This window comes from Coenobita brevimanus, chromosome 47, assembly GCF_032717465.1.
Source record: "Coenobita brevimanus isolate Jiangsu-jjx chromosome 47, ASM3271746v2, whole genome shotgun sequence".
NCBI lineage: Eukaryota > Metazoa > Arthropoda > Malacostraca > Decapoda > Coenobitidae > Coenobita > Coenobita brevimanus.
The window spans coordinates 28,009,745-28,153,923 of NC_137000.1; the positions used below are offsets into that span (position 1 = coordinate 28,009,745).

The 144,179-nt window shown below is 42.1% G+C and overlaps 2 protein-coding genes across 2 annotated transcripts in view; one reads left to right on the forward strand and one right to left on the reverse strand.

Annotated features, from left to right (window-relative positions):
- The first annotated feature begins 6,562 nt into the window (after positions 1 to 6,562).
- On the forward strand, positions 6,563 to 108,685 carry LOC145398956 (LIM domain kinase 1-like). The gene is made up of 19 exons (XM_080271690.1): positions 6,563 to 6,590; positions 8,560 to 8,665; positions 18,081 to 18,195; positions 18,376 to 18,506; positions 19,411 to 19,493; positions 20,884 to 20,992; positions 24,512 to 24,541; positions 36,911 to 37,043; positions 39,859 to 39,967; positions 60,511 to 60,637; positions 64,135 to 64,270; positions 72,696 to 72,791; positions 80,818 to 81,075; positions 88,045 to 88,151; positions 91,361 to 91,466; positions 95,184 to 95,338; positions 101,160 to 101,266; positions 108,127 to 108,282; positions 108,337 to 108,685. Exons 1-19 carry the CDS (start codon positions 6,563 to 6,565, stop codon positions 108,576 to 108,578), a joined length of 2,334 nt encoding a protein of 777 aa, XP_080127816.1. The 3' UTR covers positions 108,579 to 108,685.
- Positions 108,686 to 122,325: 13,640 nt separating this feature from the next.
- The window catches only part of LOC145399134 (uncharacterized), a 117,882-nt gene continuing 96,028 nt past the window's right edge, over positions 122,326 to 144,179 (reverse strand). The window contains exons 7-8 of the mRNA XM_080271873.1: positions 136,723 to 136,949; positions 122,326 to 123,483 (exon numbers count right to left, since the gene is read on the reverse strand). Of these exons, the coding sequence (XP_080127999.1) occupies positions 122,851 to 123,483; positions 136,723 to 136,949 (860 nt within the window). The 3' untranslated portion in view covers positions 122,326 to 122,850. The remainder of the gene's footprint in view (positions 123,484 to 136,722; positions 136,950 to 144,179) is intronic.

Below are 144,179 nucleotides of genomic sequence, written 5' to 3' on the forward strand. Positions count from 1 at the left end.
GAGTTTTGAAATGAAAACTGTTATGCTGGGTGTTTTTAGGCCGACCTCTCGTCCTAAGAACACCAGCGACTGAGCGGGGTCCTCTTTCCGGACCGGAAGTAAAGCATCCACAAAGGAACAGGACATAAAAACCAGGCAGTACACCTTAACACATCTATTGTCTTAATTCTTACACCGTTACAATATAAAACAGAGAGGTATTGGATATGCTGTGGACAGGGACACAGAGTTAGCCTTTAACACCAAGGTTTACAGTTACACTTAAGACACAGGATTCTTCATTTACACTTAGATAATAAATTACAATATCGTGATACCCGTATTTCGTTTATAGGCAGAATTGGTATTATATATATTGAGTCCGATGCACTAGGGGTGGACTGGATCAAGAGTTAGTGGGGTGAATATTACTATAAATAGATAGGGTGCGGGTCGCAACACTTGATGGAGTCACTTAGTCGCGACGACATTTATTCACAGGCTTTTGATTCTCCCGCGCACCCTGGTCTTGGTCCACGATTTCTGTAAGTTCTTTTGTCTGGGATTTAGGACATTTCCTATTCTGCCGGGTATCGGGCGTTAGTAGGTTATTGGTAACTTTGTCACTTGTATTGTTCTGGCCCTTACTTTGTCACTGGTCACTTATATTCCCGTCTCGACTGTTCACGACACAAGAGGCGTTAATGTCACTATTTACCCATGGTTCCTAGGTATAATCTGCTACGGTGTCCAGGCGTGAGGGGGAGGCCCTATGGGGAGCCTTCCTGCAGGGGAGGCAATGCACTGCCTGGGTCTCTGTTGTTAGTGGAGTGCAGGGAGGCCCTCCTGTCTGGGGGCCTCGACCTGGGAGGAGGCCCTCGTACTGTAGCCTCGTCGGTGGGGTGCAGGAAGGCCCTCTGGTCTGGGGGCCTCGACCTGAGAGGTGGCCCTCGGGACTGGGGCCAAACAGCTGTAGGAGGCGGGCCTGTCGCCTCTGGCTCCGGGGAGAGAGAGAGCCTGGGTTGCCCGGCCCTGGGGGCTGCTGGTCAGGCCTGGGGGTCCTGGGGCTGCGGCCGCCTGTAGGGGGAGGAGCCGACAGGGGTGAGCTGCGGCACCATCTCCGTCGGGTGTCCAGCAGAGGCAGGGATCTCCCAGGGGTAGGTGGTATGGCCTGGATCGGGCCACACCACCACTCTGGCAGCACCTCCGGGGAAACACTCCTGGAAGGGGACAAAGGGCGTCCCACGCAGCCGAGAGGAAAAGGATCGGCCGCGCAAGGGACTTCCTGCATCGGGAGGGCCTTCAGAACCACGAATGAAGGGCGTACAGTGGCTGCTCCTTCCCTGTCACTTACAGTGGCCATGAGCGCAGTTTCGTGGCTCCTAGGGCCCGCAGCTGAAGGGCGTACAGTGGCCGCTCCTTCCCCCGCATGTACAGTGGCCGTGCTGGCGGTGCTGCTCCCGGGGGAGGAATAGGCAGGAGAGGGGTACACGGAGTCCGCACCCTCTCCGGTATGTACAGAGGCCATAGCCGTGAGTCTATCTACCCTGGTACGTACAGCGGCCATAGCCGTGGACCTATCTGCCCTTTGGGAAGCAACTGAAGGGCGTACAGTGGCCGCTCCTTCCCCGTCACGTACAGTGGCCATGAAAGCGGTGTTGCTCCCGTAGGAGAGAAAGGCAGGAGAGGGGTGCATAGGGGCCGCACCCTCTCCGGTACGTACAGAGGCCGTAGCCTTGGGTCTATCTACCCTGGTACGTACTTTGGCCGTAGCCGTGAGCTTGCCCACCCTTAGGGAAGCAACTGAAGGGCATACAGTGGCCGCTCCTTCCCTGTCACGTACAGTGGCCGTGAACGTGGTGTTGCTCCCGTAGGGGAGAAAAGCAGGAAAGGGGTGCACAGAGGCCTCACCCTCTCTGGTACATACAGAGGCCGTAGCCGTGGGTCTATTTACCCTGGTACGTACTTCGGCCATAGCCGTGAGCCTGCCCGCCCTTTGAGAAGCAACTGAAGGGCATACAGTGGCCGCTCCTTCCCCGTCACGTACAGTGGCCATGAACGCGGTGTTGCTCCCGTAGGAGAGAAAGGCAGGAGAGGGGTGCACAGAGGCTGCGCCCTCTCCGGTACGTACAGAGGCCGTAGCCATGGGTCTGTCTACCCTGGTACGTACTTTGGCCATAGCCTTGGGCCTGTCTGCCCTTCGGAAGGTAACTGAAGGGCGTACAGTGGCCGCTCCTTCCCCGTCACGTACAGTGGCCGTGAACGCGGTGTCACCTGGGACTGACTCTAGTTCAGTCCCACCCCGATTCTGGTGAAGGCTACCCCGCTCGCAGGGTCGTTGTCTCTTCCTGCTTACTTGGTGCTGGGACAATTACGGGGAAGAGGGACTCAGGACAGGAGTGTCCCGGTGACCCTCTTGTTCCGGGTCAATAGCCCCGCCGTGGTGTACTCCTGGGGTGGCGGTGTGGTAGTGGCCTGGTGGTGGGGTGGGGGGGTGGCGGGGGGGGTGGTCCGGCGGCGGCGGGTATTTTGAAAACGTACATTTGCATAGTCTGAATATATAGCTAGAACAGAAGCAAGTTCTGGGGAGCACTTTTTCAGAACAATAATAACAATCATCATCATCATCATAATAGTAACAGTAATAATGATAATAATAATAATAATAATAATAATAATAATATCGTCTTTTACAGCTGGAACTAAAACTGTACTCCGTTTAGAGCTAGCTACCTTTTTCCAAGTCCTGTTTGCCTTTAACCTTTGAATTTCCTGCTCCACCGAAGGTTTCACTGCAAAGGGAATTAGTCTCGGAGCAAAAAACTTGAGTTAATTTTCGCACCATCATCCTCGACAATGCCCCAAAATTTTGCTAATAAACTCGTTAGAGCTGTCATAGGCATTTCTACTTTTTAATGTAGGCCACACTGATTTCTTTGTCAATCCATGGGAATGTGTCTCCACCAGTCTAACTGAAACTAAAGTTGACCTTGTCCTTCAACGAGGACGATTTCTAAGCAGCCTCTGTTGAACGCAAATATCCACTTCTGACGGCCCTTTGACATTTACTGACGTTCTGACTGCTGTAATCTCACAAAGTTTTGCGAGGTATTATGTTGTTACATCAGCTGCTGTGTCTAAGGATTTTCTTACAGCTTCTGCCCACTGAATCAATTCTATCTTGACCAACACTACTGTCTGAAGAATGTTGCACTGATATTTCTGCCACGGTGACGTGACTCGTGTACTAATTCTCTTTTACACTGTGGTCACTGGCCAGTTGCTGGACACTGGTTTCTCTCTCAAGATTTGTAAGCTAAACAGTCACCTATCTTACATGCATGCACAGGTGAATGCTGCTCTAAGGTCGCTGTGTTGTGCTGACATGGATGACTGTTACCTGTTTGCATTTGTCTCTGCACAGCCTTGCCCATATTCCCTGAGATATGTTCAACCTGAATAACTCGACCAATACTTTTGCCTTCTGTGATGCTTGCTTATTAGTTAGCTGCTTCCAAGACTAGGACAAATTTCAATAACTTATCTGTGTTTGGCCGGTTTACTTGGAGGACTTTTCTCCTGTATTGTTAGGATGAACAGTGACAAGTGACATTATCAACGACCCTGTCATAGACATTTACATACTCACTGCAACTTCTTAAGTCGTGTGACAAAGGCCTCTGTTGATTTATTTGATTCCTGGTCTGCCTGGGTAAAGAGGAACTATTTACTTAGTGTTTGTTTTGAGCATGAAATATTTACCTGATGCTGTCATGGTTTATTCAGACTCACCCTTTTGATCCGGTAAAGTATTTACAATGTCTTGTACCTCAGAGCCTGTTACACGGCAGTAGAGCTATGTTCAGTTCTTCATATACTGTATACGGCTGTCAGATACATATGGAAACTTTCCCTCCTTTCACTCCGTCTATCCGTCTAACTGATGGACCCAGGTTTGAATCCCGACTGGGGCAGGGAACAGTTTAAAGATTTGAATATCATAAAAGCAGACTTTCCTGATCTACCAGATGACCTGCCGACATGTCATAAAAGTACCCCTGCTAATACCAATACACCAGTCCTGTATGAGACAACCCTAGCATATATTCAATATGGACGGTGGGTGTTAGCGCCGAAGTGGTGACATGTAGAGAGGTGTATGGTATGTAGGAGGACTACTGGACCTTGAGAGCAGGCTGTGAAGTCTATGCCCAGAGTCGGACACATGAAAAAAAAAAAAAATGGGATTTGAAGGGTACATCAGCCATGCAGACCATCCTTTAGTCTGCAAGAGTTGGGCACTGTGCTGGGTGCAAGTACCTATTTTGTCGCCACTGCTGTATACCTGCAAATATATTGATGAGCTGAAAGCTTGAAGATACATACACAACAGCCTGTGGCAAGAGGATGAAAGTACTGTACTATCATCATCATCATCATGTGTATCAACACAGCACGTACTTTTGCCGAGGCCAGGATAGCTCAGGCATCTCGGCTACCTCAGATACTTGCAGTCATTTGTCTGTCATCCATCGCCATACCCGAGTTCAGCATCCCACCAGCATCGAAGAGGTCCAAGATGACCAAGAAAACCAGTTGTGTCCAGCTGTCCTTCGACCAACCCCTCACCCTCAACCGCAAAGACTACAGAACAGAAGACTTGGATCAAGAGGCAATGGAGAAAAATACTCACAACGATGACCAATACTCCTGAGAAGACATCACCTCACTTTCTGACGCGATTTGCGCGATGTGATATTGGATGCTGATTTATACTGGGCATCATAATTATGCTCTCCACACCCCCACAGCCACCTCCTGACAAAGAAAATAGACCGCAATTATCCAATGATCACAATTCAAATGCGGAGCAAGATGAAGAATATTACCCTCCAAAAGACAGACCCTATATGTCTGCAACTTCTCCGATGACAAAAGTAGGCTACAGCCAAGGAAAACTTTCAAAGTGAGACAAAATCTTTAAAAGAAAAAAGAAAAGAAAAGCAAAAGACAGACATGTCAGGAACCGACCCTACACCTTTCATTTTCACCTGTTCTCATCTTTTCTTACTTCCCCGCTTTATATCACTTCAAATCATTTCTCCCTATTTCATTATCACAACTATGCCTCCCTTTTTTTCCCAGCAGATTTCAACCTCCTTCCTCCCAGTGGAAAGCCCCCTCTCCTCTCCATTCTGTGACCCTGGTGACTTTGCTCTATTCTGCGTTACATATTACGTGTCAACCATCATGCCCAGTCTTGGTTTTCATGCACGTTACCTGTCCCACATCAACCTGCCTCCCCAGTTCCCGTCTTACAAGCCTACCTTCCCAGTCACTCATCATCCTAAACTGCCTCACACTATCTTGTCTTCCCGGTTCCTTCCCACGTGACTTGCCCCACGCCAACTTTCAACATCTGATCATTCTTCGCTCTAGACTCGTAGACAACCTCATTTACTCTCCAATACAGGCTCCAGTCTTGTCTCTGACCACCTCAGCAGTGGCATAGCCAGGGTAGAGGCTGAGGTGGCCCGGCAGGTCACCCCTGAAATATGTGTGGCCACCCAAGTGCTACCCTAAATTTCTAGGAGAATACCTCCGGACCTCCTTGAAGACTGATCCTTGGGTCACCTGGTAAGCAAGCTTGGTCACTCCTTAGCCACCCCATTTTATATATCCTAGCTATGTCACTGATAAGAGAGAGAGAGAGAGAGAGAGAGAGAGAGAGAGAGAGAGAGAGAGAGAGAGAGAGAGAGAGAGAGAGAGAGATTATTTAAAATAAAAAGTCAGAGTTGCGGTAGGCGAGGCGTAAAGAAGGCCGAGCTCCCTTTTTGTCCCCACCCTGAAGCCATGCTCCACTCAACAGACCCAGCTACCAGAGGCAGTTCATACTGCCGCACAGTACGGCTGACCTCTGAGGACCGCAGGTCTAGGACTGCGAAGGCAATGAGTGAGGTACCGTAAAGGAAGTCTGCTTTCCCACTCAGCCAAGAAATCCATACATAATTATGTCCAGAAAGTTAGCAAGGGCCATCCTTTAACAATTCGAGTCAAGCTGGTTAGAGCCACCTAAGCTGACAAGAATGTTACTTTCTCTTCCGCTAATGTTATATATTTTTTTTATTTACATTAAAAAAAATTCTGATGGGCTTTTTATTAACAGTTACTCTTCCTCTTAATATTCCTCCATGCACATTCATTATCACCTGTCATAATGTCGCCTTGTTTACAATTTCGCTGTTCCAGGTTTCCACTACAGCATGACTTTAGAAGAAACATTAATAGAGGGTTAAAGTTGTTATTCATAATTACTGCACGTACAGATCAATTGTTAAATATGCTACTGTCTGTTATTTTGAAATATTGATGTCTTCAGAATGTGGTGCCAGAGTTATCAAGGACGTTTAATTATGCTTGTTTCTTATGTGTGAAATGGGATATGAAAATGCTTAAATTTTTTTTTTGCAATAAGAAAGTGTAGTACTGATATAATGTTTTTATATAACGCTTTAAGAGTTAAAAAATAAATTCTTGTAGGCCATCACGCACTTGAGTGGAGTGTCGTAACCATTCTAAAAACATGGAAGGAGAAGAAGCCACTTCATTGGGTAAGTTGATGTACAAGTATGTAGTATAGCGCAGTCATTTCACCCTTTTGTTTTAACACAAGTGAGTTATAGCCCTTACCCTACAGTTCAGAAGTAGAAAAACTTTATTCACAGTGTGTGGATAAAAATTAAGTGAGTGTTGACAGGAAAGCCCTCATCTCCGCCCCCACAATCATTTCGTTGTGATAATCGTAGGTGAATCATTCATTATAAGATTTTTTAATCGTGTAAAAGTATGAAAGTTGTCATGAATAATATATAACCTTTGCATTTTTTCCATGTTTACACAGCAGTCATAGCCCTACCATCGAAGAGTACAGCTGCCAGTCAAGATTGTCAGCTGAAACTGAAAGTACACTATCAAGTTAGTTTTGTGAAAATATAGGAGAGGATAGCTCCCATTTCAATAATACAGTAATACATGTTTCAGATATTTATCAAGTTTTAGCCCTCAGCCAAGTACAGTCTATTAGTCCTTTCACAATTATGATTTTTTTTTTTTTTTTTTTTTTTTTTGCTACCTCCAGACACTTTTATTCAGTTGAGAGACTTTTTGAGATGGAGAAGTTTAGACAGACACTTTCATAATCTGTTCAGCACAAAATATCTTTTTAAAGTTATGTAAACTCATTTGGTGATAGAAAGATTACATTGCCTAAAGATGCCTAAAGATTTTGTGAGATTGAAGGAGCTAAGTGTGTAGTTTAACTTTCTCTGAACAACCTTTCCAGTGCAGGTGATTCGTTTCGTATTTAGAGCTGTTTTCACAGTCATCCCCCATTGCAGTCCCCAACAACCTACGCAGTTCTGAACACTTTCTTTTTCACAGTCGCCCCTGGACCAGTCCTCAGAGACATTCATTCAGGGGCTGAATTAGAACAGTCTTGGGACCTGAAAGTATTAAAATGAAAGTTGTTGCCTGTCGCTTATATATATATTTATTAGTGTTTTGAAATCAGATACTCATTGAAAGATTGCTGAGATTGTTATACACCCATTTAAGGAAATGCTTCATGTTTATACACATTTAAGACTATAATTTACCCAAATACAAGTCAACTCACTGCTGTTTACTTCGGAGCCTGTTGGAGGCTCCACAGCAGACGGACTCGAAAGAAATGAAAGATTCGTTGTCTCTTACATGTTTTCACCAAAATTTGTATACTTACCCATTGTAATATTGCCGATATAACTAACACATCCCATTTAGAAAGTACCTCATGTTCATGTATTATTGATATAGCTACTCAGTAATAAACCATAGCTGTTTCATCACCCACTAGATGTTATTTTATAATTGTTATTTCTCCATAGTTATTTTTACATACAACTTTCATAAAACACTCAGCATTTTCGCACTGCAGCTTCAAGTCCAGTGTTTCAGGTAGGCACATGGTGAGATTTTCATTACTATATTGAGCCCCCTTATTCCAGTGATATTATGTGTATTTTTGTTGACTTCAGATGAATACTGTCTTGTAGACTCTTAAATACCTGGTATATTAGTGCCAGATCTGTGAAGGGGATTTTTCAACTGCACCATTTGCCACATTCATCACACTGCGATTTCTAAATATCATACAGTATCTTCAACGTAGCTTTAGGAGGTGCTGTGTGAGGTGACTTTTCTGTCCAGCAGTTTACCACAACCATATTTTGGCAGGCCAGAACTACCAACCAAACCACAGCAACCCAGGCAGATGTCCCCATGTTGATAAGCAGCTAGGCCATTTGGGGCAACTGGTGCTTTTAGTTTGGATCCAAGCATAGGTTAGGGATGACTGAAAATGGCCCTTAATGAAGAAGGAGGGGAAACTGAGGTTTGGTAGATAATTAATAGTCATGTCAGCTTTCCAATGTCAGGTGTTTCATACAGATACATATTTTTACAGTTATTACTACCATATTTAGCATATTAGTACCAGTTTGAAGTTGTAATTGTGATTTTAGTGGTATTGTTATGTTTCAGATGAAAGCAGTGAAGAAACAACCAAATGTGCTGGGTGTATGAATTTAATTGAAGATGATGAATTTTTCTCAGCCCTTGGACAAGACTGGCATACTGATTGTTTCAGGTACTTATATATATTATAAACAGTCCTGTGCATCATCTCAGGTTGAAAGAATTCGTTTACTTCTCCATAGATATTACTGTAGCTGTATATATATATATATATACAGTAAGACCTCACTATAACGAACTAATTGGGGCCCAGACCATTCCGAAAAATGTGAAATTCAGATAAAAGCGACATCTGGACTTCCCCCTGCTAATCCGGACTTTTTCTGAAATATCAGACATTAGTCCGGATTGCATGAACGGTTTTTAAACTCTTTGGCTACCACTGCATTAATGTACTGTGTTATAACTTCACTACATTAATCAAATGATATAATAATACTGTACTGTATACTTATAAACATGTCTTTTATTTACCTTATTGTGGTGAACATAGCTGAAGTGGTCAGGCAGTCCAGACTGCTTCTGGCTTTATCGGACTTTTTCTGATATACAGGAGTTTAGTCCGGTACCTCCAAGAGTCCGATAAAGGCGAATTCTGGACTACTGAAGTCCGTTATATCAAAGTTATATATATATATATATATATATATATATATATATATATATATTTATATATGTACAGTAAAACCTCTACAATTCGGCATAATACATGTGCAAGCCCTGCCAAGTTAGCCTATTTGCCGAGTTGTAGGGATGAACTTTAAGTTCCCTCCCAGCACACACACACACAAAAGGAAAAAATGGAAAAAATTAAACGTTTTTACAATAAATGGTAAAAGCTGCCTTACCATGATTCCACGCAGTTGTAGGGTGTATTGCAGGCATGGAGGAGGACTTTTGGTAGTTTTTGGAGGTGTTAGGGGGGCTCAAGATCACTTTTGGCACATCTTTTCTGTACTGTGCTTGACACTGTACACTATGTAAAGCACAATTAACACTATAAAGGCCATACTGTAATGTATTTATGACTTGTACTATACTGGGGAACTAAAGACTAAACACCTAAACATTGCTGTATAGAACTTATTCACTAAACACGAGTAGCACTGGGAGGCGCCATGGTTAGCTTCTGCAGGTACAATCCACTTAAGAGTGCGTAACACTTAGTCACAAGCAGAGCGAGTGAGGAGAGAATGCAACACGGGTGGCGGACGAAGGCAAACTGGCCCACATGTGGCACACAACAGGCTTTGTTTACATCCCCATACACACGTGATGCCGGGTTACTCTTGCTGAATATCAGTACAACTCGGCATCTTACCGAATTGGGGGAATTTTTGCCGACTGTCTTTCTCTCACGTGTGCATTTTTGGGAATTTTTGAATTTTGATTTTTTAAATGATTAATTTGGAGTCTTCCCGAGTTGTAGAAGTTTCCTACTTGAAGGATGCCGAATTGTAGAGGTTTTACTGTGTATATATATATATATATATATATATATATATATATTTTTATATATATATATATATATATATATATATATATATATATATATATATATATATATATATATATATATATATATATATTGTATATTATATATATATATATATATATATATATATATATATATATATATATATATATATATATATATATATATATATATATATATATATATATATATATATATATATATATATATATATATCGCCAGATGCCTTAATCCCATATGGGGTGGCCACAAACAAATCACCTCCATATCGCCCTGTCCCCCGCCATTTCAATGCTCTGCTTCCCACTCACACCCCCCTCTCATATACCTCTCCTCTCCATCCCTCCATCTCATCCTTAGTCTTCTCCTCCCTCTCTCCCCCTCCACCTCACTCTCCATACATTCTCCTCATTAGTCTTGCACTCTCCATCCTCTCCACATGGCCAAACCATCTCAATGTGTTTCTCCTAACGCTTCCTATCACATCCACATCCACACCACAGTGCTCCTTACTTCCTCATTTGTCAGTCTGTCTCTCCATGTGACTCCACATGCTACTCTCAAATAACTCATTTCCACTGCTCTCACTCTTGACTTGTATCCCTCCAACAATGTCCAAACTTCACTTCCATTCATTAGAGTTGGTATCACAATACTGTCATATAGTAACTTTTTCACTTTCATGCCCACTCCCTGTTTCTTATCACTACTTTCAAGGAACCAGCAACCTTTCTCCCTTGTTGTACCCATCCAAGCATACATACTTTCTTTTTTGAAGGCTGCAGCATGCATGGGCCCTAGTCACCAAATGGTGGCTCTCCATGCCGCTCAATCTCTGGCAGCCTCCCTGTCTCTTATCCCTGAGGTCACACTTAATGACCTCGTTCCAGGTCTTTTTCGGTCTACCCCTCTCAACTCCACCCCTAATATTAATGCTTCTCACTTTCTGCACCCAATTATCATCCCCCATCTTCTCCACATATCTACCTCTCTTCATCACAACACCAATACACTCCAGTCCCATCCTACCTCTCAAACTCTTCCTTCGTAAACCTAGCCCCCTGAGGCCTTGCACTCAGGGTTGCACTGCACATCCCCCTAATCATTGTCATTTTTGTATATTTGAGCCTGCAGATATCCTCTTCCATTACTGCCTAGGTCTTACTATCATACAGCATTACATTCCTAACACATGCGGCATACAAAGATCCCTTAGCACGTAGGGAGAGCCCTCTCAATGTCAGGAGGGGCAACAGCTCCCTGAACTTCCTCCAACCACTTCTCACCCTAGCCACAGAGCTAGCTCCAGCTCCATCTCCAGCACATAACATGTCTCCCAAATAACAAAACTCATCCACACACTCAAGACTCTCATCAGCAAGTTCAATTCTTTCACACCTGACAATTTCCACCTGCTCTCCCTGACACACCTCACACATAAAATCAGCATTATCTCACAGTCTCCCTCTTATACTACTACATCTCTTATGCACCCACTTATCACAAACACTGCACAAGATGGAATTACTTTCCACGCCCATGTGGCAGATTGCACATGGCCACTCTCCCTCTTCTTTGACAGTACTGCCACCAACCCTAGATATCATCACTTTTGTTTTATCTGCATTTACTCTTAAGCCCTTGTGCCCCATACCATCTCTTCACTTCCTAAACCTTTCCTCTGCCTCCCTTTCATTCTCTGTAATCAACACCAAATCATCAGCATACGACATCTTCTACAGGAGTTCATATCTGAAGTCACTAATAACTTACTGCTTTTTCATTACTGGTATCAGGAAGCCTAGCAGTGGTTGTAGGATTACTAGTTCTGATAGTACCATAATTACTGTAAATCCATGTTAAGTGTATCAGTGGTTGGGAGATGAAAGAGCACTGCTCTTAGAAGAACTGAACCAAAAGAGCACTGCTCATAGAACTGAACATGATACTTGATAGGGGCACATGAAATAAGAGTATTAGTACGGTATGGTAATTATATTACAGTAGTTTGGAGCTGCTTCATAACCCAGTACAATAGTAAATATGATCTGTCTGAAGTCACTCATGGTTTAAGATAGTTTTCACTAGCTTCCATTAAGATCATATTTCAGGTACTAAGGATGTATCGGACACTCCAGATAATTTCTAAATTTTAAATATATATTTTGGTCTTGTTCTGTGTTTCCCTCATTTCTGAATATGCAGCATATGTTTAGCAGTTAAGTCCATGTGAATGATGGGATGAAAGACATAGCAATTGTCCAGGTGCATGAGGATGCAAAAGTAGATGTATGTAGAATAACTGAGACAAAATGGAGAGGTGAGACTGTGAGAGAATGGGAGTATGGATGGGGTATATGCACAGGAGTAGGTGAGAATGAAAGGGCAAAAGAAGGAGTTTGTATTGTTGTGTGCAAGAAAAGGGAATATAAGAGACTGTGGGTCCATTGGCTCAAGGATTGTGTGGGTAAGATTGAAAGTTGGACTACAAACTTGGGCGATTGTGCTTGTATACATGCTAATGCAAGATCATGCAGGTAGAGTGTAAAAGGAGTTCTGGACAAATGTGGAAGCGTGCTTGGAGAAGTTTGAAAGGAATGAGAGAGAGTTTTTGAATGGAAATATGAACGGAAAAGTTGGGAATGTGAAGGTGGATGGAGTAGTTGGTGAGTGGGATGTGCCTGCTGAAGTGGATAAGAATGGCAGTGTTCTGGTGGACGTTTGTGCAGGGAGGGGGTTGGTGATAGCCAATACCCTCTTTAGACACAAAATTATTCACAGGTATTCGTTGCGAGTGACGAGAAGGGTGGGTGATGAACTGAATTAACGGAAGGCAATAATTGATTATGAACTGAATGAACAGAAGGCAATAATTGATTATGTGTGTGTGGATGAGAGAATGAGAAGGTGTGTAATGGATGCAGGAGTGGACAGAGGTTGGGGGAGTGGACTTTCTGACTACCACTTGGTTGTGGTGAAAGTGAAGGTTCAAATAAAATGGAGGAGTAGGAGAAGGGAAGGATAGGAGGCAGTAGTCCATTCAAGGAGGGTAGAAAGGTTGCAAGAGGATGGAAGAAAGACTGAATATATGAGAGAAGTGGAGGAGCGATTGGGTTAATATGACTTGGAGGAGATGGGGGACGTGGAAGGTGTGTGCGAGATATTCACAGAAGAAGTATGTGCAGCATGTGAGGCGGCATGTGGGGTGAGAAAAAGATGAAAGTGGATGCAAGGAACAGCATGGTGGAATGAAGAGGTGAAACAGGCTGTGGCACAAAAGAAGAAAGCTTATAGTGAGTGGATGAGAAACAGGGGTGTTGAGGAAGGTGAGAGGCAGAAGAGAAGAGTTATATATTGAGTGGAAGAGAGAGGTGAAAAGATTAGTAAGAGAGAGTATATGAGGAATTTGGAAGGAATTTGAGTGTAAAGTGGAGGGACTAAGAAATTGTTCTGGAAAGAGGTAAAGAGAGTTAGACAGGGTTAAAAAGAAGCAAGTCGGGGAGTGAAACATAAAAATAGTTTATTGCTAGTGGAGAAGTGAGAAAAAGTGGGCAGATGGAGAAAACACTTTAAGGAATTGTTGAACATAGAGAATGAAAGGAATGCAAGTATAAGTGGCTGGGAAATGGCTGGGAGGAGGAGGGAGGTGAGAAGAAAGGAAGGAATCAGTAGGGTGGAAGTAATGAAGAAAGTCAAAATGGGGAAAGCCCCAGGAATTGATGGAGTGTGTGGTGCAGTGCTGAAGCATGGGGAAGAGATAGTTGTAGAATGGGTATGGAAGATGTGCAGATTGGGCAGGGAGGAAGATAGAGTCCTGAAGGATTGGAAGTCAGGTATAATTATTCCTCTGTACAAAGGAAAAGGGCGGAAAAAAAGTGTGTGGTAATCATAGGGGCATTTGTCTTCTTAGTGTAATATGAAAAGTATATGTTAGGGTACTTATTGAGAGAGTTAAGGAAATAACAGAGGAATTAGTTGGGGAAGAACAGGGAGGGTTTAGGAAGAGAACAGGTTGTGTAGATCAGATATTCTTAGGTCTTTAGTGGAAAAGTTTCTTGGGGAGGGAAAGAAGTTGTATGCGGCATTCGTGGATTTGGAGGAAGCATACGACAGGGTGGATAGACACGGAATGTGGAAAGTGTTAAGAATATATGGAGTAAATGGGAAGTTGTTGAATGCCATGAAGAGTATGTATGAGGGGGCTAAGGCAGTAGGGTGTGTGGATAGTGAACTGAGTGAATTTTTCTATTTGAATGTTGGATTGAAACAGGGATGTGTCATGTCCCCATGGTTGTTCAGTCAGTATATGGATGGGGTTATACAAGAGATAGGTAGGGCAGTGGATGTTGGAGTGACCTTAATGAGAGAGAGCAGTGTTTGGAAACTCCTTGTACTGTTGTTTGCAGATGATACTGTGTTCTTAAGTGACAACAAAGGAGAACTGTAAGGCTTGGTAAATGAGTTTGGGAGTGTTTGTAAGAAACGGAATCTATAGGTGAATGTAGGGAAGAGTAAAATTATGGTCTTTCAGAGAAATGAAGTCACTGAATGTACAGCTAGGCTGCATGAGGAGTTAATGGAAAATGTGAATGCGCTTAAGTACTTGGGTAGTGTGATGAGTAAGGATGGAAGTTTAGAGGTTGAAGTGCTTGAAAGGGTACAACAAGGAAGATAGGTTGCTGGTTGTTTGAAAGCAGTGATAAGGAACAGGGAAATGAGCATGGAAGTAAAAAAAGTCGCTGCATGACAGTATTATGATACCAACTCTAATGAATGGAAGTGAAGCTTGGACCTTGTTGGAAGAACACAAGTCTAGATTGAGAACAGTGGAAATGAGTTATTTGAGAGGAGCATATGGAGTTACGTGGAGTGACAGGCTGTCAAATGAGGAAGTGAAGGAGCGTTGTGGTGTGGATGTGGATGTGATAAAAAGCATTAGGAGAATTACATTGAGGTGGTATGGCCATATCGTGAGGATGAAGAGCGAGAGACTAACGAGGAGAGTGTATGCGAGTGAGGTGGAGGAGGGGAAGGGAGGGGGAGGCCAAGGATGAGGTGGAGGGATTGAGTGATAAATGAGTTTGGGAGTGTGTGTAAGAAACAGAATCTAAAGGTGAATGTAGGGAAGAGTAAAGTTATGGTCTTTCAGAGAAATGAAGTCACTGAATGTACAGTGAGGGTGCATGAGGAGTTACTGGGGTGTGTGAGCTAGTAGCAAGACAGTGAAATTGCATTGGACAGGGTGACATGGAAGTGATTTGTTTGTGGCCACCCCTTACGGGATTTAGGCGTGTGGCAGTAGATAGATAGAAGTCCATGATTTACAAAATTATAGAAAGATTCCATATTAAAGTTCAACCAAATAAAAACAACAACAACAAAAATACTTCCTGTAAGGCTGGTTCACCAGTATATTTTAGCTTACATACCAGTTCTGTTTGTGTGATATTCTGAAACATCCTTGACACATAATAAGGACTTACCTGATACTTTTGTTCCTTGTTTTCTGTGCAAGCATATGAGTTACTTGAGTGGAGCATGTGGAGTTACTTGGAGAGACAAATAAACAAATGGGAAAGTTAAAGTATGCTGTGGTGTTGATGTGGATGTGCAAGAAGATGTTAGAAGTAGCTTGAGATAGTTTGGCCATTTGGAGAGTATGTAGAATGTCAGATTTACTAGGAGAATGTGTGAGTAAGGTGGAAGGGGATTGGGCAAGGGGGAGACAAAAGATGAGATAGAGGGTTAGGATGGAGAGGTATATGAGTGAGGGTGGTATGAGTTGGAGAGAGGCTAGCTTAATGGCGGAGGAGGATGACACAGAGGTGATCCATATGTAACTACCCGTTTCAGGATTAAGGCATTTGATTATAGGTAGATAGGTACCGGTAGTAATAATACACTGTGCACTCTGGTTTGTTCCTGCCAGGGAAAGTTTAGCAACATTTGATATGATGATGAATGAAGGAACAATATTTTTGGTCCAAAATGAAATGATCGTTGTATTATTTTAAGTACAGTAAGAACTGTTAAATCTGAAAATATGATTCTTAGAGCTTTCACTTTCCAAATTATTTTATCCCTAGAGAGGTGGTGAAGTGGACAATGAGAAAGCTTGGCTTGGAGGAGTGGTTGGTTAGGGTGGTTATGGCTCTGTATGTGGGTGCTCACACCCAGGTAAGAGTGAATGGAGATTTGAGTGATGGGTTTTCCGTGAATGTTGGTGTGCATCAGGGGTCAGTTTTGAGTCCCATGTTGTTTATCATGGTACTTGAAGCCCTTTCATGTGATTTTAGAAACGGACTCCCGTGGGAGTTGTTGTATGTTGATGATTTGGTGTTGATTGCAGAGAATGAAAGGGAGGCGGAGGAATGGTTTAGGAAATGGAGAGATGGTATGGGGCACAAGGGCTTAAGGGTAAATGCAGATAAAACAAAAGTGATGATATCTAGGGTTGGTGGTGGTACTGTCAAAGACGAGGGAGAGTGGCCATGTGCAGTTTGCCACAAGGGCGTGGGAAGTAATTCCATCTTGTGCGGTGTGTGTGATAAATGGGTGCATAAGAGATGTAGTGGTATCAGAGGTAGACTGCAAGATAATGCTGATTTCATGTGTACAGCGTGTCGGGGAGAGCAGGTGGAGATTGTCATACGTGAAAGAATTGAGCTTGCTGGTGAATCTCTTGAGTGTGTGGAAGAGTTTTGTTATTTGGGAAACATGTGTGCTGAAGGTGGGGCTGGAGCTAGCTCTGTGGCTAGGGTGAGAAGTGGTTGGAAGAAGTTCAGGGAGCTCTTGCCTCTCCTGACATTGAGAGGACTCTCCCTACGTGCTAAGGGGTCTTTGTATGCAGCATGTGTTAGGAGTTTAATTCTGTATGGTAGTGAGACCTGGGCAGTGAAGGAGGAGGATATTCGCCGGCTCAGACATACAGAAATGACAATGATTAGGTGGATGTGTAGTGTATCCCTGCGTCCAAGGTCTGGGGGGGCTGGGTTCATGATGGAAGAGTTGAGAGGTAGGATGGGACTGGAGTGTATTGGTGTTGTGATGAGGAGAGGTAGATTGAGATGGTTTGGACATGTGGAGAGGATGGGGGATGATAATTGGGTGAGGAAGGTGAGAAGTGTTAATATTGGGGGTGGGGTTGTGAGGGGTAGACCGAGAAAGACATGGGACGAGGTCATTAAGTGTGACCTCAGAGTTAAGAGACTGAACAGGGAGGCTGCAATGGATCGTGCAGCATAGAGAGCCGCCATTAGGTGACCAAGGCCGACGCACGCATGCAAGCAAGTTGGAGCCTTTAAAAGCGAAACGAACAAAATGAAACGATAGGGGGTGTTGATATCCTCTGTCTTCACGCAAGCAGTGCATATCAGGAGACATTTCCTCCCCCTACATGCGAGAACAGCTGATATATTGCTAATGCATGGTACTTCATCGAAGTTACTGTTCGTGGTACTGTAGGCCGATTTATTGCATGATTTTCTTAGTTCTGTTTGTGGTTCTGTATTCTGAATTTTCCATTTTATGTAATTCATTAGGTACCAAACATTTTGGATCAGAGCTTAGCATTACTATACCTATATTTAATTTTTGCAAATAATGAGAATAATACTGTACTTAGATATTAAAAAATACAAAGGTAGGGCAACATTTTACTCACCATCTACTCAAGTGCTACCTACAAGTGACCATGCATTGACTGACGTGGTAATTGTTTTCTTGATTTCTAGAAAACTCTTTGCTACATTGGGTGTTAATCCTCTGCCCAACAGTGGATGCCTGTTTGTATGGTACTGTAGGTTAAGGCAATCCAGTATGTGTTCAGATCCAAGGGATGGTTGGGGTTTATTGCTCATATAATGGTGCTCAGGAGCACATGATTGGTCAGGCTTGTCTTTAATGCCTAGACAGTATAGCTTAGATGTAGGCCACTGTCCTTATGATGGGGCTATACAGGAGTGAGTGATACACTATGATTGAGCTTTGTAAATAATGTTTATTGGTTGTAACTACTTATCTGTTTTCACAGATGTAGTGCATGTGATGTGACACTAAGCAGTTGGTATTTTGAAAAAGATGGCCTCCTCTTCTGTAAGAACGATTATTGGAAGAAATATGGGGAAGCATGTCAGGACTGTGGTCAAGTAAGTTGTCTCTTTTCATCATTAAGTGGTTATGAATAACCAGTACAAAAATAGGAATTGTGTTGTGTTATGTGATATTAAATAATTTACCATTTCTCAGTATAACAGAGTGAGTAAAAAAAAAAAATACCATTTTATATTACAGAATAAACTCTTCAAATATTTCTGTTTTGTTTTCAGATTATCACTGGTCCAGTCATGGTTGCTGGAGATCATAAATTCCATCCAGAATGTTTCATATGTGCCTCATGCTCTCTATTTATTGGGGATGGAGAATCATATGCCCTTGTTGAAAGATCTAAGCTGTACTGGTAAGTTGCTATAAAGTTATTTGATCCTTTTAACAATCATCTTACCACTTTGTTATCCATGATGCATCTCCTGATTCTTTCATCTATTATCACTAATCATCCAGTGATTTAATCTATGTCTCTCCCTTCTTGCTTTACCATATATATGGTACTTGTGAACTTTTTTATACTTGAGAAAAGGTATTGGTTTGTTAAGACATAATCATTGAAGTATACATGCACATAATTGTTTGCATATTTACATCCCCCTATCTCTCCTGCTTAGTCCCCTGAGCCCAGTGATGTAGTTTGTATTTTATTATGGCAGACACCAGATAATTTTATTCAGCCAAGGGGAGACTCTTGTGGGTGAAGAGGGTTTTAAACAGTCTCTGTGAGCTCCTTCAGCCAGAGTATGTAGTATTTACAGAACTTTACTATGGTTATCGCCAGGTGATTTTATTTAGCAAACGAGAGACCGCTCAGGATGAAGATGTTAATCATTGGGTATAATCACATATAAAGGTATGCTTCTTTGTTCCTAAAATACACTTATGCCATACAGTCTTTGTAACTCATATTATCAGTTGAAAAACTGTACATCACCGTTGTTACTGGAGGAACTTTGAAGATGAGGCACGTGTGTGGATGGTATATATATATCTTTTCTGGGAAGGAAGCAGAGAATGTTTAGAATTCACCTCAACTATACACGAATGGATGTATGATCATACTTTCAGGAAAACACATACTTTTCTGTTTTTAAATGCTACCAACTCCATAGCAATAACTGCAGTATCTGTTGATTTATTATCATGATGATAGAATATCCTCAGATTGTAATCAGCTTAAGTGAAATGTAAATTGTCTTTCCATAGCAGTAAGTAAATAAAGCTTACTAAGAATAACTATGCATGTCTTTCAGTGGACAGTGTTACAAACGGCAGATGCAGCCACTCAATAAGTCAACATCGTTTTCCAAAAAACCCCATAGTATCCAGCTTATTGGTAAGTGCTATGTTGATTTAAAAATACTTACTATGTTACTTCTTGTTTGCATCAGATTCAGGTAAATGATGATCTATCACCAGCTAGCTGTTATGTTGTAGACATGCCAAAATAATTTAGTTTCTGAGGCATTTTGATGCTTTGCACTGTTTGTCTTGAGGGACATATGCATTGCCCCGGTTTAAGACGACATGGTTGGGGCATATAGCACTTTATTACAGCAGGTCACCAGGTTTCATGTCCTAACTAAATTCTCTGAATTGGGCCACCCCTCAAGATCAATATGCATGGTGTAAAACTGCATTAGGCACGTTATATTCACATATTAATTGCAGTTCATCATTTACAGGAAATTGCATTATTCATGCTGGACTTGAATAACTTCAGAATCAGGTAGCCTCAAAGTACTGTACCAAATTGGGTCTCAGGCATTACTTGTTTTATAAAGTTTTTTTTTTTTTTTTTACCACTGAACAAAGGGTTGAGATACTTAGGTATTAGCCGTTTAAGAAAGCTTGTCAATCATTTTTGTTTTGTGTATTTTTTTCCCCAGTATACCAAAAATGCCCCATTTTACAAAATGAACGTGATCAGTAGGTAATATTGATTTGGGATTTTCATTTACAAAGTACTGTACTGTATAATCCTGGGATATCAAAGAAACAGGACACTGAGGATTCTGTCTATAATCAAATGAATTTTTTGAAAGTGGTTTTGTGGTGATATATCAGTGTTTTCTGTAATTTTTATTTCTTGTGCCTATTATATTAAAGCAGTTGAGTTTTAGTGACATGAAAACCATAACCCTTAGCTTTAGTGCAGTCTGTGATATTTCATTTATAATTTTATGGAGCAAGATTCATAATTTCTTTGTTTGTTCAAATGGTATTATTTTCTTTGAATTAAATCCGTCATATCTTTCATTAAATTTATTTTTGTTTTATAAGTACTGTATTGTTAACAACAATTGTTTTTTGCCAGGATTGTCATAATTATGATAAACAGTACCATACACATTTCTACTCTACAGACACTCCTGGTTTTTGCAGAAGTCACTTTGGAGAAATTTCATGTTTTGCAAAAATTTGTTTTACTATCACAGTTTAGTGTACTATATTTATTTTTATTATTCTAGTGTTCACAGTACAGTATTTTTTTTATCAAGACAGTGTGTACTTGTACATTGTCTGTTTACTCATTATTCTTTTGCACTGAAGGATTAAATCCATCTAATGCAAATTTCAGACCCTGAAATAGAACCCTTGCACATGGTAACCCAAGGAGTGTTTCCATGCAAACGGTCATAGATTCACCATAGAGTTCTTGTACACTTGCAGATGATTCTCTCTTTCTCACAACAACATTTCTCTCATACACATTATTATCGCAGAGTTGCCTGCTAAATCTGAAAATCAGCGAAGAATCAAACTGAGTGTGGACTCAAGGAAGGGCTTCCCATTAGCAGGTTTAAGCAACTGTCGTGGTTTACGCATTGCTGAGTAAGTTCCACATAAAACCTTTCTTACTTGTAATTTGATTAGCCTATGCATTTTGTTGTATATTTTCAGTCAGAGGAAGAGGGACCTTTTACTTATCTTTGGTTGATAAAGTAACATCCATCCATCATCCATTCCATTGATACTCCATCAGTAGCATAGAGACCCAGGGCCAGGCTACTCAGTCTAGACATTTAACCCCTGCTGAGCTGGTTCTTGTAAGGAAGCTTACCTCCCCTAATCCTTGTTTTATAACCAATATGAGGCTTGTAGCTTGGCCCATGCAGACCTTCATTTCGCCTCATGTGAGGTCTGCAACTCAGCAAGGGTCAAGGCAAGAGTGACATTTACTACTTTGTGACATTATGTAGGCAACAAACCGGTAAACCACAACCAGCTCTTGGAGGTAGGCCTTTATGGGACACATCCCACTGGTGGGCCTCAACTCAATAGGCCTCCAGATATCTAGAAAGTGTACGAGGGCAATAGGGCTAATGCATTACGTTCATGAAAGCCCACCCTTGATTTCTTTGTGTGCATCAGAGAACTGTCCCATAATGCCATATTGGCAAGTAATTTATATTTATCAGTAATTTGGCTGATGTGCTGTACATTGCAGTAATATTAACGTTGTATTTACTTAGTAAACATTTCCTTTAATTATCAGAACCATTCATTTCATCATTATTGATCCTTTGCTCCCTGGTGGGTACTCATCAACAGAGGAAAGCCACAGTTGAAATGTCTTAGCCAAATTTGACCTCAGGTATTCCTTTAAGTATATCACCTCTTTTGCTCCATTTTCTTTCTCTCTTAGGTAATATTACTCTCTCTTTTCTTTGACATAGTAATCTTCTTATAATATTATCCATAATCCCAGTTTCAGCAGCTATTTACATTCATTGAATGTATGTGTGTACCAAAGTAAAGGTAATCATAGTGATTCCAAAAATTGTGGCAGGATAAGTCTACCTGGTTTTGTAGGATAGGTGTGTGGGAGAGTAATTATTAGAGAAGGTAAAGATTATATTGGAATATCGGCTGCGTATCAGATAGAGTCAGGATTCCAGGGGCTTGAATGGTGCGTGAATGGAAGTGTGTCCCGTTGGTTTGGGCAGATTTGGGCTGTCTGGACATTGCTACTACTCATCATCCTGCCCTAGGGTAGGAAAGGAGGTCTGGATGATGATGATGATCTGCTGAATGATGAGGGTGGTTTGAGGAGTGATGGAGATGTCTGAACCTGGAATCTGCAGTAAAACAGAGTTGAGAATGCATAGAAGAAGGTATGTAAGGTATTTTTAGTGTTTATGGGTAGAAAAAAGAATATGACAAGGTGAATATGGAAGGATTATGAGAGGTGGTACATATGAACGCTCTGGATAGCAGACTTGATTGATGCAGTGTTTTTATGATGGTTGTGAAGAAAATAGGTGAATGTGTGAATGAGTGGTTTAGTATCAGAAATAGAGAGACAATGATGATTGATTTTTAGACCATTATCAGATCAGTTTGGACCATTATGTTCAGTTTAGGTCCACTAACAAGTCAGATCATGTAGGTTGTTACATCAATTTAGACCAGTTCATGGACATTAGGTCTAGTTAAGTCCATTCAGGTTTATTTCTCAACAATTTATGGTCATTCAAGCTAAGTTAGGTTGATTTACCCCCATTCAGGCCACATAGGTCTATCCAAGTCCTTCACAGCCATTCAAGCTTGCTCACATCAATCCTGGTCCATTCATGGCCTTTCATCTCTAGTTAACTCCATTCAGGTCCTATTAGATTTACTCAGGTCTTTCACATCCAGTTGGGATAACATGGATCAAGTCAGGTCCATTAAGTCACTTCAAGCATAGCTGTATCAGTTTATGTCCATTCAAGCTGTTTAACATCCATTCAGGCAGGTGCAGTTCCAGTCAGACAACTTCAGTTTCATTTATATCGGTTGATGAAATGTCAGGTCTGCTCATTCTGGTCCTTTACTGCATATCTATTCAAGGTTTTGTAGTTCATTTTAGCAGTGTTAACCATGCAAATCAGTTTGGGCATATAATTAAATGTACATCCTTCCAGAGCACTTGGGTCCATTAGACTGATTCAGGTCATTATAGATTCTGAATTAATTCAGGTTATAAAAGAAAATAGGTATGGTGTGGAGGAGGGAAGTGAAACAGTGCTTAAGTGAGATACAAGATAGAACAAGAGGGGTGATGAGAGTGAGTGAAACCTGAGAAAACAAAATAACCTAGACACAGTTTGTTTCAGCCATCCTCTATTTGAGGGTTCTTAGGAGGGAGCAAGGCGTCAGAGATGATGATGGTCTTATCATCTGTACTGCATGCTTTGTTTACTACCTGCCTAACTAAAATACTGTATATGATTTACACATTTCATACCACTTAAGAAACCAGTCAGTCACTCAGTAAATGTTCTGATATATTTAACACTTACACTCACTGTTGCCAGCATATCTTACTGCCACAAGAGCTGAGACCAGATAAAATTACCAGCTGGAATTTGCCTATCGGCTGGAACCAGATTGGAACTGGATGGGGAGACTATTACTGGATTTTCCCAGATAATCATTATTTTCATATATCTGCCTCTAGTGCCCTTTTTATTGCCAGAACATGGGAAAATTTCATTGGAGTTAATTAACTGGATTGGATTTCCAGAATAAGTTCAACTGGGCTTAGCCTCAAAAATTGATAGAACTGGGACTAGACCAGATTACAGTACCATAGAATCAGGTCACTGGAACCAGACCAAGGAGGATGTTCAAGACTGATTTCCATTTTTCCCTACAACACTCAGCAGACTTATTCTGTATAAGAGTAGAATAAGTGTTTTGGATTATAATTTCATTACTTATCTGGTATATTCAACAGAGTATGGAGATATATGAGAGAGGGGGGTGTAAGTTGGGGGGGAGTGAAGCAAAATGGAGACAGTTTGTTTGTGATCACCACTTATGGGATTAAGGTGTCTGATTAAAGTTAGATGAATAGGATATTTGACTGTAGTCACAACAATTTTCTTTTCGAGTGGTACAACTCCACCCATCTGCTCTCTGGCATAATGTATATATATTGTATACACACACACACACACACACACACACACACACACACACACATATATATATATATATATATATATATATATATATATATATTATATATATATATTTTATATATATATATATTTTATATATATATATATATATATATATATATATATATATATATATATATATATATATATATATATATATTTATATATATATATATATATATATATATATATATATATATATATATATATATACTGTATATGTGTGTATTTGCTTTAGGTGTTTTTCTTAAGATTAACAATACTAATAGAGATGGTGATTGTGTAAACAGATTAGTGTTTCCAAATTAACAGAGGTGTTGGTATGCAGGCTGAAGGATTTTATTTTTTTAATCCTTTTTGTATGACATAATGTAAAAGATTAACATTGATCCCTGTGTTTCAGTGTTCCATCTCTCAAACAAAGGTTAAAACAGTAAGTATACTTGTATAAAGTAATTTGAAATAAGGGCATATTTTGTTGCATGCATCGTGTTTACTGTAGTGATACAACAGCCATATTCAGAAACAGTTGACAGTGTAGTGTGGAGCTGCACAAAATGGGATTTCTTATGTGATTAAAAATGTGATAATTGGATTTGCTTAGTTCCACAGAACTACATGTACAAGTGGTAATAGGGTAGTTCATCATTAACAGATGATTCCTAATTGTTTGTTGAAGTTTGCCCACAGTAATGCTGCTGCTAAGATCCTTTGGTTAACAGGAAGTAAAAGACCAAAAGTAACATTTGAAATTTATATAGGAATATCATGTTACAAGTGGTACTACCAGGTTTAAATTTTATCTTCATATTGCAGAAATTAACTTTTGCTCTTATTACAATACAGTATAATAACTTGTTTGTAGAAACTAGTCACAAAAAACTAAATGAAATAATTGATTTATTAAGTGATGATTGCAGTTTGCCCATTAGTCATGCTTCTCAGGTTAGAAATTGGCATTTTTGATAAACTACTTTGTCTAAGATCATTTCTTATCCAAGTAAACTTGAAGGCAGGAGATTGCCATTATAATAGCCTACTCTGTGTCAGTCATTGGTTAAAATTATTTTGTAATAGTGCAGCCTTTGAAAAAACAATATAATACAGTGCTTAAGAATAACTTATGTCAGTGGATTGCTAGAAACATCAGTGCAGTCATTATTAAATATGCATATATGTGTGTATATATATATATATATATATATATGTGTGTGTGTGTGTGTGTGTGACGACCCAGGACTGGACAAAGGACTTGGTAATGGCTACATGGAATGTAAGAGGAGCAAATGATGAGGTGAAAGAGAGAGAGATTGTCCAGGTGCTTGAGAGTGTGAAAGTGGATGTATGTGGAATAACTGAAACAAAATGGAGAGGAGAAAGTGTGAGAGAATGGGAGTATGGATGGGGTATATGTGCTGGAGTAGGTGAGAATGAGAGGGCAAAGGAAGGAGTATGTATAGTTGTGAGTAAAAGATGGAAGAAGAGCATAAGACAGTATGGATCAGTTGGGTCAAGGATTCTGTTGGTAAAGTTGAAAGTTGGAATACAAATGTGGGCGATTGTGTGTGTGTATGCGCCAACGCAAGATCGTGCTAGCAGAGTGAGAGAAGAGTTCTGGACAAATGTGGAAGTGTGCATGGAAAAATTTGGAAGGAATGAGAGAGTGTTTTTGATCGGTGATATGAATGGTAAAGTAGGGAATGTGAAGGTGGATGGAATAGTTGGTGAGTGGGGTGTGCCTGCTGAGATAGATGAGAATGGCAGTGCGTTAGTGGACATTTGTGCTGGGAGGGGGTTGGTGATTGCCAATATCCTCTTCAGGTATACATGGCGAGTGATGAGAAGGGTGGGTGGTGAATTGAATGAAAGGAAGGCAATGATTGATTATGTGTGTGTGGATGAAAGGATGCGAAGATGTGTAATGGATGCAAGAGCTTATAGAGGTTGGGGGAGTGGACTTTCTGACCACTACTTGGTGGTGGCCAGAATTAGGATCCAATTAAGATGGAGGAATAGAAGAAGGGAAAGACGAGAGGAAGGAGTAGTTGCAAGGAGAGTGGAAAGGTTACAAGAGGATGAGAAAAAGGCAGAGTATAAGAGAGAAGTGGAGGAAGCGTGGTGGAATGAAGAGGTGAGACAGGCTGTGGCACAAAAGAAGAAAGCATATAATGAATGGATGAGAAATAGGGGCGTGGAAGAAGTCGAGAGGCGGAAGAGAGAGTTATATGTAGAAAGGAAGAGAGAGGTGAAAAGATTAGTAAGAAGAGAGTGGATGTGGAATTTGGAAGGAATTTCAGTGTAAAGTGGAGGGACTGTAAGAAAATGATCTGGAAAGAGGTGAAGAGAGTAAGACAGGGTGGAAGTGAGGTTAGCAGGGGAGTGAAAGATAAAAATGGTAGATTACTAGTGGAGAAGGGAGAAAAAGTGAGCAGATGGAGAGAACACTTTAAGGAATTGTTGAACATACAGGATGGAAGTAATGCGAGTATAAGTGGCTGGGGAATGGCTGGGAGAAGGAGGGAGGTGAGAAGACAGGAAGAAATCAGTAGGATAGTAGTTGTGCAAGCAATGATGAAAGTTAAATTGGGGAAAGCCCCAGGAATTGATGGAGTGTGTGGTGAAACGCTGAAGCATGGAGGAGAGATAGTAGTAGCATGGATGTGGAAAATGTGCAGATTGGCCTGCGAGGAAGGTAGAGTCCCGGAAGATTGGAAGTTAGGTATAATTATTCCCTTGTACAAAGGAAAAGGGGAAAAAGAAGTTTGTGGTATTCATAGTGGCATTTGTCTTCTTAGTATAATAGGAAAAGTGTATGGTAGGATACTTATTGACAGAGTTAGAGAACGAACAGAGGAATTAGTTGGAGAAGAACAGGGAGGCTTTAGGAAGGGAAGAGGTTGTGTAGATCAGATATTCATTCTTAGATCTTTAGTGGAAAAGTTTCTAGAGAAGGGAAAGAAGTTGTATGCAGCTTTCATGGATTTGGAGAAAGCATATGACAGGGTGGATAGACAAGGATTGTGGAAAGTATTAATAATATATGGAGTAGATGGGAAGTTTTTGAATGCTGTGAAGAGTATGTATGATGGTGCGAAGGCTGCAGTGCGTGTGGATGGTGAACTAAGTGAATTTTTCTCTTTGAAGGTTGGGTTGAAACAGGGATGTGTCATGTCTCCATGGTTGTTCAATCTGTACATGGATGGGGTAATAAACGAGATACAAGGTAGGGCAGTGGATGTTGGAGTGGCCCTGGTGAGAGAGGATAGTGTTTGGAAACTCCCTGTACTGTTGTTTGCAGTCCTGTATTTCAAAAGTTTTCGAGTCAATTCTCAATAAAAAAATTTTAAGGCATCTTTCCTATCACAACCTTCTTTCCGATCGTCAGTATGGGTTCCGTCAGGGACGCTCCACTGGCGATCTTCTCACCTACCTTTCAGACTCCTGGTCATCCTCCTTTCGGGACTTTGGCGAAAGCTTTGCCATTGCACTTGACATCTCAAAGGCTTTCGATCGAGTCTGGCATAAATCTTTAATTTCCAAACTGCCCTCCTACGGTTTCTATCCTTCTATCCGTACCTTCATCGCTAGCTTCCTTTCTGGTCGTTCTATAGCTGCTGTCGTAGACGGCCATCGTTCTTCTCCTAGATCTATCAACAGTGGTGTTCCTCAGGGCTCTGTCCTATCACCAACTCTCTTCCTTTTATTCATCAATGATCTTCTAAGCTGTACATCTAACCCTATCCACTCATACGCTGATGACTCCACCCTTCACCAATCCATTCGGTTCCCGCAACGCCCATCTCAACAGTTACTTCAAGAAACAAGGGATGAGGCTATGGCACACCTAATGTCTGACTTGGCTCATATCTCTGACTGGGGTAAAAATAATATGGTTGTCTTTAATGCTTCTAAGACTCAGTTCTTACACCTATCAACCCGACAAAATCTTCCACAGGTATACCCACTAATGTTTAATAATATTCAGATTAATCCTGCATCATCCTTGAACATGCTTGGGGTTTCATTTACTCGGGACTTATCTTGGAAAGATCATATTACATCTCTTGTAAAATCTGCTTCCAAGAGATTGGGTGTGCTAAGCCGACTCCGCTCTTTCTTTACCCCTGCACAATTGTTGACTCTATACAGGGGTTTTATCCGCCCCTGTGTGGAGTACAACTCTCATGTGTGGGGAGGCTCCCCACATACAGCTCTTCTCAATAGGGTGGAGTCAAAGGCTTTTCGTCTCATTAACTCTCCTCCTCTTACTGACTCCCTTCAACCTCTGTCTCTTCGCCGCACTGTTGCATCTTTATCTCTTTTCTATCGCTACTTTAATGGTCACTGCTCCTCTGAACTGTCTGCTTGCATTCCTCCACCTCTACGACGGGCGCGTAGCACCCGTCTGGCAGCAAACTCTCATCCCTTTTCTGTCCAACTCTCTAATGCAAGAGTTAACCGTTACTCCCAGTCTTTCATTCATGCAACAGGTCAGCTCTGGAACTGTCTCCCTCTGTCTGTATTTCCTCCTGCCTATGATCTCCAGTCTTTCAAACGCAGTGTGTCCAGGCATCTCAAAATGATCGGATCTTGAATTTGGCTCTCTATTGTATTTTGTTTTTCTCTTGGAGGGAACTGTTACTGCGGGCTCATGGCCTTTGGTTCCTTCTTCCTCGCATAAAAAAAAAAAAAAAAAAAGATGATACTGTGTTGTTGAGTGAAGACGAATGGGAGTTGCAAGGCTTGGTGGATGAGTTTTGGAGAGTTTGTAAGAAACGGAATCTAAAGGTGAATGTAGGAAAGAGTAAAATGATGGTCTTTGAGAGAGGTGAAGTCTGTGAATGTACAGTGAGGTTGGATGGTGAGAAATTGGAAAATGTGAGTATGTTTAAGTACTTGGGTAGTGTGATGAGTAAGGATGGAGGTTTGGAGGGTGAAGTGCTTGAAAGGGTACAACAGGGCAGAAAGGTTGCTGGTTCTTTGAAAACAGTGATAAGAAACAGGGAAGTGAGCATGGAAGTGAAAAAGTTACTACATGACAGTATTGTGATACCAACTCTAATGTATGGCAGTGAAGTTTGGACGTTGTTGGAAGGACACAAGTCAAGAGTGAGAGCAGTGGAAATGAGTTATTTAAGAGGAGCCTGTGGAGTCACATGGAGAGACAGGCTGACGAATGAGGATATAAATGAGCATTGTGGTGTGGATGTGGATGTGATAGGAAGCATTATGAGGAACACACTGAGGTGGTTTGTCCATGTGGAGAGGATGTAGGGTGAGAGACTGACGAGAAGAGTGTATGTGAGTGAGGTGGAGGGGGGAAGAGGGAGGGGGAGGCCAAGGATGAGATGGAGGGATGGAGTGGAGAGGTATATGAGAGAGGGGGGTGTGAGTTAGGAGCAGGGCAGTGAAATGGCGGAGGACAGGGCGACGTGGAGGCGATTTGTTTGTGGCCACCCCGTAAAGGATTGAGGCGTCTGGCAATAGATATATATATATATATATATATATATATATATATATGTATGTATGTATGTATATATATAGTACCCCCACGTCCAACACGATAATATTGTCATGCACGGGTCCCGTGTTGGACAAACAACAGAGCTTATGGGGAAAAATTAATTATGTCAGCAACTCTAGGAAAAGTCACCCTAAATACCTACCATATACCTATACATATATTGGTACTACTGTAATTATAATAAAGGGTACTGTACTATGAATGATAACTAACCTTTTAGGATAGTGTTGGTGGGCTTGCTCGGAATGAAAGGTGGTATCCGAGGCTGTAGGTAGTCCTACTGGGTCCCCGGAGGATGGTTGCTGGCATCACTAGCGGTTAATGGCTGCTGCTCCTCGTCAGTCTCCCTCATAAATCCTTCGAAATCACACTCAGAATCACTATCCTCGTCCACATCCATGGAAGGTTCTGCTTCTGCCTGTCCTAGCACTCTGTAAGCCTTCACTGCTGCCAGGATCTTGTCTTTTTTATTATTGTCCACGCTGGCTTCATTCACTTTGTAGGCCTTGGCGATGTCCACTTTCCTCTCCCCTTTCTTCTTCCTCTCGATGATTTCTAGCTTGGTGGCCCGAGGGAGGGGCCGCCGCTTCTTGGGGTTCTCAGAAGGCTCTCTAGGCATCGTGAGCAGGGTAAAATGCAGTAGCAAGGGCAGAAAATGCGGCGAGAAAAAAAGCACCTTCCAATGTGAATTATGCCACTGAGTGGCGCTGTGGCGGGAGAAATTTAAACAAAACATCACATGAGAGCAGAAGCGTTTTTAATTGGGGGACATCACGATCACGTCACGATAGCGGGCAGGGGAGGCTACTTGATCGGAAGTTTTGATTGGCCGTCAACATCACGGGAATTTCCAGTATGACCATGTTGGACTGGGGGTGATCGTGTTAGAGGCGAACTCCGCGGATTTCGCCCACTTCTCGGAGCTCCATCCGTTTTATGATAATGCACCCGTGTTGCAGTACAGTAATTAATTCGTATTAAATCGTACTAATTTTGCTCTCCGTGCCAGACGCGAATCGTGCTGGACAAACGTGTTTTGGACGTGAGGGTACTGTATTTATGTGTGTGTGTGTGTGTGTATATATATATATATATATATGTTTTGCCTACACCTTGCTGCAGACCATATCAGAGTAGGCCATCTGTTTGGTTGGTTTGAAATATATATATATATATATATATATATATATATATATATATATATATATATATAAATATATATCATCATCATCAGCCGTTTGAGTATCCACTGCAGGACCGGCCTATCCTGACCGAAGTCGGGACGATACAGCCAATGTATCTCTACCAAGTGGCTTAGGCTGTCTGGTAGAGATTGTATGTAGGGTGCGAAGTGCTTGTAAGTGTAATTGTAGTGTTGGAGTGGCTTTGTATGTGTGTGTAGTCTGTGAACCAAGTGTAATCGGCCCACGCAAGCCGACTGGGTGCAAGCATACTTAATAGTATGCAACACTGGTTCAACCACAGCACCCCTTGTGTCCGCCAGTGCAGTACGTGGCTGGGTGAACACTCCCAAAGTTTATTACCCTGGTGGGGCACGAACCCTGGTTCACCCGTGTACGAAACGCACACTTTACCACTGTACCACAGAGGCTGATATATATATATATATATATAATTATATATGTGTGTGTATATATATTATATGTATATGTATATATAATGTATATACACTGTATAAACTATCAGTGTAATAAGTGCACATCTTGTCAGTAATGAGAACTTGTTCATTCATCCTGCTTAGAGCTGTGCCAGTTTTGTCCTCAGACAGTATCAGATGTCTGCAATCATTATAGAATTGTCTCTGAGTATGACTTCCTGTTTGTTTTATTGATTATGCAGTATTGTATACTGTATTTTTTTTTTTTTTTTTCACTTATGCACTGTGGGATATGTTGCTGGTAGGAGTGGAATGCACTGAACTAGTCCTGTTGCACACCACATACGTCTTTTGAGCACACCTTTCCCATACATTTTTTGTTACTTTTTTCATTGCATGTTTTTAAAATCTTTTTTGTGTACATATATCTGCCATAAATTGTGTTTTGTGTTTTTAGCCATTGTATTTGCATGTTGAATAATTTCAAGGTGTAATTTCTTTTTCCAGGGCATCCACTGAACTTACTGAAAAATAGCTCTCCTAGTGTTGGGATGACGGTAGGAAGGTTAATTTGAAATTTAAGGGGCATGATACTGATTGTGTTAGCTAATATTATAAGTGTCTAAATATATGCACCATTGCTTTTCTCATTTCACTTTGAAACACTCCCTTGTTATCTTTGTTTTATTGTAATACTCAATTATTACCAGTGTGGAGCTTCAAACTGAAACCTAATCTTGTCTGTCTTGTATGTGTGGCATTGTTTAATTGTTTGCTATAGCATTTTTATATTGTTTTATTTGTTTAGCAGTTAGTTCCATTGCACGTAGATTTCCATGACTGAATGATGGCAAAGCACTTTCTTTTTCTCAAGTAATTATTTATTAGTAGATGGTTGTATATAAAAGAAATTACATACTTTACCTGTAATATATTATTACGTAGGGCAACCATATTGTATATATCAACAAATAGTCTGGAACTAAAAGTTGGGCACAATGGTCAGTTATAGAGATAAATATGTGCATAAAAAACTCTTGGTTTTAGCAATAAGTACACATCAATACAGATCATATACTGAAACAGTCTATATCATCATTACTTAGAAGCATTATAATATTGCGCTAAAGTTGCCTCAGAAGCAATGTCTGTCACCCAGACCTTTAAGTCAGAAGTATAACAGGTATGTCCAGTGATGGAGAATGGTGGACTGTATTGCCGCAAGGATTAACATAATTCACGGGACAAGACGTTTAGTGATTTAAGACTCAATGTAGGTAATTATCCAGGAATTACATAAAAAACTTTCACTTCTTAGAACACTCCATAACAGTTTGTCCAGTAATCTCATGGTCTTTTATCAGCTGAGAAATAAGGGAGTGACATAGCTGTATTATGTTAGTTTGGTTTTCGGATCAGGACTTAAGACGATGATGGGCCAGGCTTGATGTTTGTGACAATCTGTCAGCTTAAAATGTGGTAAATTGCATTCATATTGTTAACTTTGTCGTGCTTTCCCAGCCTCTGGCCTTGGGAGGAAGCATGCTCTTGATACTTTAAGACATGCCAGTTACCTGTTTTATTACAGTTGCTCAGCTGAAGCCATGATTTATTACTTCATAAAGTTTTAAACAAGTATAATTTGATAAACCTATATTTATTTCATTAAAAAATCAAAGCCAGGTTTAATTTTAATAATATTAGACCACATTTCATGTGTTCTGGAAAGTTTTGGGGAGAAGGTTGTCATCTCTGTCAACTTGTACCTTTCCTTCTTGCTGGAAGTTTGCTATCATTCAGCCAGTCCCAAAGAAGGGTGATCACTCCCAACCCTCCAACTATCGTCCAATTGCTTTAACTTCCTGTATTTCAAAAGTTTTTGAGTCAATTCTCAATAGAAAAATTTTAAGGCGTCTTTCCTATCATAACCTTCTTTCTGATTGTCAGTACGGGTTCCGTCAGGGACTCTCCACTGGCGATCTTCTCACCTACCTTTTAGACTCCTGGTCATCCTCATTTCGGGACTTTGGTGAAAGCTTTGCCATTGCACTTGACATCTCAAAGGCTTTTGATCGAGTCTGGCATAAACCTTTAATTTCCAAACTGCCCTCTTACGGTTTCTATCCTTCTATCTGTGCCTTCATCGCTAGCTTCCTTTCTGGTCGTTCTATAGCTGCTGTTGTAGACGGCCATCGTTCTTCTCCTAGGTCTATCAACAGTGGTGTTCCTAAGGGCTCTGTCCTATCACCAACTCTCTTCCTTTTATTCATCAATGACCTTCTAAGCTGTACATCTAACCCTATCCACTCATACGCTGATGACTCCACCCTTCACCTCTCCATTTGGTTCCCGCAACGCCCATCTCAGCAGTTACTTCAACAAACAAGGGATGAGGCTATAGCACACCTAATGTCTGACTTGGCTCGTATCTCTGACTGGGGTAAAAATAATATGGTTGTTTTTAATGCATCTAAGACTCAGTTCTTACACCTATCAACCCGACAAACTCTTCCACAGGTATACCCACTAATGTTTAATAATATTCAGCTTAATCCTGCATCATCCTTGAACATGCCTGGGGTTTCATTTACTCGGGACTTATCTTGGAAAGATCATATTACATCTCTTGTAAAATCTGCTTCCAAGAGATTGGGTGTGCTAAGCCGACTCCGTTCTTTCTTTACCCCTGCACAATTGTTAACTCTATACAGGGGTTTTATCCGCCCCTGTGTGGAGTACAACTCTCATGTGTGGGGAGGCTCCCCACTTACAGCTCTTCTCCATAGGGTGGAGTCAAAGGCTTCTTGTCTCATTAACTCTCCTCCTCTTACTGACTCCCTTCAACATCTGTCTCTTTGCCGCACTGTTGCATCTTTATCCCTTTTCTATCGCTACTTTAATGGTCACTGCTCCTCTGAACTGTCTGCATGCATTCCTTCACCTCTACGACGGGCGCGTAGCACCCGTCTTGCAGCAAACTCTCATCCCTTTTCTGTCCAACTCTCTTAGAGTTAACTGTTACTCCCAGTCTTTCATTTATGCAACAGGTCAACTCTGGAAGTGTCTCCCTCTGTCTGTATTTCCTGCTGCCTATGATCTTCAGTCTTTCAAACGCAGTGTGTCCAGGCATCTCGAAATGATCGGATCTTGAATTTGGCTCTCTATTGTACTTTGTTTTTCTCTTGGAGGGAACTGTTATTGCGGGCTCATGGCCTTTGGTTCCTTCTTCCTAGCATAAAAAAAAAAAAAAAAATCTCACAGAACAGTAATTTCAGTGCAGCTTGCATTGTTCACATGTAATTAAAAATAATCATTACTTCTGTCAAATTATGTGAAAATATATACAAAATACTTTTTTGAATAATTACTTTCAGTAACATGCCATTGCATTTTATTATATAGGCCTTCTGAGGAACCAATGGCATCGTAAAAAAGTAGTTCATAGATTTAAGAATTGCATGGAACCTTAAACCATCATATTGTGATGAATTTTCTGCATCTGACCGTGATAGTTATTTACAAGAGGTATGTTGCTTCCACTACATAGAGCACACCTCTTGTAGGCAAGAAAGAGTTTACTCAAGGCATCTCTGTACTGTAATTGGCACCTGTGAAGTCACATAGGTGACTAAAGTTTTGAAAGAGTTGCTAAGTAATATATTTATTCTCACTGACTGTGAATGAGTCAGGAAAAAATATCAGCTTTGCAGTTATCAGGATGGCAATAGATGAATAACAATGTCTGATCATATATGTAACTCAGATTTACTGTTATCTCTATAATTGACCCTTAAGAAACTCAGTCAGTACAGTAATATCATCGTTTAAATATATCAGTTTTAATATCCTGAAAACTTCTGTCATCTATATGTTGTATTCTTTAAATTCTTGCCATACAGAGGAATAAATATTCCTTGATAATATCCATTGTGCTTGTTACAGCTAAGTCTGTTTTGATAATCAGATAATTATTAATGAAAATACAGCAGTTCAGTCAATCTGTTAATAGTATTAAGGAACTAAAATTTCATTATTCAGAAAATGTTAGTGAACATTATTGTACTTAGGTTAAGCTTTTTTTTTTTTTCCAACATAAGTCAACTACTGTACTGTTGTGCAGAATTTTTGCCATTTTGACATGCTTGTCACGGTATACATTGGTGTGGGCTTCCTTGCTGTGTTGTAGGAAATAATACTTAATCTTCAGATTCATCTGGAACTCTTGTAATGGAATCACCTAATTCTGTTTGGCACGTCTGGCAGTGCTTTTGCTAATTTGCACTGATGTTATATTCAGATGGTAAAATTTTTGTTTATTTTTTGCCATGATACTGCTTAGATTTGAAACTGAAATATTAATAAGTTTTAGCTTGGTTTGGTATCATTTATGTATGAATGCATAGTTTTTGATACTGTACTGTAATTATTTTCAATACTGAACCCACCATCCACTCACTCGATGTAGTGCTGCTCTCGGGTGTCTGCCCTTTCCTCTCTTCCATCATTCTTTCCTTCCATCCTCTTCTGTTTTTCTTTCCTTCATTTTTTCCTCGTCCTTCTGCCTGCGGGTGACTTTACACTCCCTCTTTTGTCTTATGTTTCTTCATTCTTTCCTCTTCCTTCTGCCTGTGGGTGACTCTACACTGTGTGACAAGCCAAATGGTTTCCTGTACACCAGGAAATCATTTACTGTGCTAGGTGGTAACCATATAACCAAATTTTGGCGCCTGGTGGTTTAGTGGGTAATTACGGAGCTCCAATTGGATTGAGCCAGTGAAGGTTTACATCCAAGGAGTGGTTGGGGTTTATTGCTCACGTAATGCCATTCAGGGATGAGTGAGGCTGGTCACTCTCATCTTTAATGCCAGGACCAACTTGCCTAGCCCTGGGCTCCTACCCTTCTCATGGGGCAATGTTGGATTGGATGATAAATGATGAATGAATGAAGTAAGTTTACTGTGAAATAATGATGACTGAATATGCAGTGTGTGATGGATATTATTACAGAATTATTCTTATATGAAACCAGAACTGTTTATAGGAAATGTTTTAGCATAATAAGCATCCTTAATATATGTCTGAAAGAATTTATTCACTTTAAATATACTTCTTTTTTTTTTACATTACAAATAGCTACTAAATCAGATTTAGTAAAATATATATATATATATATATATATATATATATATATATATATATATATATATATATAGGGTGTCCTGGGAGTTAAGTCAAAAACTTTGGGAAATGATAGAGGAGGGAATTCTAAGGAAAAAATTTTATATTAACATATGTCCAAATTCCAACCGTTACGGAGCTACAGTTACTGATGACCTTATGGGTGAATTATGAAGGAGACCATTTTCGTCCATAAGGTCATCAGTAATTGTAGCTCTGTAACGGTTGAGATTTGGACACATGTTCATATAACATTTTTTGCTTAGAATTCTCTCATCTGTCATTTCTCAAAGTTTTTGACATAACTCCAGGGACACCCTGTATATATATATATATATATACTGTATAATGAATTAAAATGAGCCTGAGTCATATGCACCTTTGCTGTTAAGTATAGTAGTAATGAAAACACATGGTGGTGTTTTGACTTAAAAAGTTTCATTTTATTGTACTAACTGTGCAATTCCTCTGGTGTCTAGGCTTGACTCGGCTGCAGACTTAATGTCCCTTCATGTTGGAGACAGAATCTTAGAAGTGAATGGTCGTCCAGTTGAGGATCATTGCATTCAGGACATTGAGAATCTTATTGCCTGTTCCAATGATTCTATACAGGTAATATCAACAAGGCATTTGTTGCTGCAGTATTATTTGGTAGATCATAATTATATATACAGTGTATATCCTACTTGTCAAGTATAATTATGTACAATAGTTTTTTGTTACGATAATTTTTAGTCCTATTTTTTTTTCTGTTCTACAGATTATTTCATTCAGTATCAGGATATATTGTTATGCATAGTTAGTTAATGGCTGATTTTCATTACTGCAGGTATTCTGCTGTGAAGGACATTTACATTGTTGGTGAGTGGGGTGTGCCTGCTGAGATAGATGAGAATGGCAGTGCGTTAGTGGACACTTGTGCCGGGAGGGGGTTGGTGATAGCCAATACCCTCTTCAGGCACAAGATAATCCACAGGTATGCACGGTGAGTGATGAGAAGAGTGGGTGGTGAACTGAATGAAGGGAAGGCAATGATTGATTATATGTGTGTGGATGAAAGGATGCGAAGATGTGTAATGGATGCAAGAGCTTAAGAGGTTGGGGGAGTGGACTTTCTGACCACTACTTGGTGGTGGCAAGTATCAAGATCCAAGTAAGATGGAGAAATAGAAGAAGGGAATGACGGGAAGAAGGAGTAGTTGCAAGGAGAGTGGAAAGGTTATAAGAGGATGAGAAAATGGCAGAATATAAGAGAGAAGTAGCGGAACGATTGGGTAAATATGAATTGGGGCAGGTGGGGGACATGCAAGGTGTGTGCAAAATATTCACAGAAGAAATATGTCCAGCATGTGATGTGGTGTGTGGGGTGAAGAGAAGACAAAGGGGGGTGCAAGGAACAGCGAGGTGGAATGATGAGGTGAGACAGGCTGTGGCACAAAAGAAGAAAGCATACAATGAATGGATGAGAAATAGGGGCGTGGCAGAAAATGAGAGGTGGACGAGAGAGTTATATGTAGAAAGGAAGAGAGAGGTGAAAAGATTAGTAAGAAGAGAGTTGATGAGGAATTTGGAAGGAATTTCAGTGTAAAGTGGAGGGACTGTAAGAAAATGTTCTGGAAAGTTGTGAAGAGAGTAAGACAGCGTGGCAGTGAAGTTAGCAAGGGAGTGAAAGATAAAAATGGTAGATTACTAGTGGAGAAGGGAGAAAAAGTGAGCAGATGGAGAGAACACTTTAAGGAATTGTTGAACATAGAGGATGGAAGGAATGCGAGTAGAAGTGGCTGGGGAATGGCTGGGAGAAGGAGGAAGGTGAGAAGACAGGAAGAAATCAGTAGGATGGAAGTTGTGGAAGCAATGAAGAAAGTCAAATTGGGGAAAGCCCCAGGAATTGATGGAGTGTGTGGTGAAATGCAGAAGCACTGGGGAGAGATAGTAGTAGAATGGATGTGGAAGATGTGCCGATTGGCTAGGAGGAAGGTAGAGTCCCAGAGGATTGGAAGTCAGGTATAATTATTCCCTTGTACAAAGGAAAAGGAGAAAAAGAAGTGTGTGGTAATCATAGCGGCATTTGTCTTCATAGTGTAATAGGAAAAGTGTATGGTAGGATACTTAATGACAGAGTTTGGGAACGAACAGAGGAATTAGTTGGAGAAGAACAGGGAGGCTATAGGAAGGAGAGAGGTTGTGTAGATCAGATATTCATTCTTAGATCTTTAGTGGAAAAGTTTCTAGAGAAGGGAAAGAAGTTGTATGCGGCTTTCATGGATTTGGAGAAAGCATATGACAGGGTGGATAGACAAGGATTGTGAAAAGTATTAATAATATATGGAGTAGATGGGAAGTTGCTGAATGCTGTGAAGAGTATGTATGATGGTGCTAAGGCTGCAGTATGTGTGGATGGTGGACTGAGTGAATTTTTCTCTTTGAAGGTTGGGTTGAAAGAGGGATGTGTCATGTCTTCATGGTTGTTCAGTCTGTACATGGATGGGGTAATAAAAGAGGTACAAGGTAGGGCAGTGGATGTTGGAGTGGTCCTGGTAAGAGGGGGTAGTGTTTGGAAACTCCCTGTACTGTTATTTGCAGATGATACTGTATTGTTGAGTGAAGATGAAGGGGAGCTGCAAGGCTTGGTGGATGAGTTTGGGAGAGTGTGTAAGAAATGGAATCTAAAGGTGAATGCAGGGAAGAGTAAAATGATGGTCTTTGAGAGAGGTGAAGTCAGTGAATGTACAGTGAGGTTGAATGATGAGGAAATGGAAAATGTGAGTACGTTTAAGTACTTGGGGAGTGTGATGAGTATGGATGGAAGTTTGGAGGGTGAAGTGCTTGAAAGGGTACAACAAGGAAGAAAGGTTGCTGGATCCATGAAAGCAGTGATAAGAAACAGGGAAGTGAGCATGGAAGTGAAAAAGTTGCTACATGACAGTATTGTGATACCAACTCTAACGTAAGGAAGTGAAGCCTGGACATTGTTGGAAGGACACTAGTCAAGAGTAAGAGCAATGGAAATGAGTTATTTAAGAGGAGCCTGTGGAGTCACATGGAGAGACAGACTGACAAATGAGGATATAAAGGAGCATTGTGGTGTGGATGTGGATGTGATAGGAAGCATTAAGAGGAACACACTGAGGTGGTTTGGCCATGTGGAGAGGATGGAGGGTGAGAGACTGACGAGGAGAGTGTATGTGAGTGAGGTGGAGGGGGGGAGAGGGAGGGGGAGGCCAAGGATGAGATGGAGGGATGAGGTGGAGAGGTATAGGAGAGAGTGGGATGTGAGTTGGGAGCAGGGCAGTGAAATGGTGGGGGACAGGGCGACGTGGAGGCGATTTGTTTGTGGCCACCCTGTATGGGATTGAGGCGTCTGGCTATAGATAGATAGACAGATAGAATCATTACCTGAAGATTAATGTGTCCACTTGTACTTCAGCTGACAATCGAGCATGACCCTGAGCAAGTGTCAATGCGACGGCAGAGCTTTCCATTTGTGTCACCCTGTCGTTCACCTCCGCCCTCACACCATCAGCAACAGAAGGAAGGTTAGCAATGTAATTAGTCTGTTAGATGTGGTGTGGAGTGATGTTGATATATTAATTCTGTATCACTCAACAGAGTTTAGCATACAGCAGTGAATTTCCAGTACTGTTATTGAACAGAACTCTGTTGTATTTGTCTGAGCAGGTGTTTTAAGGAGAGATTTATATGTATACTGTATATATACATATCTATCTATCTATCTCTATCTATCTATCTATCTGTCTATCTATATATATATATATATATATATATATATATATCATCAGCCGTTTGAGTATCCACTGCAGGACTGGCCTATCCCGACCGAAGTCGGGACGATACAGCCTATGTATCTCTACCAAGTGGCTTAGGCTGTCTGGTAGAGATTGTATGTAGGGTGAGAAGTGCTTGTAAGTGTACTAGTAGTGTTTTAGTGGCTTTGGATGCGTGCGTAGTCTGTGAACCAAGTGTAGTCGATCCGCGCAAGCTGACTGGGTGCAAGCATACTTCACAGTAAGCAACACTGGTTCAACCACAGCACCCCTTGTGTCTGCCAAACTAGTATGTGGCTGGGTGAACACTCCCAAAGTTTATTACCCTGGCGGGGTGCGAACCCTGGCTCACCCGTGTACGAAAACGCACTCTCTACCACTGTATCACAGAGGACATATATATATATATATATATATATATATATATATATATATAGATAGATAAATGGATTGATATATATATATATGTATATATAATATATATACTTGTGGTGTTTGCAATTGTGTCGGCGTATGCTCCAAAGGCAGGGTTGGATGAGGTAGAGAAGGATAGATTTTGAGATAACTTAATACGTGTAGTAAGTGGTATGGGGGATGAAGAAATTTTACTATTGGGGGGGGGGGAGGATTTAAATGGTCATGTAGGTGAAGCAGCTCAAGGATATGATGGAGTACATGGGGGATGTGCATTTGGTACAAGAAATGAGGGTGGGGAAAGGATACTCGAGTTTGGGGAGGCAATGAACATGATTGTGTGCAACACACATTTTAGGAAAAGAGAGAGTAGATTGATTATGTACGAGTTTAGGGGAAATAGCAGCCAGATAGACTATTTCCTGGTCAGGAGGGCTGATAGGAAGTTAGTGAGACATTTTAAAGTTATAGGGAGCTAGGAGTGTGTGGAGCAACACAAGTTATTGATATGTTACATGGTGCTTAAGGAGCGTGTGATGAAAAGGAGGACCTATGCACTGGGGAGGAATATGTGGAAGTTGAAAAACCAAGCAGTAAGGAATGCCTTCTACTCATCTAGTAAGATGAGGAGAATGGTGACCAAACAGGGAGATGTGGACGGAATTGTTAATGAACAGTACAGTGCCCTCAAGACCAACCTCTTGAGAGTTACTGCTTCAGTATGTGGATGGACAAGAGTCCCACCAAGACATAAAATGATTTGGTGGTGAGATGAAGGTATAGAAGCTGCAGTTAAAAAGAAAGAAAGCATTTCTATTAATGGAAGAAGGGTGGGAACAAAGAGGAATACTTGGATGCCAAGAATAGGGCTAGAAAAGAGGTTTACAGGACGAATTCTGAGTCACAGAGACTTTTACTTGTTAACTTAAATCGTGTGGAAGGGAAGAATATGATTTGTAAGGTGGCTGATCAGATGAAGAGCGAGAACAGGGATATCATAGGTGAACAGTGTGTGAAGAATGATGAAGAAAGAGTTGTGGTGAACAGTGGGGATATTAAAGATGCATGGAGAGAGCAGTACAGCCGGTTGTTGAATGAGGAGTTTGACTGGGACAAGGAAGGTTTGGAGCCAGCAGATCCGGTGTTTGGCCTATGGCCTTTGATTGACACTGCTACTGTGAGTGGGGCAATAGGCAGGATGCAGGCGGGGAAGGCAGCAGGTGTGTCTGGGTTGACTGCTGAATTGTTGAAAGCCTCTGGAGATATAGGAGTGAGGTTAGTCACTGACCTGGGAAATACGTTTACATATGAGTGTATATTCCCAGATGATTGGCTGAAGAGTGTAATTGTAAATGTGTACAAGGGGAAGGGTGATGCCCTGGAAAGAGGAAATTATAAAGACATATAAGTTTTTATACCAGATAATGAAGGTAATGGAGAGGGTTCTAGAAGGTATGGTTAGAGAAGGAGCGAATATTGATGAGATGCAGTGTGGGTTTATGCCAGGCAAATGGACCACTGATGCCATATTCATTGTTCGGCAGCTTCAGGAGAAATATATAGGAAAGTGATGGGAACTGTATTTTGCTATTGTTGATTTGGAGAAGGCCCTTGGAAGAGTTCCTAGAGAGGTGATGAAGTGGTCAATGAGAAAGCATGGGATTGAGGAGTGGCTGGTTAGGGTCATTATGACCACGTATGTGGGTGCTCACACCCAGGTACGGGTGAATGGAGATTTAAATGATAAGTTTTCCGTGAATGTTGGTGTGCACCAGGGGTCAGTTTTGAGCCCCTTGTTGTTTATCATGGTACATGAAGCCTTCTCACTTTACTTCAGATATGGACTCCTGTGGGAGATGTATGCTGATGATTTGGCTTTGGTTGCAGACAATGAAAGGGAGGTGAAGGAAAGATTTAGAAAGTGGCGAGATGGTATGGGGCACAAGGGCGTAAGAGTAAATGAAGGTAAAACAAAAGTGATGGTATCTAGGGCTGGGGATGGTACTGTACTATCAAAGAAGAGGAAGAGTGGCCATGTGCAATTTGTCACAAGGGCATGGGAAGTACTTCCATCTTGTGCGGTGTCTGTGATAAGTGGGTGCATAAGAGATGTAGTGGTATTAGAGATAGGCAGCAAGATAATACTGATTTCAAGTGTGCGGTGTGTCAGGAAGAGCATGTGGATATTGCCAGGTGTGAGAGGATTGAACTTGTTGGTGAGTCTTTTGAGTGTGTGGTACTTGGGAGACATGTTATGCACTGGAGGTGAGGCAGGAGCCAGGTTTGTGGCTAGAGTGAGGAGTGGTTGGAAGAAGTTCAAGGAGCTGTTGCCTCTCCTGACATTGACAGGGCTCTTCCTGTGTGCTAAGGGATCTTTGTATCCAGCATTTGTTAGGAGTGTAATGCTGTATGGTAGTGAGACCTGGGCAGTAAAGGAAGAGGATATTTGCAGGCTTAAATGTACAGAAATGACAATGATTAGGTGGATGTGCAGTGCATCCCTGAGTGCAAGGCCTGGGGGGGCTAGGTTTATGTTGGAAGAGTTGAGATGTAGAGAGGTAGAATGGGACTGGAGTGTATTGGTGTTGTGATGAGGAAAGGTAGATTTAGGTGGTTTTGGCATGTCGAGAGGATGGGGGTTGATAATTGGGTGCAAAAAGTGAGAAGAGTTAATATTGGGGGTTGGGTTGCGAGGGATAGACTGAAGGGATGAGGTCATTAAGTGCGACCTCAGGGTTAAGGGACTGAACAGGGAGGCTGCCATAGATTGAACATCGTGGTGAGCCGCCATTAGGTGACCAAGGCCGACGCATGCAAGCATGTTGGAGCCTTGAAAAACAAAAACGAATCCTCTGCCACTCCTAAAGCCACCCTCTTCATCACTCGCTAGGGTTTCTGATATCACTCTTACTTCTTTTGTAATAATTCTTCCATATACCTTTCCTACCACATAAAATAAACTTATGCCAAAAAATTTCTTGCATTCACTTCGCCCACCTTTATTTTTGTACAGGAGTACAGTCACAGCCTTTTACCACTCTGCTGGCACATTTTCACTCATCCATGCCTTCTTACATATCTCCAAAAAGCACTTCATTCTGCACTCTCCACAACACTTAACCCTTAAACCACGGGCTTGTTTTGCTTTGACTTGCGGCTCCCGCGGGCATATTCGCGCTCCGACAGACTCTCTAAAAATATTTGCCAAAAATCAGTTATTAGTCCTAGAATATTAAAATCACATGTACTTATGGCACATACCTTCAGCTTTCTCCTTGGGTGTTTGTTGAGCCTTCGTCGAGTGCCGTAGGACTTGTGGAGATCTCTGAAGTTGGGTAACGAAGTCTTCACTTTACACTTCCCGACAACTCGTAATATGATTACCACAGCCTGATATTATCACTAGAAACACTGTTCAATGATTGAAATAGTTTGGAATCCATACTCCCAAAAAAAAAACACTGTGAAAGCTATGAAAATTACGAGGGCGTATGACCATCCCACTTCCGATCGTTCGCTGCTAGTGTTGTCTATTATTCATAAAAACACTCACACTTTATATTTCTGTTACTATATAACACTTATATATATCTAAAGTCTTTATCCATAAGTTTCCTTCAGTAATAGTAGTTTCTTGTCACTGTAGGGATTCAATTTCTTTCAGTAAAATACGTAGCATTCACTTTCTCGTCCTGTATACTAGCATTGAGAGTGAATGTCACTTTCACCTTCACTCTCATAACTCATAGTATTCATACATGCTAGAGTGAAACTTTCACTTTCATTACTCCTAGTATATATACTCGTATTCTTATAATACCACTCACTTACGTTTCTATTTACGTTCTCTATTTTAATTACATTATTTACATTTCTATTTTATTTACACTGTGTTATGCACTCTCACTTGAAGTAACTTATAAAACTATTTTCCACTGTTTACTTATATTTACATTAATTGCTTTCACTTGCTGTTTACACATTATTTACAGTTGCACTTGCACTGTTTTACTCAGTAAAAAGATCATAGTCACTCTCTATCAATTGTCAGCCCTTTACCTCATTCCACACGAGGTTTATTAGGGGGTAAAGGTCACAGGGCCCTTTGCATGGGGGTAAAAAGCGGCGGAAGTTAGCAGGAGCGAATCAGACGTACTCTCACCATCAAAGACGCCAGTGAACTGATAGTAGTGGCCTCCTGCCACCTGGCTAGGGTGAGTGCAATACTACTAACTTCAGCCCTGTGAGACCTGCTAATATATAGCAATGAAATGATTGGCAGGAAACCAAGACAATACATAATAAATTAGGTAGTTCCAGGTGAATGTAAATATCACTTAGGCTTCTCCCTTCTCTCCTTATATGTATATTTATTACGAAAATAGATTATACGGCATATTTCAAGGGGAAATAAACAGCGAAAATTAGCGAACGAGTGCACGTGAAGTGTTGTCAGGTGATAATTAGCCAATTCCAGGTGTATGGCACTATCACTTACCATATTTCTTTTTTGTATATATTATTTGGTATAAGAATAGGGCATAGGGCTTATTTCAATGGATGAAATCAGTGGAAAATTCCGGGGAAGATTTACTTAGCGTAGAATACAGTGTGGTGGCCTGCAATAATTAGGTAGTTCCAGGTGAATGTAAATATCACTTAGGCTTCTCCCTTCCTTTCTTATGTATATTTTTATTACGAAAATAGATTATACGGCATATTTCAAAGGGAAATAAACAGCGAAAATTAGCGAACGAGTGCATGTGAGGTGTTGTCAGGTGATAATTAGCCAATTCCAGGTGTATGGCACTCTCACTTACCTTATTTCTTTCTTGTATATATTGCTTGGTATAAGAATAGGGCATAGGGCTTATTTCAGTGGATGAAATCAGTGAAAAATCTTCCAGGGAAGATTTACTTAGCGTAGCACGGCCGGGCAGGTGAGAGGATAGGGTAATGGAGGGGAGGTAGGGAGGGGAGTCAAGGACGGGGAGAAATGGCTAAATTGTCAACAATGGATGGGAGTACAGATGAGATTAGGAGTGCTGACTAGTGTTGGACATTGGCAGTACTGATAGATGATACAAGCCACCACTTGAAAGCCCGGGCAAATTCAAAATAACGCAGAATCACAAAAGTGTCGCCCGGTGGTATGATCCCTTGCTCCCAAGCGTCACGAAAGTGATGCCCCGCGGTTAAGGGGTTAATCATCTCAGCATACATCTCATCAACCCCAGCTGCTTTCTCATTTTTCAGCCACTTCACAGCATTCTTCACCTGTGCATGTGTCATGTTTCCTGGCACTGCATTCCTTCCCTGCACATCCCCAAAACCAATCATGTTTACAGTGGCTCTACTTTCCCTATTTCCATTCATCAGGCTTTAAAAATATTCTTTCCATCTGGTCCTTACTTCATCCCCATGGCTTAATAATCTACGACTTACCTCCTTCACGCCATCACACTTTTTTCCACTCTCGCTTCTACATTTCCGCACCTCTTTGCAGAATAACTGCCTATTTTCAGAGTAATTTATATTCATTTTTCTTCCTAGGGCATCATTTACCTCCTTCTTTTTCTTCTTCATTAGTCTCTTTATGTGCTTCTTGCTCCCAGTATATTCAGTTCTAATTTGAATTGAACCCCTATCCTGTAACCACACTAGCCACTTCTTCCTCTTTTCTTGACTGCTCTCTTAACCTCTTCATCCCACCATGCCATACCTTTCTTCTTTTTTGTTACTCTTACCAGACACCGCTTTAGCATTCCTGACTAAGCAGTTGCGATATGCATTCCACAGGCTGTCCCGATCCATTTCATGCCAGTTCACAGATTCTAACTCCTCCCCTGCTTTGGCTCTGTATTCATCTGCTATTTCTTTGATCCTCAGCTTCTCAACTTTTAGTCTTTCTCCCTGACTGCTCCTCTCTCTCCTGGTCCACCTCACTCCTCTCAGCTTGATCTTGCATACCATAATCATATGATCTGACAGACCTCCACATCTTCCTCTCACAGCCCTCGCATCAGCAAGCATTCCCATCATCGACCTCTCTACGAGCACGTAATCAATCAGGCTCCTTTCAACACAATTCCCTTTCCCTCTGTACCATGTATATTTATGTGCATAACTTCCTTTCCTGACACACATCCTTTAGTTGCTTCTCAGTATTATTTTCTCTTGGCACTCCATTATAACCCATTATGTCATCCTCAGGTCCAGTGCCTACTTTTCCATTCATATTGCCCATTACAATCACTTTATAGCTCCTAGGCATTTCTCCCACTGCTTCATCCAGCTCATCCCAAAACCTGTCTTTCTCTGTCTTTCACTTCTGTCATCACACGGTGCATACGCTACAATCACTCCCATTTTTACCTTCTCAAACTTGAACTTGACATACATACATCTTGAGCGGACACGTTCGTAATCTCTCATTCCTTTCTGTGACACTTCATTCATCAACAAAACAACTTCTTCCCTGCATCATCCTTGCCCATTCTTGCATGACTGTGCCACTTTACACCATCCCACTCCTCCACTTCACACCCTTTCATCTTTGTTTCACACAGTGCCATCACGGCATATCTCACACTGTTGAACACATTCACCACTTCCACCCTTTAGCTTTCCTCATTCACACCTCTCACATTCCACATGGCCGTGCGAATATGCCCATTTGGTTGCGGCCCTGGGCAGGTATTTGTCCCTCTGTGGCTCACTGAAACGTTTGCCATGATGAATTAATTTTAGATAGGGGAGTCTGGGGGACACTTAACCCAGACAAAAACCTCAATGGTTACCACCAAGCATAGTAAGTGGTTTCCTGAGTACAGGTAACCATTTGGCTTGTCACTCAGTGTAGAGACCATGAGGCATCCCTACATTGAGTAGATGTTGGGTACCCCCACTTACCATTATAATGATATATATATATATATATATATTTATCATCATCATCATCATCATCATCATCATCATCATCCGGACCCCCTTTCCCACCCAAGGGCAGGGTGAGGAGTAGCAATGTCCAGACAGTACAAACTTGCCCAATCCAATAGGCCACACTTCCACTGACTCATCATGCAAGCCCCTGGAATCCTGGCTCTACCGGATATGCTGAAAACATTCACCACATTCTGCAGCCTTACACAAACGTATCCGATTGAGTCAATCCGGACGCTGCCGTGCTGACAAGGGGTGCCAAAATCCCTGATCATGCACTTCTCCTCACAACATTCCTCTAGCCAGCTCGATCTCTTGTCAGTTCCCTAGCCTCACCGACTTCCAAACTTCTCTTCCTCAAACACTCATCCACCATATCTCTCCACCTTCTCCTTGGCCTACCTCGCCTCCTCCCTCTTTCAGATTCGCTCAGGTATACCTTTTTCACCACTTTATTGTTATCCATTCTTTCCACATGACCATACGATCTCAGGACACTCACTTCGATTCTGGTGTCCACCAACTTCCTCACTCCACACCTTTCACGAATCACATTATTGTGTATCCTATCCACCCTCTGTACTCCACATACATTCCTCAGCAATCCCATCTCCACTGCTCTTACTCTTGACTTTTTGTTTTCATGCTACACCATAGTCTTACACCCATATGTTAAAGTTGGCACTAACACTCCCTCCTGTAAGCCTCGTGCAGCTGCAACACTCAAGCCTCTTTTTCATATCAAGGCCTTCATTGCACCAGCTACTTTTCTTCCCTGTGTCACTCTACTTTCAACTTCTTATGCACATTTTCCTCTCTTTTCTATCACTGTACCCAAGTATTTGAACTCTCTCACCAATTCCAGTCTCTCTCCATTCATTATGACATCACACTGGGAGTCACCTTCTCTCTCAATAACCATCAGTTTACGCTTTTCTACATTTACTCCTAAGGCACGACGCCAACAGACGTCAACAAAACTCTGCATAGCCTAAACAAATTTGAGATATTCCGTCTGTCACCATTCATTACCAACGCCATCCCTCTCTCCATTACTCGTGTTTTTACTTCTCTCGTCATCCCATCCATATATGAGGCCCCTAATAACATAGTGTACTGAACGCCACATGTTGAAAATGGAGAAAAACGCAGTTAAAGTTGCGTAACTTTCAAAATGCCATAACTTTGGAACTAGTGAATGTTTTTTAGTGCTTTTTTTTATATTTTAGCTTGAAGTTCGAACTTTCATGTCATGCTAATCTTGATAGAAGAGAAATTAGTAGCATTCTGAAAGGTACAACAGTAGCTGAGTTTTTCTCCAGTGTGGTTATTGAGAGACAGAACGTACTCTCAGTAAGCATTTTTAACAATCAAACCAACCAAAGATATCAATGGGAAATGTTTACAAAAGCAAAATAGATGTATGTAATACTATTTTCAGAAATTTAAAACCATTATAAAAAAAGAAATCTTTCATTTTAGCCATTTGGGAATAATAGTAAGCTCTTTTTCTGTTATGAGAAGGACCAGCAGCTTTTTGCTCACTACTAGAGTCACTCATATTCTCGAGACAATGAGAAAAAACACTAAAACAGTTCTGAAAATAGCCAGTTAATCCAGGCAGTGTTCTAGGCCGGCTGGTAAACAAAAAACTGTCACATCGCGACAGATTCCCAGATCACAGTTGCCAATGTCTTGCTGAGCTCTCTGCCTTTCCCATTGTCTGTACATTATGGCTAACTTACCCTTAAAATCATGCAATTTTATGCTAGAATATTCCGTTATGTTAGAATAATGGTACCGTAATTAATAATGCAATGAAAAAAATGCATGGCTGTGAGCATAAAGAAATGCCAGTATCTGGTAACACCAGACAACACGTTGCTGGGAGGCACTTGTTACAGGCTGTGACCAGCATGAAGGCTTGTCGACGCACTGAGGTGAAGCGGGCAGTGAGACCATGTTACAGAAGGGGAATTTGGACCCTAATGCCAGTTGCTTTCTGTACCTCATGGTTGCTGTCCACATCAAAGAGGGTTTGGGCTACATGGTGGTATACTTAACTCGGTTTCGCTTGCAGTGGCGCTCGGTACACTATGTTATTAGGGGCCTCATATATATTGAACAACCATGGGGACATCACACAGCTTTGTCGCATGCCCACACTGTTCATGAACCATTCACTTTGATCCCCATTAACCTTTACACATGCTTCACTACCATCATAAAAACTCTTTACAGTACCTAGCAGCTTACCGTCTACACCATACATGTGCAAAACTTTCCACAATCCCTCTCTGTCTGCTTTGTCTTATGCTTTTTCCAGATCCATGAATGCCATAAACACCTTATGGTCCATCTCACAAGCCTCCTCTGCTATCTGCCTCACTGCAAATACTTGATCCACACATCCTCTGCCACTCCTAAAGGCACCCTGTTCATCACTTACTAGGACTTCTGCTATCTCTCTTACTTTATAATAATTCTTCCATATACCTTCCCTACCACACTCAATAAACTTATGCCACGATAATTCTTGCACTCACTTCGCTCACCCTTATTTTGGTACAGGGGTACAATCACAGACTTTTTCCACTCTGCGGGCACAGTTTCACTCATCCATGCCTTCTTACATATCTCCACCAAGCACTTCATTCCACTCTTTCCACTACACTTAAGCATCTCTGCATACACCTCATCAACCCCTGCTGCTTTCCCATTTTTCAGCCGCTTCACAGCACTCTTCACCTGTGCGAGTGTCACGTCTCCTGGCACTGCATTCCTTCTCTTCACACCCCCAAAACCAGTCATGTTTACAGCCGCTCTGCTCTCTCTATTCGCATTCACCAGGCTTTCATGATATTGTTTCCATCTGGTCCTTACTTCATGTCCTTGGGTTAGTAACCTACCACCTGCATCCTTCACACCATCACATTTCTTTCCAGTTTCACTTCTACATTTCCACACCTCTTTCCAAAATAACTTCCTATTTTCAGAGTAGTTCACATTCATTTTTCTTTTGCAGATCATCATTTACCTCCTTTTTCCTCTTCACTAGTCTCTTTACGTGCTTCTTGCTCCCGATATACTCAGTTCTTATTTCAACTGAACCCCTATCCTGTAACCACTTTAGCCACTTCTTCCTCTTTTCCTCCACTGCTCACTTAACCTCCTCATCCCACAATTCCATACCTTTCTTCTTTGTTGATACTCTCGCCACACCACACACCACTTTAGGATTCCTAACTAACAGTCCCTATGTGCATTCCACAGGCTGTCCAGATCCAATTCATTCCAATTCACTGATTCTAACTCGTCATCTACTTTGGTCCTGTAATCATCTGCCATTTCTTTGAATCTCAGCCTCTCAACTCTCAGTCTTTCTCCCTGACTGCTCTTTTCTCTTCTGATCCACCTCACTCCTCTCAGCTTGATCTTGCTTACCACAATCATATGATCTGACAGACCTCCACATCGTCCTCTCACAGCCCTTGTATCAGCAAGCATTCCCATCATCGACCTCACTATGAGCTCGTAATCAATCAGGCTTCTTTCAACATGATCCCCGTTTCCTCTATACCGTGTATATTTATGTGCATCTTTGTGTTTGAAATACGAATTACAAATGCACAACCTCCTCTCCTGACACATATCCTTTAGTCGATTCCCATTATCATTTTCTCGTGGTACTCCATAACAACCCATTACCGGTATGTCATCCTCAGGTCCAGTGCCTACTCTTCCGTTCATATCCCCCATTATGATCACTTTATAGCTCCTGGGCATTTCTCCCACTACTTCACCCAGCTCATTCCAAAACCTGTCTTTCTCTCTCTCACTCCTGTCCTCACACAGTGCATACGCTACAGTCACTGCTACTTTCACCTTCTCAAACTTGAACTTGACATACATACACCTCGAGCTGACACATTTGTAGTCTCTCATTCCACTCTGCCACACCTCATTCATCAACAAAGCAACTCCTTCCTTACATCTTCCTCTCCCATTCATTCCCGATCTTACACATTTCACACCCTCCCACTCCTCCACTTCGCCACCCTTTCATCTTCATTTCACACAGTGCCATCTCAGCATATCTCGCACTCTTGAACACATTCACCACTTCCACCCTCTTTCTCCCCTCATTCACACCTCTCACATTCCACATGGCCACGCGAGGCTGCCCATTTGATTGGGGCCCTAGGCAGGTATTGGGCTCTCCGAGGCTCTCTGAAACGACTGCCATGATTAAGTGATTTTGAATAGTGGAATCTGGGGGACACTTAACCCTGCCAGAATCCCTGGTTATATAGTTACCACCCAGCATAGTAAATGGTTTCCTGGGTACAGGAAACCATTTGGCTTGTCACTCAGTGTAGAGCTCATATGGCATCACTCTACATTGAGTGAGTGGATGATGGGCACCCCCACCTATATATATATATATATATATATATATACTATATATATATATATATATATACATATATACTATATATATATATATATATATATATACATATATACTATATATATATATATATATATATATATATATATATATATATATATATACTATATATATATATATATATATATATATATATATATATATATATATATATATATATATATATATATATATATATATATATATATATATATATATATATATACTGTATATATATACTGTATATATATATATATATATATATATATATATATATATATATATATATATATATGTATATATATATATATATATATATATATATATATATATATATATATATATATACTGTATGTATATATATATATATATATATATATATATATATATATATATACTGTATATATATATATATATATATATATATATATATATATATATATATATATATATATATACACAATTTTTCCCCTAATGATAAGCATATATCCTTTGTCTAGAATTATATTAACACTTTCACAGTAATTATTATTATTATTATTATTATTAGAGGACCGAGTGGCAAGAGTGAAAGATGAGTTTTGGGCGAGTGTAGAAGCATGTATGGACAAGTTTGAGAGGAGTGAGAGAGTGTTTTTGATTGGAGACAAGAATGGCAAAGTTGGGAATGTATGAGTGGATGGAGTGGTTGGTCAGTGGGGTGTGCCAGCTGAGGTAGATGGGAATGGTAGTGCTTTGTTGGACATCTGTGCTGTTAAGGGGTTAGCAGTAGCTAACACCTACTTTCGGCATAAGATGATCCACAGGTATCCATGGAGAGTTTTGAGGAGGATGGATGGCGAACTTGTTGAACGAAAGGCAATGATAGACCATGTGTGTGTGGATGAGCGAATGAGAAGACAAGTGGTGGATGCAAGAGTGTGGAGAGGGTGGGGGAATGGAATCTCAGACCATCACATAGTGATGGCCAAGGTAAGGCTGCAAAGGAAATGGTTGAAGAGATGAAGGGGAAGACAGGAAGAAACAGCTCCTGTGAGAAGAGTGGAGAAATTGCAAGACAGTGAGAAAATGGCAGGGTATAAGAGCATAGTGGAAGAAAGATTGGGAAGGTATGGGTTAGAGCAGATGGAAGGGGTGGAAGACATATGTAAGATATTCACGGAAGAGATAGGTGCAGCATGTGAGGTGGTTTGTAGAATGAGGAGGAGATCCAGGGGTGTGCAAGGGACAGCATGGTGGAATGATGGGGTGAAATGAACAGTGGAACAAAAGAAGAAGGCATATAGTGAATGGCTAGTGAATAGAGGTAGGAGAGAAGATGAGAGAGAGAAGAGAGAGGTATATGTGAGCAGGAGAAGGGAGGTGAAGAGATTAGTGCAGGAGAGTAAGGAGAAAGTGGATGAAGAGTTTGGGAGGAATCTGAGTGTGAAATGGAGGGAGAGTAAGAAATTGTTTTGGAAGGAGGTAAAGAAGGTAAGGCAGTGTGAAAGGAGAAATAGTAGGGGAGTGAAAGATAGGAATAATAGATTGTTGGTGGGGAAGAGAGAGAAATTGAGGAGATGGAAGGAGCACTTTGAGGATTTGTTGAATGTAGAGAGTGAGAGCAGTGCGGGTATAAATGGTTGGGGAATGGCTGGGAGAAGAAGAGATGAGAGAAGGGAGGAAGAGATCAGTAGGGCAGAAGTAGTGGAAGCAATAAAGAAGATCAAGATGGGAAAGGCCCCAGGAATTGTTGGAGTGTGTGGTGAAATGCTGAGGTATGGGGGTGAGATTGTTGTGGAGTGGATATGGAAGTTGTTTAGATTGGTTTGGGAAGAGGGAAGGGTTCCAGAGGACTGGAAATCAGGTATAATTTTTCCTTTGTACAAAGGAAAAGGGGAAAGAGAAGTATGTGGTAACCATAGGGGTATTTGCCTTCTTATTGTGACTGGAAAAATATATGGTAGAATACTCATTGATAGGGTTAGGCATATGACAAAGGAGCTAGTTGGAGAAGAACAAGGGGGATTTAGGAAGGGAAAGGGGTGTGTAGATCAGATATTTGTTCTAAGATATTTAGTGGAGAAGTATCTAGAGAAGGGAAAGAAAGTGTATGCTGCCTTCATGGACTTGGGGAAAGCTTATGACAGAATAGATAGGCAAGGTATATGGAAGGTATTAAGAATATATGGAGTGGAGGGGAGATTGTTGAGTGCTGTGAAGAGTATGTACAAAGGAGCTAGGACTACGGTGCGAGTGGATGGTGAGCTGAGTGAGTTCTTTGATCTTAGTGTGGGACTGAAACAGGGTTGTGTGGTGTCTCCATGGCTGTTTAATATATACATGGATGGGGTTGTAAAGGAGATGCAAGGTAGGGCAGTGGATGTGGGGGTAGCTTTAATGAATGAGGGTGAGATTTGGAAGATTCCATTGTTGCATGTTGTTGTTGTTGTGAGATTTTCCCACCTGTTAAAACAGAGTGGGAGTGGGCCTGTGGGCCCGCCAGTGAAACAGCGAATAATTATGTGGACTAGCTAGTGCTAGTCTGCACGTTGTGGTGACTAAGAATAGCTCTGACGACATAGTTAAGAATGGCTATGTCGTCGGCGTGGCTCAGGCTCGTGGCAAGGAGGCAATCAGTGTGGCGGTCCTCGAACAACTGGCAATGTATGTGCAGGCGGTAGAGGGCTTCGGTCACATCGTTGAAGTTTTCCTCATTGTACCAATCTTGGTATTCAAAGATCGCATCCACAAAGAGAGACTCAAGGTGGGAGTGAGTCTTCTCAGACAGTGGAGGGAGGCGGGCCAAGACGTGATGATGGCACATGGCGGGGGTGGTGGAGGCAGGCGGTGGAGACACAGGGTGGTCTGTCTCCATCTCGTCAGGTGGTGGTGAAGGCCTGCCTTTCTTCCCCTTCTTTTTCTTGTTCTTCGGCTCGCTGTCAGTAGCAGGTGGTGGAGTCGGGGGCGGGAGGTCCTCTTCTTCCTGGTCGGTGGAGGGGATGGGAGAAGGAGCCTTTTCCTTGGCTACTGACGGCGAGTGGCGGGAAACTTCACTGGGAGCTGGCTGGACAGGCTCGGTGTGCGGTGCAGTGGTGGTGATGGCGGTGGGAGAAGTTGCCCTGTTTAGGGGAGCGTTGAGCTGCAGCCTGATCTGCGGTGTTGTGCGGGGTTTGGGAGGCTGCAGCTTGAGGGCGCGACGCTCCTGACGAGAGGCAGCATGTGTATCGCAGGCAAAGCACTGCGGGATGACAATGTGCAGAAGCCCGTTCTTCTCAAATATCTGTGGGAGAAGAAACAGCATCGCCGCCTTGTCACCGCTGCAAAATGCTCGTTCCGTCGCGATGCACATGGTGACTATTGTGTCAATCTCCCCAGCGCACCGAGGATCCCTGGGCTGACGATTCCGAGCTGAGGGGCGCCGCTGTGCATGAGCAGAGCCCTGCACAGCTGCACCTCCCAGTCCGGTAACGTTAATGGCCTCGGTACCCTTCAGTGCCTGTAGGAGACTGAACACAACAGCCTCTTCCTCGTGTAACGGGCGTTTCCGGCCCCATGAATTGGTTACATCGATCCCCAGGCGGTGCACGAATACATCGGCACTGGTGTCCTGGCGCCGAATGAATCCGTGCCCCACCCTGGCGTTGTACCATTTCACAGTGCCAGAGGTGGTGTGGGCCCGTGGTGGCTGGGAACCTGCTGAGGTAGCCCCCTCGACGGGTTGAAGGCTGGAGCAGGTGGAGAGGACGTAGATGTTGCTGCCATGGCTGCTGCACCGGGACTCCCGGTGTTGCTGTTTGCTGATGATACAGTATTGTTGAGTGAAGATGAATGGGAGTTGCAAGGTTTGGTGAATGATTTTTGGGACAGTGTGTGGGAAGAGGAATCTGAAAGTTTATGTAAACAAGAGTAAAGTTATGATGTTTGAGAGGAATGAAGTCACAGAATGTACAGTGAGGTTGGATGGTGAGGATATGGAGAATGTGAGTGCATTCAAGTACTTGGGTTGTGTGATGAGTAAGGATGGAACTTTGGGGGATGAAGTGCATGAAAAGGTACAGCAGGGAAGGAAGGTTGTTGGTCCACTGAAAGCAGTGATGAGAAATAGGGAGGTGAGTATGGACGTTAAGAAGTCACTGCATGATAGTATTGTGATCCCTACCCTGACGTATGGAGGCGAGGCATGGACCTTGCAAGAGGGGAACAAGTCAAGAGTGAGAGCAGTGGAAATGAGTTACTTGAGAGGAGCACATGGAGTGACATGGAGGGACAGGTTGACGAATGAAGAAGTGGAGGAACTTTGTTGGGTGGATGTAGATGTGGTTGAGAAGATTAGGAGAAGTACACTGAGGTGCTTTGGACATGTGGAGAGAATGGAGAGTGAAAAACTGGCTAAGAGGGTGTATGTAGGTGAGGTGGAGGGAGGGAGAGGGAGGAGAAGACCGAGGATGAGGTGGAGGGATGGAGTTGAGAGGTGTATGAGGGAGGGGGGGAGTGAGTTGGGGGGAGGGTAGTCAAATGGTGGGTGACAGAGCGACTTGGAGGCGTTTTGTCTGCGGCCACCCTTTGCAGGCTTTGGGCATCGGGCTATAGATAGATAGATAGATGGATTATTATTATTATTTTTTATCTCAGCTTTGTCCAGCTTGGGGAGATATTTGAAATGGAGGGGTTTGCCGTAGCCTTTCTGCAATTACTCCTTCACTGCTAGGATTGAATGCAGCCAATTAATAAAACTATGTGCTGTTTATTTTGAATAAAATTAAATTATATGATGATGTGGCACTTGGTAATTTGGGGTTTTTCCTGTACTGTGTGAAATTGTCTGGTAGTACTGGTAACCGAGAAAATCCTTCACCTGGTCTGCTGTTCTTATCATTATTACAGTCAAGTCACCTAAGGCACGGCTAATTAGTTCTGGAACTAGCCCACGCCATAGAAAACTGGATCATACAAATAACTAAACTTATGGGAAAAATGTAATTTGGTTCTGGACGTTCGCTCAGAGTCCCCCTTTTCACCCCACTTTTCCCCGTTTTCCCCCATTTTACACATGCACACAAGCAATCAGTCAATGCATGTATTACACACAAGTTAAACAGTAAACAATAAATAATAAAGGGCTTTAAGGGCATAAAATACTGAATGTACCTAACTCCTACGACAATAGGGCTAAAGTGGAAGGGGTAAGGTTGGGGGTTCCGAGGCAAGAGTCGTGTTTCAAACCTTGTCGCTCCCCTGCGCCATAAGTACAGTAATCACTCTAATATCCGGACGCCCAATAACCGAACATCCCCACTAACCGAACCTTATCGTCCTGGGATCAAACATTCCCAAAATGGTCCGAAAATCCAAAAAAATTGGAAAAAAAACCGATTTTTTGCCGTCCGTAATTTGAACTTGCCGCGCGCGCCGCGTGAGAGCATTGTTTTGGTTCGTCATTCCTCCGACGTCCGATAGAGCGCCGCTGCATCCTCCCCACTTCCCGCCTGTCTCTCACCGCGACTGGACCTGCGCTGTTCGTCATGGCTGCCCACGTGCTCGCTTTTGTGGTGGTGCCGTACTTGCTGCAAGGCCTCCTGCTGCTCTCTGCCCTACTCTTAGTGTGTGTGATGATGGCCCCGCCTCCTGAGAAAAGGAAGAGAGTGGTGTTGACTCTGGAGAAGAAACGGGAGATATTGGAGAAGGTTGATGCGGGTTGGTCTTCCTCTCGCATTCTCCGCGAGTTCAACCTGGCCCGGTCGACTTTGTTTGATATCAAGCGTTCCCGAGACAAGCTCATGCAGTACACGGCTGACTTCTCGTCGAGAAGCAAACGCAACGTGGAGAGGAAGGTTATGTTTACTCCCAAGTATGCAGAGATCGACCGCTCCACGTTGATTTGGTATCGACAGCAACGTGCAGCTGGTGTGATGGTACGTGGAACGGAGCTGAAGGCTGCTGCTGAGAAGTTTGCAAGGCTTCACGACGCCCTAGACTTCAAGGCATCCGAGGGTTGGCTCTTCGCGTTCAAGTTGCGACATGGCCTTACTAACCGTAAAGCACATGGCGAAGCATTGGACGCTAACGAGGATGGAGTGGACGAGTTTCGGCACAAGGTGAAAGGCTTGATCGACAGGGAGGGCCTCACTCTCGGTCAAGTCTATAACGCTGACGAAACTGGCCTATTCTATCGCTCGGTGCCAACGAACACTCTCGCCGATGAGACGGAGAAGCGTGTACCTGGCCGCAAGCTTTCTAAGGAACGGATATCTGCTTTGTGTTGTGCCAATGCTAACGGCATGCACCGGCTTAAGCCCGTTATTGTTGGCCGTGCAAAGCAGCCTCGGTGCCTTCGTGGGGTGATGGATGTCCTTCCTGTCGTATGGTACCATTCTTTGAAAGCATGGTTCACAGCTGTGATTTTCAAAGACTGGTTTCACCATCACTTCGTCAAGGAGGTCATACATTACCAGGCAGACACTGGGAATTCCTCGCGACCAGGTAAAGGCTCTCCTTCTCCTCGACAATGCACCTGCCCACCCGTGCGACAAGGACTTGGTTGCTGAGAATGGCCGTATTAGGTGCATGTTTCTGCCACCTAATACGACTGCTCTCATTCAACCAATGGACCAAGGAGTGATCGTGGCAACAAAGCGCCTGTACCGTCGGAAGTTCCTGGACGAGGTGATGGTGGTTCTCGAGGACGAGGACGAGCGCAGGGAAGGACGTGACACTCGAGGCAAGCGGACTTTGGAAAACCTTCGCCGCTACAACATCAAGTCTGCGCTGTACAACTGGGCTAGTGCATGGAAGGAAGTCCCTGTGAAAACTCTTGAAAATGGTTGGTCTCGTCTGCTTCTCGGAACAGATGTGGAGTACGATTTCCTAGGGTTTGACGTGGATGACTTCCATGCACGGCTACGTACGCACGGCGACGATGTTGATGTGGACGATGTTCGTGAGTGGTTGGACGACGACGAGGGCGATCCTGGGTATCAGACGTTGTCTGATATCGAGATCGCGTCTTCGGTTGCTGGTGTCAGTCCCGAACTTGAAGATTCCCGACGACGAAGGCGATGATGATGCAGACTCCGCCCAGCAGGACACTACTCCAGCCATCCCCAAGCTGAGCGCACTCCGGGAACATCTAGAGTTCGTCCTAGACTACCTGGAACACCCGGACTGCGACAGGGAGATGGGGCCCTTGGGACTCGTGGAGGAAGTGCGTGCTTTCCGGCAGCGCATCATCAATCGCCAGAATCGTCGGTCCTTGCGTCAGTCAACGATTGACAGTTTTTTCAGGCCCGTGACCCCCGCTGTGCCAAGCCCTGGTTCCACTCCGTTGCCTCCCAAGACAGGCCCTCATGCTCCGAGCCACAGCCCAGCACATCAGCTACAGTGGAGTCACCGCTCGACGTGAGTTTGCGGCTGTCTTCAGAGTCTTCTGTAGTCGGTACGCCATCACCACTACCCACCGATGCACCCCTTGGACGCCTGCCAGTGATACTCTCGGGCTCTGACAGTGAATAAACAGCAAGAACTTCTCCACTAGACCACACGGGAATTTTGAGTGTTGTGCAGTGAAAAACGGTGTGTTGTGTTAAGGTTTTCAAGTTGGGAGAAAGACTAAGTAGAAAAGAAATTTAACGTAACTAACCTTCTTTGTTTTGGCTTTGGAAACTTAAAAAAACTTGGGAAAAGTTAATGTGCAACACTTAAATTTAATGGAACATTATTTGGACTAAAGTGAACACTGTGAAAAGAACGGACTTCTGTGTGTTAGTGACTAAGTTCAGTGCAAGACTTCAGGAAGAGTGTAGTGCAAGTGCTCCAGGAAATCGTTCTTACTGTCAGAGTCCGAGAGGAGGCGGTTATTCATCGAGGTGGCCAGGGACTTGCTGTAAGTAGCCAAAATGTTTCATGTTGTACTATTTTCCATACTATATTTACCAGAATGTTTCATATTGTATTTTTTCCCATACTATACTTACCAGAAAGTGTCATACTGTACTTCTTTCCATACTAAACTTACCTCATGCATGTGCAGTAGGAATGTGTTTTTCAGAGTTCGGTTAGGTTCGGTTAGGTTAGGTTCGGTTAGAGTCCATAAGTACCAGAATGTTTATTAATGTATGAACATACTTCTAAACCCACATTTTATGTGTCCATTGCATTTATTTCAGTCATTTATGTGCCTTATTGGTGTGATTTGGGTGTTAAATAGGTGCTATGCATGTCCGGAGGGAGTTGTATAGGTGTTTCTCTGTGTTAGGGTCCGTAAGTACAAGTCCATAAGCTGGGGCCCAATATCCGGACAAAACCAATATCCGAACCTACCGATGGCTCTATTGATCCGGATATTGGAGTGATTACTGTATTTTATGCATGTGATTTGTTTTGTTTGTTTTTTGTTTTTTTGGTTCTGGCACCTTGCTGTGTCATAGAAAACTGTACCATAGAAGTTTGCGCCATAAGTGACTTTACTATTTGCTGCTGTTGCACCTTACCTGTAAAACGTTTACTGCAGGACTGAGGGAACGGCTGTTTAAAAGGCGGGATGAAGGTTATGTGTCTGGGACTCAACGCAGTCGGCAGCTGAGACGAGGAAGGGGTTGCAAAGAAAGAGCATCTTCTCTCCCAAAGTTAAAGGACAAGTTAGTGTTGTACCCTTTTCCGTAATGTTAGCGTTCTAGAAGAATTTAACATTATTTACTACAGTGAGCATGCTGTTGATTATTTCCACATCTTTTGTGTGTGTGTGTGTGTGTGTGTGTGTGTGTGTGTGTGTGTGTGTGCGTGTGTTTGTGTGTGTGTGTGTGTGTGTGTGTGTGTTTTTCCCATCCTTGCTTTTTAAACCTTGCCTCACCTTCGCATCAGGTGGAAATAGAGGTCAGGATGATAATGATTGATGTATCATATGTACATTTGATTTTTTTCACTCCAAGGCGGATTCATGCAAGTATGTTAGAGCCTTTATAAAAAAAACTAATTAACCCTATCAGGTTTCTGGGCCGGGCAGATTATGTCTGTGCTAGAGTCAGCCACTCATGCTGACCAATATCTTCGCGGCCCAATATTTTACTTTGATCACTCTGTGTAAATACACTTTTCATGATAGAATGTTGGTTTTGGTGTCATTTTAAAGCTGAATAGTTGTACTTTATTGCAGTATGTTCAAAAAAGGAGAACAAAGAAAATAAAATGTCAAAATGATGAGTTGAATTTAAGCGAAAAGCAACAATTTTATACCTTGCTGTAGAAAAATATTCAGCAAAAAATAACGAGTAAAGATATGTAAATTTGGTTTAAACCGTGCAAAAATACAATAAATTACCTTTACAGTGATGTATAGATTATGGTAAGTTTTGCATTTCATTGTGCAGTAAAGTGAAAGGAAAGAGATGCACAATTTTATTTTAGTCTCGGCCGCATATTCGCGTTGTGATGTTTTTCTTCGATCGGTCAGCGTAAATACACTTTTTATGATAGGATGCTGGTTGTGGTGTTATTTTGAAGCTGAATAGTTGTACTTTTTCGTAGTATGTTAATAAAAGGAAAACAAAGAAAATAAAAAGTCAAAGTGATGAGTTGAAGTTGGGCAAAAGCCAAAAATTTTATACCTTGCTGTAGAAAAATATTCACCAAGAATAAAGTTATAAATAAACAAAGCCATGAGTCAGACCAGCTGTGCAGTACCGTCACGCATAGAGCAACCATTCCGTGACATCATGCTCGAGCCTCTTTGTTTTGATGCGTAAACGTGATTTGTGGTGAATATTTACAAAAGTTTCTTAAAATGATGATTAAAAGCATCATTGGAATCTCTGAGGTTGGATTTGAAGTGACGATCGAAATAGTCGTCGGAATCTCAAAGGGTTAATGAGCTCTAGTAGTGGCATGCACGAGGAACCTGTATGTGGTGGTTCTGTGCTCCATGGGTGGAGCAGTTGCAGCGTCCATCTGGGAGCCAAATCTCCTCATATTTCCCAGTACCTCTCCATGGAAGGACCCTGGTCTGACCCTATTAAGGCAGTCTCTACCACATGGGGGCACATGATCCATACATAGTGTATATAATGGACTGTACCCATGGGATAGCCCAACAAAAGCAGTTGCATATGTTTGGTTGTTGAGTCTTCTTGACCAGTCAAACCAGGGTTAAGCATCAGCAACAACAACAACTCTATTAGTTGGTTGTTTGTTACCTAATGTTTGTGACATTAGCCACTGCAGACTACCACTGATGTTCATGGTGGTAGTGAGGGAACCTTTTCCACATATCCCCTATGTTAAGGAGAGAAATGCTACAGCTCTGCATTTTGCTTGTAAAAATACAGCGCCACTCATTCATTTCAGTCTTAATCTGCGTACTACTTGTTTGACATATCCATCCAGTTTTTTAGCATGTCAGTGATACATTATTGTGCACTGCCATGTAAGTGAAATCTCAAGTTTTGTTCAAATTTTGATATCTGGGAACTATTTACATCTCTTAGTGACTGGCAGAGACTTTCAGTTCAAGACAGATTTAGAAAAAGTTTAGGCAAAATCTTGAAGTGCCTTTTGAATGCCACCTCATCCATGTGCCAGTTTCTTGTTTAGACTTTTGCTTTGAACACATCACCTGGCTGATGATTGACTAAGTGGTGAGTGTTACCTGCTGGTTAATTAACCCATAAACTTTCTGTCCATCTATCTATTGCCAGACACCATAATCCCATACGGGGTGGCCATTTGACTTTGAGTTATTTGTTTCATGGGGAGGGGCACTAACCCTCCACCAACCCACTTGTTGACACATAGGGAACACGTGTGGTTGGTTATATGGTTACCACCCAGCGTTGTAAATGGTTTCTTGGCTTACAGGAAACCATTTGACTTGTCACTCAATGAAAAGCCACCTGAAAAGGAACAAAAAGCAATAAGAAGTGACAGGAAAGGTGGGAGAAATAGGAAGAGAGGAGGGCAAGCACAGAAGAAGAATGATAAAGGCTAAGGAAGAAGTAGGCAGCACTACATCAAGTGAGTGGGTGATGGTCGCCACCACCTACCACTATGACACCTAAATAGAGGCCATGGCTCTGAATATGACATACAGTACCTTAGCCCCTGACTGCCAGGTGTCAGTTTGAGCAAAAAGAAATCGGTGGCCGGGTGGCACCGGTTGTCAGTGGGAACCGCACTTTTTTAAGTGCCACAGTTTGAAGTGGCCACCACTTTATCTTATCACCAAAAGCTAGAGAGGCACTCCTGCCAGCCGAGCCAACCATACCTCAGCCGTCTCTGACTTTGCCAAGTGTAAGACGATCTTTTCTTAACCATTCTCGTCCGATTCCGTTCTCACTTCAAGTGGACTTTTGCCTCATCTCTAGTACAAGTATCCTTCTTTGGGGTGCCTCCAGATATGGAGAAAAAAGCAGGAGTGTGATTGGGGTTTTTCATTGCCAGAAATTAATATTTTCTCATGTCTGGAGGGAGTGGAGGCACCCATCAATTCTAACCATCCAAGGGATTTTGCACCCTTCTTCCTCCTCATGGAACCATTTGCCAGTTTTCATGTTTCATATACCTAGATCTAAGAATGCTTCATCTTCACCACATGGGAGACATGTGGGCCAGTAAGGCTGAAAACGAAATCTACAGGGATGGGGAGAAGATGTGAGGGCAGTTTTTCAAAATTTAATGTAGAATCGGAGTACTCAGATATTGTCATGTGAGGGCAGTTTTTCAGAATTTAGTTTAGATGTGGAGTACTTGGATATTGTCATGTGAAGGCAGTTTTTCAAAATTTAGTTTAGGTGTGGAGTACTCAGATATTGTCTGTATTAGTACAGTTGTTGACTGAGATGTACCATCTTACCTCCACTGCACTTATGGTGGCTGAAAACACTTGTGGGCTACTTCTGTAAAGTATCTTCACTACCTCCATACAGGAGGGGAAAAAAGTTCTTTCTCTTGGCAAAAACCTATTTGTTTACTTTTTCAACATGTGAAATATGTGCCTCACCAAGTAATATCTTCGGTGAATATTTTTGTGTCTTATGGTAGGGCACAAGGAAAAAGAATTGTATGGAATTGCTGAGCAGCATTGTTGTATGAATATTTATTGTGAGGATATCAGTAACCAACACTGTATTTATATTGTCCCCAGCGAATGTTCCCGGGAATCAGGCTACTATGACCTAAGCAGAACAAAGTCATTCCGTGCTGAGCCAAAGAATCATAGAATATTCCGAGCATCTGATCTCACTCAGGGAGAACTCCTTGGCAAGGGCTTCTTTGGACAGGTGAGGCTATTTAATGAATGTTTATATTCTGTTTTACTGTATGGTTTGTAAGCAGATCTTCTCAGTTCCATCTGGAGAAAATTTGCAATTGGCGAAATACAGTGAAAAAAAAATCTCTACCAGTGCGTGTTTCAGATGATTTGATTTTTCCACCATGTATTCATCAGACTTTGGGAAGATACTTGTGTATCTGTCTGTACAGTATATACGAACTTGTTTTCCTAGAATCTGTAAGTTAAAAATAAGTAAGATGGCATTACTTGATGTTATAGATTGGTTCAGGGTTTTGTCATTGTATGGGAATGTCATGGTTCTAAGTAAATGTTGGTAAGAGTAAAGTGATGGTTCCAGAGAGAGAATTCTCACTGAATAGAGTGACTCATAATAGTGGAAGAGTTTAAGTACTTCATGGCAGTAATAGAAGATATAGGTTAATGTGTAAAGGAGGTGGTGAGTGAATGCTTAAGGAATAAAAGTGGCTGGTGCTATTTAGGCTTTGACATGAAATAGCGGATTGAGTGTGGAGGTTGCAGGAGGATTGTATGAAGATGTCCTAGTGCTCACATTAATGTATGGTTGTTAAACTGTAGTATGGCATGAGCTTGAAAAGTCAAGAGTGAAAATAGAGGAATTGCAATTTTATTGAATGTTTATGGTTTGAGTAGAATGATAAGGATAAGAAATATACTTCATTTATGGCAAGTTTAATGAGGAAGTGTGTTGATAATTGGGTTGAAAAGAATGTGATTAGATGGTATAGTCATGTAGAAGTAATGAGTTAAAGTATGTTAAAGTGCCTCAGCCTGATATGACCCATGAGAAGATTTATTTCTGAGGTGTGGTTGGGGATGATCACTTAACATAATACTGCCCAGGTATAAGCAGTTGGTCTCTCTTGCCTGTGATGTCTGAACTGCGCGGCCTACCCCTGTGCCCCCTGTGCTCCGTATGGGGCAGTAGTGGACTGGATGATTGATGGATGGATGTGAATGTTTTTGTGGCATATTAGATTAGAAATCAAGAAAAGTACTGAAACAAGGATAGTGTTACCAAGAGCGATCATATGTGGCCTATAGTTTACCATTAACAGTTTGCATGTTCTTTCTTAGTTTCTCTTACGCAGACCAGGACATGGAAGTGTAATTTCATGTTACCAATTTTACTGTACAATACTTAGTAGCAATCATTCATATCATGAGAAAGGCATTACATAATTGGACTTCTCTCAGAGGTATAGGTAGTGCAGTATATGATATGTAAAATTTTAACAAGAGGGGTGGTACCGTAATGACTGTAAATTATGCAGTCAGCCAATTACTGCACCACACTTTGTCACACTTTATAGAATGATATATAATGATATTGTTCACATTGATAAGATACTATGCCATTTGCCAGATTCTTTACATTTAACATACACAAACTCATTAGAATAATTTTTCCATTTCTTTTGTTTCATTTCACAAGTTCATAGATGCTGTAGAGTAGAAACTGGTTTGGCATCTCAGCTTGCTGAATTTTTGTACTCAGAATTTAGATGACATATCTTTTGAAGGACAGGAGGAAGGAGTAGTTGCAAGGAGAGAGGAAAGGTTACAAGAGGATGAGAAAAAAGCAGAATATAAGAGGGAAGTGGAGGAGCGATTGGGTAAATATGAGTTGGAGCAGATGGGGACGTGGAAGGTGTATGCAAGATATTCACAAACGAAATATGTGCAGCATGTGATGTGGTATGTGGGGTGAAGAGAAGATGGAAGGGGGTGCAAGGAACAGTATGGTGGAATGAAGAGATGAGACGGGCTGTGGCACAAAAGAAGAAAGCATACAATGAATGGATGAGAAATAGGGGCATGGAAGAAGTTGAGAGGCGGAAGAGAGAGTTATCTGTAGAAAGGAAGAGAGAGGTGAAAAGATTAGTAAGAGAGAATAAGAAGAGTGTGGATGAGGAATTTGGAAGGAACTTGAGTGTAAAGTGGAGGGACTGTAAGAAAATGTTCTGAAAGAGGTAAAGAGAGTAAGACAGGGTGGCAGTGAAGTTAGTAAGGGAGTGAAAGATAAAAATGGTAGATTACTAGTGGAGAAGGGAGAAAAAGTGAGCAGATGGAGAGAACACTTTAAGGAATTGTTGAACATAGAGGATAGAAGGAATGTGAGTAGAAGTGGCTAGGGAATGGCTGGGAGAAGGAGGGAGGTGAGAAGACAGGAAGAAATCAGTAGGATAGAAGTTGTGGAAGCAATGAAGAAAGTCAAATTGGGGAAAACCCCAGGAATTGATGGAGTGTGTGGTGAAATGCGAAGCATGGGGGAAAAAGAATGGTAGAATGGATGTGGAAGATGTGCCAATTGGCCTGGGAGGAAGGTAGAGTCCTGGAGGATTGGAAGTCAGGTATAATTATTCCCTTGTACAAAGGAAAAGGGGAAAAAGAAGTGTGTGGTAATCATAGGGGCATTTGTCGTCTTAGTGTAATAGGAAAAGTGTATTGTAGGATACTTATTGTCAGAGTTAGGGAAATAACAGAGGAATTAGTTGGAGAAGAACAGGGAGGCTTTAGGAAGGGAGGAGGTTGTGTAGATCAGATATTCAGTCATAGATCTTTAGTGGAAGAGTTTCTAGAGAAAGGAAAGAAGTTGTATGTGGCCATCATGAATTTGGAGAAAGCATATGACAGAGTGGATAGACAAGGATTGTGGAAAGTTTTAAGAATATATGGAGTAGATGGGAAGTTGCTGAATGCTGTGAAGAGTATGTATGATGAAAGTATATGACAGGGTGGATAGACTAGGATTATGGAAAGTTTTAAGAATATATGGAGTAGATGAGAAGTTGCTGAATGCTGTGAAGAGTATGTATGATGGTGTTAAGGCTGCAGTGCGTGTGGATGGTGAACTGAGTGAATTTTTCTCTTTGAAGGTTAGGTTGAAAGAGGGATGTGTCATGTCTCCATGGTTGTTCAATCTGTACATGGATGGGGTAATAAAAGAGATACAAGGTAGGGAGGTGGATGTTGGAGTGGCCCTAGTGAGAGAGGGTAGTGTTTGGAAACTCCCTGTTCTGTTGTTTGCAGGTGATACTGTGTTGTTAAGTGTAGACGAAGGGGAGTTGCAAGGCTTGGTGGATGAGTTTGGGAGAGTGTATAAGAAACGGAATCTAAAGGTGAATGTAGGGAAGAGTAAAGTGATGGTCTTTGAGAGCGGTTGTCAGTGAATGTACAGTGAGGTTGAATGGTGAGGAAATGAAAAATGTGAGTACGTTTAAGTACTTGGGGAGTGTGATGAGTAAAGATGGGAGTTTGGAGGTTGAAGTGCTTGAAAGGGTACAGCAGGGAAGAGAGGTTGCTGGTTCTTTGAAAGCAGTGATAAGAAACAGGGAAGTGAGCATGAAAGTGAAAAAGTTACTACATGACAGTATTATGATACCAACTCTAACGTATGGAAGTGAAACTTGGACGTTGCTGGAAGGACACAAGTCAAGAGTGAGAGCAGTGGAAATGAGTTATTTAAGAGGAGCCTGTGGAGTCACATGGAGAGACTGGCTGACAAATGAGGATATAAAGGAGCGTTGTGGTGTGGATGTGGATGTGATAGAAAGTGTTAGGAGGAACACACTGAGGTGGTTTGGCCATGTGGAGAGGATGGAGGGTGAGAAACTGATAAGGAGAGGGTATGTGAGTGAGGTGGAGGGGGGGAGAGGGAGGGGGAGGCCAAGGATGAGATGGAGGGATGGAGTGGAGAGATATATGAGAGAGGGGTGTGAGTTGGGAGCAGGGCAGTGAAATGGTGGGGGATAGGGTGATGTGGAGGCGATTTGTTTGTGGCCACCCCATATGGAATTGAGGCATCTGGCAATAGATAGATAGGTAGATATATCTTTTGAAGCTGTAAGGTTGAAATTGACCTTAACTCTTAACTTGACAGCAACCAACTGCTGGATTTCGCTGGTGTTGTTAAGGGTTTAGAGCGGAAGCTGAAAATGTTCTTTGACATAAGACTGAAGTTATCCATGTGTTGTTTTTGCAGCCATGTAACAGGAGTTTTTAAGCTTCTAGGAAGGATAAGGTTAGAGTTATGAGTTAGAAGTTAAGATACTGAGAATGAGGAATGTTCTGTGAAGGGATGCTGTTTTTGAGGATCTGACTGAAAAGATTAGAATTCCAGTACAGTACCTGTATAAATCCTTTAACCCCATGCCTACTAGAAGGCTCTCCTAAAAGAAGATTTAAATTTTTTAATAGTAAAATGGATAAAATTTAAAAAGGCATCATTGTAGTGAAGAAGTAAAAATGACTTTGAGTTCCCCATGTGAATACAATTCCGTATTATCTTCCCCTCAGTTTAAGCTCTGGTATTGATGTATCAGAGTTGTTATGGAGAAATGCACAAATATTTGGAGCGCTAAAATTGAGGAACTGGATATAATATACAGTATATATATATCGGTAGAGAGGTGGCCTGCAGTCCTGATGGACCCAGGATCGAATCCCGGTTGGGGCAGGGAACAGTTTAAGAATTTGAATTTCCTAAAAGCAGACATTCCTGATCTACCACATGACCCGCCGACATGTTGTAAAAATACCCCCGCTAATACCAGTACACCAGTCCTGTATGAGACAGCCCTAGCATGTATTCAGTATGGATGGTGGGTGTTAGTGCCGAAGTGGTGACATGTGGAGTGTAGGAGGACTAATGGGCCTTGGGATAGGTCACTGCCCCCCAAGAATTAGGCCCTGAAGCCTTTGCCTGGAGTCAGACACGTAAAAAAAATATACAGTAGTCCCTCTAATATCCGAACATCCCCACTAACTGGACATAATCGTCCTGGGATCCAATATTCCCAAAATGGGCCAAAAACCGCAAAAAATTCGAAAAAAATCTTTTTTCCCACGCATAATTTGAAATTGTCGCCTGGCGCCGAACACCTGTTACACCATGGTCCCTTCACCCCTTCCTTCCTCCCCCCTCCTCTGTCAGGGTTGGCAGTTGGTATTTTTCATATACCAAGTGTGGGCCAATTTGGTAATGAAAAATTCGTTTGGTAATGAATCAGAATAATGCATTACCAAATGGATTTTTCACATGTATGAGGATACACTAGTATGCGCCTATATGGGTGCAAGGGACGTCGCATACTAGGAGTTCGCGTACTGTGAATACATAAACTTATAGGAAAAATTACATATGTGCAGCACCCCCCTTCATGGGCAACCCTTGCGATGCCTTTCAGACCTAAATACTGTACTATACAGGGAAACTGTCCAAGACATATTACGTAAGATAAAGTAAACCAACAAGATTATGGCTTTACTAGGTAAATCAACAAGGATATGGCTTAACTAAATCAACAAGAATATAGCTGCTTACCTTTACCCAAGAGGACAACAGGCATGATGGAGGTAAGAAGAGGATCCGAGGTGGGATGAGGCACCTAGCGTGCATCTCCTGCATCACCCACCACACCACCCGACACACCACCTTCCTCACCACTTTCGTCACCAGCACTTTCGACACTTTCACTACCTAATGCACTCACTTCGTTCATAAACCCTTCAAAGTCTATTTCTGACACCTCAGACATCGAATCAGCCTCTTGATCCTCCTCAGGATATGGCTCTTCTGATGTTGAAGGGAGTGATTCCTCACTTTGTTCAAGCCAAAGGAAACGGGTGATGAGTGTTTGCTTCCATCTGTTTACTTCCTCGTTGTGCTTGTTGGTGTAGAAGCGGAAGGTTCTGTCCAGTGAAGACATCACCTTCTCCCACTCAAAACTGAGAGCGTTTGATGTCCTTGAATTCTTCCCTGAATTTATCAAGGACATACAGTACCCCCTGATCTCCATCATGGACAAATCTTCACTCTCCATCGCTGGTGTTACTGGCTTTTCTGCTGCGATCTCGTGCTCTGCATCTGCCTTGTCCACTCGCTGCACAATTTCCTGGGGATCCTGCTCTGCTGCTGCCAAATGTAAACCCCTGATCTCCTCCAGCGAGATGGCTTGAAACCGGACACAGCTTGTGCACTTGTGAGAGTGGCTGCCTCGGCAGCGGCCAGGGACTGAAAGCTGCTACCCAGTGCGATTTCACACAGGTGCGGTACGAGGAGGCGCCAAGCATTGTTAATTGTTGCAGCGGTTATATCTGCCCAAGAGGACAGCAAGAGAGTGATGGCATCCTTGAGGTTGAATGACCGCCAAAAAGCCATAATAGTCTTCCCAGGAGTTGAAGTTGGTTGTGCGGGTGCGTGCGTGGTGAGGATGAAGCGGGTGGAGAGTCTAAACCATCCTTGGCATCCATGACATCACTTCCAGCTGTGTTCAGGTCAAGAATTGCTTGCAGTTCCTCACAGCTGTCCGTCTTGCTGCAGAGGTGATCGTAGAGGCGTTGGTGGTATAGCTGCTTGGTGGTTGCAATCAGCTCCTGGTCTAGCGGTTGGATGAGAGAGGTCTTTCTTGGGGCAGAAAAACGATCTTGCATTCCTTGCTGAAGTCTGCTAGCCAGGTTGGATGACTTGGGGGGATTGTCGAGGACGAGAAGCACCTTGAATGGGATGCCAAGTTCCCGGGATTTAGCCTTGGCATCAAGGATTAAGTGCTGCAACAGCCACTCGGAAATGATGCTACTCGTCATCCAACCATTGGAGTTGCTCTACCAGTATACACCGCTGTCATCCATGCAGCGAAGATTCTTTAAACATCTGGGGTGTACTGTGGTATGCTCCACAACAGGACGCATCTTGTGTGAGCCTAATAAGTTCACAGCAAACATGACTGTTATCCTGTATTTGTCGATTTTTCTGCCCCGGGCCTGGTGCTGTTGCGTACTGATATAAGTACACTTCGGCATAGCCTTGTAGTATAGGGCTGTTTCATCAGAGTTATAAATTTGGTCCCTGCTGTAGCCGCCCTCGTCGATTATCCTCTTTAGGATGGCTGGATAATCCCTGGCCGCCATTTCATCCGCTGATGCACGCTCCCCCATCAGGTGAATGTGACGTAGCTCCTTCCTCTTCAGAAAGTGGCAAAGCCATCCCACAGAGGCTTTAAATGGTTTCTTTACAGTAAGCTTCAGAGCTGCAGCTTTGTAGAAAGTCTTGGTCTGGTCCCTGATGTAGTGCCCGTTCAGTGGAACTCCTTCCTTCTCCTTCCTCAGGATGTAGCCAGGTACCGCTCCATAAGAATTATAGCCTGGTTGGTCAACCTACTGCTCCCGTCCAATGCCACCATCCCATATATCTTCACAGTCTTCTTTATGGCCTCCTTGTTAGCCGATATAGTTCGCACGGACGATTCTGCCAAGCCTAGTTCCTTGCCAATGGCCGTGTTACCCTTCCCACTCTCCCTCTTTCTAATGACTTTCATCTTCATGGCATGGGTGATGCACGTCTTCTTCCTGGAAGAGGGAGCAGACATCTTGGCTCACAAAAAAAAATAGCCTCAGAGTACATGGGGATGTAGCTGGAACAGCAAGTGTACCCTCTGTGCACGTGTGGTTCCTCTGCTGGGACTCTCACCACCCTCCAAGCAGCGCATATGGGCATCACGTGACGGGTGTGCAGCATCGACATCACAAAGTGGGCAGAGTGTAAGTAACCGTTATCGCATCTTGGGGGTGCAATGTCGCATACTCGGGGTAACCCCGGATTTGGGCCACTCTTCACTGCCCGTCTCGCTTACAAGGAGTTCAATTTGCCTGCTAATAAAAAATAAAAAAAATAGGTCCTCGCTTACAAGGGGGATTGCGTACTCGGAACTCGCCTACTGTGGGGATGTACTGTATATATATATATATATATATATATATATATATATATATATTTATATACAGTACAATACATTGGTGGTAGGTGGGGGCGCTCACCATCCACTCACTCGATGTAGTGCTGCTTTGGGTGTCTGCCCATTCCTGTCTTTCTTTCCTTCATTCATTCTTGTTCCTTCTGCCTACGGGTGACTTTGCACTCCCTCTTCTGTCTTTCTTTCCTTCATTCTTTCCTCTTTCTTCTGCCTATGGGTGACTCTACACTGAGTGACAAGCCAAATGGTTTCCTGTACACCAGGAAACCATTTACTGTGCTGGATGGTAACCATATAACCAAATTATGGCACCTGGTGGTTTAGTGGGTAATTAAGGCACCCCAATCAGATTGAACATGTTTAGGTTTATATCCAAGGGGTGGTTGGGGTTTATTGTTCATTTAATGCCACTCAGGGATGAATGAGGCTGGTCACTCTCATCCTAAATTTCAGGACCAATTTGCCTGGCCCTGAGCTCTTATGCTTCTCATGGGGCAACATAGGATTGGATGATGGATGGATGAATATACTGTATTTTTTCGTGAGCATGGTCTTTGTTTACTGTACTACCATTTCCATGTGTAAGCTATGTATATCTTTAGTAGCAAAATATATACATTTAATTACTTTCTCCACCAGGTCTACAAAATGACCCATTCAGAGACTGGAGAGGTTATGGTACTGAAGGAATTGTACAGAGTTGATGAACAGGCTCAAAAGAATTTCCTGAAAGAGGTAATTATTCTTCACTCTAAGATTAAAATACACCACAAATTCTCACACACTTGCTTTCAAGCTACACCCTACAATCAGGTCTTTGTAATGAATGTATACGGTAGTCCAAATATTATGCCTCACAGTAGATATACAAATGGCTTCTGCCCAGTGCAGGCTACTGACTTAACATATTTGTACTATGAATGGCCTACCAAGGAGTGATCCAGTTATTTAAACCATTCACATTTGCTCTGACATTATTATTTTGTAGTAGTAGTAGTTGTAGTTTTATCCTCAAGTTCATCTGAGCATAAACTCAGAGACTGCGGCTGGAGCTGTCCTCCTCTTGCAGTCCATTATTCCTTTTTTGGGGATAGGAAGGGAGCTGAAGGGCATTTGCATGAGCAGGCAGCAGAGCTGTCTGGTTTTATCAGTACCACCCTGTGAAGGCACACCTCTCCAGCACCTGGAATTTTATATAAGTTAGCATAAGTAATATGGACAGATGGTTTCCCATGTGAGTTAGACCCAGATTTCCAGAGGCTTGAATAGTGAGTAAATGAATACATGACCCATTTTTATTGTGCTCTTTCCTACCTTTCTGGGCTACATCTTACCCTGTCCTTAGGTGAGAAAAGGAGAGGTTAGGAACATTTTAACGGTGATGTGTAGGTCTTATTTCAGTCAGAGAAAAGGATATGAATGTACTGTATTGAGAGAGAATGAAGAGAATGTTGAAGGAAGCCTACATAATCATAGGCTAATGTGCTAATGGAGAGAAATATGGCTATTGAAATGAGAGAGGATGGCACAAAGGTTTGTGTCATATGATGTTTGATACGAGGTGAAACTGAAAGGAACAATAAAGAATAAAAAAAATTAGAGGAGTACTCTTAGTTAAGGAATGTACGTGGAAAAGATAAGAAAGCATACATTGGAAGATGAATATGAAGAAAAGATAGTAACAGAGCAGGGGGGCAGTGAGCTGAGAACAACAGATTTTTAAAATTTTTGGATCATGTATAATGAACATTTGGTTCGGGAATCTGAATGCTAAAGTAGTGTGTGATGTTGCAAGAATGACTAAAATTTTTGGATCATATAAAATGAACATTTGGTTTGGGAATGTGAATGCTAAAGTAGTGTGTGATGTTGCAAGATTGACTAGTAAGAAAGGAATGGCTTGTGATGAGGAGATTGAAAAAAATGGTAGAAGAAAGGAAGAAGTGGTTGCGATGGATACAAGAAAGAAGTACTATATTGAGAGTGATAAATTTGTAGAGAGGAAACGGAAAAAGGTATATTCTTATGATGAACTTGGAGGAAATTTTACTGTAAACTGTGCTGTTGTATTTATTTTGGTCACCTTTATTTTTGTACAGAGGAAGAATCACAGCCTTTTTCCTTTCCACTAATTCACATCACACATCCAAGCTTTTAGCTTTTTCCTAATAAACATTTCATTTCACTCATGCTTCTTCATTTTATATTCTGTGAATAAATTTCATCAACACTCCCTGCCTTCCCATTTTTCGACTGCATCACAGCATTCTTCACATGCCAGTGCTTCATACTCAGGCACCATATTCCTTCATTGTGCATCTTAAAAACCAATATATTTACCACCTCTCTGCTTTCATCATTTGCATTCATAGTCCTTCCATAATCTCCTTATTTTGCATAGTGTTCTTTCACTCTTACCCCTCAACATTTTCACACATTTTTCTACACTCATTCCCATAAGGCGGTGGCAGAATCGGTAGATAGGTGACCTGCAGTCCTAATGGACCCAGGTTTGAATCTCTGCTGGGGCATGAAATGGTTTAAGGATTTGAATTTCTTAAAAAAAAAAAATCTGATCTACCACATGTCCTGCTGACATGTCATAAAAGTGCCCCTGCTAATACCAGTACACCAGTCCTGCATGAGACAGCCCTAGCATGTATTCAATATGGATGGTGGGTCCTAGCACCGAAATGGTGACATGTGGAGATGTAGGAGGATTACTGGGCCCCAAGGAGGACTACTGGGACTTGGGAATAGGCCCTGAAGCCTTTTCAAAGAGTCACACACACACACACACACACACACACACACACACACACACACACACACACACACACACACACACACACACACACACACACACACACACACACAAAGTTTCCAAAATCCATCCATCCATCCATCATCCAGTCTTACACTGCCCCATGAGGAGCGTAGGAGCCCGGGGCTAGGCAAGTTGGTCCTGACATATAAGATGAGAGTGACCAGCCTCACTCATCCCTGAGTGGCAGTATGTGAGCAATAAACCCCAACCATCCCTTGGATATAAACCTTCACCGGCTCAATCCGACTGGAGCTCTGTAATTACCCACTAAACCACCAGGTGCCAAAATTTGGTTATATGGTTACCACCCAGCGTAGTAAATGGTTTCCTGTTGTACAGGAAACCATTTGGCTTGTCACTCAGTGTAGAGTCACCTACAGGCAGAAGGAAGAGGAAAGAATGAAGGAAAGAAAGACAGAAGAGGGAGTGTAAAGTCACCTATAGGCAGAAGGACGAGGAAAGAATGAAGGAGAGAAATAAAGAAGAGGATGGAAGGAAAGAAGGATGAATTTAGCATATTTTCAGAGTATTGTTTTTTGCATTCATTTTTTCCATGATCATTTACCTCTTTCTGTTTTCTCTTTAACACTTTTCTTTCAGCTACTTATTTATGCATCACCTCAGTAATGCAAGAAACAGTTCAAAGTAATTTTGTAATCTTTTCTATATTGATCACCTATAGGGTAGACTCATAAGTTAGACTGGGTGGATAACCCCTTCATTAAAATATGAGGACAGCCATACGGTATTTCCAAATTTCCCATTTGAATGAAATGTTGACAGGATGTTTGTTATCTTTTGTTGATTATGAATATAGTGAACTTTATTATTATTGTTATGTTTCTCATGATTGATTACGTGCTCATAGAGAGGTTGACGATGGGAATGGTTCCTGATACAAAGACTGTGAGAGGATGATGTGGAGGACTGTCAGATCATATGATTGTGGTAAGCAAGATCAAGCTGAGAGGAGTGAGGTGGATCAGAAGAGAGAGGAGCAGTCAGGGAGAAAGACTAAAAGTTGAGAAGCTGAGGATCAAAGAAATGGCAGATGATTACAGGACCAAAGTAGAGGACGAGTTAGAATCAGTGAATTGGAATGAAATGGATCTGGAAAGCCTGTGGAATGCACATAGGGATTGCTTAGTTAGGAATGCAAAAGTGGTATGTGGTGTGGCAAAAGTAACAACAAAGAAGAAAGGTATGGTGTGGTGGGATGATGAGGTTAAGAGAGCAGTGGAGGAAGAAGTGGCTAAAGTGGTTACAGGACAGGGGTTCAGTTGAAATAAGAACTGAATATATTGAGAGCAAGAAGCACGTAAAGAGACTATTGAAGAGGAAAAAGAAGGAGGTAAATGATGATCTAGGAAGAGAAATGAATGCGAAATACTCTGAAAATAGGAAGTTACTCTGGAAAGAGGTGGGAAATGTAGAAGTGAAAGCGGAAAGAAATGTGATGGTGTGAAGGATGTAAGTGGTAGATTATTAAGCCATGGGGATGAAGTAAGAATCAAATGGAAAGAATATTTTGAAAGCTTGATGAATGGAAATAGAGAGAGCAGAGTGGCTGTAAACATGATTGGTTTTGGGGTGTGCAGAGAAGGAATGCAGTGCTAGGAGATGTGACACTCACACAGGTGAAGATTGCTGTGAAGCAGCTGAAAAATGGGAAAGCAGCTGGTGTTGATGAGGTGTATGCAGAGATGCTTAAGTGTAGTGGAGAGAGTGAAATGAAGTGCTTGTTGAAGATATGTAAGAAGGCATGGATGAGTGAAAATGTGCCTGCAGAGTGGAAAAAAGGCTGTGATTGTACCCCTGTACCAAAGTAAAGATTAGCGAAGTGAGTCCGAGAATTACCATGGCATAAGTTTATTGAGTATGGTAGGGAAGGTATATGGAAGAATTATTATAGAGAAAGAAAGAGAGATATCAGAAGTCCTAGTAAGTGATGAACAGGGTGGCTTTAGGAGTGGCAGAAGATGTGTGGATCAAATATTTGCAGTGATACAGATAGCAGAGAAGATTTGTGAGAAGGACCATTAGGTGTTTATGGCATTCATGAATCTGGCAAAAGCATATGACAAAGTAGACAGAGAAAGATTGTGGAAAGTTTTACGCATGTACAGTGTAGATGGTAAGCTGCTAGGTGCTGTCAAGAGTTTTTATGAAGGTAGTGAAGCAGGTGTAAGGGTTAAGAGGCATGTAAGCTAATGGTTCACAATTTGTGTGGGCGTGCGACAAGGTTGTGTGATTTCCCCGTGGTTGTTCAATATATACAGTATATGGATGGGGTGATAAGAGAAGTAAAAACATGAGTAATGGAGAGAGGGATGGTGTTGGTAATGAATGGTGATGGATGGAATATCTCAAATTTGTTGTATGCTGATGATGCAGTACTGCATGCAAATACAGGACGAGAACTTGATAGGCTGGTGCAGAGTTTTGTAGATGTCTATGAGCATCGTGCCTTGAGAGTAAATGTAGAAAAGCGTAAACTGATGGTTATTGAGAGAGAAGGTGACTCCCAGTGAGATGTTACAGTGAACGGAGAGAGACTGGAATTGGTGAGATAGTTCAAATACCTGGGTACAGTGATAGAAAAGAGAGGAAAATATGCATAAGAAGTTGAAAGTAGGGTGACACAAGGAAGGAAATTGCTGGTGCAATGAAGGCCTTGATAAGAAACAGAGGCTTGATTGTTGTAGCTGCACGAGGCTTACATGAGGGAGTGTTAGTGCCAACTTTAACATATGGGTGTGAGACTATGGTGTGGCATGAAAATGAAAAGTCAAGCGTAAGAGCAGTGGAGATGGGACTGCTGAGGGATGTGTGTGGAGTACAGAGAGTGGATGGCATACAAAATAATGCGATTCATGAAAGATGTTTAGTGAGGAAGTTGGTGGACACCAGAATCAAAGAGAGTGTACTGAGTTGGTATGGTCATGTAGAGAGAGTAGATAACAATAGAGTGGTGGAAAAGGTATATCTGAGCGAATTTGAAGGAAGGAGGCAAGGTAGGCCAAGGAGATGGTGGAGAGATATGGCGGGTGAGTGTGTGAGGAAGAGAGGTTTGGAAGTCGTTGAGGCTAGGGAACTGACGAGATCGAGCTGGCTGTATGAATGTTGTGACGAGAAGTGCATGATCAGGGATTTGGCACCCCTTTTTAACGTGGCACCATCCGGATTGACACTGTTGGATACGTTTATGTGAAGCTACGAAACACGGTAAATGTTTTTGGCGTATTTGATAGAGCCAGGATTCCAGGGGCTTGAATGATGAGTGTATGGGAGTGTGGCCCATTGGATTGGTCAAATTTGGCCTCTCTAGACATTGCTACCCCTCACCCAGCCCTAGGTTGGGAAAGGTCTGGCTGATGATGATGATGATGTTTCTTTTTTTAATTTCATCATCATCATCATCATCCTGACTCCTTTCCCACTCTAGGGCAGAGTGAGGAGTTGCAACGTCCAGACAGCCAAAGTTTGCCCAATTCCATGGGCCACACTTCCATTCACTCATCATTCAAGCCCACAGAATCCTGGCTTACATCAGATTGGCCAAAAAAATTTCACCACGTTCTGTAGCTTCACATATACATATCTGATAGAGCCAAACCAAATGCTGTCATGTTTAAAAAGTGCCAAATCCCTGGTTATGTGCTTCTCTGCACAAAATTCATCCATCTAGCTAGGTTTCTTATCAGTCCCGTAGCCTCAACAACTTCCATACATCTCTTTGTCACACACTCATCCACCATATCCCTCCACCTTCTTCTTGGCCTACATCGCCTCCTTCCTCCTTCATATTCACTCAGATATACCTTTTTCACCACTCTATTGTCATCCATTCTCTCCACATGACAAAACTATCTCAGTACACTCTCTTCAATTCTGGTGTCCACAGACTTCCTCACTTCGCATCTTTGACGAATCACATTATTCCATATCCTATCCACTCTCTGTATTCCACGTACATTCTGCAGCATTCCCACCTCCGTTGCTCTTACTCTTGACTTTTCATTTTCATGCCACACCACAGTCTCACATCCATACGTTAAAGTTGGCACTAACACTCCTTCATGTAAACCTTGCGCAGCTGCAACACACAAGCCTCTATTTTTTATTAGGGCCTTCATAGCCCCAGTTACTTTCTTTCCATGTGTCACTCTGCTTTCCGTTTCTTTTGCATATTTTCCTCTCTTTTCTATCACTGTACCCAGGTATTTGAACTCTCTCACCAATTCCAGTCACTAACATCACATTGGGAGTCACCTTCTCTCTCAATAACCATCACTTTACACTTTTCTTCATTTACTCTCAAGGCACAACGCTCACAGACATCTACAAAACTCTGCACTAGTCTTCCAAGCTCTTGTCCAGTATTTGCAAATAGCACAGCATCATCAGCATTCAACAATTTGAGATATTTCATCCATCACCATTCATTACCAACTCCATCCCTCTCTCCATTGCTCATGCATCACCTCAGCAATGCAAGAAGCAGTTTCAGGTATTCATTTCACTTCAGATTTTGCATAATGTAGATTTTATGAAGTATTCAGTGTTTTATTTTAATTACAGAACATTATTTTAATAATTTATATGATTTCTGTATGGATTTCTCCTGTCTGATGATAAAGATTTGCTCTCTGATCACACTTACCTTTGCCATCGCATGATCTTATGATTACTACCTAAAGTGCCGTTGTTACCGAATGCTCTTAACACTCGATATCGTTTTGATGCAATTTCTACTTCATTGATATTGCACATTTTTGTCTGCATGCTGTGAGGTGGTTACAATTACAGTATTGGGGGGTTTGATGGGGCAGCGCCCCCCAGTTAGGTTTCAGCCCCCGTCTAGTTAGGTTTCCATTAATATTTTTATACTTTTGAGTTTGATGCATTGACGTGTCCAGCTGGTGAGTTTGGCGGTAGACATGTTTTGCAGGCATTCAAGTAGCTTTCTCTAATATTGAAAAGTAGGTATACAATGTTTTTTCTCTTCGATTTTTTAGTTGGAAATAAAATGTGGTAGGTGAGGACGCTCACCATCCCCTCACTCAATGTAGTGCTGCTCTCGGGCGACTGCCCTTTCCTCTCTTCCCTCCTTCTTTCCGTCCTTCTTCTTGAGTCTTTCTTTCCTTCATTCTTTCCTCTTTCTTCTGTTTGTGGGTGACTACACTGAGTGACAAGCCAAATGACTAGGCAAGGTAGCAACTATATACAGTAACCAGATTGTGACACCTGGTGGTGTAGTGGGTAATTAAGGCACTCAAGTCAGATTGAGCCAGTGCAGGTTTATATCCAAGGTGTGTTTGGGGTTTATTGCTCATGTAATGCCACTCAGGGATGAGTGAGGCTGGTCACTTTCATCTTAAATGTCAGGACGAACTTGCCTCGCCCTGGGCTCCTATGCTTCTCATGAGGCAACACAGGAATAGTTGATGGTGATGATGTTGATAAAATGTTAATTACCAGTACCTGTGATGTGTCTAGTACTAAAATTATTTTCCCTAATAATCAGGGTTTTGTAAGAAAATAGCTTGAATCACTGTGCAGTTATCCTCATATTTTACCACCCCTTCAATCTGAGATATCTTTTCTGTTTTTTGTGTTATTGATGCCTGATTCACTTCAGGAAAGATATCCTCTGGTTTAATGGATTAATGAGTAGTGATACCTGTAACAGCTTTTGCTGCTTGGCATGGTTAATAATAAACAGGCCACTTATATTCAGCTACAGTACATCAACCAGGTAGTTATAAAGATATCCAAAAAAGCTGAAGCTGAGAAATGTCTGCTGTGAGAAGTGGTGCTGCAGTGAGGTAGGAAAAAATTGGTGTAAGTTTTGAATGCAGGTCTTTAATATGTATTTCAGTGTTATATGGAAATGCAGTATATTGGTTTGTTAAGCAAGGTATGTCATTGCAGGTAGCAGTCTTAAGAAGTCTGAGTCACAAAAATGTTCTACGATTCATTGGAGTCCTTTATAAAGATCAGAGGCTCCATTTGTTGACTGAATACATAAGTGGTGGAACCTTAAAGGAGATCATACACAACCTTGATGAGCCTCTGCCCTGGGACCAACGGATAAGCTTTGCTAAAGACATCGCCTCAGGCATGACGTACCTGCACAATTGTGATATTATTCATAGGGATCTCAACTCAAACAACTGCCTAGTCAGAGAGGTAAGACAGTAAGGATTATGCTCATGAAAATGTATGTATGGATGGTGTGCATGGGAAACTTTTTGGTGTTATAAAAACTTTTTATATCGGTAGTGCAGTATGTGTAAGAATTGGTGAATTTCTTAAGTGAGTGGTTTGATATGTTTGTTAAAGTTCTTTTTTTTTTCTTATGCAAGAAAGAAGGAACCAAAGGCCAAGAGCCTGCAAACTGTTCCTTCCAAGAAAAAACAGAAACAATACAAAAGAGAGCCAAATTCAGCATCGTTCATTTCTAGATGCCTGGGGACACTGCATTTGAAAGACTGGAGATCATAGGAAGTAGGAGATACAGACAGAAGGAGACAGTTCCAGAGTTGACCTGCAGCATAAATGAAGGACTGGGAGTAATGGTTAACTCTTGCATTAGAGAGTTGGACAGAAAAGGGATGAGAGTTTGTTGCTAGATGGGTGCTACGCATTTATCGTAGAGGTGGAGGGATGCAAGCAGACAGTTCAGAGGAGCATTGACCATGGGAGTAGCGATAGAAAAAGAGATAAAGATGCAACAGTGGGGCAAAGAGACAGAGGTTGGAGGGAGCCAGTAAGAGGAGGAGAGTTAATGAGACGAAAAGCCTTTGACTCCACCCTGTTAAGAGCTGTTGGGGAGCCTCCCCACACATGAGAGTTGTACTTCACCCAGGGGCAAATAAAACCCATGCATAAACTCAACAACTGTGCTGGGGTAAAGAAGGTACGGAGTCGGCTTAGCACATCCAGTCTCTTGGAAGCAGATTTTACAAGAGATGCAATATGATCTTTCCAAGATAAGTCCCGAGTGAATGAAACCCCAAGCATGTTCAAGGATGATGTAGGATTGAGCTGGGTATTATTAAACGTTAGTGGGTACTCCTGTGTAAGATTGTGTTGGGTTGATAGGTGTAAAAACTGAGTTTTTGATGCATTAAAAACAGCAAGATTATTTTTACCCCAGTCAGAGATACGAGCCAAGTCAGACATTAGGTGTGCCATAGCCTCATCCCTTGTTTGTTGAAGTAACTGCTGAGATGGACGTTACGAGAACTGAATGGAATGGTGAAGAGTGGAATCATCAGCGTACAAGTGGATAGGGTTAGATGTACAGCCTAGAAGGTCATTGATGAATAAAAGAGAGTTGGTGATAGGACAGAGCCCTGAGGAACACCACTGTTGATAGATCTAGCAGAAGAATGATGGCCGTCTACAACAGCAGCTATAGAGTGACCAGATAGGAAGCTGTAGATGAAGGCACGGGTGTGTAATATTTTGCATACACAGTTGCCCAGTATCTATATGGATGGGGTTATGAGCAAGGTTAAAATTGGAGTTGTGGAGAGAGGTGTGAGGATAGCACTCAGTTGTAAATGATGGACTCTGTCAAATATACTGTTTGCAGGAGATGTGTGTTGCATGCTAGTAGATAAGAAGAGCTTTCCAGAGTTTTATGAATGTCTGGCAGTGTTTAAGGTTTGAAAATATATGTTGGTAACACTAAAGTAATGGTATGAGGGAGAGGACTCAATGTGATATGCTGGTGAATGGAGTGAGATTTTCATTGGTGAATGAATTTTGCACTCTGTTCCAGCACTCAAAAAGAAATGCAAATGTGCAAAGGAAATGGAAAGCACTGTGGCTCAGAGGAGAAGGTGGTCAGTTGTTGTGAAGGCCTTGATACACAACAGGTCTGAGGATAGAGGCTGCAAGAGGATTACATAAACGAGTGATTGTTCCCACATTAACTTATATCTCTATCTATCTATTGCCAGACGCCTCAATCCCGTTTGGGGTGGCCACAAACAAATCGCCTCCAAGTCGCCCTGTCCCCCGCCATTTCACTGCCCTGCTCCCAACTCACACCCCCCTCTCTCATATACCTCTCCACCCCATCACTCCATCTCATCCTCGGCCTCCCCCTCCCTCTTCCCTCCTCCACCTCACTCACATACACTCTCTTCGTCAGTCTTTCACCCTCCATCCTCTCCACATGGCCAAACCACCTCAGTGTGTTCCTCATAACGCTTCCCATCACATCCACATCAACACCACAACGCTTCTTTATATCCTCATTCGTCAGCCTGTCTCTCCATGTGACTCCACAGGCTCCTCTTAAATAACTCATTTCCACTGCTCTCACTCTTGACTTGTGTCCTTCCAACAACGTCCAAACTTCACTTCCGTACGTTAGAGTTGGTATCACAATACTGTCATGTAGTAACTTTTTCACTTCCATGCTCACTTCCCTGTTTCTTATCACTGCTTTCAAAGAACCAGCAACCTTTCTTCCCTGCTGTACCCTTTCAAGCACTTCACCCTCCAAACCTCCATCCTTACTCATCACACTACCCAAGTACTTAAACGTACTCACATTTTCCAATTCCTCACCATCCAACCTCGCTGTACATTCACTGACTTCACCTCTCTCAAAGACCATCACTTTATTCTTCCCTACATTCACCTTTAGATTCCGTTTCTTACACACTCTCCCAAACTCATCCACCAAGCCTTGCAGCTCCCCTTCGTCTTCACTCAACAACACAGTATCATCTGCAAACAACAGTACAGGGAGTTTCCAAACACTATCCTCTCTCACCAGGGCCACTCCAACATCCACTACCCTACCTTGTACCTCTTTTATTACCCCATCCATGTACAGATTGAACAACCATGGAGACATGACACATCCCTGTTTCAACCCAACTTTCAAAGAGAAAAATTCACTTAGTTCACCATCCACACGCACTGCAGCCTTCGCACCATCGTACATACTCTTCACAGCATTCAACAACTTCCCATCTACTCCATATATTCTTAACACTTTCCACAATCCTTGTCTATCCACCCTGTCATATGCTTTCTCCAAATCCATGAAAACCACTTACAACTTCTTTCCCTTCTCTAGAAACTTTTCCACTAAAGATCTAAGAATGAATATCTGATCTACACAACCTCTTCCCTTCCTAAAGCCTCCCTGTTCTTCTCCAACTAATTTCTCTGTTCCTTCTCTAACTCTGTCAATAAGTATCCTACCATACACTTTTCCTATTATACTAAGAAGACAAATGCCCCTATGATTACCACACACTTCTTTTTCCCCTTTTCCTTTGTACAAGGGAATAATTATACCTGACTTCCAATCCTCCGGGACTCTGCCTTCCTCCCAGGCCAATCTGCACATCTTCCACATCCATTCTACTACTATCTCTCCCCCATGCTTCAGCATTTCACCACACACTTCATCAATTCCTGGGGCTTTCCCTGATTTTACTTTCTTCATTGCTTGCACAACTACTATCCTACTGATTTCTTCCTGTCTTCTCATCTCCCTCCTTCTCCCAGCCATTCCCCAGCCACTTATACTTGCATTACTTCCATCCTCTTTGTTCAACAAATCCTTAAAGTGTTCTCTCCATCTGTTCACTTTTTCTCCCTTCTCCACTAGTAAACTTATAGATATGAGATATTGGTGCGGCATGTGGGTGAAAATTCATGAATAAGATCTCTGGAAATGGAACTGTTGAAATTTGTGTGGTTTGCATAGAGTGCATATTACTGTACACTGGTGAAAGATGCAGAATGAGAAAGTTTGTTGATGACAGGGAAGAAGAATGTGTGCTTAGATGGTATGGTCATATGGAGAGAATGATACAGATAAGATGGTGAATTGAGTAGACATGAGTGATTTTGAATTGGGAGGAGACTTGGTAGCCCAAGTAGGTGGATGGCTTTGGTAAATGAGGTGCATGAAAAAGCAAGGTACAGTACTGTATGCAAGTTTTTGTTGTTTCAAGGTGGCTGTATCTTCTTAAATGGAAGAATGTTAGATGAGGATGTTGAAATTTGTAAATAAAAAGTTAACATGCTTTTGGAAATAGTTGACCACATTGTAGCTTATAGTACAGTGCAGATGTAAGAAAATATAAGTTGTTAACATACAGGAAATACATACATAAAAATTTTGCCAAACTTCCTCTTGAAGAATCCCCTAATTGAGATTGCTGTGGTACAATTGATGGTTTCTATGAGCTAGAAGTTAAAGCAAGTGCCAAAACCAACTAAATACATCCTAGCAGTTCCTGGAAACTGTTAGAAAAAAGATGGAAGATATGTAACAAGGTTTGTAACAACATGAGAGTCTAAGCTCAGACTTCAACTTAATTTAGTTGTGGCTGAGTTTTATTTGTGAGAGTGATGATTGTGTGGCTAGAAACTGGGCTTGTAGCTTCCTTTCATTGGCATGGTAGTACCCCCCAGGATCAGCGGTAGCAGTTGGCTGTTTCTTAACTTGAAAATATCAAATAGTCTACTCCAAAACTAATATTGCACCTTTTTAAAAATATGAATGTAGAATTGAACACTATAATTTTTTTATCCATCCACTCACATGATGTAGTGCTGCTCCTGGGTGACTGCCCTTTCCTCTCTTCTTTCTTTCCGTCTTTCCTCTTCTATCTTTCTTTCCACCATTTTTTCCTCTTCCTTCTGTCTACAGCTGAGTGTACACTGAGTGACAATCCCAATGATCTCCCGTACACCAGGAAACTATTTACTACGTTGGGTGGTAACCATATAACTAAATAATGGCGCCTGGTGGTCTAGTGGGTAATGGAGGTGCTCCAGTCATATTGAGCCTGTGCAGGTTTATATGCAAGAGGTGGTTGGGGTTTATCATTCACGTAATGCCACTCAGGGATGAGTGAGGCTGGTCAGTCACTTCTTAAATGTCAGGACCAATTTGCCTAGCTCTGGGCTCCTACACTCATCATGGGGGAACACAAGATTAGATAAGGATGATGATGATGATGATGATGATGCTTTCTCCTCTTTAGGGAATGTTCCCACATGAGTTAACCACACACACACACACACACACACACACACACACACACACACACACACACACACACACACTCTCTCTCTCTCTCTCTCTCTCTCTCTCTCTCTCTTATTTATTTGCTTGGTGCTCCAGTTGGATTGAGCCAATTCAGGTTTATATCCAAGGGTGGTTGGGGTTTATTGTTCATGTAATGCCACTCAGGGATGAGTGAGGCAGGTCAACCTCATCTTAAATGTCAGGACCAGGTTGCCTAGCCCAGGACTCCTATGCTGCTCATGGGACAGCATAGGATTGGATGATGGATGGATGGACTTATTTATATTTTTTATTTATTTTTTATTTTTTATTTTATGGAAGAATTACCATAGAGAAAGTAAGAGAGATATCAGAAGTCCTAATGAGTGATGAACAGGGTGGCTTTAGGAGTGGCAGAGGATGAGTGGAGCAAATATTTACAGTGAGACAGATAGTAGAGAAGGCTTGTGAGAAGGACCATAAGGTGTTTATGGCATTCATGGATCTGGAAAAAGCATATGACAAAGTGGACAGAGAAGGATTGTGGGAAGTTTTTGCGCATGTACGGTGTAGAGGGTAAGCTGCTAGGTGCCGTCAAGAGTTTTTGTGATGGTAGTGAAGCATGTGTCAGGGTTAATGGGCATCTAAGTGAATGGTTCACGATCAGTGTGGGCGTGCGACAAGATTGTGTGATGTCCCCGTGGTTGTTCAATGAATATATGGATGGGGTGATGAGAGAAGTGAAAACACAAGTAATGGAGAGAGGGATGGCGTTGGTAATGAATGGTGATGGATGGAATATCTCAAATTTGTTGTATGCTGATGATGCAGTACTGCTTGCAAGTACCGGACAAGAACTTGGTAGGCCAGTGCATAGTTTTGCTGATGTCTGTAAGCGTCGTTCCTTGAGAGTAAATGTAAAAAAGAGTAAAGTGATGGTTATTGAGAGAGAAGGTGACTCCCAGTGCAATGTAACAGTGAATGGAGAGAGACTGGAATTGGTGAGAGAGTTCAAATACCTGGGTACAGTGATAGAAAAGAGAGGAAAATGTGCAAAAGAAGTTGAAAGTAGAGTGACACAAGAAAGAAAAGTAGCTGGTGCAATGAAGGCCTTGATAAGAAACAGAGGCTTGAGTGTTGCAGCTGCTCGAGGCTTACATGAAGGAGTGTTAGTGCCATTTTTAGCATATAGATGTGAGACTATGGTGTGGCATGAAAATGAAAAGTCAAGGGTAAGAGCAGTGGAGATGGGACTGCTGAGGAATGTATGTGGAGTACAGAGGGTGGATAGGATACGAAATAATGTGATTCGTGAAAGATGCGGAGTGAGGAAGTTGGTGGTCACCAGAATTGAAGAGAGTGTACTGAGATGGTATGGTCATGTGGAGAGAGAATGGATAACAATAGAGTGGTGAAGAAGGTATATCGGAGTGAATTCGAAGGAGGGAGGAGGCGAGGTTGGCCAAGGAGAAGGTGGAGGGATATGGTGGATGAATGTGTGAGGAAGAGAGGTTTGGAAGTCGGTGAGGCTAGGGAACTGACAGGAGATCGAGCTGGTTGGATGAATTTTGTGAGGAGAAGTGCATGATCAGGGATTTTTGGCACGCCTTTTTAATGTGGCAGCGTCTGGATTGACTCTGACGGATACAATTATGTGAAGCTACAGGACGTGGTCAATGTTTTTGGCGTATTTGATAGAGCAAGGATTCCGGGGGCTTGAATGATGAGTGAATGAAAGTGTGGCCCATTGGACTGGGCAATTTGTGGGCTGTCTGGACATTGCTACTCCTCACCCTGCCCTTGGGTGGGAAAGGAGGTCTGGATGATGATGATGATGATGATGATTTTATTTTTTATTTTTTAAGGAACAAGAGATCCAGAAGGCGAAAGCAACTGAGAGACCTCCTTCATGACTACTCCATAAGCTGGAGTTCCTGGGATGAAGCAAGGATTCTACATGATAAAAAACCTTTTGATTAGTAATTATATTGTATTTAATATAAAATAATATCAGCTGGTGAATTTAAATCAAAATGATTAAAGTCATCATTTGAATGCAGGTAATTTTTTTATTTATTTATTTATTTATTTTTGTATTTTTTCAGGATAAAAGAGTTGTAGTTGCAGACTTTGGTCTTGCTAGAATAATGCCTCAAAACAACTGGACAGCAGAGAGAAAGAAGTTTGGAAAAAAACATGCAAGAAAAAAGAGGTAAGTGTCTATTATTTATTTAACCTGTTGAAGTCAACTTCGTAGATGTATGTGGTTGCTAATGCAACAGTTCAGTGTCAACCTCGTAGATAATTATATTTGGCTGCCAGTACAACAGTACAATGTCAGCCTTGTATATGTGAGTACAGTATATGCAAGGAATCAGGTTTATGAGGTGCTTTTTCACTGATGCTCCTTTAATGCTGAGAAAAGGTCATTTACATTTCTGTAGTAAGTTTTAGCATTTTGGGGTGTCTTTACAGGAGTGATTGCTTAAAGAAGGAAACTTGAGGATGTGTTTAAGATTCATGTCTGTCTGGAGTGTAGAGGGTGAGGGTTGATTTGGTTGGTAAGGTAGTCATTCTTATCTGTCTTAGCCAGTGTTCCAGTGAATGTAGGAATAGCCATACCTGTAAATAGAGTGATGATTTAGAAAACTTCGGTGATGAATGGATCATTTTGTGATCCATATTTTCAACACTTGATACTATAGCTCTCATACTTTTCTGCTTTCTCTTTCCAATTTCTAAACCATACAAGTCGCAGGCTGAGATGGACTGGACCACAAAATGACAAACTTTAACCTCTAAATCGCGGCCGTCGACAGCCGACCCCCCCCGTGTGGTGGGGTTGTATCGCGGTCTGAGTACCTGTAGGAATTTATTTGCCAAAAATCAGAGATTAACCCTAGAACATTATAATTTTTATGGCAGATAGTACTTACATTCAGCTTCCTCCAGAGACAGGTGTTGAGCCTTCGTGGACTACCCAAGGACTTGTGGAGACTTGCAAAGTTGGGTAACAAAATTTTCACTTTCACACCTCCAGCAACCCGGTTTCCCCTCTACCACAGCCTCATTCTGTCACAGTAAAGTTTATACTACAACGTACAGGTAGTTTGGAATCCGTATTTGTACAATAAGCACTGAAAATAAGACTAAAATCAACGAAGCGTATGACCGACATGCAGCGCGGCGGCGGTCTTCCCATCACTTAACAAACATTTCCATTTTCACAGTTAAAAACACGTATACTACATTATTTTCAATCATATTACTTCCCAAAAGATCACCGCGGCGCGCTTTTTATTCTGCCTTACGCCCGTCACTTTATTCTCGTTCCTGTTGGCCGCTCGCACTGACTCGGAAGAGCTAGAACTCGCCATAATGTCACTTTGAAAGCCTGCGGTAAAGTGCCGCTAAACGGGCAAACCGCGCGAAAAAAGCTAGTGTGACAACTGGGGAAACAAGCGTTTCCTGTTAGCATAAACTGCTTGTGAGAGGAAAGCGCAGATTTACAGTTCTGAGCAGTCAGAGCGCTGCCATATATCACAGCTAGGCTGGCCGGACCGTGGTGGGGGGTGGAGGGGGGAAAAACGCGATACTTGGCAACAACGGAGGTCAGTAGTACAAATGAAAGGTATGCTAATTGTAGCTAAAGGGTGGTGGTACCGATAGACAATACCAGCTGGAACATTCTTGCCCGCGTTTATTCAAAATTAACTCGAATCGCAAACGCGACGATCCGCCGTTATGTACTTTTTGGCGAGCGTCGCAAACGCGACGACCCGTGCTTCAGGGGTTAAAATGACATTTAAGTCTGATTTAAAATTGTTCATCTTTCAGTGGTATCATGCAAACATATGGGCTGCAGTATGTGTAAATTACATTGAATAAACATCGCTTCTTAGCTAATTATTAATGCTGTTGTGTGGTCTGGTTCAGGCACATTCCAGAGTGAAGTTGGACCACCAGCTGGGACGGAGATTGACCAATTCCTTAATTCGTTAATTACTGCTCTTACACTTCTTAAGGCTTATATGATTCATGCTGATGACATTAAGCATATTTTGTTTACTTACTGAGGCTCATTGAAGTGATCTTGCTTATCAAATAAAATACATGCCATAATTACAGTAATGGCAAAACATGAAAGGCATTGCTACATTCTGATATTATTTCACTCCGTTATTTTTCTGCATTACTCTTTGTTTCCATGAATACTTTGAAGGTTAGAAACTCACTCACATGCCTTTTCACGCACACACACACACACACACACACACACACACACACACACACACACACACACACACACACACACACACACACACACACACACACACACACACACACACACACACACACACACACACACACACACACACAGTTTTACAAATTACGGGTAAAAACCAAACAGGAAATAATATTTTGCACCAAGTCTACCCGGTGAAGTATGAACACACCAGGGCAGACCTTGATCAACAATGGTCCTTTACCATAATAGCCAGTTATTCTTAACATTTTTTTTAATTCTGTATATTCCACGTGAAGAACAGGTAGTGTTAGTTGTTCAGACAAAAATTGATTTATCTTCGACCAATATTAAATTCATAGGAGAAGTCTTCACCGAAACTAGTTTTTTCAGAAACAGGGTTCATGACTGTCTGCTTTTCCCGAATTTTACCTTTTCTACTCCAGATTTTCTCCCCACGTTAAAACGAGCTGCACCAACTTCATGCTTGCATAAATTACACATAAATGGTTGCTCTTGATGACAGATACTCAAAATCCCCCCAAAATAATTTATGTGGGTGTTATTCATGATTGAAATGACCTGATCCAGTCTGTCCCTGTGGTCTGTATGGTCTGACTCACCTTGGCCGACACTACTGTTTTCAACCCCTCAGCTATGTATAGCATTCTGGAAGTTCCAGTTGATAGACTGCATCGTACATTCTGGAAGAGCTGCGTGAAATATTGTAAACTTTTCAGTCGTTTTTTGCACCGACTTCATGCTTATGCTTGATGAGTGGGTTGTGAATTGTCAGTGTGGAGTGTAAACTTTGTCTGACTAAAATATTATCATGTTTGGTTAGGTATAAGTGGGTCAAAACACATAATGAAAATACAATTTTTTTAACTAGTTTTCTTGCAACACGGACATACGAAATGTTTAGGGCCGCAGCAGCCTAGGGGTTAATATTCTAGTGTGTACTATTGACCGAAGGGTTGTACATTGGTTGACACAAGGAAGGGCATCCATTTGCATGGTGTGACAGAATTAAACACAATCCTCTAAGTAGGTGAAACACAGGCCTTTGAGAGGGGAACGTTTGACATAAAGTTGCAGCAGTTAGGGTCTTGATGATGATGATATGTAGTATATATTCTTCTATTAATCTTCCATTATAACTTTTTATTTATTAGATACACGGTGGTTGGGAATCCCTTCTGGATGGCACCAGAAATGATGAAAGGAAACAAGTATGATGAGAAGGTTGACATCTTCAGTTTTGGTATCATCTTATGTGAGGTGAGAAATTTAGTTTGTACATTGAAGAGTAGATCTATAATTTACAGTCGAATATGTTTGCTTGAGGTGCACGTCACCACATGAGATACATTTTGCTGGTTTTCTGAAGGCTTGAATATGACTTTGAATTTGATAAGATAATCTCTGGTAGAGGAACATAACCCATTCATAAGGTAATTTTCACTTAAACACAACAGTTTTCCTTTGGTGTGGTAGGTGGTAACACTCACTATCTGCTCACTTGCTGTAGTGCTGTGACTCCATGCAGAGTGACAGATCAAATTTTTTCCTCTTAACCATTTACTACATTGAGTGGTAACTACTGGTATGTAACCAAATGGAGGCTTGGTAGTTTAGTACCGTAAAACGCCATAACTTCGGACGGCGTCCAAACTTCGGACATTTCGTAAAAAAATGTAATAATTCAAGTTTATTGGAAGAGAGTGCGATATTTGCAAAAAATAATGATGTGGGTAGGTAAGGTAATCCTCTAAGACTATTATGTATTAATCCTATTAAACTAGCTTGAATATGTGTGGGTGAAAAAAATTCGTGAATCCATTGGAAAAAATAACTGAATTTTCTTACCCTGCAAAACTTTGTTCACACAGAACAAACAGTTTCAATTGTAAAAAAGTGAACAGTACGATTATATGTAGAAAAGTGCTGTAAGTACTGGGAAGTAAACTGTTTCAAAATATATGCATGGATAATCTTGCTATGCCTGCTTTAATGAATACTTCTTTATTTTGCTGAAAAAATTCCTAACTTCGGACAGACAAATTATTTGAGCCAAATAAAGTCCAAACTTCGGACAGACAATAATATTAATGGTAAAGTGATGCTAATTATATAAACAGAAAAACATGGCTAAAACAGCGAAATCTCCTATAAAGAAGAAAAGAGCCTACACAGGTAAAGTGTCCAAAAGTGCCCTGGAAAAGGCTAAAGATGACATAAATAACAAGAACATGAGTGTGCGCAAAGCAGCTGAAAAATATAAATTAAAAAAGAGCACATTACATGATTACCTGATACAAAAACATTGCAAACAAGTGGGACGTAATACTTCATTGAGCCATGATGAAGAGTTACTGGTGTGTCAGAGAATCCTCACATTGGCAGAATGGGGATTCCCACTCGACAATTTGGACTTGAGGATGTTAGTGAAAGCATATTTAGACAAACGAGGGGTTATTGTGTCACGATTCAGTAACAATGTACCTGGTGTTAAATGGGCCCATTCCTTCTTCCAGCGCCACAAATCCTTAGTAGACGATTGTCCCAGAATATAAAGACTGACAGAGCCAGAGTGACAAGAGCCATGCTAGCCGAGTTCTACAGTAACCTGAAAAAATCCCTAGAAGGTGTGCCTCCAGAGAACATAATAAATTTTGATGAGACCAATCTTACTGATGATCCAGGTAAAAAGAAAGTCATAGTGAGGCGGGGCACTAAATATCCAGAGAGAACCATGAACTCAACAAAATCCTCAATATCTATTATGTTCTCTGGAACTGCATCTGGTGTGTTACTCCCTCAATATGTGGTGTATAAAGCTATCCATCTTTACGATACCTGGACTGAAGGGGGCCCTCCTGGAACACTATACAATAGGTCCCCCAGTGGATGGTTCGACTCGTGTTCATTCGATGACTGGTTCCACAAAATTATCCTCCCCTATGCTAAACGCAAGACAGGTAGATTTGTCATTATAGGAGACAACTTGGCAAGCCATGTATGACCCAGTGTTATTGAGTCATGTGAGAAACATAATATCTCCTTTCTTCTCTTACCACCTAACTCCACGCACTTGACACAACCTCTCGATGTTGCTGTGTTCCGGCCTCTAAAAGTGCACTGGCGTAAGATCCTCGAGAACTTCAAGAAAACTACTGTTGGTAGGCTGAGTGCTTCATTACCTAAAGACTGCTTCCCACCGAACTGGTGGATAAAGTTAAAGGGACCATTGCTGACAACCTACGTAGTGGGTTTAGGAAGTCCGGCATTTATCCTCTTGATCCACAGAAATCCATCTCAAGACTTCCAGAAGATTCAATCCAAGATACAGCTGATACTGGTACACCAGGACCATCTACCAGTACTGCCTTAGACAGCTCAGTGTTGGAATTGTTGAAGGACATGAGGCATGGAACCAGTCAGTCAAGCTCAAGTCCAGCTATAGCGAAACCAAGGCGAAAGAAAAGGTTGAATGTGTCACCGGGCATGAGTATTACTACAAGGGCACTACAAAATGAAACAGAGAGCCAGCATGAAGAGTGTGAAGTTGAGGATCCACAACCCCAGCCACTGCAGCCACAAGAGGATACAGCAGAGATAGCAGCACAGCCTTCTACTTCCACATCTGCACCCAACCATGAAGCACAAGCATCTCCCCTGACAGTCACCTCTACCCAGATTATTGGGGATAAAGTTGTTCCCTCAGATTGGGTAGTTGTGAGGGTTCCCTTTGATACCAAAGACAGATATAGGCATTATATTGCTATCATTGTGAAGGTAAAACCAGAAATACATGTCAGGTTTCTCAAACACGTTCAGGGTACACCTCACACATTTGTATACCCAATGGTTGATGACAGCAGTGACAGTGTGTGTGTGTGTGTGTGTGTGTGTGTGTGTGTGTGTGTGTGTCTTTAGAACCTGTAAGAAATGTTCAACATCATATTATGTTATTTCGGTATGCATTTGTTGAGTCAATGAGGTACATACTTGATAATTAAGTGAAGTTTTGTTTAGGAAAATGAGGACAGTTCCTCTTACAGTTTTGGGTATATGCAGTGCATTTTTATTTTATTTTTTCATCTCAAAAAGTTCGTGAATAGTTCTTAGTTCTATTTACGGCCAGAATACCTCACTACAATGTGATATGATGCAATTTAATGTGATATGAAATTACGAGCTCCAAAAAGAAGATATTTTGGGATACTTCTCTATATATATGTATAACTCAGGTCACGAGTGCCCAATATTTTTTTTTACATTTTTTAAAAACTTCTCAAGTGTCCGAAGTTTGGCCAGTGTGTCCAGAGATAGATCCCATTAACCATTCTCATGTTTAAAGGGAAAATACATGGATGTCCGAAGTTTGGAAGAGCTGTCCGAAGTTAGAAAATTTGTTCCTAACTTCGGACACTTGAAAATGAAAAAAAAAAAGCACAAGTTTAGCTTGGCTAATTTTTTTAAATATATGGAGTTAGTAGGTACTCTTCCTGGCTACCACATGACACCAACAGGAATAAAATTGCACCATTCTACAAGGAGTTATTCATTAAAACACATAAAAAATGTCCGAAGTTATGGCGTTTTACGGTACCTAAGACTCTCCAAGCAGATGTGGCCAGTAATGACTTACATCTGAGGGTTCATTAAGGTTCAATGCTCACATATGACTGGTTGCTACAGTACTGGGCTGAAAGGCAGGTCACCATTGCTATAAATTTTTTGATCAAGTAGCCTAGCCCCAGACTCCTAATGGAGCAAGAAAGGATTTAATGATAGGCAGATAGAAAGATATTTCCTATAGTGTCTGCATATATAATTTTCTTCAGTTGAACAACTGTTTGTCTACTCTATTCTGTGTTGTTGTCAGTTATTAGTTATTCTTTCTCCATTTTCTTGTACAGAACTGTGAACAAATGTTTTTTAACATTCTGTTGCACAACATTCAGGATAAAACATTAACTTTTCTTTGGTCAGATAATTGGTCGTGTTGAGGCGGACCCAGACTACATGCCGCGCTCAATGGACTTCGGACTCAATGAGACAGTCTTCCAGGCCAACTATTGTCAGGATTGTCCAGAACCATTTTATAAGATTGCCTTCATGTGTTGCAATACTAATCCAGATGTTAGGTAAGATTGTTGTTATTATTATTTCAGTTTTTTATCATTATATATATCATGGTAGGTGGGACACCACCATCCCCTTACTTAATGTAGTTTAAACTTAGTGACAAGCAAAATAGTGTCCCATTATCCAGAAATCCATTTTCTACGTTTGGTTGTAATTGTATAGCCAACAGATACTGTAGATGCCTGATTGTCCATTGCATTCAGATGCTGCTACTGGATGTGCCTTATCAGGGTCTAAATCCAGTGGATGGTTGGGGATCATGTATATAATGGTTAAAATTGGATCAAAAGTGTTTTCGTTGACTTTACCATGTGACCTTAATCTTTGACTAACTGTTCTGAGAACAGAAAAATATAATCCTTTTCGAACTTTAATTCTTTCCACCAAAGTTGATCCAAATCAAATCAGACTTGTTTGATTTAATTTAATTTTTTTTTTTTTTTTTTTTTTTTTTTTTAACATGCCCTGTGACCTTTGCTTCATACTTTTCTAAATTGACATACTTCACCTTTTCCTGTCCCCCAACTCCTCCACCAAGTTTGATCAAAATCAAATCAAAACTTAGTTGATCCTACCCTTGACCTATGACCTATGGTATTTTCTGGCCAAAAATTTTTCTCATGTTCCTCTGATGTTCCGCAGTCAGGACATCAGATTCAGTGCCATTCAGTCCAGTAGTTTTCCACAAGTTTGCTAACAGACAGACAGGCTAGGCCAAGTGCATAACCCTCTTGTGGTTTCATAAGCAAGTATAATGAAGCCTGTAGGTGTTTGTTTTGTTTTGTTTTGTTTTTTAAGGCTCTATCATGCATGTATGTGTCAGCCTTGGTCATCTAATGGTGGCTGTTCATGCTGCTTGATCTCTGGCAGTTTCTCTATTCAGTCCCTTAACCCTGAGGTCACACTCTTTTCGGTCTACCTTTCGCAGCCCTACTCCTAACATTAACACTTCTCACTTTCTGCACCCAGTTATCATCTCCATCCTCTCCATATGCCCAAACCGTCTCATTCCACCTCTCCTCATCACATCACCAATACACTCCAGTCCCATCCTACCCCGCAACACTTCCATCAGTAACTTAGTCCCCCCCCCCAGGCCTCACTCTCAGGGCTACACTGCACTTCCACGTAATCATTGTCATCTCTGTACTTTTGAGCCAGGAAATATATTCTTCCTTTACTGCCCAGGTCTCACTGCCATTCAGCATAATACTTCTAATACATGATACATACAAAGATCTCTTAGCAGGAGGGAGGGCTCTCTCAACATCAGGAGAGGCAACAGCTCCCAGAACTTCCTCCAACCATTCCTTACTTTAGCAACAGAGGTAGCTCCAGTCCCACCTCCAGCAGATAACATGTCTCCCAAATAACAAAACTTTCACACACTCAAGAGACTCACCAGCAGTTTCAGTCCTTTCACTCCTGACAATCTCCACCTGCTCTCCCCGACGCACTGCACAAATGAAATCAGCATTATCTCACCGTCTACCTCTAATACCACTTCATCTTTTATGCACTCGCTTATCACAGACACTGGACTAGATGGAATTGCTTCCCACACCCGTGTAACAAGTTGCACATGGCCACTCTCCCTCTTCTTTCATAGTACCTTCTCTGGCCCTAGATACCATCACTTTTGTTTTATCTGCATTTACTCTTAAGCCCCATGTGTCCCATACCATCTCTCCACTTTCTAAATCTTTCCTCCACCTCACCAGCATTCTCTGCAGGTAACAGTAAATCATCAACATAGAACATTTCCCACGGGCGTCCATTTCTGCAGTCACGTGAGAGGGCTTCAGGTACCGTGATAACAAGGGGCTCAAAACTGACCCCAAGTGCACACCAGCATTCACAGAAAACTTACCACCCAAATCTCCATTCACCTTTACCTGGGTGCAAGCACCCATCTACATGGTCATAAACACCCTAACCAGCCACTCCTCCAAACCAAGCTTTCTCATTGCCCACTTCACCACCTCTCTAGGGACTCTGTCAAAGGTCTTCTTCAAATCAACAAAAACAAAGTACAGTTCCCTTTTCTTTCCAAATACAGTACAATCCCAGCTATCCGGTATCCAGACAAACGGAATACTCAGAACAACGGGAAAATTCAAGGGGTGGTAAAAATGTCAGTAAGTTATAACTGTGCGCTAATTTGAATGGACTGCCAAACTGCCATTTGATCGTGTCACGCGAGGCTGGGTGAAGTCAGACAAAGCGAGGTGAAGACATTTCCGGCTAATGTAAATCCCTAGCAAATCCTCTTAACCACCCCTCCTCTGCCCCTCTTTCCCCTTCTTGAATTCAGTCATCCTCCACACCCTCCAAAAATCACCAGTTTGCGTTTTGCCACCAGACAGTAAACAAGCTCTCTTGCTATTGTGTTCCTCTGATAGACGGTAATTTGTACACTCCAAAATGCCTAAAGTGCAAACTAAACGTAAGCGTATCGTGCTTACCTTGAAACAGAAGCTGGACATATGCAACAGACTTGAAAAAGGCGAACATTATAAAACACTAATGGCTGAATATAAATGTTAATAGGAATGAAAGTTTACTTTGTTGGAAGAAAAATAAATAAATAATATGCCTGCATTTCATACGTACATCATTTATTTTATTTTCTGCAAAACAGCTGAGTGGCGGGTGAGGGGTGGAGTGATGGAGGTCAGGTGGGGAAGAAGAAGAACAGTCGTAAACGTAAACAAACTCACATGGGGGCACAGGTGTCGTGATAATTCTACAGTGCAGTCTTAACACATCATCAGTTCACTAATAAATGTTCAAGCTTTTATTTCTTTATTTTATTTTTCAATTTTTATGAGTACAGTACATATAATGAATACAGTAATTCGGTAAACAATGGACTGGTGCAATTTGCAGTACTGAAAATTGCTAGACATTGCACGCACGTCCGTTATGACCATGGTGTGTGTTTACAAGGCAGTTTTTCAGGCGGAATCTCTTAGTGTAACCCCTAATGTGACTGGTGAGTACATGAACTGTATTTACTGCTGTGATAGCCTTTGTATAGATTTGACTTGAAAATCAGAAATACGGGAAAAATCTGTAACCGGGAAGGTAAATTCCCCAAGCCACCCGGTTAACTGGGATTGTACTGTATATTTTTCCTGAAGCTGTCAAACAGTGAATATGGCATCAGTGGTCCCTTTGCCTGGCAGTAACCCAAACTGCATGTCATCAGTATTCACACTTTGTCTAATCATACCTTCTAGAACTCAGTCCATTACCTTCATTATCAGGTCTGAAAGTTTTAATCCATCCATCCATCCATTGCCAGACGCCATGTATCCCAAACGGGGTGGTCAAGGGCTTAGAGTTAATTGTGAAAGTTTTAAGCCTCTATAATTTCCTCTTTTCAGGGCATCACCCTTCCCCTTGTACACATTCACAGTTACACTCTTCAGCCAATCATGTGGGACGACACACTCGTATATGATTGTATTTACCAGGTCAGTGACTAATCTCCTGAGGCTTTCAACATTTCAGCAGTCAACCCAGACACACCTGCTGCCTTCCCCACCTGCATCCTGCCTATTGCCTTTCTCACAGTAGCAGGGTCAGTCAAAGGCCAAGGGCCAAACACTGGATCTGTTGGCTCCAAACTTTCTCCCAGTCAAACTCCTCATTCAACAACCAGCTGTAATGCTTTCTCCATTCGTCTTTAATATCCCCACTGTTCACTACAACCCTTCCTTCATCATTCTTCACACACTGCTCACCTGTGATATCCCTATTCCCCCCTTTTCATCTGATCTGCCACCTTAAAAATCATATTCATCTCTTCCACACAAACTAGGTTATTAAGTAAAAGTCTCTGTGACTGAGACTTCATCATGTAAACCTCTTTTCTAGCCATATGCTTGGCAGCCAAGTATTCATCTCTGTTACCACTCTTCTTCCATTCCCGGAAAAACCTTCTTTTCTCCATAGCTGGAGCTTCTACACCCTCATCACACCACCAAGCCACTTTATGTCATAATGGGCCTCATGTCCATCCACATACTGAATCAGTAACTCTCAAGAGGTTGGTCTTGAGGGCTCTGTACTGTTCATTAACAATTCCATCCACGTCTCCCAGTTCAGCCACCACTCTCCTCATCTCCCTATAGAAGGCATCCCTTACTGCTTGGTTTTTCAGCTTCCTTATTTTCCTCCCAGGTGCATGGGTCCTCTTTTTCATCACCCACTCCTTAACCCGCCCCATCCCGACGTTTTCTGGGCAGTGGTACGCCCCAGTCCCTGCATTTTTGGACTTTTTTTTTTTTTGGCTCAAACATCCGCTTTTGGTGAGAAACATCGAAAATTCATAGAGAAATCGCTCACCTGAGGTTTAATATACTCGATCTAGGTACGAGTACTTCCTTACCTGACTGGGTTTTCTAACAGGCTGGCACCAAAGAAAACGAGTTCTATGGGAGGGTAACTATTTTATCCACTCATAAACAGTATTTATTTATTTACTTGGTACGAATTTATATGTAGGACAAGAGTATATTGGTTTTCAAACAGTAATATAGGCATTATAAGCATTGTTTCACTCACTCACTCATCACCAGTCATGACCTTTATTTCCCACATTACCTGATCATCATTTCTGTTTCTTCCTCTAATGCTATGTAAACTTTGTCCTCCACATTGTCACTCTGGAACTGAATGTCTTTATTGGCCAGGTCACTGGTAACAGGTGAATTGCTGAGACAATGGCGTGCAAGGGGGGGGGGGAGAGGTTATGCGGTGTAAGGCATTGTCCCTGCTTGGCATCTTGTAGAGGAATAGAGGAAGGTGTCCCGTGTATACGTGCCAAAAATCACTCGCGAATTCACTTGCGAAAATTGAAAATTGTGCAACTTAGGGACCTTGCAATGTTGCCGCGTTAATTCACGTCTCTGGGATATGAGTGCGCATCATGTGAGGACGTGAATTCACTTCTCTGGGACACGGCGGGTTAAGCACCGCGTCACTTATGAATAACTTGTGTTGCTGCATACTGTACACTTCTCGCTTCCTGTAGCTTTAAAATTCCTCACTAACCTCCTATCAGCCCTCCTGACCAGGAAATAGTCTATCTGGCTGCTGTCTCCCCCAGACTCGTACATAATCAACCTACTCTTTCTTTTCTTAAAATGTGTATTGCACACAGGCATGTTCATTGCCTCCCCAAACTCAAGTATCCTTTCCCCGTCCTCATTTCCTGTACCATATGCACATCCCCCATGTACTTCTTCATATCCTTGAGCTGCGTTACCTACATGACCATTTATGTTCCCTCCCAAAAATACAATCTCATCATCCACCATACCACTTGATACATGTATTAAGTCATCCCAAATCTATCCATCTCTACCTCACTCAAGCCTGCCTGTAGAGCATACACTAATGTAATTGCAACCATTTTCCCACCGAACAAAATTTTCACTTCTGTTATCTTATCACTTACCCTCATATCATTCATGACATATTCTACCCATTTCTTCCCAGCCAATACACCCACACCACCATATCTGTCTGTCCTACTCTGCCAGAACAACTTATAATAACAATCCCTCCCAGCAGTCTTTCTGGCTGAACCACCCCCGTACTGGACTTCTTGCACACATTCCACATCGACCCACCTCCTACTTGAATGATACGCGAATTATTGTATGACTCATTTTAATGTGCACTCAGTTGATAGATATTCCTACTCTTGTTTTATGAATTCCTAGTTTTGGATCCTGCCTGCCTCACTTAGTTGGGTATTGTATCAGAATAATGGTTTATATAATGATGATTTTTTCTTTCCTTCCCCAGACCCCCTTTTGAGATACTGGAAGTTTGGCTCGAAAGTTTAGCAATGCATTACACTGTTGGAGCACCAGTACCATCTGATCTTCTGGTGGACATATACAACTTCAATGGTAAGTGTATACTTGACCATTATTCTAGAAACAGTAGGTGCCCTGAAAGTGTGTAATAGTTAAAAACAAGGCAGTATGGGTACTTTAGTAAATTGTGGTAATAATGATGTTAGTTCCTTTGAGCTGCTGATCTTTAACAAATTATGACCAGTTTTTCAGGCAATGGATGTTCTTTAGAATTTTACTTGAATGACTGCTAGGCATTTTTATTCAGGTAGGAAAAGTCTTATGGTGGCAAAACTATTTTGATCATTATTTTTTCAAACATTGGATGTAGTTTGTAAATTTAGTGTGGGTAGTTCCTACAGTTAGTTTGTATATTTTTCATAGAGTATCAATTTTTTAGAAAGTAAATACAAGGAATTGTAAGTGTGCAGTGGAATTAGGAAGTAGAGTAGCACAGGAAGGTAAGTATCTGGAGTTATTAAGGCCTTGATATTGAACAGAGGGCTGAGTGTAACAGTTACCAGAGATTTCTTGTGAAGGACTTTTAATGCCTACATTACCATATGGGTGTGAGACTGGTGTGCCATGAAAATGAAAAGCCAGGAGTAAAAGTAGTAGAAATGAGGTTTTTGAGAAATGTGTGTGGAGTACAGAAAGTGGATAGGATAAAGAATATGATGATCTGTTAAAGATATAAAGTAAGGAAGTTTAGAGTCAAAAAGAGTGTGCTTAGATGGTATGGTCATGTGGAGGGAATGGGTGTGATATAATTGATGATAAAGGTATACAGTATTTTAGCAGGTTTGAAGGTGGAAGGAGGCATGGTTGGCCAGGAAGGTGGATAAGTAGAGTAAATGAGTGTATGAGAAAGTGAAGTACAGAGGATGATAAGACTAGGGATTTGAATATGGAGCAAACTGTTTGGAAGAATTTTGTGCAGAGGTATGTGTGACATATTTGTTATTCCTGTGAAGTAATGGTCATGAGATTGACTCTAGCTACTTGGTGATATAAAGCACATAAATGTGAATGTATTACAGGTGTCACAGAATGGTTCTGGTGCAGGTGGTGAAGCAACTCAGGGTGGAGATACTTGATTTACTGAGCCAAGTAGTACAGGTCTGGCATGTATGAAGTCTGGGCTGCTACTGATAGAGAGAAGGCAATTAGATTAGAACTGATCAGAATGTGCTGAATGTGTAACACTCTGAATTAGCCACAACAGATTTCCTATTGGTTATACAGTGCATTCCTACATGTACATCATACAGTTAGCCGTACAGTAAGGTATATTATATTGCAGATTAGTATACCTGTGGCATGGAGTCAGGATTCAAGGGGCTTGATGAGTGAGTGAATAAGAGTTTGGCCCACTCAGTTAGGCAGACTCTTGGTTAGTTTCTCCTGTCAGGTTTTCTCTTGCTCTCAGAACCTACCTCATCCCATCCTAGGTGAAGAAAGAGGTATGGATGATGATGGTGAAAGAATAGTACAGTAGGTTTAATAAAGAGTCTGCATCATTCAGCTTTGGCATACAAAGTGACAGGCAATATATTTGATTGAAACTGACCAACAAGCCTACTGATTTACCCATATTTATGCCCAGATTCCTGAGATGGCATGATAACATTCCATAGGTGTATATCATTACGCTTTTATATGCCAGTGCGTGTGTGATCACTGAGAATGAACCATTCCATAGGTGTATATCATTACTCTTTTATATGTCAATGCTCGTGTGATCACAGAGAATGAACATGTCGCATGTGGTGAAAACTGCAGTGCAGATGCCTTGTTATGGGAAATGAATTTGTGAGGAAACAAAGATCAACAAATAATAGAAATACAGCAAACCCTCCAGATACATAGGCTCCATGTGAACAGAATCCCAGAGTGTGGTTATATAAAAAAAAATAAAGAAAGAGAAAAAAAAAAATTGTTTAAAGCATGCAGATTTTGCAGTAGTGCTTGGAAGAGGGGTCCCTGATGGTAATCATGTGAAGTTATTTTTTGCCTTTTTTTTTTTTTTCTTTTTTATTTCCATAAACTTCTTTAATGACAGTCTTATGTATGCATTGCCTCTGTACAGTATGTGCCTGTAGATAACATATCTTTAGTTGAGTTGAGGTCATTTAGGGATTTTAGTGGGCAGTAGGGGTTTACCGTTGTGAGTTTTTCACACTCTTTATTCAAGTAAGCCTTGTTAATATTACGGTTTTATGTCTCCTTTACCCCTGTACAGAAAGCTATGCTCTTACAAAGCATATCTGGTTTTGTTGGGGTCATGGAGGGACTTTTGTTGGCAGGTTGGGGTCAGGCCAGAGGATTGGTTAAAACATGAGATTTTTAATATGGGATATGGACCTGAATACATGGATTCATGACATGCATTATCCTAGGTTGCACTCATTGTTTGCACTTTGGCATTCACACTTTGGATTCTATCCCTAAAGCCATACGTAATGAAGTATTGTACATAGTGCAGGTATGAAGTCGCTGGAGTGGAGCAAAGATTTTTGAAGGTTTGAGTGGTGAGTGAATGTATGACTGTTTCACCAATTTCTCTGGTTATTCCAATGTTAGTTCTTCTTTTTGTGTTTTTCCTTTTCCTGTGTCTGCACCCAGTCCATTTAATAGTGGAAAAATGGTTATGCTGATCACCATCCTCATCATCCTCATCATCAGTTCATCGTCATCATCATCATCATCATCATCATCATCATCATCATCATCATCATCATCATCATCATCATCATCATCATCATCATCCTCATCATCATCATCATCATCATCGTCATCATCATCATCATTTTTATCGTTGCTTTGTATATGCTCTTTGTCAGTCTTCACAATAGTCTGTTTACCTTGTCTTCATTTTTTTTTTTTTTTTTTTTTTTTTTTTTTTTTTTAGGGACATAGAGTAGAAATTTCTTTTAACAAACTCCAAGAAGAGATATCCATAAGATCTGGTGGCCTCATAGTAAATATCTTTAATGGATATCTTAGATCAGTATGGTACAGTCTGCTCAGATTCCAAGTCATTAATTAGTAAGACTAGAATGTATCATTTTGCTTTGGTTGTTTACAGTTTATAAGGACTTCACAGTAAAGGAGTTGAAAGTAGTGACAGCAGAGTTGGAATGTAGGATGGGTATACAGAATGTTGATGGTGCAGTTTTGTTAGCAGAAAGTGACAGAGATCTACAAAGGTGGTGAGTGAATTTGAAAGTCTGCAAGGAGAAGATTGAAAGTGATTTTAAATCAGGGAAAAGTGATAGTGTTTGAAAGGAAAAAATACAGGAGTTTATTTGGGTGTTCAGTAAAGGATAGAGAAAAGAATTAGGAAGACCAGCAAAGAACAGATGGGAAGGAAGATACTTGAAGTTAACAGCTGTAGATCAGTGGTTCTCAGCATTTCATACTTCATGACCTCTTTGTGAAGTATCAGGTATCACTGTGGACCTCCATCACTTTTTCTCATAAACATGAATTGTGTGGTAATCATAGGGGCATTTGTGTTCTTAGTATAATAGGAAAAGTGTATGGTAGGATACTTATAGACAAGAGTTAGAGAAAGAACAGAGAAATTAGTTGGAGAAGAACAGGGAGGCTTTAGGAAGGGAAGATGTTGTGTAGATCAGATATTCATTCTTAGATCTTTAGTGGAAAAGTTTCTAGAGAAGGGAAAGAAGTTGTATGCGGCTTTCATGGATTTGGAGAAAGCATATGACAGGGTGGATAGACAAGGATTGTGGAAAGTGTTAAGAATATATGGAGTAGATGGGAAGTTGTTGAATGCTGTGAAGAGTAAGTACGATGGTGCGAAGGCTGCAGTGCGTGTGGATGGTGAACTAAGTGAATTTTTCTCTTTGAAAGTTGGTTTGAAACAGGGATGTGTCATGTCTCCATGGTTGTTCAATCTGTACATGGATGGGGGTAATAAAAGAGGTACAAGGTAGGGTAGTGGATGTTGGAGTGGCCCTGGTGAGAGAGGATAGTGTTTGGAAACTCCCTGTACTGTTGTTTGCAGATGATACTGTGTTGTTGAGTGAAGACGAAGGGGAGCTGCAAGGCTTGGTGGATGAGTTTGAGAGAGTGTGTAAGAAACGGAATCTAAAGGTGAATGTAGGGAAGAGTAAAGTGATGGTCTTTGAAAGAGGTGAAGTTAGTGAATGTACAGCGAGGTTGGATGGTGAGGAATTGGAAAATGTGAGTACGTTTAAGTACTTGGGTAGTGTGATGAGTAAGGATGGAGGTTTGGAGGGTGAAGTGCTTGAAAGGGTACAGCAGGGAAGAAAAGTTGCTGGTTCTTTGAAAGCAGTGATAAGAAACAGGGAAGTGAGCATGGAAGTGAAAAAGTTACTACATGACAGTATTGTGATACCAACTCTAACGTACGGAAGTGAAGCTTGGACATTGTTGGAAGGACACAAGTCAAGAGTGAGAGCAGTGGAAATGAGTTATTTAAGAGGAGCCTGTGGAGTCACGTGGAGAGACAGGCTGATGAATGAAGATATAAAGGAGCGTTGTGGTGTGGATGTGGATGTGATAGGAAGCGTTATGAGGAACACACTGAGGTGGTTTGGCCATGCGGAGAGGATGGAGGGTGAAAGACTGACGAAGAGAGTGTATGTGAGTGAGATGGAGGGGGGAAGAGGGAGGGGGAGGCCGAGGATGAGATGGAGGGATGGGGTGGAGAGGTATATGAGAGAGGGGGGTGTGAGTTGGGAGCAGGGCAGAGAAATGGCGGGGGACAGGACGACTTGGAGGCGATTTGTTTGTGGCCACCCCAAATGGGATTGAGGCGTCTGGGAATAGATAGATAGATAGATAGAGTGAAAATAATGAGAAAGAGTGATAGTATACTTATCTAAAGCAGAAAGAGAACAAATTCTTAATGCTTTATGCGATTGTTGACACCCAACATTAGTGTTAACATAACGTAATTTATGGCTGCTGTGTATGATTATTGACACCAAGCATCAGCGTTGACCTAACATAATTTATGGCTGCAGTAACAAAACCAATGACATTCTTGTCTCAGATTTTCCATGATTTATAGTGTGTTGAGTTAGTTTTAGAAGAGCATAAGTTTCCTCATCCCACTGCTCTGCAGGAAAGATGGCAGTACCACAGCAATTATTTGTTTGGAACAGTTAGGTAAACATCATCATCTGTGATAAATTTGTTGTTTATCTAAAATTTTAAGAATTATCTTTGAACTTCCTTTAACAGGGAAGATATTGGATGTTTTTAGAAGCTTTTAGAATTGTGCCCTTTGTATCAGAAAGTGTGGTAACACTAAGCAGAGCACTTAAGGATAATACAGAAGAGGATGCATACCAACCACAAATATAAATTACCATCACGAAGAATTAAAATACGGTATTGTACTCCTAGTGAAGAATCAAGAGAAATTTGAGAGGTACGTAATTCATTGCATCAGCAGAAAGCTCCATTGTATTCATAAAACTTTGATTCACCTACCCAACTACAAGGAACCGACTACTTTTGTACAATATACAGAATGCTGTGAAAGTACAGTACCCTCGCGTCCAACACGGTAATATTGACATGCACGAGTCACGTGTTGGACCAAAAACGTGTTGGACATACAACAGAGCTTATGGGGAAAAATTAATTATGTCAGCAACCCTAGGAAAAGTCACCCTAAATACCTACCATATACCAATACATATATTGGTACTAATGTAATTATAATATATGGTACTGTACTATGAATGATAACTAACCTTTTAGGATAGTGTTGGTGGGCTTGCTGGGAATGGAAGGTGGTATCTGAGGCTGTAGGTAATCCTACTGGGTCTCTGGAGGATGGCTGCTGGTGTCACTAGCAGGTAATGGCTGCTGCTCCTCCTCAATCTCCCTCATAAGTCCTTCGAAATTCCTCTCCCATTTCTTCTTCCTCTCGATGATTTCTAGCTTGGTGGCCTGAGGGAGGTGCTGCCGCGTCTTAGGGTTCTCAGAAGGCTCTCTAGGCATCGTGAGCAGGGTAAAATGCAATAGCAAGGGCAGAAAATGCAGCGAGAAAAAAGCACCGTCCAATGCGAATTATGCGACTGAGTGGTGCTGTGGCGGGAGAAATTTAAACAAAACATCACGTGAGAGCAGAAGCGTTTTTAATTGGGCGACATCATGATCATGTCATGATAGTGGGCGGGGGAGGCTAGTTGATTGGAAGTTTTGATTGGTTGTCAGCATCATGGGAACGTCCAGTATGGCCGTTTTGGACTGGGGATGATCGTGCTAGAGGCAAACTCTGCGGATTTCACCCACTTCTCGGAGCTCCGCCTGTGGTATGCTAACGCACCCATGTTACAGTAATTAAATTGTATTAAATCGTACTAATTTTTTGCCCTCCGTGCTTGACACGAATCGTGCTGGACAGACGCATGTTGGACGCGAGGGTACTGTATTTCCCACCACCCCTCAGCACAAACACACACACAAATACATTGCCATCATAGTCATTCAGAACCTTTGTCAAACAATACTCTACTGGAGCAGTTCCTGAACTGGAAGAAGTTTCGTAAAAAGTTCACTTATTGGAGAGACAAGAATTTGCTATGCAAGACTGATTTGAGGCAATCGCCTTTCTCTAGACCAGTACCAGCACAAATGCTGCCCTGCAGTTCACAGCACATTTATTTACCTTCTGCATCAGTTGTCACAGAAATCCCTCAACATAATGTCCACAGATTTTCTCGGAGGATATGGTGAAGAGGCCAGATGTATGCAGACTTATTAGGTGCATGCCAGTGTGAGCGTAGGGGCCACAGAAGTAACAACATATTGTACCAAGTTGCTTAATAGAGTGTAAGAGAAGTTTCAAGAAACCTCTGATCAAGATGAGACATTGTACTACCTAGATCCTGTACTTTTATGTTGTGCAGGTCGAAGTCACAGCAGCTCCTCTGAGGCATCAACTCCTGAAGCCCCAACCCCTGACCCCCGACATCCACCACCCTTACTGCGCACCATCAGTGAGGGTACCTATGCCACCTCAGACACTCTCAGTCGTGGCTCGTCATCTTTTTCCAAATCAGATTGTTCCAAGGTCACCCAGTCAGACAGTCCAGAGGATGCTAAGTCAGATTACCCAGTATTTGATCCACATGAGAGTATGATTAATGAAGCTACCTTGAACCTGAAAAAAGGGCTGAATTTGCACACTCTGGACATGGTGGCAAAAGACTGGAATGAAGGCTTTGACAGGACTGACTCAGCAATAAAGGACAGTAATGTGATAGTTGAAAGTAATCAAAATATTCCAAGCTCTCTTTCCTCATTTTCCAAGACTCAGGCCAGTAACTCAGTGGCAGAGATGGAGTGTACACAGCTATGATTTTCTTCCTAATGTTTTGGGGTGTATAGTCTTATTGTCCTGGATCATAATAATAAGTGTGTATATATACTGGAATTGGTACAATGTTAACTCAAAGCATTCCTTTCATGGTGATCTTAGTCTAATCATTCTTTATAAATCCATTATTACACAAAATGTCCATTTCATCATTTGTCTTAGATGCTGTATAAATGAATTATATATATATATATATATATATATATATATATATATATATATATATATATATGTATGTACTGTATAATGTATAGTGTATATAGCTTTTCCTTTGAATTTTGGGGAAAACCTTTGGGATTGGTGTTTTCTGCGAATGGAGACCGCAGGATGGAGGATTTATTGCGAAATACTGGTATATTAACAGAGTGCAGTACTGTACTAGAATTGGAAAGCTTATTATTGTATGATACATTTTGTTCAATTTATAGTTATTCTTTTGATTTTTCTTTGATTGATAGGTAAAAATTACTGGTACTGTGATTTTCCTCAAGACTATGAATGTGAATAGTGTGATACCAGTTAAATTTTGCATGGATTATTTCCAAATGTGCCAATGGAATCTTTTTATGACATAATTCTTGTCATCGTCTGCCATTATCAGCATACCAGCTCAGCAAACTGTCCATTTATTTTCATTTATTTATTTTTTGGTGATAATTTCCATTTTCTGTTACATGGTCCAGTTATTCACTACATTTGAGTGACATTATTATTTCATAGTTTTATGGCATGTAATGGAGAGATTGCTTTGCTGGATTTATTGTTCATGTTTCTGTGACAGTCATGCAAGCAATAGGGTTAGGGTTCTTAGGTAAGATCTCATTTGTTGTTAAGATTATAACATATTTCTATATGGTAATGTTGTTATTACTTTTTGAAGACAAATGTTTGAGGTACATAATTATTTTGATGTGTACAGTTGATATTGCAGTGTATATAACAGTAGATGTATATATAAATATATTTTAATAATTTGGAGATAGAAGTAGGAAGTGAATTAAGTTGCTAGGCTATATCAAAATACTAGTCCTGAACCCTTCCAGCTCAGTAATGTTCCTGAACAACAACCCGGAGGTCACAGGGCTGCTCAAGGTCATACAGCAGTACTGTCATTAGGTTGCTATTGGTGAGATTTTGTAGATTGATGAAGTTGGGTGCTTTGGTCCCTGTTCTATTTAAGATAGTATGAGTATGTGTTGGATTGCAGAGATAGACTGGAAGAGGTTTCCTTCATTTGACAGAAATACTGTAATGTGGCCCTTACTTGAATAAAGTACCTAAATGTGTCAATACCAGTGAAAGAGTTAATCAGAATAGGTTTTACTTCTTGAACTGGAAGAGGTTTGCCTCATCAAATAATAATTAATAATTGTTTGGTCTTAGTCAGAATGATATGTGCTTGTATGACAGTATCAGTGAAAGGATTAAGGAAAATTAATCACTAACCTATCACTGCAGTCTTTCACACAGTCAGATATACAAGATGGGTCTTCATGACTTGGACAGATGTGAGATGGAAGCGATTGATTAAAGTCAGTTTGTTCATAGGATCAAATGTATTTATTGTTTGCATAATAAATCCCATCAAGGCACTTCATTTCCCATTGTTAATGAAATCAGTAAGAGGAGTAGATGAATGACTGAATGGGTGCACAAATGTTGTGGTGTTAGTGCAATAGGGAACGTTAAATGAACTGAGCAGATACTGTATTTTCCCCTAGGCCATGGCATGCTTGTTAGGTCAAACATTCATGGTGCAGGAGATATGGGAAGGGTTGACTCTTTATCATTTTCATTTTCAGTTTTACACATGTTTTCTGAGTAACATGGGTCAGATGGTTGGTACTTCTCCACCTCACTCTGTTCTGCATCAAGTCTCGGGTAATACCTCTAGATGGAAGGTCAGCACACACCACCTTATCCTGTATTTTCCCTGGTCCATCCCCATTTACAACCTAGCACTTCTGTGTTTCTGCACTTCTGCTTTCCACTTGAAGCTCCCAACTGTCTACTCATTCCTTCTGAGAATATCCCATCATCTAGCTTTACATCATGCATCTGTTGGCACATTCTCATGTCATTTCATTTCAGTCTCACTATCCTCCTGTGTTTACATCCCATATTTCACTCCCATACACTGTGACACCTCTAACACAGGCACCAAATGCTTTTCCTTTTGTTAACAATGAGAAGATTTGAGATGTCGTGATGGGTAACAATTCTCTTAAACTTTTTCCAGTTTTACGCACCCTTTCAGTGGTGCTCTCCTTGGCATCACCCTGTGAACTCATGACATCACTCTTTTTCATATTCAGAATTTTCTTAGAAATACTTACCATACATAAACAGAAGTTGATACACAGGTAAATCAATCAATCTGCTTAGATATAGAATAAAATGGAAGACTCTACATACCTCTGTTCATTTCTGATGATTAGTTGAAGATACTTTCTTTTTGCCCATTTTTCCATCAGAGCACATTTTGGCCAGCTGGTACCTAGATGGGCGGGAAGTATCCACCACTGACCACTACACAAGACAAAGATTGTACCAACCCATGTCTGGTCGCACATTACACATTTACACATGCTTCTTACAATAATAAAGCACCGAATTTTGGAAAAATTAGGCGAGATTCTGGAAAGCATGCCATAGGCTATGGGAAGCATTGTGAAAAGCATACCATAGCCAAGAAAGATGGTTTGGGATGTAATAAGGGACTTGTTAACTCAGGATATTGTTGCTTGGAGGTCTAACTATTGCAGCCAGTCCAGATGAAGAATACTATATTGCACTGCACATTAGATAATAACTTATTGCACATAATAATCATTTCATTGCAAATGACACTCACTTTGAAGTGTCAGTCAAATACAAGAACATACTGTATCTATCTTTCAAGAATTTGGAACTTAATACACCTGGAACATCATGGGTTTGAGAAAATGGGAGAACAGAAGTTAGTTACTAGTAACTGGAGAAATGCACTTAATGTTGGTACTGTAACTGGAGAAATGCACTTAATGTTGGTACTGTATTTATTGTGACTTGGTTGAAACAGACTAACACCTACTAGGTCAGAGAAGAGAAAGATTGGAGAGTCCAGTACACTCACCTGTAATGTGACATTTTGGTCCCAGTATCATATTGTTATAAGAATTTTACTTTATACAGTTAATCAGTATATGTAAATATTATTTTTGTCCCAACTTTCTCTGCCATACCCCATAATGACCTCCAAAGCCTGCCCAGCCCCCTCTGACTACCCCTAAAAATACCAGGCATTCATAGGAAACCTAACATCACATTAATAAGCACTGGTATAAACACACTTTTTTTTCTTATATGTGATATGTGATGGTAGATGGGCTTGGTGTGAGGAAGGAGGATGTGCACATTGGTCGTTTATACTGTCACATGCCTCACACAATCCAAATGCACACATGCAGCAATGGAAAATGTCAGACTGGTCCATTTGGAGGTTATTGATTTGTATTATATAGGAGAAGGGCTCCATATGAACATCAAATTGATATAGAGCAGTTGCTCCTTTGCCCAAGGCAAAGAAGCAACTGATGAACACGTGGTACAAGGCTTTGTACCACGTGTTTAGTTATTGTCAATTCTGTATATAAAGTAATACTATATATATATATATATATATATATATATATATATATATATATATATACTGTATGTATATATATATATATATATATATATATATATATATATATATATATATATATAAATTGTTTATATATATAAATACGGTAATCCTTCCATTATCCAATGTAATAGAGCCAAAGGCATGTCCGGAAAGTGGTCCTGTCTGGAAAGTGGGTCCCTGCCTGCTGTACTGGTACTTAAGGACCCTAACCCAACCTAACTTTGAAAGCCTCCTAATTAACTCCCTACCGGACATGCATAGCACCTATTTAAACCTGTTTAAGACCCTATTCACACCAATAATGGACATAAAGCATGAAATAAATGAAAAGGAACCAAAGAATGGGGAATTGGAAGTGACTGTACCTCAGTCAGGGTACTTACAGCACGCCACACTGTACCTCAGTCAGGGTACTTACAGCACACCTGTGGCCACCTTCTCTAAGGCTTTGGCAGTGGTGGAAATGCTCTTGAAGCACATACAGTAATCCAGTGTTGTGCTGCACTTACAGTAATTCTTTGCACTGTGAGTTATAATTGTTTAACACTGCACATTGTTAATTGCACCACGCCAGTTTCAACCACCAGTTTGCTTTCCACAGTTAATCCTTTGCACTCTAAATTCTAATTTCTTAACACTGCACAGCACCGTAAATTCCCGTGTTGTCTACTGGTGAGGTATTGCAGTTTATTCACTGTTTATTCACAAAAAAACGAGCACGTGTGGCATCCACTCGTGATCGAAGTTAAGCAGTAACTGTTGGAGTGTTGGTGACAGGGAAACAAGTTGCCAGATCACAACGGCCATATTACCAAACTCCTCAATTTTCATTACCAAATTTAACTTTTCGTTACCAAATTCGTAAAACTAGCATTTATTCTTCACTAATTATATATATGTCGGGACCAACTGCCTAGCCCCGGGCTCCTACGCTCCTCATGGGGCAATGTAGGATTGGATGATTGGTGGATGGAAATACATTTAATCACTCTACTTATAATTAACAGCATGTTGAGTATTTTCACACTATGTAGGCTAGCAGATTAATCAGAGGGAGCAGACAATCCACCATCTCCATCCTGTTTATCCTCATACATGTGAAAAATCTATTTGGTAATGCATTATTCTGATTCATTACCAAACAAATTTTTCATAACCAAATTGGCCCACATTTGGTAATGAAAAATACCAAATGGCAACCCTGACAGGGGAGGGGGGAGGAAGGAAGGGGTGAAGAGGCCATGGTGTAAACAGCTGTTTGGCACCATGCGGCAATTTCAAATTATGGGAGGGGGAATAATCAGATTTTTTTGGATTTTTTTTTTTTTTTTTTTTTGGCCATTTTTCGGTTCCGAAGGTCCAGGCCCACAATGGCCGCTAAGTGGGGTGTCCGGAAAGTGGGCGTCTGGATAGTATAGGGATTACTGTACTATAGTGTCACAGCTGTATGTGTAAAGTTTCAAGTGTATTTTAAGCATCATTGAATTCTGTTGGGAGAATTGTCTGTCTATTTATCTGTAGCCTGATGCCATAATCCTGTGAGAGGTGGTCATTTGAGTTTGAGTTAGTTTTATGGGGAGGGGCACTAACCCTATGCCAACCCACTTTTTGACATGTAGGGAACACTTATGTGTTAGTTATATGGTTACCACCCAGCATTATCAATGGTTTCCTGACCTACAGAAAACCATATGGGTTGTCACTCAGTGTAAAGCCACTTGAAAAGGAAAGAAGAGTAAGAAAAAGTGACAGGAAAGTTAAGAAATAGGAAGAGAAGAGGCAGACACGGAAAATGAATGATAAAGGTGAAAGAGGAAGAAGTAGGTAGCATTATATCAAGTTAGTGGATGATGGTCCACATGACACTATAGAAACAAAAGACCAGATTATTATCATCATTATTATTTTTACTGTTATTATTATTATTATTATTATTATTATTATCATTATTATTATTATTAATTATTATTATCCATCCATCCATCATCCAATCCTGCGTTGCCCCATGAGAAGCGTAGAAGCCCGGGGCTAGGCAGTTGGTCCTGACATTTAAGATGAGAGTGACCAACCTCACTCATCCCTGAGTGGCATTACGTGAGCAATAAACCCCAATCACCCCTTGGATATAAACCTTCAATGGCTCAATCCGACTGGAGCACAATAATTACCCACTAAACCACCAGGCGCCAAAATTTGGTTATATGGTTACCACCCAGCATAGTAAATGGTTTCCTGGTGTACAAGAAACCATTTGGCTTGTCACTCAGTGTAGTCACCCACAGGCAGAAGGAAGAGGAAAGAATGAAGGAATGAAAGACAGAAGAGGGAGTGTAAAGTCACCTGCAGGCAGAAAGACAAGGAAAGAATGAAGGAAAGAAAGACAGAAGAAGATGGAAGGAAAGAAGAATGGAGGAGAGGACAGGGCAGACACCCAAGAGCAGCACTACATTGAGTGAGTGGATGGTGAGCGCCCCCACCTACCACTAATTATTATTATTAGTATTAGTATTATTATTTGGTGAAGTGCATGATCAGTGATTTGGCACCCCTTTTTAACATGGCATCACCCAGATTGACTCTATCAGATAAATTTATGTGAAGCTACAGAAGCTGGTGAGTGTTTTTGGCTTATCTGATAGAGCCAGGATTCCAGGGCTTGAATGATGATTGAATGGAAACATGGCCCTTTGGATTGGGCAAATTTGGGCTGTGTGGACATTGCTACTCCTCACCCTGCCCTAGGGTGGGAAAGGAGGTCCAGATGATGATGATGATTATTATTATTATTATTATTATTATTATTATTGTTATTATCATTATTATTGTGCCAATTTTATGGACCAGACCATCAGTTCATCACATTATAGGAGAATCACATAGTGGAAACATGCGTTGTATTCTAGGTGAGTGTACTGTGCTTCATCCTGCAGAGGACTGAATGAGCATTAGATTATATTTATGCTACAAGCAGATTGAGGTATTTCAAAGTACCCTACTGTATATGAAGAGGGATTATTTAATTGAGAGGCTAGAAGTGTGACAGTTAATGTTTATATGAGAGGCATAAAAGGTTTGACAGTTAATGTTTAAATGAGAGGCATAAAAGGGTTGACAGTTATGTTTAAATGAGAGGCATAAAAGGGTTGACAGTCAGCTTTATATGCTGTCCCCAGCATAATGTGAAGATACGTAAAAATGCAAAATAATTCGTGTTCAGGAAAGGTTATCGGGTGAAATAAAAAAAAATGGTAATTATGATTGTATATTTGATTATGGTATAATCATGTGAATTGCTAGTTCCACAGTAATTGCTGTAATGTGGAATATTATCAAAAACTGTGGGAGTAAAGATAAGCATTGCTGAACATTTTATATGTTAATATATACAGTACTGTATATATTTATAATATAAGTGCCATAAGAATCAGTAAAATTTTGTATAGTATATAGGAAGAAGCAGGGTGTTATTGTTCAGTTAAGCCTCATAGCTGATTATATGATAAAAACCTCAGAAAGTGTTCTGTGATGGTTGTAATATGATACACAGGACAGAGTATTGAGGCTACAAGAGGACTGCATGTAGTTATGTTAGTTCTCAGATTAATGTATTTGGGTGTGATATTTTAGTATGGCAGAGTTGTACAGTACAAATCAAGAGTGAGAGCATTGGAAATGGGACTGTTGTGGAATGTATGTGGGTTGTAGGTTGTAATGGATGAGAAATTATGAAATTCATGAAAGATGTGGAGAAAGGATGCCTGTTGATGTAAAGGGAGAAGAGTTTGCTTAAATGGTATGGTCACAATGATATTAGATATGAAAAGATTGAAGGAAAGGGTTATTTAAGGAATTTGGAGGGTAGAAGAAGATGTGGAAGGCCAGTGAGAAGAATGCTTGATAGGGTAAATAAGTGTTAGAGAATGTGGAGTGTGGAAGCTCAGAAAACAAAAGAATTTACACAGAAATGGATGAAGTAATGAAATACCATATTTTTCACCTTTGAGATGCTGCATCATGGAAAACACTCGGTGATTCTGGAAAGTTGGTTGTAAGAAAAAAGTTCTTAACTCATAACCAACACCACAGAAACAGTTGCTTGATATACAGTTGTGAGATTGCATCTTTGAATTTGCCCTTTTCAGCCTACAGAAAAACTACTCTGATGCATCTAGTTTTTAGATTGTCATTGATGTTAGTTAAAGTAAGTGCTTTATGGTAGGGAAAATATTTATGAGTTGCAAATGATGAGATTGATGCCTACATAAGAGGCTCTTTTGTTGCTGCTGCTTAACCCTGGTTTGTGTGGCCTAGCACACCCATTGACCACAAGTAAGCACTTCTTTAAGGTTGTCCTACAGGTACTGTACAGTTTATACACCATATAGGGAATCAGACCCTCCTAATGCCTCTCCAGGATTGGACCAGGGTCCTTCCCATAGCGAGGTGCAAGGAAATATGGGGAGGTTTGGTCCTAGGTGGATGCCATAGCTGCACCACCCAGAATACACAGCGCTGAAACATGTAGGCTCTTTGTCAGTCTGTATTTTTCATTAAACGTAAGCAAATCTCCACCTTAACTCCATCTTGGAAGATGCATGAATATTTTTCGGGGTATTAAAAAATAAAAAACACTGAGGGTGAAAAATATGGTATGTATAGAGATGCACAAGACAAGGGTTACATCACTTCTTATCCAGATTTGGAAATTGACAACATGTGTCTACCCCGCAGTAACTTAGAACAACTTATATGTGTGTCACATATAAGTGGAAGATGTATGCTTGTGAGATGGAGTCCAGAAATTTGAATGATGAGTTAATGGGTATTCAATATAGCCCATTTCTTTGGTGAGTTTTGATAGTTATCTTATATGTATGCTTTTCTTATCTTTTTCCTTGATTCCCCCCACCCCCCACCACTTTTATTAGTGGGAAACAGACACATTAGGGACCAGTGGAATGTGCTTAAATTTGGATTTGAACCCCTTCAGTCTGGCAATGTATTTTTCTTTTGTTCTCACTATCCTGAGACAGTTTCATTCATTTTGGAAGTGACAGTGAAAGTGGAGTCTTTTCAAATTCCTCTAGTTTGGAATGTCTTCCTGAAGTTGAATAAAATAATCCTTAATTAGGAAAATTAAAGTGGAAAACATTGTCATTGAACTGAAGGGATTAAAAGTGATGGACCTCTCAAAGCACAAAATACTGTGATGGTGAAAGGATACAGTAGTTGAAACAATGAGAGAAAGGGATGGATGCAAGGTGTATATGGATGCAAAACTGATTGATAAAGTATGTTATAGAAAGCTAATAGTATGTTATAGTGAGCCTGAACAGCATAGATGGTAGAAGTGAAATGTTCAGGATACCCAGGTAAATGGTAGGTACCAGTAGGAGCACAGATGATGAATAATTGGTGGAAATAGTCGTTGTTGGAAATGAGGAAATTGGATATCCTTGGTGAGGACATTATTATCTGTTGTTGAATAAAGAGTCTGATGGATAACAACTCAGTCTGGTATAGTTATGTTTTATTGTCTGTATATACAAGTTCAGTTTTAGGAAATAATGTTCAGTATTACCCCAAAGTTTGGTAATACCCCACCTTACAGTACCAAAGTAAGCATCACTGACCAATAGGATATATCACATCATCAAGCTTGGCATCCCATTCAAAGAAAGATATTTCACATATTTTTCCTTAATTGAGCTTATCATATAGTTCATGGGTAGATGTTCCCATCTTTTCATGTCATGAAGTTTGTCATCCAGAAATCTCATGGACACTGTTCACTGCCCTGGGAAATATTCTTCCTTAGTTATGTTTCTTAACCCTAAGAAATTGAAGTACTGCTGTATAACCTTATGTCAGTGCCAGTGACTTAACACTTCCAGTTTATTCCAGAGTTGTAGACTAATTATTTGTGCACACTTTTGAATTAATGTAAATGCTTAGATTACTGACACATTGGTTTCCTTTTATTTTAAAAGCCAATAATTATCTTAGGGGCTATAGCTGTAAGGTATCTGTTGAAATTTTTTCAAATTGTTATTGGTCAGCCACAGACAGCTTGGGACCTGAATTTCCGACCTTCGGATGCAACTTGTACCCCAATCAAAACTTCTTTGAAAAAAATACTGTACAGTACCTACGTGTACAGTATTAATTAATTTCTGGGTATGCTTTGATGTCAGTTTCTGATTTCACATGTGCATTAACAGTAATTGAAATGTAATCAAATTAATGAATGTAAAACATGAGACCAAAACTCTTGGCAGTTAATCGAGAGTTGTGTGTTAATCAGCTTAATTACTCAATATAGAGTTACAGTAAACAATATTGTATTGCTCTCTTTTAGGACCTTTCTTAAGACATGAATTTTCAGACTTCATTGACAGAATCTCATAATTATCTGACTAGTGTAAGGTTGTGGTAGTTACCTTGAAGGGGGATGCTTTATTGTGGCGACCAACTTGTGTAGGTTTATCAGGTGACAGAGTGCTGCTTGATGTCAGCTAGAATGTGTATTATGTATAGAGAGTTATTGACATGATAGATGAAATATTAATTAATACTGAGATATATAACAAAGCATAGTAATAATTATACTGTATAGTATAATAGAAGCTGATCAAGTTGTGGCCTCATGTGTTAGATTGCTCAGAATTTATTTATTTTATTACTAGTAGTAATCATTACATTTGTAATGACTGGATTTAGATTTACATAAATTTAGTTGAGGAATTGTTATAAAAGATTGTACTATGAGTTTTCCAGCTTCTGTCATTGAACATTAAGAAAAATAAACTGTTTCCTTTACCATACTTGTTGCCAAAATCCAGGTATATATATGAATATTTTAAAATTATGTATCTGTCTGTTGCCTGATGCATCCCCTCTAGGATGTCCCAAATAAAACAGACCCTCATATATTTCTGTCCCTGCTCAGATGCAACCATCTTTCGTCACACAGCCTTTCCACATGTACACCACCTTATCCTTCCAACCTTGTCGCTTGTGTCCTTCTTTTAGTCATCTTATTCTCATTCACTTTTTAATCATTCTTCACTTCTTTTCCTCCCTATGACCAAAACATCCTCAAGGTTGTACACTTCAAAGTTCAACAGTATCATTATTGTTTCCTCTGCATCACCTTTTACATCGTATTATTAATGAATCTGTTCATTAGGCAATGTGTGCCTCCAGATCACCCCATTCAAAAGTTGCTGTTCTTGGAAAACTTCATGATCTTTTCTTGACATGGCAATGTGTGCCTCCAGATCACCCCGTTCAAAAGTTACTGTTCTTGGAAAACTTCATGATCTTTTCTTGACAGAGCTGACCGTGCATCAGTGAGTCCCAGCCAGTTTGAGATAGACCAAAGGTCCAGCATAGCTAGGAAGTTTTGTTGTTGCTCAGTTTTGTGAGTCATCGGATTGGCTGGTAAGCAGTATATATGTGTTTATAGTGTTACGTAGTTGTTGTTTTTGTGAAAGACAAGACATTTAGCATCCACGGTGTAGTCTAGCTGAATTCACTGTGTCTAACCTGTTCTGTTGTGTTTCTAAGTAACAAAAATATTAATCCCTTTGGAATAAGGTGCCTCTAAAGTAGAATGAAATTGCCTGACATTTGGGAAGAATGACTTAACAAATGATGTCAGTGTGAACAAGGAGTTAAGTATGCTAAGCATCCTTTGGTTCATCTTTTATATCAGGACATATCTGGATTTTATATCTGTCTATCTATCTGTCTATATACCTAGGCTGCTTCCCCCAAGGAAGGGGAGGTAGCCGAGACAGGACGACACACTCCCCATTACTCATCCACTCAAACACATTCATTCGCATCTTAGCCCCAAAAAGGAGAAGGAACAGATCCTCACCGCATCACATATACATACATACATACATATATATATATATATATATATATATATAAAGTTTGAGCTTGGCCTAGTGCTTGATGCATCTTGACTTTGCTGGGACATCGAAACTTTTTTCTTTTTACATCATAGGAGTTTCATTAGTTTTTCTTATCTATGTGAATGCCTTCAAGTTTTTAGGTAATGTGTTGAGTAAGGATAGAAAGTTCGAGGTACTGTACAGCAGGAAAGAAAGGTTGCTGGTTCACTGAATGCAGTGATGAGGAATTGGGAAGTGAGTATGGAAGCAAAGAAGTCATGTTGTTACAGTATTGTGACTCCAACTATAAAGTATGGAAGTGACACCTTGAACCCTGTTGGAAGGACAAGTCAAAAGTGAGAGCAGCCGAATATGAGTAATAAGTGGGGCATGCGAAGTTACATGATGAGACAGGCAGAACCAAAGAGTAAATAAAGAGTCTGGCAAATGACGATGACTGCAACTCAATAACGACTGGAGAATATTTAAGGGAAATTAAAGACTCGAGACTAGCATTATAACATGATGGAAGTGACACCACACAGAACACTCTTAGTCACACTAGACATTAGCAAAGCTTTTGATGCCATCCCCCGCCACAACCTCACAAACAAAATACTCAACACAAAAATGCACAATAAACCAAAAAGATGGCTGGCAAACCACTTAGCAAGCAGATGTGCACACGTAACATTTGCCGTTCAGTCTTCTAACATCAGAAACTTCACAAACGGCGTCCCCTAAGGATCTGTTTTGTCCCCTACACTCTTTAACCTATACATGCACGACGTACCCACACCCCACAGCACATAGCTTCCTATGCAGATGATATAACACTTACATGTACGCACCAAAACGCAAACACAGCTGCACACATCATTCAACCTTACCTCAACACACTACACGAATGGTTCACCACAAACAGGCTCAAAATGGCCCCAGCCAAATCTACAGTGACTCTTCTCACAAACTGGACAGCAGAACACAGTCACATCCCACACCTCACCATAAACAACACCCCCCTACCCCCAAAAAAAAATCCTCGGTGTAACATACAATACATCAGTGTCATTTAAACAACACATCACAAACATTAAAAATAAAATAACACCAAGACTCAATGCTTTGAGGTCACTTGCCCATACAACATTCGGACACAACAAAGAAATCACCACCACAGTATACAAACAATACATACGTTCAGTGATGAATTATGCAAGCCCTGCCTGGGCTTTTAACCTCACCAAAACACACTACAACACTCTACAGACCATACAGAACAAGGCCCTAAAAATAATCACAGGCTGCACAGCTACTACACCCACAGACCACTTACATCAAGAAACCAATGTCCTCAAAGTCAAGGATCACTTAGACATGAGAGGCACCCAGTTTCTTGCTGCAGCCTCCACAAACCCACAACATCCACTACAGTACATGGCAGTACATCCACCCACACCAAGGAACATCAAAACAACACCCAGCACACGATACCATACACAAATACTGTCATCTCTTCCCCCCTTGCCCACCTCAGACCAGCTTCCAGAAGCATATCCACACTCAGATCACTCGCCGCTCCATTCAGTCACTTAAAGACAACACACAGCTGCATGCACGGCCTCCTGACATCCACCCTTCTGAATCCTATCTTCCTCGTGAGGACAGGGTCCACCTGGCCAGGCTCTAGATGTGGGCACCATACAGCCCTCCGAAGCTGCCAGAAGAGGCTGGATGACTCCGTCGCTGATTCCTGTCCAGGATGCAACACTGCACCCCATACTATTAAGCACATTATGGAAGACTGCATTGCACACCATCACCTACGCCAACAACGCAACATACTCTAAACTCTTTGAGAGCTCTGTGGGAAAGCCAGGTCTCTGCCATGGCCTTCCTAAGGGACTCGGGGCTGTTCGCCCAGACTGCCTAGGGAACAACAACTACTGCTACTACTACATGATGGATGAAGATTATGTTGAAGTCTAAGTGTCCTAAAACTCTTAAAATTTGCTTTTCAGTGCAATGCAACATACAATAAGGTCACTTGTCCATTCCTGTAATGAGAATGAATGCCACCAAACATTGCTTAAGTAAGATAATGAGAATCGCAGTCATACAAAGTACGAGCTCCATGAATGCAAAATAGGTCGCATAACTAAACATCTTTTAATAAAATATATATATTTATATATCTTTACCATACAGTGTAAGCTATGTGAGTCACATTCTAGTAAAAACATTCATACTGCTATACAGTCTCAGGATTTACAACAGTTCTCAGTGGCTACAAACACTATCTAACTTATGTACACATATGCTGCTTCCAAAAAACATTTTGATCCGTATACTTATCTCTTATCCTTAAATCAACCTCCTGTTCAGCCGACAAGCCAGGAGTTTAGCATTAACAATCCACACAGTGTACTGTACAGTAGCAAACTATTGTTTGTTACTCAGTTTTGTAAATAAGGCAACGAAGTGCTGATCTGGTTGTGCCAATATCTGAAAGCTTAATTAAATAATCCTTGGTGTCTTAAGAGTACAGAATATCTTCAGATAAGATTCATTTCACTGTCCGTCCACAAGGTACAAAGAAGTATCAGAGCACTGACATCTCCAGCGCTGCTTTAACTCTGAACTCCGGTGTCATTCAGGCAGGGAACGTCTGGGTTGTCACTCAAGTAGCGAGCGTGTCGTGATGGGCAGCTGCAAGGGGAGGCGGTGGTGGTTCGTACCTGACGGGGTCGCAGACTGAACCACATTTACACCTGAGAATCCACTCCACCTGGTAGTGAATCATCTCATAGTTGTCACTCTTGATGTCGTCGTAGAGAGCATCGTCTTCCACCCACAGGTTCTCGTGTTCGAACTCTGTCTCATTCTCCCAGTCGTCGTCGTCGTTGTACAAATGATCGTTGTTGGCTAGATTGTCGTCGTACGTTACGGTATTACCTAACTGTGGTGATCGTGGGTAGCTCAGCACTGCTTCCGATACTGGCTGACCTTCATCCATCATGTCGTACACACTAGGGACGTGGGTAGTCATCTGGCGCGGCAGTAAGAGTGACTGACGTGAGTGCGATTCGCGGGGTACTGCGTGGCGGGTGTGCGCGACTGCTAGGAGGTTGGTATTGGCGTGGAGGGGGCAGAGGAAGGGGATGGATATGGTGGTGGAGGAGTGGACGGAACAGCAGCGGGAGAGGCAGGCGGCACACATCTTCGGCTTGTAGCGACGCTCACTGACGCACCAGCCAACACGCAGGCGCACACTTCGCTCTGACCGCAGCGTTGCCTTGCACTGGTGGCCACGCTGTAAATACAAGCATCAGTTACTATTTTATGATAATTGACACCAGTCTGTCATCACCCTGATCCTCCCCGGTACCAGTGTAATGGCAATAGCATTTAAAGAAAAGCACATACCACAGACAATGTTTAATTTGAGGATATATTAGTACTGAGATTCATGTTGAACTTAAAAAAAAGGAAAGGCAGATTAATCGTCATCACTCTCATCGTCAACAGCATCTTGACCTCGGTTTCCACTGTAACGTGGGATGGGTGGGATCTGGAGTAGGAAAATAAAAAAAGAGGACAGAAGACTAGGGACTGTTCATTGCAGTGGGTTATACAATCATTCATTAATCATTCTTGCTTTCGAAGCCATGGCTTCATAGGCAAAACCATCCACACGTTTCCCTATTTTTTTTTTTTTAAATATGCACTTCACAAACACCTGGGGGAGAGGGTTATTCTGACAACTATCGAGTTAAATAAAAAAGGGGGGAGGATGTAACCCGCGTCATGTGCATCTCTAGCCTATATATACTTCACTAATCCACCACGATCCTTTCTCATTACTTTATCTTCCCTACCATCCATACCTGATCTTTTTGCACGTTCATTTGCGATACTCAGCCATCTTCCTGGCCTTTCACGCCACCTCCCATCTTCAAACTCACTCCTATGTCTTCCATCACCAAACACATGTCCCTATTACCATACCATCCAAGAAACCCGTACAGTTGCAGATCTCTCTCTCTCTCTCTCTCTCTCTCTCTCTCTCTCTCTCTCTCTCTCTCTCTCACACACACACACACACACACACACACACACACACAAATTATTATATTGGAAATTATTATTTGACCTATGACCTTTAAATTTTTAGTACTCATGAAACTGTTATGCAGCGTGTTCTGTGTCCCGACTTCTCGGGTCCAGCCACGGTTCAACTCTGGGTCCTTAATTCCTGACCGGGTCAGCACTATCAAGGAAAGGAAACACAAACACCACGAGTAAACAAATACACTAATATATTAATAGAGAAAAATTACACACACAACATTCTATGACCAGAGTCGAAATTACGGAATGCCTTACACTGATTTTGATCTCAGTCACTGTCCACCTAATTCAGCATCTTTGTCTCACATCTGGGTCATTTCCTCACAGTATCATAGGCAGTATTTCACCAATATAGCTAGTACATCAACAAAGCAGATTTGCAGACAACATACCCCCAGTATACCCACAGGGACAGTTAGTTCTTAAGCCTAGGTGCTCGCGTGACATAGACGGGTACTAGCTAATACATCATCTCCGCGTGACATGTACGGAGGTCCCTAGCTAACTTAGCCTCTATACACGCGTCACACAGGCCGAGAACATACCGTAGGTCACACTGGGGGAAGTGGGGGGCGGAGGGGCTTAATGAGGATAGGAGGGTTTCTCTCTGTGGAACCGGGCCGGGGGCGGGGAGGAGACGGGGGGAGGGTATAGCACTGAGATACACTGAGATATTGCTTTGTTATGTAAGTGACACGGGCTCGACTGTCACCGTCACCCGGGACTGGGGTTATACACTCCGCACGTGATTCACAGGGGCGCGATTCATCGGCAAGGGGGGGAAACACTACGAGTGGGGGAGTGGGGGGAGGGGGACGTGTGTGCCGCGTACGGGGATAGGGGGAAGGAACACAGGAGAACGGTTCATTGGTAGTTCACTGTGGGGGGGGAGGGCTCACAACACTGGGGAAGTATACGATCACGAGACCTGTTACGGTTCTGACAGAGGGGGGGGGGGACCACGGCGCTCGGGGAAGAGGAGCTATGCGGGGAGCTCCAGGTGGCGCCCAGGCGTGGGAGGTGGTCTGTTCGGGGAGCTGTGCAGGACGGTGGGGCCCGGGGAGTTGCCAGTAGTCCGGGAGGAATGGGGCGGCGTCTGGGGCGGCTTTCTCGCCATGTCGGCCCTGCAGGAGGCAGGGCTCTTGGGACTGGGACTGAAGAGGGCCAGGAGTCGCGCTATATACCGTTGGCCCTTGGTCGTCTTTGGTGTCCGGGGGAGGGCCCGGTGGAGGCCTGGGCCGAGGGTCGGCTGGGAGGAGGGTGCCGCCAGGGTGGGGCGGCCGTCAGGGAAGAACTGCGGCCACTAGAATCGTGGGAGGCCCTTCGGCCACGGCGAGCACCTGAGGAGGCACGCTGGCTCTGGGGGCTGCGGCCTCTGGTCCTGGTGGAGCCTGTTATCCCCTGGGGTGGCCCGAGCTGGAGGGACTGGATCCTGGGCCTCGGGGACGCCTCGTCTGGTCCGGACTCAGGTGAGGAGCCTGTAGGGGGAGAGACTCCAGCCTTCCAAGGAGAGAGTTGGAAAGAGTGGCACCTTGCTCTAACCCAGGGCCGTGGGTCGAGGCAGAGGTAACTCCTGCCGTCAGGCAGCCCCATCGGGCACTGCCCGTGCTCCTACATGGATCAGGGGTGCGGGGGCACTCCTGTCATAGGGCTTGGGCCTCCTGCCCTTGAGACATCGGGAGGAAGAGGTTGGATGTACTCTCACGGCTTTTGCCACAGCTCCGACGGAGCATGCCCTCCTGTCGTCGGGTCAGAGTTACCTGTCCCGGGGACGTCAGGAGGACAAGGTCGGACGAACTCTTGCGGCTTACGCCACAGCTCTGACGGAGCGTGCCCTCCTTCTGTGTGGGAAGGTCTTGTGCCTGCAACGTTCGGACGTACTCTCTTGGCTTTCACCAAGGCTTCGACGGAGCGTGCCCTCCTTCAGTCTCAGCAGGGGATTAGCAACCCTAGAGGCTCCTCCTGAGTCCTTAGTCAAATGTGGAGCTGATCCAGAGGGCTCGGCGTCCGAGGGTATGCTTGGGAGCTTGCCACTGCAAGTCCCACCCCGATTCTGGCGAGCAGTCCCTCCGCTGGAGAGTAGTGTACTTTCCCTGTACACTGCCGGGTGGTCTGGCTGCGCGGAAGAGGGGCCCCGAGTCACGAGGGAGATATATCGTTGTTGCCGGGACGTTGAGCCAGGTAAATCAAACCCTCTGTCGTCTCCTAGTGGGGTGGGTATCACCCCCTTACGCTCTCCTGCTGGAGTGGTGGTGTTGGGTTCACCCCGCCGCGCGTGTATTTCAGAAACCAAGTAAAATTTCGTACTGTTTGATTAGTGTGTATGTATGTGTGTGTGTGTTTACGAAAAAATTATATATTCTCCAAACTAAAGTGCATAAACCTACATAGAAATTATAATCGAAGGAATTGACCACATTTATAGTCATACTGTATGTTTATCCACAAGATCTTAGAGTAGTAGTAGTAGTAGTTGTTCCCTAGGCAGTCTGGGCGAACAGCCTCGAGTCCCTTAGGAAGGCCATGGCCGAGACCTGGCTTTCCCACAGAGCTCTCAAAGAGTTTACAGTATGTTGCGTTGTTGGCGTAGGTGATGGTGTGCAATGCAGTCTTCCATAATGTGCTTAATAGTATGGGGTGCTGTGTTGCATCCTGGACAGGCATCAGCGACGGAGTCATCCAGCCTCTTTTGGTAGCTTAAAAGGGCTGGATGGTGCCCACATCTCAGGCTGGCCAGGTGGACCCTGTCCTCACGAGGGAGATAGGATTCAGAAGGGTGGATGTCAGGAGGCCGTGCATGCAGCTGTGTGTTGTCTTTAAGTGACTGAATGGAGCGGCGAGTGATCTGAGTGTGGATATGCTTCTGGAAGCTGGTCTGAGGTGGGCAAGCGAAGAGAGATGACAGTATTTGTGTATGGTATCGTGTGCTGGGTGTTGTTTTGATGTTCCTTGGTGTGGGTGGAAGTGCTGCCATGTACTATAGTGGATGTTGTGGGTTTGTGGAGGCTGCAGCAAGAAACTGGGTGCCTCTCATGTCTAGGTGATCCTTGACTTTGAGGACTTTGGTTTCTTGATGTAGGTGGTCTGTGGGTGTAGTAGCTGTGCAGCCCGTGATTATTTTTAAGGCCTTGTTCTGTATGGTCTGTAGAGTGTTGTAGTGTGTTTTGGTGAGGTTAGAAGCCCAGGCAGGGCTTGCATAATTCATCACGGAACGTATGTATTGTTTGTATACTGTGGTGGTGGTTTCTTTGTTGTGTCCGAATGTTGTATGGGCAAGTGACCTCAAAGCATTGAGTCTTGGTGTTATTTTATTTTTAATGTTTGTGATGTGTTGTTTAAATGACATTGATGTATTGTATGTTACACCAAGGATTTTGGGTGCGTGTGTATGTGTGGTAGGGGAGTGTTGTTTATGGTGAGGTGTGGGATGTGACTGTGTTCTGCTGTCCAGTTTGTGAGAAGGGTCACTGTAGATTTGGCTGGGGCTATTTTGAGCCTGTTTGTGGTGAACCATCCGTGTAGTGTGTTGAGGTAAGGTTGAATGATGTGTGCAGCTGTGTTAGCGTTTTGGTGCGTACATGTAAGTGTTATATCAACTGCATAGGAAGCTATGTGTATCTGTGGTGTGTGGGGTGTGGGTATGTCGTGCATGTATAGGTTAAGGAGTGTAGGGGACAAAACAGATTCTTGGGGGACGCCGTTTGTGAAGTTTCTGATGTTAGAAGACTGACCGGCAAATATTACGTGTGCACATCTGCCTGCTAAGTAGTTTGCCAGCCATCTTTTTTGTGTTATTGTGCATGTTTGTGAGGTTGTGGCGGGGGATGGCATCAAAAGCTTTGCTAATGTCTAGTGTGATTAGGAGTGTTCTGTGTGGTGGCCTAGCTGAATTCATGCCATCGAAAACTCTCTGTGTAAGGTCTGTAAGAAGGGTGTTTGTGGAGTGTAGTGGCCTAAAGCCATGTTGTGACTGGGCTAGGGGAATGTGAGGTGTGACTAGTTGTAGTACCAGTCGTTCAGTGACTTTGGAAGGGGTGCAGAGGAGTGTGATGGGGCGGTGTGAGGAGGGTACCGTGGGGTCTTTGTTGGGTTCAGGGATAATGATGATAATGCCATGCTTCCAGATGTTGGGTATTATGTTGTGTGAGTAGCTGTAGTTTGATATGTTGGTGAGTGCTTGTATGCCTTGTGGTCCAAGGTGTTTAAGGTGAATGTTGCTTATGTTGTCTGGTCCACAGGCAGATGAGTGCTTGAGGTTGTTAATGATGTGCTTCGTCTGGTTGTAAGTGAATTGTTGCGTAGTCTGGGTCTGTGGGGAACTGTCTCTTACGTCGGATAATACGTCGGTCTTCGGGATGGGGGTTATGGCTGACTTGTGAAGAGTGATTGATGAGAATGTTTGCTTGTTGTTTGTTTGAGGGTATGGTGTCTGTTGTTGTGATGGCAGCGTGTGATTGTGTGGTGTTGCTGTTGGAAAGTGTGATGCTGTTTAGTGTTTTGTAGAGTTTGCTGATGTTTCAATTGGCTGTATAGTCAACCAGTCAAGCAAGCAAACTAACAGACGAAGGAAAACTGAGAACTCTATATTAATTGTGGGAGCTGGGTGACGGAGTTGGTGTGGGGTGGGAGGGAGTGGGACGTATATGGGCGACAAGAGTTCTCCTAATTTCCCTTCTTCTGCTTTTTACGTTTCTCTACTGACTAATATGCTTGTGCTAAGAGAGGTTTCGTATAATTCTGTACCCACAGGTGATTCTTATCTGGTATGTCAAGGAGGAAAGTGACAGACATGCCCAAAGTATGAAGCAGATGCAATGAACAGTACGCCAACTTTTGCCCCTCTCTGTTCAATGCAAAGGTGGAATGTAGCGCTTTGTTACCGAGTCTCCAAGGCAAAATTAAGGTCCCAGGCCAGTACTCGAGTGGAGTAACTTTTATATTTATTTTCAACACCAACATAGCCACCCCCATCCCTCGAGCATGGTGACGTCTTTGCTTTGCTGTATTTCTTGCTCTCTCCGGGCGATTTCTTTCAACTTAAGATGTAATTTATACTTGAGGTTTTAGATATAGTCTTCACTAATCCCTCCACTGCTTGTGCACCTTCCTATGCTCGATAAGTAAAATGACTGAGGGCAGGAAGACTAAGGAAAATAAAGACATCACCAAACCAAATGAATTAATCCTAGCAGACAGGGGAGCAAGAAAACTAACCATGGATTCCCCGCGTACAGTAAAAAGTGACTAAAATAGGCTGGAGCGTGGGTCTGGAAGCTTGGCCATTTTGCACTGGTATGACCACATGGGGATGCAATAACCTCACCCCCACCACTTAACCAATTGGCTCCCAGATTTGCTGTGCGAGGGATTTTGCTGGAAGGGTGCTGGGCGTACCGCCCTCCACCTGTCGGCTCATAGTCGCGAAGCTTACAGGTCCCTACCCCGGGGTTCCCTTTTTTATTAAATTTTGAAAATGCCCAGTTCCGTCCTATATTGAGGACACTGGGTGCGGATGGGTTAAGCTACAAAAGTAGGCTAGCCCGCAGTTTTTCAGTCACGACATTCTCTGAAGCACCAAACTAACATGGAACTTGCCTGGTTTGTCTGTGAAATGCGCACTCCCGCTGCCAGACCCCCCACCCCGCTACGGAGCCACAGCACCACCCCCACCCCAGGAGGACACCACAGTGGGCCAGGCGAGTGCGATGCCGGCTCAGCGCGAGACGGGCTTAGGTGCGCCCCGACCTTGTGTCCTTCTTCCCCTCAACCTGCCCAACCACGACGTTGCAGGGATGCGAGACTACTTCTCAGCCGGACCAGCCCTCGTCGGGATTGGGGTGGGACTGCTCCTGAATCAGTCCCAGGCAGCACCACGGTAACGGCCGCAGGACGTACCGGGGAGGGAACGGCCACTGTACATTCTTCAGCTGTTTCTCCCTTCAGCACCGTGACAACGCCCATTGTACGCATCGGGGAAGGAACGGCCACTGTACGTCCTGCTGCAGCCACATCTGAAGCCCGCCTCGGTGTGACAGCCACTGTACACACACTGACAGGCAAAGGCAGGAGAAGTGGAACTGCGAAGACGGCCACTGTAGCGTTGGGGAGGGAACGCCCACTGTACGTCCCTCATCCACCTCCTCCTCTTCCTACGGGCGTAGCATCGCAGTAACGGCCACAGAACATCCCGGGGAGGGAACGGCAACTGTACGTCCCTCATCCACTTCCTCCTCTTCCTATGGGAGTAGCACCGCAGTAACGGCCACAGAACATCCTGGGGAGGGAACAGCCACTGTACGTCCCTCAGCTACTTCCCGTCGGGCAGGCAGTCCCGCGGCGACGGCCACTTTATGCACCGGGAAGGGAACGGCCACTGTACGTCCCTCATCTGCCTCTTCCTCCTTTGGGAGCAGCACCGCGGCGACGGCCACTGTACGTGCTGGGGAAGGAACGGCCACTGTACATCCTTCTGCTGCTGGCCCAAGGGCCTGTGGAACCGCGACAACAGCCACTGTGCACGTCGGGGAAGGGACGGCCACTGTACGCCCTCCATCCACAGTCCCGAGGGTTCTCCCGGAGGAGAAGGTCCCTTGCGCGGCCCACTCTCCACCCTGCTGCCGCGTTGGATGCCCCTCTGTTTCTCCCTCCAGTTGTGGTTCCCCGGAGGTGCTGCCGTTCCATGAGTGGTGGCGAGGCCCTGTCGCTGAAGGCGGGATCCATGCCCTCCAGCCTGCCCCTGGACAACGCTGGGTCCTGATGGACACCCCACGGGCGAGGTGCTGCAGTCAACCCCTGACGACACCCCAACCTAGAGGTGACTGCAGTCCCAGGCCTCCCAGAGCCAGTCCTCGGACCCCAGGATGGGAGCGCCCTGGCCTCACTCACCGTTTGCCCCTCCGCCCGGAGTAAGAAGCGGCAGGCCCGACTCCTGACACTGTTTGGCCCCAGCCCCGAGGGCCCCTCACCAGGTCGAGGCCCTGACAAGAGAGGGCTTCCCTGCACCCCGGACCAGAAACGCGCCCCGTAGCACTCCCGTGCCTGCTGCAGGAGAGCTCACCTGTAGGGCTCCCTCTGACTCCCGTGCACCACCTTGACAAAGCCCAGACATCGGCAGCCGCAGTGACGACACAGTAAGATCCCAGTGTCGTGTTAGAGGCTTAGCAGTGACAGTGCCCGTGTATTCTAAAGACTGAGACAAGAACACCACCAGTAAAGTGTCTCTAACCTAACGTACTCAGTGGGCTGTGTCAGTGCCTAAGTTCCCAGGACTAGAGCAATATACAAGTGTATGGCGATATCTAAGTGCAACAGACCAGTGTACTATACAAAGTCTGAGGAGACAGACTGTACGAACAGTGTCACCATACCTATGTAATATTCTCTTGTACAATAACTCAGGTACAATCAGTGTCTGTGTGACGTGATGTATTATTGTTAACCAGCCTGTCACTATACCCGTTCCACATCTAGTGCACCACTGTATGTATATTGTAAGGGAAATTGGATTAAGGCAATATATGTGTTACGGTGCCTTGCCGAGTTTTTATCCCCTGTTCCTTTGTAAGTTCTATTTCTGGTCTAGTAAGAGGACCCCGTTCAGTCGCTGGTGTCTTTAGGACGAGAAGTCGACCAAAAAACATCCAGCATAACAGTCTGTAACATATCTGAATGCGTTTTATAATGTGGGATGCAGGCTATTGAAGTTTAATAACCACAGGCATCCTATAAATGACCGTAAAAAAAATATATATGTATTTATGGAAGCTACCGGACGGTTTTTAAGAATACGACCAGAACTAACAAATACGCAGGAGGGAAGGGACTAAGCATGGGCCTTCCCGTATATTCCTTTTTTCATTTGTGAGTATTCTCCCGTTTTCATTGTTCTGAGCTACCAGCATTTTTCAGCAGTATTATGAAAGCAAATCCGGTTAGATGCAGCTGCTTTCGATGTTCACCCTCCTCTGCATTCACAGTGCAAGAAAGCTACCGTAACCATTTTCCGTCATGCGGGTAAACAGAACACAGAGCTTCGTGTTTTTGTGCTTCTGTCTTTTATGTAGTTGTTTAAAGCAATGGCGAATAAATGTGAATACCCACCTAAGTATTAACGTTCAAAATTCTTGACTATCTGTGACTCACCACAATTACCTGACAGCTACAGCGATATTCATCACACAATCTTCCATCCCTCACCCAGAACCACCAACCACCTCTCATCCTCAGTATCACTACCACTGCCGTCAACTGTCGATACAACTACCAAGCATTACGGCCACCTACATGGATGACCACTCATTACTTTTGTTACCCAGCACGACCATCGCTACTTGTCACCACCATTTGCTCTCACCACCACTACCACATACTGCCATCACCTCTCTCCACCACTTTCACACACCATCACTACCATACGTCACTACAAAGAGCTTAGCTTCTTTAATTCCCTAGTGTTTGGCAGTGCACAGAGCCAGTCTTCAGAGGGAATGTTACAGAAAGACCTGAAGCTGATTCCTGTGTTCCTCTGTTTCCCATTTTGTCCACTACCACCAGTTACAAAACCCAACTACTGACCTACACTACTGCCAACACCAGTCAGCCAGCACCACAGACACCACCATAACTACCACCAACACCATAAACACTAGCGCAGTCACCACCACCACAGCGACCACCTCCATCATCACCAACATCAACACAAACACATCCACCACACCTACAACAACAATACAGCCGCCACCACCACCACCATAGTCACCACCACCAGTACCACAACTAGCCACCATCATTATCACCACCACTACCACCAGCACCACAGCCACCATGGCCACTGCCACCTATAGCACCATTACAACTACCATCACCACCAACATAGCCACGAATACCACAACCTCCCACCAGCACAACCACCAAAGCACCCAGCAGCACCACTACCCAGTAAGCCTTCCACCACTCAGCCCAGCCAGTGTCACTTCACGTCAATAACATCAATCTACCTCGACCACCCACCTTACGAGTAATTCTCTCTCTCTCTTTCTCTCTCTCTCACACACACACACACACACACACACACACACACACACGTAACCTGGTTATTCGCACGCTAGATCAGCGATATGCAAAGAATACTTAGGTACGGTTCGTATAACAGATTCGCTTGGGACACAGAGAACTATATTTATATAACAAGTAATGTTGTAATGGCTGTGGAGAAAAGTGACTGATATATAAGAAGCATAATCCAAAGCAAACCTAGATGTGTTCTTTGAGAGTTAGGTAGTAGATCAAGACAAAAATACTGGTAATGACAATGATTACAACGCCTGGTAAGAAAAATGTGACTGAAAAACACAGAATCGTTGGGAAAGAAAAACAGGAAGGGACTTGGTATGAGAACTAACTGAGGAGGCATCACATTGATTTTGCATGTTTTACTATATGAAAATTATCCAGGATATTTATAAACCAAATCTTAGGAAATGCGAGGTGATGAGTAATCAGGAGTTGGGAGATTCTCCGCCGAGGAAAGGGGACGGGGAGGAAGAGAGACAGGAGGGATCGAAAAGAGAGCAGATAGAATAAGAGGAGGAAAAAATGAGAGAGAGAGAGAGAGAGAGAGAGAGAGAGAGAGAGAGAGAGAGAGAGAGAGAGAGAGACGTACAAAAAAGGAAACATGAATAATTAAATATATGAGAGAGAAAAGTTAGTGACAGTAGGAGAATGGTACGAAAAACAAAGTAGCCTCGACCACTTTTCTCCGTGAGCCGTCTTTCGCTGCTGAGTTCCCAGGAGGGGCGAGGCGTCAGCGATAATGAATGATTGACTGGTGTCTGCCACGTCCCTAATAAGATTCAAGTCTCTACCCACACTTTCTTTGGTCTCATTTAGGGAACTCACTTATCACGTCTCTCACTAATCATGTATCGAGTATCTTCCCCGTGTCAAATTTCATTCGCCTTTTTTACCTAGTTATACCTGTCATTCCTTACCTACGTACCTCATTAATTTATCAGATTTTTTTTTGGGGGGTCTCCCAATACGGCACTTTATTCTAAGATACTCGTACATATCGTTCATTCCCTTGGAAACTGTTACATATGCTAATCCAATCTATTATTTTACACAAAGCCAGTCCCCTGAATTCTACGTTGTTCACAGTTTTTGAGTGTCATCTTAACTAAAGCAATTCTGTGTTCCATACATATTTATAAACCGCCTTTTATACTCGTATTTTTAACCACGTATGGCAGTGCTTAAAATTGTAACATAATTTATTCAATTTCGTATTTTGTGCTACTGATTGTTTGATTTTGATATTTGTTCCTTGGTGATATACTGAAGCACACACACACACACACACACACACACACACACACACACACTTTATATATATGGGTATAAAAATACATACATACATGCATATACAGTATACTGTACATACGTACATGCATATATATACATACTGTACATAAGAACATACACTGAAAGACAGTAAAGTTTACGTCCACCCACAAGTACACAGACGCACATTCTTTAACACACACACACACACACACACACACACACACACACTAGTTCGATATCTCCCCCCTCCTGCAACACGTTCGAGCACTCCTGCCGTCACTCTTCATCCCGGCTCTTTTTGATGGCTGCTCTCCGCTCTCCGAAAATGTTTTGTGTCTTTGTTCACTCCCATATTAACCATTTCTGTCACTTCTGCTCGGGCTCCCTGCAGTGGTCGTGGGACAGGCAGCGCTCTAGGGAAACTCTATACCAGTCGGCAGTGGATGCTGGATAAGGCGAGTGTGTGCTGTGTTGGACTGGTTTTGATGTGATCTGTTTTAGTGTGATTGATTTAGACTTTAGTGTGATTAGTGACTGGTTTAGTGTGATTGGTTTTAATGACAGAACGATCAGTGATAGTAGTTAACTGTTATGGACTCTTGTTCATTCTGTAAATTCGTTAGGATCCTTTATATATATATGACTCACGCACTTCCTGTCATGGCAACCCTACCACTTCACACACACACACACACACACACACACACACACACACACTACGGCTTCAATAACAATCACTCAGTTTCACTCCATTTGCTGAGTTCTGTTCGCGCCGCCCTGTCAAGCAACCTTAATGGAAAGCGATGTCTCTTAAAATTCACATCTCTTCGCCAGTTAGATCTAGGCCGGAGTAACATCCTTCAGTCTCACGGCATTTTCCATTGACGATTGTGGTGACGAACAAAGTCTTAGGTCAAAACAAATCTTAATATTTACCCGATATTGATTTTTTAGTAACATATAAGACAACAGCGACAAATAAACGTCGTAGATTAAAAAAGATAAATAAATAAATACTGGTAGGATATTATCGCAGTTTCGGACAGTCACACCCTTCACTTAGGCTGGTCAGGTTAAGTTAGTTTAGGTTATCTGTTAGGGTAGTTAGGTTTGACCGGTTAGGTTAGTTTGATTATGTTAACTTACTTGGGCAAGGTTAGATTAGGTTAGAAATAAAATCAGAATAACCTTGACTGTCCAAAAATGCAAATTTACCAAAAACAGTCTTTCTGTTTACCGGTTCTTGAATTCACAATACCATAAATTGTTGTGAAGGAAGAAAATATACCAATAAAATTGTGTTTATTATGATGATTTAAGTTTTGGTTCGATATGAAGAGTGTGCATGTTGGGTCGAAACTTTTGTATCATCATAATACCAGTAAATACGAACTCAGCTTGTGCGTAAAGTTTCAGCCTCATAGGTTAACGAAATAGTGTGGAGAGAGCAAATATAAAAAATGATGAAACAAAATAATACTCAAACTGGACGGAGTCAGCGAAGTTTTTTTTTTTTTTTTCCGTCAATCAGCCTCGCGTGCGCCATACATACCAGGGATTTAATAAAGCACTCACTAACAGCGCAATTACGGATTCCCAGAGCGATGGTGTAAACAAGCAATAAACAAGCCTCATTAATCTCATCCTTCCCGTGTGCCATATTTCTTTGTAGCCGCGAAGTCCATCAGTGTCATTTATTTTTATCTCACTTTATTGTTAACTGGAAAATAAATAATGAGGTTTTTAAATAGGTCTGATGCGGTCTTTCTGTCGAGTTCTCATAAAATTCGATATGATGTGATTTATTGCTGCTGCACCACACACGGCCAGATGAGAATGTGTGTGTGTGTGTGTGTGTGTGTGTGTGTGTGTGTGTGTGTGTGTGTGTGTGTGTGTGTGTGTGTGTGTGTGTGTGTGTTTAATAGTGACACCTCATAAAGCCAGGCGAGATGTGTGTGTGTGTGTGTGTGTGTGTGTGTGTGTGTGTGTGTGTGTGTGTGTGTGTGTGTGTTTCAGCATCAGTTCATAACAATCACCGAACGCCAACAGAATACCATTTTAGCGGTCCAACTCTTACCCTGATGTGGTGTTTCCTCTGTCCCTGGCGAGTGCGTGGCGGGGTGACCATGTTGAGTGCGTCGTGTCGGCAGGGACGCAGCTGGCACAGGCGGGTCTGGTTGACGGGGTGGCAGTGGGCGTTGTCGGTGGACCAGCGGACCGACACGCCCCCTCCACAGGTCTGTACCGAACACTGAGACCACCGACCCGACGAACGCTCACACGCTGGTGGTCCTACGGTCTTGTCTGGGGAGAGTATAGAGTGTTAGGTGAGGCAGAGGGATGATGATGATGATGATGATGATGATGATGATGATGATGGTATGTATGTCTTAGCTGAGGCTGGGGAGAGTATGGGTGGCTTAGGTGAGGCAGAGGGAGGAGGAGGAGGAAGATATGTGTGGATTAGCAGAGGTATGAGAACATGGGTGGTTTAGCTGAGACAGGGAAGGACTGGATGGCGTAGCTAACGAAAGAATATACGTGGTTTAGCTGAGGCAGGATATGAGTGGCTTAGCTGAGGTATGGTGTGAGTGGCTTGGCTGGGGCAGGGATTGGGTGGCTTAGATGAGACAAGGGGGGGTATGGGTGGCATAGCTGAGCAGGGGAAGAGTATGGTTGGCTTAGTTGAGTCAGGAGAGGGCATGGGTGGTTTAATTGAGGCAGGGGAAGGTATGGGTGACTTAGTGTGGAAGGGGAGAATATGAGTGGCTTAGCTGAGGCAGGGGATAGTATGGGAGGCTGAGCTGAGGCAAGGACAGGTATGAGTGGCTTAGGTGAGGTAGAGAGGGCATGAATGGCTTAGCTGAGGCAGCTGAGGACTTGCCATAATCTGGTATATTAAATCCCCATGTATCAGTGAAAAGTAGGGCTATAATGATGATGAATTCAGAAATCGGCATATTGTTAATTGGCTTCCTGACCTGACGTTATTTCTCGTTAGTTCAAGTTTTTAATATGAACACCACTCTCACTTGGTAAGTCGAAACTTCAGTTATACTGATGTATTAATAGATACTTAGTTTTTATTCTGTCCACTTAAATATTAGATTATTTTTTTAAAATTTTCATTGGTACTATCCTCCGACGATTTCATTCAGCTTAAGGGACTACGAAGTGGAGGGGTTAGCTATAGCCTTCATTAACCTCGTAACTACAATGGTGCTTTTCTAAGCTAAATAAAATCGTCTGGTGACAACTAGAATGATATATCTATTACGTCCTCGGACTGAAGGGGTTAGCAAATTATTCATAGAAAGGTGGAATGTTCGCAGAACTAGTAATTCAGCTGCATCCAGATGAACGCTTCACCTTTAGAGTGTAATTACATGTTATGTTTTGTAATTAACTGCCACACTACAATGACATCTTTTTCAGAGTAATTAGACGACCACCAGATCATTCAGTTCAGCTTAGGAAAGACCTCTGCTAGCGACGGGGTTAGTGAAGGCTGTATCTAACCCTCCTAGCGAAAAGTCTCAGCTGACTAAAGGTGACTGTAATTAGCAAGAATGAAATGAAGAAGGCGTCATCTGATTGAAGGCCTTAAGTTCATTTGTTTTTCCTTACAGTATGATGAAAAAAAAAAAAAAAAAAGAGAGAGACTAATCACAAGTTGAGGTGAAAACTTATGTAAAACTATCAGAGCTGACAGTTGTAAGCATTACATGATGTGAAGATAAACTCTCTACGTGCCGACATCAATGCATGTAAAAAATACCTCAACACAATACAGACTCCGCTACCTTCTGTATTGTGACTTCTGTGCTATAGTTCTGAGTTAAACTGTAGTACTGTTTACCATATGTGCAGTTAGGGAAAAAGTAAGAGCAACAACACCTAGACAGTAAACACAAATCCTACCAATAATCACTACATACTTCAGTGTTGTACAGTCGTTGCAAAAGTACTTTACTGTGTTCTTCGGTACACCACATGCATGCACTAAATGCAAAAATTTTTCCATAATAATCCTAGTGCGTTGATCCAGAATATCGGTGAAAATGATAATGTGAAGTTTATAAATTGGCTACTGGGTTGCTGAGTGTTTGATCACTAGGTGTCCTCTTGTCTTATTGTTCTTCAAGATCCATAGTATTGTTGAGTTACTTGGATTTCTGTTGCCGAAGAAAAAGGTTCCAGTTCCGTGATACTCGGTGTCGGTAATATTCCACCGATGACTCATGACTCCACAGTGAGGCGAATTATCCGAACGTTTCCCTTGTCGTCAGAATGTGGTCAGGGTGGTCATGGCCGTGGGTTGTCCTTGAGGTGCTGCTTCCTGGTTGTCAAGCTGTCATCACAATACTTGGTGTTGCTGTGGTAGTTGATGAGTCTTGGGCAAAGAGACCTTCAAGAACGCTGCAAAACATCTCAGATGACCTCATATTAGTACCATCCAGATTAGAATAGACCAAATATTATGCTATATATATATATATATATATATATATATATATATATATATATATATATATATATATATATATATATATATACTGGTATATATATTTGTGTGTGTGTGTGTGTGTTTTATACCTCCACGAACTGAACCCGTCCCATTAGGCCAGGCCTGTCACCTGATGAACCCGGGTTCAATTACGGGGAGATATAAGTAATTTTGCATGAACGGTATTGTGCGTTATCTGAAAATAATACATAACGATGAACATAATCCATACGACCACGCAGCAGCATTCACTTAATACGTCTTCTCTACGGGCAGTCTGTCAGGGGGAAGATAATTAATGAGCGGCGAAGGGGAAATCCCGAGGAGTATCCTGTGTCCTCTGCCCCACTTTAGCTCAGATAACCAATGTACCCCTTATTGCCTTGTCTTCCTGGGTGAAATTAGTGGAGGAAAGGTTCGGATTACCGCACGAGACCGGCTTAACTTTCACTGTTGGGTTTGCTAGCTACTGATACCGCTATATTGCACAAGTTTATTTCTTTAATGATAAGGTTTTCAGCGCAAACTGTGGATATTGAGCCTTACACGCTACAGTATAGACGGCATCAGAGCTCCGAACTGGCTGTCGCAATACATAAGGCACTTTGTATCTACGGGATGGACCGACTCCCCCGGCACTGGCACCACAAAGGGACACAGAGAACAGACACATGGTGGCAGGGAAGTAACCGTTTGTGAGAGACGTTCTAAGATAAGCAGTATTTATCTTTGTAAGATCTGTAGCGATATTATGTTTGATCTGCGACATCTGGTGGCTGAATGGAGAAACACCAGGAGGCGTAACTCCTCCAACAAGATACCGGTATATATTGTCTTTATTTTTGCTATTTTCAGACAGTTGCATTCAAGTTAGGAGTAACTTTTTGAACTGCAAGAGTAATCCCATAACTCCTAGACATCATTCCGAAGTTGTGTAAAATTATCTGGAAAAAACAAGGATAAGTTGGAATAGTACAGCGTAAGATTAATTACAGCCAATCGCCGTCCCCATCTTCAGTCCCATCCACCAATCTCCACCACGACCAGTACACGTTATCAGTCTCCATTTCCAACCCCCCTGTGCCAGTCCCTTCACCGAATACCTATCGACAATCCCCACCACCAATATCGCCCCCCCTGCATCATCCAAATTCAATCCCCATTATATCCTCCCTCCCTCTCCCCTTTCTGAGCTTTCTCCTCACCCTTCTCCCTCTTCCTTCACCCCCTCTCCTCCCTCTCTCTCCCACTCACTCCCCAACCCATGATCTGCTCTGGAGTCCCTAAAACTCGTCTTCATCCTCGGATTCTCCCTGCTTTTACCAAATTGAACTTTCCAGGGACCATGACGAAGGGTGGCAACGTTCTATCAGCAAAATATACATCGCTGCAGTAGTTCGTATCTGTGTAAAATACTTCTTTTGTAATATCTGGATGCCGTGTGACACGAACGCTTGCTTTCGTAGGATGTGGTCGCATTTAGCGTTTTAAAACTTTTCTAATCTGCGTATCTGATGATTGTTACTATCGGTGACTGAAAGCGTATCCGGTTACGCACAACAAACTCATATACATACAGAATATACTGTATGTTATTTGTAACTGTGTGTACCTTTATATCCCTATCATCCTCAACTTTTCTTTCATCCTGGCTTTGACCTGCAGGCTTCAAAGGCAGTGAGTCTAAGTTTCTCGAGCGTTAACGGTTAGGAATTTTGCTCTTTTATGTTTTCCTTGTGAACAATAATACTCGTGGGCTCAGCATTTCGTATTTGATGATGCATTTTGCCAGCATCATTATATTTGACTCAATTCGTCAATCGCTTTTTCGTCAGTAATATTTCCACTTTCTTTTCGATATTATTTGAGTGTTCGTCGCCGGGTTATCACAAAGAAAAAAAAAATCAGTGTTTAATATTAGCGTTGTGATAGGGACTGTGGCTGGGGTGGCCATAGTGACTTCGAAATCTCAAAGGCTTTCCAGGATGAGTGTAGTTTCGCTTTCATTCTCGCTGTTTCTCGATGAATCTTTCTGTAATGTGCGTTATTGCTGATTTCATAAGCTTGATCCGAAATACCTCAGTGTCGGGCATCAGTAACCGAAAATGGCCGGATTATCAGTGACCGATATTACCACAGTGTCAAGCCATCGATCACCACAAAATCTGCAGTGTGAGAAAATATTGCTGTATACTGCAGTTTCGTGTCGCCACAGAAGACTAAACTGCCTAACTTTGGAGGATCTGATTCGTGTCGTAGGCAGAGTTGTAAGACGTTCTTGTTTATCTTAATGCCTTCAGTCTTTACTCTTATGCTCTCTCTCTCTCTCTCTCTTATGTTTAGCTGTGTACTATTATTCTAGACTTGTACCGTACTTAATTATAATTTTTTCTATTAGTCTCTTAGACATAATAGAGCATTATCAAAATTTATATCCACTGTCGGAGCTGTACTGGTCTCTACCATTGCACTACATTTCGCCATATCTGCACTGTAACTCTTGCTCTGTTTCATTCTGTCAACGCTTGTCGTATACTGACGCTCTAAATTCTTGCTGTTATGATTTTTTTTTTTCCCGACCGTTTTGCTTAACTTCACCCTCCGTATATACAGTATTGCACTAAATCTGAAGCCTCCTCTGTATTCCACTAGGACTGAGCTGAAATATGCTCTGGTACACTTGACCTGTGTTCATTCTCAGCGTTGGACTTTACGTAAGCTCCCTCTCATTTCTGTAAAACTCTCGATTCTCGAACCTTGACTTCATCTCGTGTTGTTAAGTGGAGGGATATCTGTGGTGTTGATAATTTAGTCTGGCTTTGAACAACAAAGAATAATTTATTGAGAGGAGTAGACATTTTCAGTTTTTATTGTACTCAAATGCAGGACCTCAGAAAAAAAATGATGTTTTTCTTTTTTCTTTTCAAATGAGCCGCACATTTATTATCCAGTCACTTTCAGTATTAAAATGTAAAATTAATATCTAACAGGCGTCTAAATCCTGCTTTACATTTGCCTAAATTAGTTCGAACTAAATAATAATGTTGCCTAACAGTCCCTGGATTACTGTGATCTGAACTAATTACATGGCCTCCTAGGAAGCGTTTGATGCTGTTACTTAATATCTGAATGGACTTAGCAGAGCAATATGTGTTTCAAGTGTCTCTTCAGAATAATTAGTTCTATATTATTATATCAGGGTGGAAAAAAAATGAAACTAAGATATTTATTATATTAGTCATATTTATTGCAATGTGAAGGTCATGTGATGTTCGAGTTTGATAAATGATGGCTCTAAAGACTGTAAATCACTTACCTGCAGCACCCTTGTATTTTTGGTATGCGGGGTGCGAGTGATTCGGGTTAATTTTACTTGTCATTGTTAATCAGTTATGTTGGATATTAAACTGTATCCAATTTAGGCCCAGTTCTTTTCAGCAGACGTAGCTGTATGTTGTTCATATTCGCGGGAAATACGAGTTTGTTGTATATATACCATAATAGATAATGGTATCTTAACGTGCTAGCTACTGCAGTAGTGTGCTGGGAATAGTAGTAATTGCAACCCGAAGCTCATTTGGACGTGAACCCCCGGTGGACTTCAGGCCAAATTTACGTATCCCCTGGAGTCCACCATCCTCACTTTAGAGGATAAGGAGGGAAGTGAGGGGTGTTTTTATACCCAGGCAGCTGAGCTACCCAGTTCTATCGGTGCGACCACATGAAGGCGTAACACTCCAGCACCCGTGCCTAGAGTAACCCCACTATACATGAAAGTTTGTCTCGCTGCCCAGCCTCCCTTCGCTGCTGAGGTGTGAACGATAGCTGATTGCTGAGGCTACACCGCTGGGAGGGATACTGGCAACTTTCTACTGCTGCTACGCCTAACTTCGGTCCCTAGTGAAAGTGAAGGAAAACCGACATTTAAATTTTCTTTTTGTAACTCTGCTGTCATATCTGCACACCACATGGGATTTTCAGTGCTGTTGTTCTCGTCTGTGACTCCTGACAGGTTGTGGGCTTTTTAAGAATCTCTGACTTTGGGGGAATTCTTGGATACCGTTTTAGTTTAACAATGCTTTTCGCCTGTAATGCTGTGTTAATGGAATGTCATCTGTAGTGCTGTTGTGAATCCCGCAGAAAATTAGCAGTGTTTCGTAATATATTTTTAAGGAAGCTCGAAATGTTAGTTAATGTTTAGTCAGAATTTCAGCCATCTGTGGTAAAACTCTGAGTCCTACCCTCCCAGTCAACCCGCATCTGTGACATCATCTGGCCGCATACCATCAGTTCAGGACGTCAACTCTGAAAATAAAAAACATAATCTATACAAAGTTCGTAATATTCCTTCTATATCTAGGGTACTAGAAGAAAGAAGGGTGTGGTGTCGGAAGCTTATATTTAGAGCATAATTCTTAAAACCGAGGACGCCATAGTATTATCATCCCTGCTACCAGACGATTTTATTCAGCTTAGGAGAGCCGCTAGTGGTGGAGGGGTTGATGAAGACTACATGTAACCCCTCCAGTTCGAGATGTCCCTCCAAACCTGAATAAAAATTGTTTGGAGATAGCAAGAAAAGCAAAAATGAAGTACCAGGGCTGAAGGGGTTAATCCCTGGTAGGTGAGGCGGCATGTAAACATCGTCACTCCGCTTCCTGTGTCGTTTATCATTGCCACCACAACACTAAGATCCCGATCATGCGGACCAACAGATTCCTTTACTTTTTCAGTAGGACTCTCACCGCATCCAGTAAAACCACAGTATTTAGCTCCTATTATTAACTGCCATAAGCCACTGTGTTTCTTAGTTCTTTGGAAAAAAAATAATGATAATCTGAGAAGGGATGGACTACTTGGGCCGCGTCTTCACGGAGTTCGCACTGGCTTGCTTTGTGTTTGGTACAACATTCCTGTCGGCATAGGAGATTCTTAGCACCTCATACTTAACGATGTATTTTTGCATAATACGTATGAATATTATCTTGTATGTAATTTATATCTTTAGCCATCGACGGAATTTGTAT

Bases quoted from the DNA above. Each gene is read 5' to 3' on its own strand.
- LOC145398956 (XM_080271690.1), top strand. From the start codon at position 6,563: ATGGAAGGAGAAGAAGCCACTTCATTGG. The intron at 37,044-39,858 runs GTAATATCAACA...CTTGTACTTCAG, and splicing joins GTTCCAATGATTCTATACAG to CTGACAATCGAGCATGACCC. The intron at 81,076-88,044 runs GTAAGACAGTAA...GTATTTTTTCAG, and splicing joins ACAACTGCCTAGTCAGAGAG to GATAAAAGAGTTGTAGTTGC.